The 144,179-nt window shown below is 41.1% G+C and overlaps 2 protein-coding genes and 4 long non-coding RNA genes across 6 annotated transcripts in view; 4 read left to right on the top strand and 2 right to left on the bottom strand.

Moving 5' to 3' along the window:
- Nucleotides 1–21,080, bottom strand: part of LOC124270551 (85/88 kDa calcium-independent phospholipase A2-like) — a 24,581-nt gene extending 3,501 nt beyond the window's left edge. Inside the window, 16 exon segments of the mRNA XM_046705572.1 lie at nucleotides 4,246–4,400; nucleotides 4,793–4,926; nucleotides 5,537–5,687; nucleotides 6,141–6,279; nucleotides 6,281–6,295; nucleotides 6,819–6,928; nucleotides 7,656–7,804; nucleotides 8,226–8,341; nucleotides 8,459–8,641; nucleotides 9,956–10,052; nucleotides 10,405–10,595; nucleotides 11,539–11,716; nucleotides 12,470–12,685; nucleotides 15,369–15,467; nucleotides 16,601–16,759; nucleotides 20,954–21,080. Of these exon segments, the coding sequence (XP_046561528.1) occupies nucleotides 4,246–4,400; nucleotides 4,793–4,926; nucleotides 5,537–5,687; nucleotides 6,141–6,279; nucleotides 6,281–6,295; nucleotides 6,819–6,928; nucleotides 7,656–7,804; nucleotides 8,226–8,341; nucleotides 8,459–8,641; nucleotides 9,956–10,052; nucleotides 10,405–10,595; nucleotides 11,539–11,716; nucleotides 12,470–12,685; nucleotides 15,369–15,467; nucleotides 16,601–16,704 (2,037 nt within the window). The 5' untranslated portion in view covers nucleotides 16,705–16,759; nucleotides 20,954–21,080.
- Nucleotides 21,081–39,600: 18,520 nt separating this feature from the next.
- LOC124270555 lies at nucleotides 39,601–88,429 on the top strand. Its single transcript, XR_006896821.1, has 3 exons — nucleotides 39,601–39,752; nucleotides 86,730–86,831; nucleotides 88,308–88,429. It is a non-coding gene; the product is annotated as an uncharacterized LOC124270555 (long non-coding RNA).
- A 443-nt stretch (nucleotides 88,430–88,872) lies between these two features.
- Nucleotides 88,873–106,327, top strand: LOC124270554. Its single transcript, XR_006896820.1, has 4 exons — nucleotides 88,873–88,923; nucleotides 105,775–105,814; nucleotides 106,200–106,201; nucleotides 106,246–106,327. It is a non-coding gene; the product is annotated as an uncharacterized LOC124270554 (long non-coding RNA).
- Nucleotides 89,235–91,927, top strand: LOC124270553. Its single transcript, XR_006896819.1, has 5 exons — nucleotides 89,235–89,247; nucleotides 89,665–89,702; nucleotides 90,654–90,735; nucleotides 91,575–91,679; nucleotides 91,903–91,927. It is a non-coding gene; the product is annotated as an uncharacterized LOC124270553 (long non-coding RNA).
- On the bottom strand, nucleotides 95,941–96,331 carry LOC124270556. The gene is made up of 2 exons (XR_006896822.1): nucleotides 96,235–96,331; nucleotides 95,941–96,077 (listed from the first exon to the last, which is right to left on the bottom strand). It is a non-coding gene; the product is annotated as an uncharacterized LOC124270556 (long non-coding RNA).
- Nucleotides 106,328–113,492: 7,165 nt separating the features above from the next.
- LOC124270552 (protein lifeguard 3-like) lies at nucleotides 113,493–123,827 on the top strand. The gene is made up of 11 exons (XM_046705573.1): nucleotides 113,493–113,546; nucleotides 114,627–114,880; nucleotides 115,137–115,201; nucleotides 115,473–115,529; nucleotides 115,981–116,031; nucleotides 117,682–117,721; nucleotides 118,135–118,172; nucleotides 120,175–120,256; nucleotides 120,952–121,056; nucleotides 122,573–122,620; nucleotides 123,114–123,827. Exons 2-11 carry the CDS (start codon nucleotides 114,797–114,799, stop codon nucleotides 123,261–123,263), a joined length of 720 nt encoding a protein of 239 aa, XP_046561529.1. The 5' UTR covers nucleotides 113,493–113,546; nucleotides 114,627–114,796; the 3' UTR covers nucleotides 123,264–123,827.
- The last annotated feature ends 20,352 nt before the right edge of the window (nucleotides 123,828–144,179 follow it).

Below are 144,179 nucleotides of genomic sequence, written 5' to 3'. Positions count from 1 at the left end.
CCAAACAGAAGTTTAGTAGGTTTACTAACCATCTAGTTGTGTTAGTTAAACTTCGATGAAATTCAGCTGTAGTCTGAAAACGCTGTGGATTTAGATCCACTTGTATCTTTCGTCTAGGTAATTAAGCTACGAAGTCCTTGACGATGTAGGTGCACAACCAGGTGTGTCTGTCCTCGTTGAACTTTATGTAAAATCGCCTGACTGCCCGATCCCTCGTCTTAACTTGACAGGGAGGTCTCTAACTGAAGAAAGGCAGTCTAATCATGAATGTTCAGGTTAACTGGACTGTAATGAGGCTTGCTCGTTCACTGATATATAGTTGTCACTTGTGGCGTAAGTCTTGAACTGTGAATAGAGATCGACCTCTGTGTAGGTCGTTGTCCCTCAGCGTCCAATCAGAACAAAGGCATTTTGATTCTGTATAATACCCGGCTGTGATGTCACCCGGTGTAGCGGGAAAAACCCACCTTGAATAAATTCTTGTCGTCGTTGATATTAGCATAAACGCCGGTCTTCACCGTGCTTCGAAGTTATCCGGTGACCACGGTTTCGAGGGTTAATGGTAACATGCTGAGAAACCTCCGGTGAAATATCTCGCTCTGTAATTTTATGCTGGGTAGGTTATTTTTCCTGGTTGTCGTGAAAGTAATTTCAGTTTTGAATATAATTCCGACTTCCTTATATATAAGGGTATAAACAACTTGCAAGAGTTGTGAGCTTGTAGACTGTATACATGAATGTATCGTCATAATTGTAGAATTAACGTTGAACTTGTTGTACATATTTCTTCTCAGAAACTTTGGACGATTAAGAGTTATACTGGCTGGAACAAGGCTGCTGTTCAATTTTCGATATTGAATTGTCTGCAGATATGCGTAATGGACACGCATGTAGATAATCGTATCGTCGTCGAGTTGTATATTAGCAATTTATCACGAATAGTTGATTTCTGTGAAGATCTATGAAATGTCGTTGACTAATAATACAGCGGCGTTCTGTGTTGTAAATAGCCTGAGCAATTATCTTACGGCGTGGAAGCTTATAGGCGGCATCTGGCATACAGTTGATAATCAACTTATGCGGCGTCTTGAACGGACTGACGAGTAGCTATATATGACGAAGTGGCTAGTATATGGAAACCTTGGAGGACACTTCCTCGGTGAGCGCCGGAGACTTGCGAAGTTCTCGAAGTATCCCTTCTAGATCTTCTGGGTGAAGTAGACTTGGAGCCACTTAGCCTTGGCGACCATCGCGAAGGTGTCGAATCAAAGCCCGATTAGTATATATATATATATATAAATATATATATGAAGCTTGCTTCGTGAACAGCCTCTGTGTTTAACAGGATGTGGGATCGTGGCGCTTGCCTAAAATAGGGCGCATGGATCATCTTATCATATTCAGAAGTCGTATTACGAAGTCTGGTGATAAGTGTCTAATTGATCGTTCTAGATCTATTTAGGCCAGCGAACATCACGTCGTCATGGATTCAACAGAACCAATATCGATTGTAGTTCTTATACTTGATATCGATGATCAACTTGTCTATGGGTTGATCTTCTGGAGACTTAATGAGGAGAGCGTTGATAGTTTGTGAAGCTCTTGTATAGTCCCTCGATGTCCTTCTAGATGATGATGATCTGGATTCAGGTGTCCTTGGCGCATGCCTTCGCCGAAGCTTCCTCTGCGTCGGTCGAGAGAACGGCGATATGACCTTCAGCGAAGGCTTCCGTGATGTCTGATGGTCGAGTCCACATCTAGGGATGAAACCGCATAAGGTGATGATCTATCCTGCCTTGGCGAAGTCCTTCGGCGAAGGCTGTACATCTAGGTTCTTTCCGCCTTGGCGAAGGCTGTACATCTAGGTCCTTTCGCGCGAAGCTGCTGGCTGTACATCTAGGTCGCCGTCAAGGTGGTCCGTGACTTCCTTCGCGAAGGTGACATCGTCCTGGCTGCTACGCGTTGACGGGGGTGCCTCTGGGGTGCTGTCACGTTGGAGCCTTAGCGAAAACTCGGACCCTGCTACCGCAGATATTGGTCCTCCATGATGTTCATAATTTGTCGCATCATGTCTTCTGGGATGGTCTGCGGCGAGGTAAATCGGTGCTTTATCTGCGGTGTTAATGGAGGGTCCACGGAAAAATGCGTCCGACATCAGTGTAGAGGCATCAGGCTGCATGGTGATCTCTGCTGATGTGCGTTGTAGCTATCACCGGTGCGTTTCTTGTGAAATGCGTCGGGGATGATGATCAGCTGATCATCGTAGAGGTCCAGGTCATCGGCTGGAACAATCTCGGTTGAGAAAGTCCTAGTAGACCGTTGATTTTCCCTCAGAATTCGGCGCTGCCCTGGGTGTCGCGGCGTCTGCGTTGAGTGTTAGTAATGATGGGACCCTCAGGGCCGATCATCGCATATCTCGCGTTGGTACATCAGGCTGCATGCTGATCTGTGCGACATCGGTCAATCTTTGATGTACATCGGTATGATGACCGGCTGATCATCATACAGGCCCAAAACGATGGGAGCGGTCACCGGTTGTTGAGATGTAGTAGAAAAACCCTCTAGTCTTCTGCTGCGGCGATGGGATGTCTGGGGAAGCAGGATGCTTCTTGGAGATGGCGGACTCGTCCACACCTCTCCACCACTCTAGCGGAACACCACACGGGGAGAATTGCCAACAGCAGTAGACTGGCGAGGGGTTCCGTGTATCAGTCATACTAGACTCTGCATCTGCGACCTATCTGCTGTAATGCGTGCCAAGCATAAAGTAAATATTAATAAAGGTAGAATTGGATAAATTAGTACGCAACTGCAATGTGAATATAATAAACATGGCGCCCGTTACATCATATTAAAGAAGCGGATCAGCAGCAGCATAAAAAGCGTAATCTGCAATGAGTACAGAATTTTCATCAACGTAATCCACTGAAACAAACCACGGCGTCCGTGAATAAACTGTAGAAAAACGACTAAATATCAATATATAATCGTTGAAGGATACTAGCTAAACCTCTATAGATGTCTATACGAGGTAACTAACTAAATATAATTCAAAGGATATAGTGTGTCGGGAGACACAGGCGCTCTCACGTCCAGCTCACTGGGCGAAGAAGGAGAGAGTGAGGCACATGGGTAGAGGTGGCGCCCTCGTTCACGCGCTTGTGGAAAGGAGGTAACTCGTGGTGAATACTAATTAGTGATTTTAAATTGAAGGGAGCTTCAATTAGGGAGATACAAGTGTTCCACTATGTTCGCAAGAAGAAGAAGACAAGCAAAAAGAGCATGAGTCAGGATAAGGAAAAATATAATGTTTAGGAAACTCATGCCCATTTCTCATGTATATCAGCACATCAGAGTTACCTTCCTTTGGCAAGGGAGGGAAATAACATTGTTGGCAATACTTGATTCATTTCTATTACACTGATCAATATGATTATCAAGCCTTCAAGTTGGTTTCATATTACTGCAATGGCTTGACAAATATCGCAATACCATTGCAGTGTGGGATACCATTGCAATGCTATCACAATACTTAAAACAGACCCAAGAGTGGAGATACATCAATTATGTAAGAGATAAGCATTATGTGTTCAAGGTCCTCGGGTGTTATTGAGAATTTCTTGACCAACTGAGCTGCATGCTTTGATGTCCAATTTTCATGCGACAACAACAATATTCTTTAAAGTTACTGAATCACTGTAAGTATATGTTTTTGTTTGCACCCGGTCAATGAATTACCAGAAGAGACACCCATAACAGCTTTGCAGCATGTCCTTCTCGGAAAACATTCTGTACCACATTCTGTGGGACATTGACACCACGCATCCCAGTGGCAATAACCTTCATTCTGAAGAAAACAAAAGCGGAAAAACTATTTCATTGTTATGAATAACAGAAATTCAACATTAGAAGCTTTATGGCATGAAATTCAAAATGGCAACTTCCATTCTAGACTGGTCTTGGACAAACACAAACTTGTGAGCTGAAAAATGGAATTGTGGAATGTCTAATAGGAGGCTCCGATTGTATGGCAGGATTTCCCTTTGGCTAATAAAGTTTCATTTCACATGTTTGAAATCTTGATCTTATATGCAAAACTTCGATTTGTTGGAAGAATGGTCAGTCTGATTTTAAGGATCTTCCAGACACAAGAGTGTTTACTAGCCTAAGTTAAAGTCTAGCTAGATTTCCCACTTGCCATTTCAGGCCCTATCAAGTACATGTATATAATAGTGCAAGTCTCACATTTTGTTTAAGTCCCAGGTTGTATTCATGGATCTCTGTCAGTATGTCTAGGGTGGGGTTGTTGGAAATGAGCCCGCCGTCCAGGAACTTGCCGTACGCCCTGAAGTAGGTGGGTGCTGCTCCACTACACCGTGCTGCCAGCCATATTGGCTGTTCTGAAGGAGACAATCCATGGTTCTCTTATTGTCATGTCATTACAAAGCTACAACAGTAAGCTGCATTGTTCAATTATATCTGGATGACATACTTTTCCACTGTTTCATCTCCAGCATTGCTAACACAAAGGATGAGGTATGATAAATGTTTAAGAATTAAGCAGAACTCAAAATAGTCATGAAAGTTATCCAAAGTGTTACTTTCACCAACAAAGATCATATTTTCTCATAAAACCTTTCAAGTGTATAACACAAAACCCAGACTACAAATCATGTTAAGTAATGTTTTTCTGATATTTAAACTTTAAAATGTCAAAAGTATTCTGTAACTATGATTTTATTCCTTCCTTGAGGGTCTTTGTCCTACCTCAACCTTTGTGACACTGACTTACTCTCAGGTTCTTGAACCTCCACCAGTTTCACGTCCTTGTCGTCTCTGTGGGGGGTCTTCAGGAACTTCCTGTAGGTGCGGAACATGTGCAGCTCTGCAGGGTTGCGGTCTGCCAGGACAGCCGTCACCAGCACTCTGAAACACCAGTGAGTTAAGATTTTAAGTCACATCAGCCATATTTCAGCCATATTGTGACCTGAAACACCACATGCGTGTTTCAGTCACACAAGCTACCATGGGAAATATTTGGTAGAGAATCAATTATTTTAATACCTAGATTAAAAATGCAAGAGCTGAACTGAACTTAATGCATTTATTTACTGTCCCAAGTTTCAGGAAATTGTTTGAAAAAGACATAGCGATGTGTGTGTCTGTGTGCCTGCCTGCTTGTATGAGGACTCATGCCGTTTTTTCACTGCCAGCCAACTTAGATTCTGTGTAACATGGATAACCCTCTCTGACTTGGTATACGGACTCAGAGCTGAAAGTCCCTGTTTCATCCCAGAGCAACAACAAGTACCAATGTTTAACAGCTGTTGGTATCAAGTAGCAGGGACTGAACCCCAGACCTTCCTACCTCAAGGCAGACACTCTATCTACTACCCCACCAAGGTTTCTTCTCAGGTTGTAACCAACCATGTTAAAGCCATTATGATAATTTTTCCCTCTCGTTGCCTTTTTGTAGTAATGTAAGTGATGGTATTTAGACATATCTGACTAAGTTTCAAACCTAAGTAATACTTACTTTGGATGTACTATGTCAGTCATCACAGGTGTCTCGCCAAACTCTCTCTTCAACATGGCCTCAAACGGCTCTGATGAGTAAGGTCGTCTGCCCTTAAAAACTTCATCTTTCAAGCGGAAATACACACCTTTCAGATACTGGAGGGAAAACCCTGAAAAACACAATTTATCATTGAGGAGTTCCTAGGCCTAGGCCAGATTCTCCCGGGGAAAGTTAAGACCGGGGAAGAAATGGCCTGCTACACAGGATCTCCACAGGTGCTACTGCTTATAAATGTATACAGACATTTAAAACTGGTCATACCATTCTGGATTTAGACAGATGCAATCAAATAAAAGTAGATCTTGTATTACATATACACTAACCTTCATGAATTTTTCAAAAGTATTTTTGCAGATTTAATATCTTTCTCAAGACAAGTAGCAAAGATATTACTTTTGGAAAAAAAATTCTGAAAAGTTGATTAGCAGCTTCAAGACAAAGATAATCAACTTCTGCCAACAACAACTTTAGTTTTATCCTAGAAACACCTTCATTCTTCACTCGCTAGTAAAGGGATATAACTCTTTTTTTCTGTCCACCATGTACAAGATAATGTACTCACCCCTGGCAATGCCGAGAGCAAGAATACCACCAGTGCTGGTCCCGCCTATCCAGTCAAAGCAGTCTTTGATTGGTCGTCCTGAGGCAGCCTCGATCTCCATCAGCATCTGTATGAGCACCAAGCCACGGATACCTCCCCCCATCCAGACACAACACCTGAATGGATAACACGCACTTCACAAACTCCATTGGTGCTAGATGTATCTCTTTATTATCTCTAGGCTTGTAGATTACCTTTTGAAAATTCAAGTGACATTTGAGACACTTATTTATATAAAATCTGTTTCTGTTTTGTGACGAATCCTTTTGGAGGAACAGTAAAAGAAGTGCCAGTGGACTCCTTATACGATTGTAAAGAACTGTTATTTTCTAGTTTTACAAATCATTGTTTACGTCATGTACTGATAAAAAAAAATCAGGACAAGTCAAGAACTTTAAGATAGGACAGACTGTTTTTGATATATTGACTGAATATCTTTAAAAAAACAAATAGCTATATTATATTATTTATATTTGTAATACCCTTGGTAGTGCAATTTAGCAGAAAAATTTAAGCACTAATACTGTGATAAAAACGTAACTTAATCTTTATTCATCTTATTTTCTGACTGTGTCTTTTAATGCGGATGCGCAGATTGTAACACATATGACAGAAGCTGCATGTCTCCAAGGAACTCACCCGATCTCCGATATGGGAAGGAGCATCCACCATGTCTAACACCGACCCCGCCTTGTGGACGATAGTAGCGTCAGTCGGGACGTGTGCAGACAACATCTCATCAAACAGAGCTGAACAGAGAAGACATGAATTGTATTATCAACACTGTCAGTTATAGTTGTGGAAATGTAATAGAGGTTCTCATAATATGGATTGAGATAAGTATTTGGCTGTTTATTGTACATCGCATGCACAAGACATGTTTTTCGTACCCAGATTTGAAGGGACCTGAAGGGGTTACCTTCTGCACGAGGTATACTATCTGACATATTTTCTATATTTGGTTGCTTTAAAGACAGCAATATTTGGCAAATGAAAAGGATGGATTTCATGATGCACATTCCAAATGATTCAGAACTAGGTGTGTGTGTTGTGGTGAACACAGGGGCCAAGCCTGACAGATCTGGCTGAAGGCACAGTCAACATTTAAAGTATGTGACTAAAAACAGGTGCCCTTCCTCTGTACCTGCCAGTGATAATACTGATCACCATTTTCTCTGTTATACTTTGGCCTGGCACGGAGCTATCTCAGACACAACATTAGTTGCAGAGTTAATGTGTTTGGTCGTGTGGATAAGGTGTCTGTCCTATCAGCAGACTAGAAATGTTATGGATGCAACATTGGAGCAAGTCTCAGTGAATGAGTGTTGGGGAGTATGTGGCATAGCAGGCCATGGAGTCTACCCACAGATCCTTACCTCTAAGAGACTAAAAAAACTGAAACTGGCTGTTCAGCATGACTTTTATACCACATTAGTTATGTGATTTTAAGAATATCTGAGAATTAATGGTCCTTACCTACGCTATCCACTCTCAGAAGACCCCTCATGACCGGGTCGGGGATGCCATTGTGGGTGCCCTCGGGTACACAGCCAGCAAGACAGCCCTTGACGTCCACGCCACAACGCTTGCCCCCCGACACATGCAGGAAGTACAGGATGAGATCCCTGGAGGAACAAACTCAATGTTAACTTGATGTCAAGAGTTCTTTGATGCTGAGTGCATGATGTAAAGAGTCACTTGAAGCCTAGTGTCTAGTGTAAAGAATCACTTGATGATTAGTGCTTGGTACAAACAGGCATTCGATGCTTGCTGCTTTGAGCTTAGAATAAAGTCACGTGATGCTTAGTGCTTGATGTGAAGAGTGCTTTGAGTCTCTTAGCTTAGACCTTGAACACTGGAGTTTAATAAGGAGGGGAAAGTCAGTTGGGAGATAAACATCCTGTATTTAGAAATCTCGGTTACTTGTAGTCTAGATGTTGAGCACATTCTTCTGAATTTTATTTGGAATCTTGTCCTTTAGTATGAGTTTTCAAATGTACCCATAAAGATTACATAATTAAGTATTTCTAAATATTGTCCACTCACTTATTCTTTCCTTTAGACACGGCTGCCAGATGTCGAGCTGTGTGCCGGTTCTTGTTCCTCAAGTTAACACTGGCTCCAAACACAACGAACGTCCGAACAAACTCAATATCATCTTGCTGGTAGAAAGAATGAATGCACTCATAAAAAATATAAACTAAAAGCACTTCAGACATACAAAACAATTTCTGGAGACAATAGTGCATGTTTAACAATTAGTAGTCACAGTGACCTACCTGCACTGCCCAGTGTAGAGGCGTCTCTGCATTCTTGTCGGCCATGTTGCAGTCTGCGCCGTAGCACAACATTGTCATGAGACAGTCCAGACGCTGGGTGAAGATCATCACGTGTAGCGCACTATCCTGTGTGTTGCTCATGGAGTTCATGTCACATCCAGCATGCGCCAGGAACTCTATCACCTACACATACACATACATATTACACTTTCTGCATAAACAAATCACTAACATAACAGAAAATATGATTGAAAACATATGAGAGCAATCCCATGAGACAGTGCCAAGCGTCCATGTTGTTCCCCTCCCCTAGTGCAAAGTGTCCTTTTTAGACAGTGTCAGATTGAGACCCTTCCCCTTTGACAGTGTCAGATGGAGACCCCTCCCCTTTGACAGCGTCAGATTGAGACCCCTCCCCTTAGACAGTGTCCCAGTGAGACCCCTCCCCTTAGACAGTGTCATAGTGAGACCCTTCCCCTCAGACAATGTCATAGTGAGACCCCTCCCCTTAGTGTCAGATTGAGACCCCTCCCCTTAGACAGTGTCAGAGTGAGACCCCTCCCCTCAGACAGTGTCACATTGAGACCCCTCCTTAGACAGTGTCATAGTGAGACCCCTCCCTTAGACAGTGTCAGATTGAGACCCCTCCCCTTAGACAGCGTCAGATTGACAGATTGAGACCCCTTCCCTCAGACAGTGTCAGAGTGAGACCCCTCCCCTCAGACAATGTCATAGTGAGACCCCTCCCCTTAGACAGTGTCAGATTGAGACCCTTCCCCTTTGACAGCGTCAGAGTGACAGATTGAGACCCCTCCCCTCAGACAGTGTCAGATTGAGACCCCTCCCCTTTGACAGCGTCAGATTGACAGATTGAGACCCCTCCCTCAGACAGTGTCAGATTGAGACCCTCCCCTCAGACAGTGTCAGATCCCCTCCCTTCGACAACATCAGATTGAGACCCCTCCCTTCGACAGTGTCAGAGTGAGACCCCTCCCTTTCGACAACATCAGATTGAGACCCCTCCTCCCTCGACAGTGTCAGAGTGAGACTCCTCCTCTTAGACAGTGTCCCAGTGAGACCCCTCCTTAGACAGTGTCATAGTGAGACCCCTCCCCTAGACAGTGTCAGATTGAGACCCTCCCCTTAGTGTCATAGTGAGAACCCTCCCCTTAGACAGTGTCAGATTGAGACCCCTCCCCTTAGACAGCGTCAGACTGAGACTTCTCCCATTCGACAGCGTGAGATTGAGACCCTTCCCCTTAGACAGTGTCAGATTGAGACCCCTCCCCTTATATAGTGTCAGAGTGAGACCCCTCCTCTTAGACAGTGTCCCAGTGAGACCCCTCCCCTTAGTGTCATAGTGAGACCCTTCCCCTTAGACAGTGTCAGATTCAGACCCCTCCCCTTCCACAGCATCAGATTGAGACCCCTCCCCTCAGACAGTGTCAGAGTAAGACCCTTCCCCTTCGACACTGCCCAGTGAGACGCATCACCTACCTCCTTTGACTTTGCCCAGTGTAGTGGGGTACCCCCATACTTGTGATCCCGGGCGCCCAGTTGGTCAGGATGGGACCGACAGATCAGCTCCAGTGACCTGTTTAGTACAGATATTTGGAGTGAGTGAGTGAACACAACATAATACTAAAAACACACAGGGAAAAAGCTTACACAGAGCACCACTGGGCCTATTATTACTTGGTTTACAGAGTTCCTATAAAATGTCAGACCAGTCATACTGATGTAATCCATTGATGACGTTTTGTTGCCACTGTCAAACTGATCTCTGTTGTGTTCTTAATGTTAATAACAACTGCTCATCATGAACTGTGGTTTGTTGTTATTTGGTTGGTTAGAAATTAGAAATATGATCACCATGTTTGGGACAAATTCTCTTCTGAGATGATCAGTTCCAACTAGTGATACAATGTTTGGGNCAGATGACCCACCTGACATCACCAGCATCAACAGCTGCGTGCACAGGCAAACAGGAAGTGGCCGATATCTTGGGGTCAGCACCGACGTGCAGCAACATCTCTGTCGCCTCTGGTAGTTTCTTCTTACATGCCATCAACAATGGCGTCTCTCCTCGCCCGTCTAGCCAGTTCACGACTCCCTCCTTGTCATGACTGGCCACCATCTGTACAAAGAAGAACACTGTTAAAGGGAGACTACTCTACTACCATTTCCAGTGTACACCTCAGCCTTTTAGTTAGTGTGTGACTGATGACGGTGAAACAAAGCATAGCAATTCAGGAAATCATCAACTGCTTGACTGATACAGCGTACAGGAAGCATTGTACCCATGTGGGGAATCAAACCTGGGTCTTCTGTGTGAAGAACCAATGCTTTAACCACTAGGCTACCCCACCATCCGATTCAAAGGAAGAGAACAATTGCCCCTGGAATTTATATTAGTGGAAAGGTGACAAGGTCATTGCCTGTCTATGTGTCACCATGGAAACTAAGTGTTGGTGTGGGGATGGGTTCAAGATATATTTCTCACCAGAGATATGATACACTAGGCAATAATGATGGAATACCAGGTTATCAATGTAAGATCCAACCTCCACTGCTGTGAATGAAATACTCACAAGTTCAGCTAGCCTGTGTCATACAGCAATGTTTGTGCCTGTGATTATCACACCGAAGGTGAACTAATATCTACATATTTGTTTTTGTGTTAAAGATAATGAAACCATACATTCAGTCTAATTCCTGTATTATATATTGAGATTCTCTATTCTGACCACTCTCTCATTACATTTTTCTCCCATTTTTGAATTGATAACTTGATAACATCATTATTGTCCATCCGTATTGTGTTTCATATGACTTGTATCATGAGTGAGTGAGTGAGTTTAGTTTTTAGCCGATTATGGGAATATTCCAGCAATATCAGAATAATCTTCTTAAAGATGTCTAAATTAAGTTCTTTCTCTCATGAACAATTTTCACTTAGATTTTGTTGGGCTAGTGCTTAAGACAGACCAATGCATGTGACACTAGAAACACAAAACCATTTGTGTCACATCAGTAAAATCATCCTCCTGGGAAATTCTTACCCAACTCAGGTTACTTACTGAGAGGCATGATGGGAAGCTGAGGACAGCGTGGTGGTACACGGTGAGGCCATACTTGTCGTTGACATCGATCCTGGCTCCCAACATCAGCAGCTCCTGTAAACACTGCATCTGCTTGCCCTGCACGCTGGTCATCAGGGGAGACAATCCTGTTGCACTACACACCGTGTTGATCGCACTGCAGCCACAACAAATATGTGGACATTACCATGTGTATAAACATCACTGGAAGAGTGAGTGAGTGAGTATGGTTTTATACTGATTTTAGGAATATTCCAGCAATATCATGGCAGAGAACCCCAGAAATGGGCTTCACACATTGTACCCATTTGGGGAATCGAACCTGGGTCTTTAGCAGGACAAGTTGATGCTTTAACCACTAGGCTACCCCACCACCCTATCACTGGAAGATGCTAAATGACACTTGAAAACTTGAAAACTGACAAGTGTTAAATTTTGAACATTTCTGGCTCTGACAGAACATTCCAAACTATCTTGATCTGTCAGAGATCAGATGCAGATCTATCACAGATCTGTCACAAATTGTCTAGCAGACATCAAGACGAATCAGATAGTACCATTGATTGGTCAGCAGCTAGTTAACGATTCAATAGGAACAACCAGCCAAAATCTTGTCACCAACAGAAATCTCAGCATATTCCATTCACTCTACGATACCGAAAATATCATATTCATTTTAAACAAATCTAATTATTTCTGTTTAGATGCCACGCATTTTATTTAATAAAAAACCCTTTTGTGAGATATACATCCTTAATGAAACTGCTGACTAAACTTCTAACTCCCTCTTGTTAGACACAGTGCCTCATTTAACAAACTTAATCCCTTTCCTTGAGAAACAATCTCTAACTAAATCAAGTTCCTTTTCTTGAATATTTCTGAAGCGAATGTGATCACTTGGTGCTCCTACCTTCTGATAATTTCATGTCTGAAGCACTCGTAGAGGCCAGTGTAGGCGGCGATGTGGCATGCGGTCCAGGTGGGGTGTTCGCGGATACAGTCGCTCACCCGCTGCAACACGTCCTCCTGGTTCAGGCTGCTGCTGCTGCTTACAAGGCACACCATCTTCGGGGCCAGGATGTTGAACTGGGACAACGCCTCACCCTCCATCATGATACGGAATATACTGAAAATGATAGCAGGATTTGATTTTGCCACTGAGGTGAATTCACAAGGGGAATAATCCAAAGGAACATACATTAATTGATAGCAGGACCACAGGTAGTCTGTCGTACAGACCCAGTGTAGAATATGTGGCAAGTCTAGATTTCCACAGTCTAAGGGCTCCTTTTCATTGTATGCTAAGCAGCAAAAGAAATGTCAGTTTGGAATTTTCCCCTCGTAGAAATGGATAACTGTATACTCATTTAATGTTTTGATTGTACATTTTTGACAACATCTCCAACTTTACCTGAGCAAAGACATTCCTTCCCAAACTCAGAATGGAACCCAGGAAATGGTCTCAAAAGTGCAACCTGATCTCGGAGATGGTACGGTGTTCTCCATGTTTTTCATGCAACTCATGCTGCACGTGCTGTTCACAACGACCAGTGCTATAAAATGCACCCCCAAACCTGGTTGAAACATTCACATTACAACGTCAGCAGGATGCCACGACTCACGACAGCTGAGGAACCAGACGCCAAGAAGACTTGAAGCTGGCCACACTGCACAAGCCTTTGCCAATCACTTCCAGGTGAAAGTTCGGACCATCTACAGGCTGCAGCAACGTTTACAGGCCACTAACACCACGAATGATCGCCCCCGTACTGGCAGACCAAGGGTGACCACAAGACGACAAGACCGCCATGTTGTGCGACAGCATGTACAGAATCCCTTCACGCAGGCATCCGAAACAGCACGCCAGACAGTGGGAATACACGGAAGACCAATCAGTACTGATACAGTACGCCGACGTCTTAACAGCGGGAACGTCCATTGCTGTAGACCTTACCGTGGACCTATCCTCACCCCTCGTCTTCGGCGTGAACGTCTACAGTTTGCCCTACAACACCAAAACTGGCGATACAGGCAATGGAGAACTGTTCTGTTCACAGATGAGAGTCGGTACTGCGTATCAAGTGCAGATGGCAGAACAAGAATATGGCGACGACGTGGCCAGCGTTACTCAGACCAATGTGTTATGGAAAGAGACTCAATGGGAGGTGCAAGCATTATGGTATGGGGTTGAATAGGCCTGAACAAGAGAGTGGGTCCTGTGGTGTTCCAGAACCTTGGTCCAGGGAGAGGAGGCGGCATCACAGCGGTGCGCTACATCGACCAAGCTCTCAGACGTCATAACACTTTTCGCACGTCACTTGAACAACATTTTCCAGCATGATAACACCCAGGCCATACTGCCAGAGCTACATGGGACTTCCTACAGCAGAACGATGTCAACATTATGCAGTGGCCATCCCTTAGTCCTGATTTAAACCCAATTGAACAACTTTGGGATGAAATTCAGAGGAGACTGAATTATGTCATACCAAGGCCAAACACAGCCGATTTATTACGCCAGGCCTTTCTCAGAGTGTGGTTCAAGGTGCCAATGGCCTTCATCAATCGATTGGTGCACTCCATGCATAGACGATGTGCTGCAGTTATTGCCGCTCGTGGTGGTCACACTCGATACTGAAGTCAAGAGTCATAATGGACTGCAAACATTCACGTAATGTCTTGGAATTGTGCTGAGTTATTCATTGATGTGTTCAGATATTGTACACAAGAAATGGTTTTGATCCGCTTATTATGTCCATTTCTGTAATGATTTGATTACAGTGCCTATCTAATTTTGAATTCGTACTGACGTTTTTTTTTGCTGCTGAGTATATTTATGATCATTATTTATGAATTATTTTGTTCTGCACAATATGTTAGTCTAGACCATAGGCTACAATCCTTATGTAGGTGACATGTGTGGCAGTTGGACTCCAGAGAGTGTCTGTGTCTTGGTCCCCCCCACAATGATACACACATAACATGTGGTGTCACCTTGGGTAACTGACTGTGTTTATATAATGTTGACATTCACCTTGCTACCTGGTAGTATGAGACTCATGAGACTGATAACCTTCTAGTGAATTACAGGCATCTTAGGTGTAAACTTCTCACTGAGCTGAGAATGAGTGAGTGAGTTTAGTTTTACACCGCACTCAGCAATATTCCAGCTATATGGCGGCGGTCTGTAATGAGTATGGACCAGACAATCCAGTGATCAACAGCATGAGCATCGATCTGCACAATTGGGAACCGATGACATGTGTCAATCAAGTCAGCGAGCCTGACCACCCGATCCCGTTAGTCGCCTCTTACGACAAGCATGGGTTGTTGAAGGCATAATACCCCGGACCTTCACGGGTTAGCTGAGAATGAATGAGTGCAAATGTAGCCATATATGGGTTTAACAATGTCAGTACTTTGAGCTATTGCCTTGTGTATGGAAGCTACTGCAATATCAATACACACACCATTATTATTCTATCTAGTCCACATGTTCATGTTAACACATCAAACATGACTGCAGGACACATTCATGTGGTACAACGTGAAAGGTTTTGGCACGGACTGGGGTTACCCATCCTATTTGTGAAGGAGTGAGGCGATGACTTTGAATGTTTCAAATAGTAGTGTGTTGATAGACCCCAGTGCCAACTTTTGGATCATTATGTTACCAATATTATTATTATGTGAAACCCATGAACATAGGAATGGTGCTGGCACCAAGTTTAATAATCAGGGAGAATTGGGCATCAGTCCTCTGTGTCCCTCCTTCTACATGACGTAGCTCACCTGTAGAAGTAGCTCACCTGTAGCACTTGCTCGTGACTGTCATCATCAGGACACACTCGTAGCATCCTGGCCGCTTGTACAGGAACAGCCATTCCTCACGATTTATCACTTGGAAGCTGAAATATTCAACAATTTCATCAGATATAATTACTGAACGTGTAAGGTTATTTTCAAGTTTTAAATGATAATCAAGTTCAACTTAACACAGCAATTAACTACTTCAAAATACATTGTATACCTGACATTTTGTAGAGATATCAGGCTGAAGATCAATTCATCAAAGAATCCCACTGTGAACAACACAACGATATTGAACCCCATAGAGATCTGACAGCCTATCAGTCAGGTAGTGAAGGAACAAGACATCAACATGAGACTAAGGAAATCTGGAGCATACAAAGATGGAATTACACTTTTCAAATTAATTCAGTTGTCTTAAGTGCTGAGCTACAGATAACTTTTTGGGTCATTGAGTAATGTACTCTCTTGTGTTCATCTCAATTGGGTATCCTAATTTTCCTTTGAGTAACCAAACAAATTGTACCCACCTTACTCAAACTCAATTGGGTATTTTGCCATTAATTGCAAAAATGTAATAAAATTTAAATGTTGGTTTACGTATTTGTTATCTATATTAATCTGTAACATGAGAAACGATAAGAAAGACTGCAAGTTGCCAAGTTCATATGCTGAAATAGAAGCAAGAGTTTGATCAAACAAGATTTGACATTTTTGTGTGTTCGCATGTAAGATCATGTAAGTATTTTCAAAAGTTCATGCATACTTGTAGGCAATAGACTTAATAGGAATTGAGTTTTCACATAAATATTTGCGTAATTTACTCAGATACGCAGCTTATCTGTACCTCTGTAAGTGTTAACAAACAAAAGGGTAAACTATTAATGGTATGGCTGAACAATGTTCCTGGTGCTTTATGTGTACACTAAGACAAATGTTTAAATTAAAGAACCTTGTGATGATGTGTGCCCAATATGTGTTCCCATCAGAGGCGGTGGGGCAGCCTAGTGGTTAAAACGTCCACTCGTCATGCCGAAGACCTAGGTTCGATTCCATACTTGGGTACAATGTGTAAAGTCCATTTCTGGTGTTTCCAGCTGTGATATTTCTGGATTATTGCTAAAAGCGGGGTAAAACCATATTCACTCTCACCCCATCTATATCCAACCCCTCCACCTTTTCCTAAGCCTGTAGATATACCAAATATACCAATGATGGTACAGTGACGTACCCCCTGTATGTATCAGCATTGCTGGCTTGAACCTTGTATGGGTTGATGTTGGCCGAGGCAGCATTGATAATGCCACCGACAAAGTTCTTCAGCAAACCAGCCATTGTATCAGGTCTCTTATCATAGACTTACTTGGCTGGAGTAGACGGTACACATACCCTGAAAACAGCAACACACAGCTTACTTCCAGTGTGTTAAGACAATTGTTAAGACAAATGTTCACAAAATTGAAAAAAAATGAAAAGCTTGGTCAAAGCTGTGCTGTGATGTCTCGTCACATTGAGGGAACTATTGGAGAAGGTTGAAGAAAGCATAGAATAATTTTACCCATCCTCGTATACAGCTCTGAAATTTGGGGATATCAAAATATGTCATGTATTGAAAGTATTCAACTTTATTTTTGCAAACAATTACTAGATCTTTCAAGTAATACTAGTAATGCTGCAGTACTTGGTGAGTCAGGAAGGTATCCGTTATATGTAACGTACGTAACAAAATGTATTAAATACTGGTTGAAAGTATTGTCCATGCCAGATTGTAGATATCCACTTATTTGTTATAAAATAACGTAATCTCTTGATAATGTTGGCAGACAAACATGGGTTGGATTTGTTAGAGACATTTTGTTTGAGTATGGTTTTGGTTTTGCTTGGCTTAATCAAGGTGTTGGAAATGCGCGTATGTTTTTAAATTCTTTTGTACAAAGACTCAAAGATGTCTCTTTGTAAATAATTATGTAATATAAATGAAAATGTTAAATTAAGTTTCTATGAGAAATTTAAGTTCTCACTTCAACCTGAACAATATTTGATTAACATAAAAACACAACTTTTTAAATGGTTTTTGACTAAATTTTGCTGTGGGAACCATAATTTACGATTGAGTCAGGACGTTGGGAAAGTGTCTCAGTTGAAAATAGAGTGTTTACACTGTGAAAAGATTTATTCAATAAGATTGCTTGAGGATGAAAAACATTTTCTTTTAATTTGTCCATTGTATGAAAACTTAAGAAATGAATACATACATATTGCAAAATATTATTAAAATGTAACTAATATCATGTCAATTTGTAACAAGCAGCACGTGTGGAAGTTGGGAGCTTTTTTATTTTACAGCTTTAAATTAAGACAAAACTGGATTGAAAACAATAGTAAATGATTTAAATGTATCATGTAAGCATATTTAAACGTTGTTGGCAAATCAATCCAATATATGTCATATATCATAACTTACATAATGAGGTACTCTGTCAAGTATATTAAAGGACTATGTATGTGAATTATGGGCCAGATGGCCTACATTTCTGAAATAAAATCAATCAAATCATGAAAGCAGAAGTTAGGTTTATATACAGAGGCCTTAATATAACACATCTACACAAAGATACCATAATATGACATATATGCAGACACCTTATAAGACACCTGTATGTACAGACACCTTAACATAATGCACATTCATAAATATATAAACACTTAAACAAGACACATACACAGACATCTCAGTAAAACTCCTCTATGACACCTGTACATATCACAGAAAAACACATATACACACAGATACCTTAACATGGCCTGTGTGTACAGACAACATAGCATAACACCTGTATACATACACATCCAGACACGTTAACATGACACCTGTATACCATGAAACAAAACACATACAGAGACACCTCAACATGACATCTGTACACAATGAAACAAAACACACACATACACACTCATCAACATGACACCTGTATACAATGAAACAAAACATACACAGACACAACATGGCACCTGTATACAACACATCAACAGACACCTGGCACCTGTATACAATGAAACAAAACACATATATACACAGACACCTTAACATGACACCTGTATACAATGAAACAAAACACACACATTTACAGACACCTCAACATTACACATGTATACAATGAAACAAAACACACACATTTACACAGACACCTTAACTTGACACATGTATACAATGAAACAAATCACATATAGACAGACACATCAACATGGCACCTGTATACAATGAACCAAAACACACATTTACACAGACACATCAACATGACACCTGTATACAATGAAACAAAACATACACAGACACCCCAACATGGCACCTGTATACAATGAAACAAAACACATATATACACAGACACCTTAACATGACACATGTATACAATGAAACAAAACACACACATATACAGACACCTTAACATGACACCTGTATACAATGAAACAAAACACACACATTTACAGACACCTCAACATTACACATGTATACAATGAAACAAAACACACACATTTACACAGACACCTTAACATGACACATGTATACAATGAAACAAAACACACACACACAGACACCTCAACATGACACCTGTATACAATGAAACAAAACACACATATACACAGACACATCAACATGACACCTGTATACAATGAAACAAAACATACAGACACCCCAACATGGCACATGTATACAATGAAACAAAACACACATTTACAATGACACATCAACATGACACATGTATACAATGAAACAAAACACACACATTAACAGACACCCTAACATGACACATGTTTTTACACAGACACCTTAGTAAGACATCTGTATACAATGAAACAAAACACACACATATACACAGACGCATTAACATGACACATGTATACAATGAAACAAAACACACATTTACACAGACACCTTAACATAACACATGTATACAATGAAACAAAACACACACATTTACAGACACCTAATTAAGACACCTGTATACAATGAAACAAAAAACACATTTACACAGACACCTTAACATGACACCTGTATACAATGAAACAAAACACATATATACACAGACACCTTAACATGACACATGTATACAATAAAACAAAACACACACATTTACAGACACCTCAACATTACACATGTATACAATGAAACAAAACACACACATTTATACAGACACCTTAATAAGACACCTGTATACAATGAAACAAAACACACACATTTACACAGACACCTTAACATGACACCTGTATACAATGAAACAAAACACATATACACAGACACCTTAACATGACACATGTATACAATAAAACCAAACACACACATTTGCACAGACGCCTTAACATGACACATGTATACAATGAAACAAAACACACACACCTCAACATTACACCTGTACACAATGAAACAAAACACACACATTTACACAGACACGTTAGTAAGACACCTGTATACAATGAAACAAAAAAACACATTTACACAGACACCTTAACATGACACCTGTATACAATGAAACAAAACACATATATACACAGACACCTTAACATGACACATGTATACAATAAAACAAAACACACACACATTTACAGACACCTTAACATGACACATGTATAATGAAACAAAACAAACATATTTACACAGACACCTTAACATGACACCTGTATACAATGAAACAAAACACACACACACCTCAACATTACACCTGTATACAATGAAACAAAACACACACATTTACACAGACACCTTAGTAAGACACCTGTATACAATGAAACAAAAAACACATTTACACAGACACCTTAACATGACACCTGTATACAATGAAACAAAACACACACACATATACACAGACACCTAAACATGACACCTGTATACAATGAAACAAAACACACATTTACACAGACACCTTAACATGACACAAGTATACAATAAAACAAAACACACACATTTGCACAGACGCCTAAACATGACACCTGTATACAATGAAACAAAACACATATATACACAGACACCTTAACATGACAGTTGTATAAGCTCACAACTGACTACACAGACACCTAACTGGATACATGTGTATAAAATGAAACATACATGAGACATATGTACAGATACCTTCATGTAATGTATACACAAATAGCTAAACATGACATCTGTATACAGACTGCACCTCAACACATCATGTCACATGCATTCAGACAAAATCTCCAGTTGGGACTGGACATGGACATTTATGTACAAGTCTCACAAGATGTGTGCCATTTCAGCGTGATCCCACTTCATGTCCAAACTAACACCATAACAATATGTACCATGAGAAGTGAGGCACTGTCTAATTATTAATTTGCGGTTACTATTATGACTTGAGTGTAGAAATGTATAAAAGATGTACTCATGGTTGTTCTAAGGACCTACTTCAATCTTGTGCACAGTGAAATTGCAGAAAACTACAGTACAACTGTGTCTATGCCATTTAAACAGGCGAGGTATTTATAGGCAATACAATGATTATGCGGGATATTTATTGCCTTATTATCCAACATAGCTATGTGAATATTCGTGCGTGACGTTCACCTCAATACAGTAGCTCAGCTGTACTCAATCCCTTAAGCTGTCATTTCCTTGTTACCGGTGTTTGTATGAACATAATTCCCTCAATATGACGCCACAATGCGGAAGTCGCATGACACCGTGCCTCAGATTCTTTCTGTCACCTCAAACGACAGGAGAGTGGAGACGTGAGAGTTACCTCCCTTAGACCATCTTTTTCTCAAGGATCGACACGCGACCGGCTGCATCTTTCATCTGAAGATATATTAACAAAGACCGGGAAAAAGTACATTCATGTGACGCATTGCCGAGATAAATGGATAACAGTCTCATGTACATGATGGTCAGATCATAGTTAAGGATAAATACAAGGAGATAATTATATGGATATACAAATTTATGACACTGAGACCCGTGAAGAACCGGGCTAAAATTTGTCTTCAGTAACCCATGCTTGTCGTAAGAAGCGACTAGCGGGATAGGGTGGTCAGGCTCGCTGACTTGGTTGACACATGCCATCATATCCCAATTGCGTATATCTATGCTCATGCTGTTGATCACTGGCTTGTCTGGTCCAGATTCGATTATTTAAAATTACAGACCGCCGGCATATAGCTGGAATATTGCCGCGGCGTAAAACTTAACTCACTCACTCGCTCACTCTTTATGACGATGAGACGTTTCGGTGTAGATACTACACGAACAGATATGACAAGTAACCTCTGTGGGAAGAGAATAAATACACTCTTGCAAAGTCAAATCATGTGTACACCTAAAAAAAAGCACTGGAACAGAACAATAACATTTTATAAGCATTAGTATTGATGAAACAACTTTTGAGCAAGAGCCGGGAGCTCTTCATAGGAGATGCAAGCTCGATTGTACTTAGAAAGTGTGAAATGTAGACACCAGGAGCTGGAGCTGTTGGAATATCGCTCAACAAAGATAACTGACGTTTAGAAGGTTTGAACTCATCCAACTTGTCATACAGTCTTGAAGAAGGAGTTCCGTCACTCTGTAAGTTTATGGTGGCGGTGGGGTCTGATGTCCCCGGCCGTGATATTGCTAAAATATTGCTAAAAGCGGCGCAAAACTTAACTCAATCACTCACTCATTCACTGAATGTCAGTATGCATAGATCCAATTGGTTTATATCAAATACGTTGGTTTCATTTGTGTTTAGTTCATGTGGAAGAACACAAGCTGTTTAAGCAGCGACACGTCATTAACTGCGTCTTTAACTGCATGGTGTTCAGCTACCTTGATTACAAAATGTCCACATGAGTATAAGGAAATATGGAAACATTTACTTTCTAGAATACATCTAATAAAATGCTAAACTTCTCGAAAAAACGTTCTAACGTTGTTACCAACGGTATCTAACCCGTGAAGATCCGGGTTAGAATTGGTCTTCAGCAATCTATGATTGTCGTAAGAGGCGATTAACGGGACTTGGCTGACACGTGCGTAGATCGATGCTTATGCTGTTGACCACTGGATTCCCTGGTCCAGACTCAATTATTTACAGACGGCCGCCATATAGCTGTAACATTGCTGAGTGTGGAGTTAAATAAATACAAACAAACAATGAAGTATACATGAGACTTCCAGGAATTGTACCCATGTTGCACTGTTGCCATGCCAAGCTCATCCGCCTATGGCGGGTCAATACAGACTACATGAAGCGTGTCCAACCTGGATTCCAAACAAGTCATCCAGTACATGTATATAACGACCCCCATTAAACGTAAACTATACTGATTCACCCTGGAATCAATCGATTACTGCGAGGAGGGACATATCCAGTAACTGTCTACAGCCGGTTTCTTATACCTGTAACGCTTTCTGGGCTGTCGACTAGCCTACATACAGTGGAGGTGAAGTGAGGTGAAATGGAGTTTAACGTCGTACTTAAGAACATTTCGCTCATATGACGACGTGCATGCGTGTGCATGTGTAGCTGCTTGTACTAACCCAGACTTGAGTTGGTTTTATAGTACTTGCTCACTGAGATACCATGCCGTACAGTCCGTTTGAGACAAAATGATACCGATGAACTGCAATCTAACACAAAAACAACTAGACATAGAAGTATCAAACCAACGCGGAGTGCAATAAAAACAACCACCAACTCTAGGAAAAAATTGCATAATTTTTGTCACGAAAATAAAAAAGTTGTTTAAGAAACTGTCATCGTTTATTTGTGCGTTTTTCAAGTTTGTTACAAGGGCGCAGTGGCAACGAAAGGAACAGCGCGAAATATTAACTAAAGTTTGACAACACATGTTGTTGAAATTGTAAAAGTTGTCAAACTCGCGTCAAACACATGTTGTCAACGTTCTTGTCATTTGAGCGCCATGTCACTATCGGTGCGGTCACGTGACCATTTCGTTGACTACGATTGGTTGTTTCTGAACAACACAAGTTTGACAACACTTCACACGACAAACTCGAGTTTGACAACACCAAAAATTTGATGGAAAACTTGGTGAGAATAGAGACCGATCCTATTTCTCGACAACAGTTTGACAACTCTGAAATTGGTGTTGGTGGCGAGTTGTTGGAATGTTCACACACTCAAACTCGAGTCTGACAACATGTGTTGTCAAGCTTTAGTTTGCCGTGTGAAGGCCGCTTAAGATGACCACCGCTACCACGAGTCGAATGTAGTTAAGTTTTGAAAGCAATCAGGAACTGTTTACGAAAAAGGAACGCATGTGCAAACATACAAAACTACATTGTGAGGAATAAAAACTTGTCGTCAGCACGCGTGCAAGTTACGTTATGTCAGATTGTATTACCCATAACTAAAAACTAAAAACTGTTACAAAATCAGAAAGTGTGTTATTTAGGACATGAAACGATATAGTTTAGATAGCAAGCATGTTATGTCTACGAAAGATACAGGTTAGTTGAACACAGACCAGTAATGTTCGTTTTAAAGACAGAATGTTTGAGAAGGTAATCATACGTGACGGTGATGACATTGTAACGTTGCTGGGAAACGTTATGGGACCACTGGTTACTTTTAACAACATTTCCTTCTGTAGTTTAATACAGCATCGACGCAGAAAAACACCCGGATGATCACTTTAGCTAAACAAAATGTAATTTATGTTTTGTATTTTGCGTTTAAGTGACAGTTAGAATTGTCCATGACGTTACATGGCAAACCCCAAAGACAGAATAAAATCACGCGTTGGTACCCGTTTGAATTTCTGCAATGCCCGTTCTGTGGATTCCATTGTGTCGATCATGCGACTTTTTCACCGTAACGTTAACTATTAAAGGTGTTGCGTAAATTCATACGAATATTTCTTTCGGAATTATTACTTAAGATGATAAAAATATTTAACATGCTGATGAAATTGAGGTGTACGTTTTGTCAACTATACAGATTGTTCTTTAACTTACACTAAATAAGGATAGATCCAAAAGTAAACACATGTTTATTCCAATGTGTCATTGTGTGATTGTTGCTTGTAGATATCTCAATGTTGCACGACTATCTTGGTCATGTTTCCAGAACAATTTTCACTTCTCTTTCGATTACATATCTGGTGTAAAGATCTTTGCTGTTTTTGTCGTAAGTTACAACGTAATATATGCCACGCTGTAGAACTGAAAGATGGTGATTCCATGGCAAGTTTCTGATTTTAATCTTTGATACAATGTAAATATGGTATGCGTGGTTCCGTCAATTCTGGATTTTGAACAGGTATCATGTGACGTCAACAATGTGACTACGCTTTACTGAGTACACATTCCTTTTGTTTTTCAGATGAATTAATTGTTTCCTTTTTCGATGTTTGAATCAACAAAGAACAAAGAGTTCATTTTCTCGCAGTTTATGCTGATACTACTAATTACCCATGAACGTAAATTACTCGGGTGTTTACGGGTACCTTACTTCAAACAAGAGTGCTGCAAGTTTAATACTGTTCACTCAGTGCTTAGAAAGTATAAACTGTTCATTCACAAGTTGTAGTTTTGGAAAATGGACATTTTTCTTAAACTGACATGATTTTGTTTTTCGGCACTATTCTCTCTGATCGAACCCGGGACTTCGGGGTGAACGCCTTAACCACTAAGCTATTCCACCGCAACTGTGACACCTGTATGAGATACAACACCATATAATAACCATGTCTTGTTGTGTTAACATTTTAGCATCCAGGAAATATGTGTGTTGCGTTATAAATAATGAACTGATGATGCTATACGTTGTTGTTTGCTTGATCCTATTCTACTGAGACACCTCACTGTGCCTGCACCTATTGTTCTAGGTAAACAGCGGGGGCATTAGTTGTAGTCTCTTGCAGTAAGGTACACTTGAAAATTAAGAAAAAACTCCTAAAATACTTTGTTCACATAATTTATTCATGGCATTGTACACATTGTACACATCCATCCATATATTAGTAACATACATAACATAACATAATATTTCCACATATGTTTCACTTGACAATTTGTTAACACTTACAGATAGTGAGTGAGTTTAGTTTTACGCCGCACTCAGCAAGATTCCAGCTATATGGCGGCGGTCTGTAAATAATCGTGTCTGGACCAGACAATCCAGTGATCAACTGGGAACCGATGACATGTGTCAACCACGTCAGCGACCCTGACCACCCGACCCCGTTAGTCGGGATAGGTTACTGAAGATCAATATTCTAACCCGGATCTTCACGGGTCTTTAACATTTACAAACCAACCAAATGCAGCACAGCATCAGCACATATACTGGGAGTTTACCTCCTGGCAAACAAGTCATTTGCATGACTGCTCTTTCTTGATCATGTGTACAAACTTGAAGATGTTTGGATGGTTGGGACCTGATTCGTTTAGTATTGAGTGCCAACCTTCCAAGGGGTTGGTGGTCCTGGAACCGTTTGTAAAAAGTGGTTCCAAACACTACACCCATCCACCTTTACCCACTGTTCAGTTAGGTGGTCAGTGAAGCTCTCAATCCTAGCAACCTTACGGTCCACATTCTCAAGGGCATTCATCCATGTCGTCTATGTCACGTGGCTGGATGAGGGGCAGGGCAGAGGCATGGCGGATGAGTGTATTTACACTGGGATCATTGTTGAAGAGTGTCTGGAGACCACATTTCTTAGCATGTCTCCAAATGGCTTGACGGTAGTGGAACATACATCCCTTCAATGGCTTGACGGTAGTGGAACATACATCCCTTCAATGGCTTGACGGTAGTGGAACATACATCCCTTCAATGGCTTGACGGTAGTGGAACATACATCCCTTCAATGGCTTGACGGTAGTGGAACATACATCCCTTCAATGGCTTGACGGTAGTGGAACATACATCCCTTCAATGGCTTGACGGTAGTGGAACATCACATCCTTCAATGGCTTGACGGTAGTGGAACATACATCCCTTCAATGGCTTGACGGTAGTGGAACATACATCCCTTCAATGGCTTGACGGTAGTGGAACATACATCCCTTCAATGGCATCCCTTCAATGGCGACGGTAGTGGAACATACATCCCTTCAATGAAAGCTTGACGGTAGTGGAACATACATCCGGTAGTGGAACTTCAATGGCTTGACGGTAGTGGAACATACATCCCCCTTCAATGCTTGACGGTAGTGGAACATACATCCTTCAATGGCTTGATATACATCCCTTCAATGGCTTGACGGTAGTGGAACATACATCCCTTCAATGGCTTGATCCCCTTCAATGGCTTGACGGTAGTGGAACATACATCCCTTCAATGGGCAATTGAACACATTTTTGCTGCATTTGGGACAGCATATTCAAAATTTGTGAACATGGTCCCTGATGCCAAAAGAATGTTGTTCTCGGCAGCTTTCTGCTTATCAATCTGGAACAAAATTCTCATGAGATGTCTGGCGCTTATCTGGAAGAAGTTCATAAACGAGAGGTAGCATCTATTTCAGACTGGTTCATATGATCCAACTCTAAATCTGTGATGTAGTTATTCCAGTAATATTTTTGACTGCGCTGTACCAAATCGGTAAACAAACATTTAGAGTTGTAATGTACAAAGCGGCTTTAACCTTAACTCCCCAAAATTAAGAAATTAAGGGAACACATTTAAGAGGCACATTTAACCTATATACATATAACATTTATACCTACACCAACTATGGTTTAGGTTTATCCTGTACACAGATAGCGGCGTTGTATTGAAGTCAGTCTCACCTCACATAAAATGCATATATAAATATACTTATAAAATTTAACATATAAGTAAGCCACCCTTTAAGGGTTATGAGAGACTAATGTATTAATGCATTATAAACACTAAAAATAAATAATGATATAGTTATATACAGTATAAAATCTATCCGTATAAAATATGCTTTCCTCTTTGCAAGATATAAAAGCAGGTTTTGGCACTGAAATATGGTGTTTAAAAAGTAAAACTAATTTATCATCATCACAGAGATCTAAGAAGTTGGGATAGCTAAAACAGACATGTTCATATAAACTTTCACGCAAATCATCATACACAGGGCAATACAACAGAACGTGTCTTTCATCCTCAACACTCTCACTGCACTGACAACATACCCTCTCATTCACATTCACATTTGTATATCTGCCGGTTTCCAAATGCAGAGGAGCAGTACCTGATCTGAATTTGGAGAAGGCAGAGCGGTAAGAACGGGGCATACTCATACTCACATAACTATCATAGCCATACACATCCTTAAACATTCGATACGTTCGTAATTTGTTACCTCCCGTTCTACCGCTTGGCTTGTGTAATAACCCATACCAATCATTCACATACTTCTGCATACAAATATGTCGCACCTCCTCACATACCCGTTTAACACTAACAGCAGCTTCCACGCTAAGGCCCCATTCATTTAACCTTGCTCCTACTCGGAAGTTCCAATTTCTCACACTTCCACTTGCACAACTCTCCGACCACATAAATACAAACTTATTTATTCTAAAAGACATTTTTCTAAAACGACAGTATTGTCTAACAATACACACCCATTGTCTAACAATTGAATGGATCCATCCCATGTCTCCATTCACAGCAACGTTAGGAGCATATATACCCACCCCCAAGAAAAATCTCTAAGCACGATGTTGGACAGCATTTACAGTGGAAACCTCCCGATGTCCCCAGATAGATGCCCCATAACTTAAAACTGACCACACCATCGTATCATATAACTTTGTATAAGTTGTAGTGGAAACCTCCCGATGTCCCCAGATAGATGCCCCATAACTTAAAACTGACCACACCATCGTATCATATAACTTTGTATAAGTTGTGGATTCCATTCCTCCAAGTGCCTTATATTTACAAATAAGAAGGCCTAAAGCTCTGTTAGCAGACTTTGCTGCTGCCTTAGCCATAGCATTATAGTCAAGATGTTCTGTGAGCAGTAGGCCTACATAGCTATAACTATTAACAATTTCTAAAACCGAGTTACCAACAGTAAAAACCGCACTTGTTCTGTGTGCACTGATATGTCTTAAATGTACAATCTTAGATTTATCATTATTAATGCATTTACCATTATCCACACACCAGTTGTTTAAAATGTACAACAAATTATTTAAGTCCTCTGATGATTCTTCAAGCAGGATAAGATCATCAGCATAAGCTAAGGCGGCAATAGTAATACCATTAACAGAAATACCTATACCACTCTCTTCCAGATCATTAATGAAAAAATTAAACAATATTGGAGAAAGTAGACAGCCTTGCTTTAAGCCTTGATTAACATTAAACCACGATGTTAACATACCATTAATACGTACACTACATTTTACCTTATCCTATATATATAGATTGAAGAGCTAAAAACATTTTCCCTTTCACACCAATATCACTTACTTTCTCCCACAACACTCTTCTATCAATACAGTCATACGCTTTCTTAAAATCAGTAAAAGCAGCAAAAGTATCTTTTCTAATACATTTTCTATTTTCAATAAACGAACAAACAGAGTGAATATGATCAGTAGTGGATCTCTTCTTCCGAAATCCGTTTTGCAAATCACTCAAAACACCAGAAGAGTCAGCCCAGGACTGTAAACGACTATTCAGAACATTACAATACAGTTTGTACATAGAGTTGGTAAGGGCTCCCATTAAAATCTTCCACCTGTCATGGTACAGTGCCCCTGTATACAAACAACGTACTTGAGATTTGACTTTGTGGGAAGAAACTTATATGCATTCAATAACACAACGTTTAAAATGACAGATGTTCAAAATCTAGTTCACGAATCCATGGCACGAAGACACATGGCTAAAATAAGTTGAGAAAGTTGAAAATTGTCGTGGGTACGCGCAATGTACCATGACACCGTGAGCGTAAGACCAGCACAGGTAGCTAAGGTGCTATTCCAACTGTGAACGCCCATATTTGGAACTGATACCAAACACTAATATATATTTTGATCCATACAAACAACAACTTTATTCCATAATAGACAAAAATATTACAGAGGTGTCAGTGTTAATTTGCAGATTCAAATCGACACATACAAAGAATAGCGATAACGGCACAAAGTCAGACACACCCAAAATATTGGAATAATACGAGCGAACTCGTGAGAGGATTTTTCAGTTACTCAATGTTTTGAAAATACATTTTGTATGTTGATGTTTTCAGGATACACGTTGTGTCCGTGTGTTCTAACATCTGAACAGATAATATCTGCAGTGACGATACAGACGTCCATTGTAGACGAAGTATCTGCAGCGAATTCTGTAGCAGGTGGCTCGCTTGCGTCTGTCTGAAACAGAAAGAACACAGAGTGTTTGACTGCTTGTCTAGAATAGCGTGCCTCAGTACACAGGGTGTAGTAGTAGTAGTAGTAGTAGTAGCAGTAGTTGTAGTTGTTGTTGTAGTTGTTGTTGTTGTTTGTTTGTTTTAGTCTCATCTTGTAGTTACAAATATATACATAGATTTATAGAGCATGCACAAGCCGCCAGAAGACCATAAGAGACTTAAAGAGCATTAAAATACGTGCGATAGATAAAATGATTAAAATAAATTACATAGAATTATACACTTGAAATAAAACATAACACACACACGCACACACACACGCGCGCGCGCACACACACACACACACACATAGTATCAGTGGTAAACACAGAAGCGCTCACACAGAGATACACGTTTTCACATTCACCACTCATACTTACACATACAAATACATACACCCACAACCACAGTCATACCAACACATACAAAAAACACATATTAAGCATCACAGTCACGAAGCTTTACTCAATGCACCACTGTGATGGATCTTCACAGGCCTTCAAGCGAACACATGACTTACCCACTAGTCTTTATCAAACAATAATACTTCCTTTACAAAAAACCTAAACACAGACACAGATGCAGACACAGACAGACAAACACAGACGCATGCATAGATCAATCCATACATACATACATTATACATACATTATACATACATACATACATACATACATACATACATACATACATACATACATCATCCATCCATCCATCCATCCATCCATCCATCCATCCATTATACATACATACATACATGCATGCATGCATACATGCATACATATATATATATATATATATATATATATATATATATACATACATGCATGCATGCATACATACATACATACATACATACCATGAGGAAATCCATTTCTCGTGTCTCCCGCCTTGATATATCTAGAATATTGCTTTCAGTTAAAAGCACAACTCACTCACTCATTCATGTGAGTGCTGTGTGGTCCTGTGCGGTCCTGTGCATAGAGCTCAGGTCACAAATCAGGTGAAGTTAAGGAACGTTGGGAGCGGAGAGACCTTGGATGGGTGACCGTGTTTGGCAGCTTGAATACTGAGAGTTTCTAGGCCATCAGTCCTGCCCCACAACGAAGCACATGTGAATCATGTGGTCTCACCTTAGGCAAGTGATTTTATTCAAAATTGCCTCTGTTCACTAATGGGATAAGTCATGTGACTATTAACCTACCAGCGCCTCACCGGCAGCTTGGATCCGGGATTATGATAATCAGCTTCCAGCGACCAGACAGCAGGATGGATACTAGGCGCTATAAAGAATAATGAATTGTTCTTATATACCTCCAGTGACAGCAGTGTCGTCAGCCACGAGGACATAGACGTCGCCTGTGCACCATTCTCTCACACTGTCCAACACAGCTTGGTCAGTCACCAGTACCGGAGTCTTTGTTTGGTCCATTGTGGCCTCTGTCACCTGAGCAGTAAAACAACAGCATTAAGGTACGGTTGTCAAATCAGTGAGTGAGTTTAGTTTAACGCAGCACTCAGCAATGTTCCAGCTATATGGCGGGTTGTCAAGTCAGCCTCAATGTAGTTACATGACTATTATATATAGAACGTCACTGCAAAAGAATACCCAGTCTTGACTATCCTCAGAAACATATTCCCTTTAGTGTAAAGTGAAAAATAGCTGTGAAAATTATATGCATGGATCACTAAAAATCAGTGATGACACCAGGTGTTCACAAAAAGGGAAAGCATGTCCCGAAAGCTAAGGTCCATCTAGCGCCAACAAGATCTGAAAGGTTCAGGTCCACTTGAAATATACACCTGGAACTTAATTAAGCACCCCCTGATATATTTCATGATAGTAGAGCAACTGTTAACCATCGTTAAACATGAATGATATCTCTGTATTACAACACATCTCTAGTAGTCTAAAAAGGTGTTTCAGTTCCATTGCACTCGTCACAACGCATCCCTTGTGCACGTGAAGCATACAACCCACACTTTTCCCAAAATTCAGTTTCTCTGACATGCAATTTATGGGCATAAAAGCAGACAAATTTGCAACTGTCTCCATTAATGAATACTGAAATGGCGAGGAGAAGACTTTCTGAAGCACTAAGGTGGCAGATGTGACAGATGTGAGAGATCGTCCAAGGCCTGGACAACCCAGGAAGACAACGGCCTGTGATGATCGCAGCCTGGCACGTCTGGTAAGGCGAGAACCCTTTGCCACAAGTTCGGTTTTGAAGCGCCTGTGGTTACCCTACAGACAATTATCCACCAGAACCGTCAGAAATCGCCTTAGGGCACTTGGTATGAGGTCCAGAAGAGTCATCAAACGTCCTGCTCTGTCTGATCTCCATAAGAGACGACGTCTGGAGTGGTGTATGGCCCGTCGGCAGTGGAACCTGAGGACATGGAGGAGGGTCCACTGGTCAGATGAGAGCAGGTTCCTCCTCCACGTTACAGATGGTCGAATGAGAGTGTGGAGGCATAAAAACACTGCTTACGTGCCCAGGAATATCCACCCTACTGTTCCTTATGGTGGAGGATCGGTTATGATCTGGGGTTGTCTTTCACACGACTGTAAACTTCAAATGGTGACTGTCCGAGGAAAACTTAATGGTCAGCAGTACATCCGGGATATTCTCCATCCAGTTGTCGTGCCTCACTTTGACAACCACCCGTTGGCTACTCACCATATATTCATGGACGACAACGCCAGGCTGCATCGTTCACGTGCTGTGACCGCACATCTCCAGAATGAGACTATCATGACATTACCTTGGCCAGCAATGAGCCCCGATTTGAATCCATTGGAGCACATCTGGGACTTTCTCGGACGCCGTGTGAGGTTGAGAGAACCCCTCTCCAGCATCTTGCACAGCTGGAAGCTGCATTGCATGAAGAATGGCGGCAATTGCCACTTGATCGTATCAGAAGGTTTACCAGTAGCATGAGGAGGAGGATTCAAGCTGTCATCCAAGCACGTGGGGGATACAACCGATACTGATGCCAGACCCATCAGATGTTAACATGTGACATTCCTTGTGCATCATTTCTTGTCATAGTCAGCCATTGACAATGCTACGACCATACTTGTTCAGTGACTATTTTCATCAAAAAATCAATAGTGACCAAATCACATTGGTTACGCTATTAAAACAACACGTATTGGAATCATTGTCTTGTTTTTCATTTGCCAATAGATCGTATGTTTCACAGTAGCTAAGGTTCCACTATCTTTGGAATAGTGAGGGAGTTACAGCAAGTTTTGTTTCTCATCATCCAGAAAATAGGGGGGCCTTAATTAAGTTCCAGGTGTATACATTAAGCCGAAAATTGAATTTTGGACCACTGAAACTGCTGATACGTTACCGCCTCCAAATTGAAACCGGTCGACATATTAATCAACCCAGATCAAATAGATTATGTTTTGTATGTAAAGATAACTTTATTGAAAATGAATTTCATTTTATTTTGGTATGTAAATGTTATCAAAATCTGAGATGTTTGTATTTACCACATAATTTTTATTCGAATCCCACTATTCATAAGTTTAATATGCTCATGTCAACTGGCAATCCATATATTGTAAATAACCTAGCTATTTATATACACAATGCAATGAAACTTAGAGATTCACTTCTTTGCCAATAATATCATATTTCCTTTGTATATTTTGTAAATTAACTTATTGTCTTCTGAACTATATATGCACATATGTACCGCTCTGAAATCCTGAAGTGTAGCCTGGGCCTATGGACTCCACTACAAAGACTATAAAGATTGATTGATTGATTGATTGACACTAAAATGTGTTTTCGATCTCTGAGGACAAAATAAACTCATGCCAAATATACATTAAACTGTACTCACATCGGCTGGCAGCGGGCTGGATCTGAGTCAATGAAGCAGGTATCGTTACCCGCAATCTTAAACACACGGCGGCCCTGTGGAAATAGTTGGACAAAAACATGAAACTAGTGTAAGGACGTGTTCAATCCATGTTCTATTACTTTATTACCCTTACAGCAAATTTACATTTATATCGAAAATAACAAATATTTAAATTTGTATCCGTTCCATTGATACAAATATGGCTAACACTCGCCAAAACCTTCCCAGGAGACTGGTGATAAGGCCAACAAAGATTTTCATACCACCAAATTCAGCCTTCATTTTGGGCTTTTGGGCTTTAATTTTGTGCATATTTGGGCACTTGTTCAAATAGAATCATTGAATATAAGAAAACTGAGAAACTGTTGTATCGAACGAAAAAAAAATTTTAAACATTTATTTTTACAATAACAACAAATGCTAAATATGTTAATCGATTATCTAAAAATAATATCGATATATAATGAACTATATTTCCATTCTACCACCAACCGTAAAACAATATTGTGAAAGATCCGTAAACCTCAATTATGAGGAGCTTAACCGTGTAAGACATCCTTATCGAATAAATGCTGATATACAAACATGTTACCTTTTCGTCAACACCGACGAAGACGTTGTCGGCCTCCCCAGGTACTGACGACACACCTGTCCCATCCTCACAGTCCTCCTCCACCAGGGCACCATTGTCCATCTTCTCACACTGACCACATAGTTCACAAGAAAACAATGATGAGAATGACGCTAGACAGGCCAGTTACCAACGTCAACTGTTTTAACATGGTATGATAATGCCACGGTTTAAGAGAAACTATACCAGTTATTGCCGTCAAACAACAACAAAGCTTCTTCTCAAAAGAAGCTAACCAATTTAATTGTAAAGCCCTCTTAAATGCGCAAATCATTTTAGTGTATATGCAAGTGCTTTTGGCCTCGGGGCATGTAAACAAACTACACCAATCTTGTCTCGAATGAATGATTTCATTACACCAAAGGGTCATTACGAAAGAAATCATCTTTTTGTCAGTAGTTAAACATACTTTTCTTCCAATTAATATCAGATGTTTAGTATATACCTACATATTAATATCAAATATTTATTCATGATATTTAGAAACTTTTGTAAAATAGACAGCATAGGTAAACTCATGCCAATTGTTCGTGTTAAACTATATTTGAAAGAACTTACTCACCAAGAAAACTTAAATATATTGAAGCATGTGATCACACCCCTGATGTCCCATATGAGAATACTATTTCCTGGTCAACGTGAAAATTGGAAACAAAGTTGAACACATGTCATTTTGTCAGTTCTTAAAAATAGTTTTGTTCAAATTAATGCCAACTTATTAGTATATATTTATATTTTGGACAAATATTTATCCATGTTGTTGAGAAACAGCAAAGGCAAATCATGGTGTCCCACTGACTATGTATTCGCAATGTTTACACCTGGACCTGATAGTCACTTTTAGCTTGAAACATGACTTAGTTTTGAATTTAGTTGTTTAATGCTGAACGTATATTCGTTTATGTTTACACAGCATTTGGCATTGAAAACAAAATAAAGATTTAACATGTGATCCAAATCGTGACAATGCATTCGAAATGTTTACGTCTGGACATGTTTCTTACTGCTAAAATAGTCATGAAATATCACTTATGTTTTCATTTCGTTGTTTAACGCCGAACAATATTATGCCGAAACTATTAAGGATGTAGCTACCATGCAGTCTCACTGTCACTATGAAAAGAAACAGACAGGAGGGGTCGTCTCAAAAGCAAAACATGGGGCCGGGCTTGGGGATAGAGATATCAGCTAAGATAAGATAATCCTTTAGGGCAATTATACTGGGGAGGTACACGGCACGTCATAACAATTTACAAATAATATCCATTCCTGTCGATCTTCGGGTGGTCATGCCACCTATATACTACGATGCGTTTCTATGGTTTTCGGGTATCATACTCTTTTATATATCTCAACATAAACTATATGAAACTATATGAAAGAAAGACACGTTAGATGTTAATCAATAGATGAGACATAGTCAACACACATGCAAAAGCACAAAATATCTTTGAGATGACCCCTTGTGCCTGTAGGCAGCACGTGCATTTCATGCCAGGTGGGTCAACGGTCCGTCGTCATACCTGGCTGAGCGACCTAATTGCCATCTATAGTCTGATCTATTGTTTTCAGCAGCTATTCAGTTTTTTTCTAAGTTTTGCCCGATATTACGAGTAAACATGCTTTTCTGGATATCGTATTACGCATCCCACTGAACGCCCAGTTAGGCCGATGTGGGTTATTTCGACATATGCTATTTGCAATTGTGTAAATTTTAGGGATACAGAGTAACAGCCTAAAATCAGTTATTTTCTATTTCCGACAGTACTATAGTATCTGTACAAAAAACTAAACACTAAAAACACGACACAAAACAACAACACACTATAACGAAAAGGATCCAAAACAAAAGCCAACGATTACTTACTTTCTTCACTACGGGAGTTGAATAGCCAAATGCGCAGAAGCACAGGACCAGTGCAAGAACAAATGTTACCTAGAAAATATAAAACAGCCAATTAAAGTAAAAACAATATAATATAAAATACATACTAACATTTGTATAGCGCCGATATCCAGCTCAGCTCAGCTGCTCAAAGGCGAAATGGGACACAAGTGATTCCACTACCAGCTAGACATGCGAGGGTCGTTCAAAAGTAGTCGGCCTAACTGTATTCTCGATGTCTAATGTTTGAAAAGCTTCCAGTAGATTTTGAAGGAATCATTAGCAAAGCCATATCCAAAATTTCACATATGCGGGTAATGTGGTTAAGGAGATATTAGTCATCACAACCCATTTGGGTATAATATTTCAAAAGAAAATACAGAAATGAAAACGAGCTGTCATTTTGGTACCTGTTGGATAATGGTATGCCCTCAGATAATATTTTTATAAAATATATTCAGTATAGTATTGGATGACTTCACGTCATATTCAACATTCAAAGATTAGGATTGCCTGATTTATATTTAGACAGGGGCTGTTTTTAAGGCCGTCCCTTTAATCTTTCAAAAACATTGTGTCCAGATATTCAAGCTGGCACTGTTTACAATACATTGAGAGAGCCGACACTTGTTGACCATTCAGTATTTAGTTTGAATCCTTGACATCGTGTATGAATAAGTGAAAACATTAGAATAAGTTATGTCCTTATGATTACCTACTCTGAACGGGGTGGGTAGTGTCTCCAAAACAAGCTCTTTCAGTAAACATGAAAGGGGAGTCACTTTAACAAGCGATTGCAGTTTCAGGATTGCTTGTTTATGCACTTTAATATCTAAATTTGATTCTAGCGGTTTTCTACCTATCTCAAACACACAAAAATGTGTTTTGCATATTTTGTTTCCTGAAGTTTGTGATGCATTTATTACAGATTTTTGCGTTTTGGGGGTACCAAGATAAAAAGTAAAACAAAATTGGGATCTTGCGGCTGGAACATAGCAAAACCAATTTGCTTGAGATTGACAGATAATATGTAGAAAAATTAAAACATAAAACAGCTGAATTTGTATCATTTTCTAGGTAAGGCCGACTACCTTTTGAACCACCCTCGTATACCACATTTAATTACATTCTGAACAAAAATTAGTATGCAATCTGTCGTAAATTGTATTGGGATGTTTCTGTTCCAGGAAATGCATATTGAAAGAATTTGAGACTATGGCTCGAAATGCAAAAGTCAAATTTAGGTACTTACGAAAAATACAATATTACGATAAACTGAACATGTGTGCTGAGCCTCATGGCAGATTAGACAGTATGGAATTCTATAACAGACTGAAATAAAATGCCTAATCAAGGAAAGAGTAGTTTCTGTTTTCAGTGTAGACGGAGATCCTTGATGAAATCAAGCTAAAGATAAAATTATCGTATAAAACGGAAATGTTGTAGATCCCTTGGAACAAGTAATTCTTTACATTTGGATTAAATAGTCATTATGCATCAGTTATACTTATAACTAGGTGTTTCCTAGGTGAGATAAAGAATAATTAACGACGACGATGGCAAGGTGAGCTAAATATTACTGGGCGTTGACAACTACTGAAGATGACTTGTGACCTGCGACGACATAAGTCACCCGAGTAAAAAGAAAGTTTAATCCCCAACACAAAAATGCAATTCAAAATGTTACTTACTTTGACGCCCATGGTCTTCAGATTTCAGATGCTGAGTTGACAACTTCGGTTTCTTTATGTCAGTTCAGGATCACGCTTCCGTTGATTCTGTCCTCAGTCAAGATTTCAGCCACATTTTATACATTCGGTGAGTCGGAGCTAAACTAATCAAAAACTCTGGTTGCACAAGTAAAAAGTCCCCGAACTTTTTTCTTGCGCAATTTTTCTTGAGCTTGAAATAGCATTGAACGTTGCAACAGCTTTGTTGACGAATGTGTGTCACATAACGCAGTGTTGATAACTTGTTGAATATTCATATACATTCTGGGAGCCTTAGTTAAGCCAATCAAAAACTATTTGCACAAGTAGTAAATCCCCTAAAAATATTTTGCACTAACACTTCTTTGTTGAAATGGAAAATCACCATATTTGTTCTACACGGAGTTCTCCAAGCAAGGTAGTGAAATGCCATTATAATCTCAAGCTGATCATTTTAAATGATATTGCAGATTTTTTTAACAATGTCCTTGAAACTCAATCCTCAGCATTTAGTTATAATATTTGGCATGTTTATTACATTGATGAAACGTGGAAATGATGTCCAATACCAACTGTGAAGTTAATGAAAGCATACTTTTCATTAAAGGGGTACTTTTTAAAATACACTGTCGCAGAAGTTTTTAACCGAATTCTGTTTTTTATTATTTAACCCTTAACATTCAAAAGTTTATGAAATCAGAAAATTGGAACTTTTGTCTGCTAGAGGAAGTATAGACACGACACAGCGTTGAGCTCCAATGGTGTGTTAGAATCTGATGTTGATGGGTTTGAATCCCATAGCCGACATGAATATGATCCTTCCTTTATTACAAGTTTCGATTTAGCCTTAAATACTTCGAGTAAAATGCTTTTGAGATCAGAGTTAAATGTACTGTCTGGCACAGTACTCCCTCAGTATGGCGTCCGTCATTACATATCTCACCCTCACCACTCTCTCACACACACACGGATACACGCCCCTTACGCTCCATCACAATTTATACACTGGAAATAATAAGGAGAATATGAAGCAAAGTAAGGAGACATTGTAAGTAAAAGGTTTCGACTAACTTAAATATTTCGTGTAAAATGCTTTTGAGAACGGAGTTAAATTACACAGTGCTCCTGCAATATGAGTGAGTGAGTATAGTTTTGCGCCGCTTTTAGCAATATTCCAGCAATATCACGGCGAGGGACACCAGAAATGGGCTTAACACATTGTACCCATGTGGGGAATCGAACCCAGGCCTTCGGCGTGACGAGTGGACGCTTTAACCACTAAGCTACTCCACCGCCCCTGCAATATGACGTTAGTCATTCTCTCTCTCTCTCTCTCTCTCTCTCTCTCTCTCTCTCTCTCTCTCTCTCTCTCTCACACACACACACACACACATTGAAAATGCTGTGGAGCATCATTACTGACTTCAAAGCGGTTTACAACAGGCGACTTCAACATGTGGAGCTCTGTGGAGTTGATAAAGCATACTCATACCAGTAAAAAGCATATTTAGGTGAAAAGTTTATACCAGCTAGCCCATAACAACTATAACTATAATTTCAATCTATTTAGGAGGTTAATATTATCAAACTATTGTTGCTGGTCAGTTGCTACAGGTCTTTCTTTATATCTACACAAAGCATATCTATTTATTATGATTAGCGGTACTTGCAAATCGCTGCCAACTCACATCGGTGTCCTTGAGCCTTTGTTGTCTATCATCAACGGGTGACCACCTAATTGGACTTATTGAGTGGGTAGAGGTCGATAAGGCAGCCGATATTCTACCAGCGGTTTGGTATCTAGGCAACCAGTGTTGTTTACACTGTACAGCCACGCTTCACCGATCTTGTTTCACAATACTGGCACACTAACACATTAGAGGCGCGGGCTTGAAGGGAATACACAAAATCAAGGTGAGTAAAATATTGTCAGTGTTTAATCTGAATGATTTTGTGATCAGTAAATCAAGTTGAAATTTCACAAAAGGGATTAAATATTATTTGATTGAGATGTGTTCCTCTTTCCGCCTGTCGGTTGAGAGAACCGCTTGGCGCTATTTAGATTACCGTGTCGTGAAACAAGGACCACCGAAGTGTGTGTGTGTGTGTGTGTGTGTGTGTGTGTGTGTGTGTGTGTGTGTGTGTGTGTGTGTGTGTGTGTGTGTGTGTGTGTGTGTGTGTGTGTGTGTGTGTGTGTGTGTGTGTGTGTGCATAAGCATCCACTAAATTCTTTTGGTTTATATAGTGGTATATATAGTTTTCAGGGTTTCAGGATAATCGTTGTGCTGTTAAAGGGCGAACTCGGCAATATTCCAAGTCACCCAGGCATTTAGTCCCGTTTTTGATCGAGCATACACTACTGGGAAACAATTAGCAGTCTTCAACTGTCGATCAGCTGGTTAGATAATACCGGGCAGAGTAATTCTATTCCCCAAAACTTGAAAATGTCTACTATCTTTAATTGATAATGTCATATACAAGGTTCACAATAATTTGTACCTTAAGTGTACATGAAAAAGTAAATCAAAAATTCAAATGTAAGAATTGTACTGGGGAAATTCCATCTTTTACATTGGTCACTTTACCAAAAGCAGCCATATGTGTCGGTATGGGTGCTATATATTGACATACACCTGCTCGGCTTGGTCATTGTAGATCTCTCCATTACCTATCAGTAATGGAGACTTCTCTACGAAAAGTCACCATTGCAAAACATTAAATATTACTCATTACCAAAATAAAACAAACACAACTTTACAGTTTAACGTTTATTTTGACTCCCCACAGTAATTAGATTTAGTTGACATTCACCAGAAATGGACTCCGCACATTGTACCCATGGGGGAATCGAACCCGCATCTTCGTCGTGACGAGCGAACGCTTTGCAACCCATCAGAGGAGGGGTGGTGGGGAGACAGAGATTTATTTCATCGACTGCGGTGGGATTGGGGCTCGTCTATGATCAGTCAACTCTCCTATCGTCCAGACACAAACTCGCCCATCACAGCCACACAGTCGCCCATCACAGTCACCCATCAGAGACACACAGTCACCCATCAGAGACACACAGTCACCCATCAGAGACACACAGTCAGCCATCGCAGGCTACATAGCGACCTATCACAGGGCTGTGTGATACGAAGCTCATATCCCGACCCGTAAATTACAATTGCTTTTCAGCAACCCATAAAGGAGACTAACAGAATCGAGTTATTTACAGACTATATAGCTGGAATATTACAGAATGTAGCGTTAAACATTAAACAAACAAACACAAAACTAGTCTCCACCAATATGCCATGCTTAATTCAGATGATACTGAAACGCCTGACGATTAGATCATTTGATGAAGAGGTGAGTGAGTGAGTTTAGCTTTACGCCGCACTCAGCACTATTCCAGCTATATGGCAGCGGTCTGTGAATAATCAAGTCTGGACCAGACAATCCAGTGACAACAGCAAGAGCATCGACCTGCGCAATTGGGAACCGATGACATGTGTCAACCCAGCCAGCGAGCCTGACCACCCGATCCCGTTAGTCGCCTCTTACGACAAGCATGGGTTACTGAAGATCAGTATTCTAACCCGGACCTTCACGGGTCTGATGAAGAGGGGAGGATATCAGGGACCGATGATTTGATTGTCTTGTCCCTTAAATTTGAAAAACAAACCCCCGACCGTTGAACGCTTTTAGTGGGTTCTCGTACATTCAACTGTTGGACACACCCAAACACCCCAGCGGTCAGTCCACTAGCACGTGTTTTGTCCACGACAATATAAGTATGACGAGCTCTTTCCCTTTGTTGGAACGTTATATCCGACCATGTTGCTAACTCGGCTAACTGATCATTACATGCCCAGATTAATGTTGAAAGTATTGCTGTGATTCCGTGGCTCATCTAACATGATATTGACGTCAGTCGCGCAATATGTGGTAATATGCCCACGTGTGAAAGGGTCATTAGTATTCACAAAAAGCGACGAGTGCGTCCACTCCGTGTAGACCTATGTATTTCACCGAGTGACGAGTTTCAAACTCTACTACTGCACGCTTCGGTCAGCAGTGTTATTATTCCTCTGTGGCGGTTAAATGCAGTGTTAGTATCCGCTCCCGAAGACACACGAGGTTAGGTAGGGCTATACACGAGAGTTGAGTGGTAAGTTAGCAGTATCTGAAGACATTGAATCGAATTTTACAACGTATTCCTTTACTCATTGACAAACCAAATTCTAAATTTCCTCCCGAGTTAAATCCAAAGGACAAAGGCAAGTTAATTATTTACGATAAATTATTGGAATTACATTAGTAAATATGAATTATATAAAACGAAAGCATGTGATATATGCCCTGTCATACGATATATGCTCTATAATACAAAACTTACAGTGTACAATTTGTGAGCAGTGGCGAGGATACATGTATGTAGTAGATATATAGTATGACCAGAAATTATTGAGAGAATTTTAGAATATGCTTTAATTGGATTTCTAGTATAAACAACCTTGACCAGCTATCAAGCGCTTGGTTTCATCTAAGAGAGACAACTCCGTTAATCCTTTTTCATTAGTTTGTGAAGAGTTATCCCCTTGTTTATTTGCTAGCAGACGACATTTTCAGCGATCCTCAGTATGGATGATTTAGAGAAGAGGAAGTTGATTTTAGAGACAATAAACAAGGACATCAGATCAGCTAAAGTGATTTCAAGTAGAGCAGGCATCCTTTGTCCACTGTTTATCTTGTTTTAAAAAATACTGCAAATGGTTATGGCATTGAGCACCAGGAGCAGCGCAGGTAGGCTCCAGAAAATTGACTGTCGGTGACATTGGAGGCGGCTTGGTATTCTTTGTTTCTAAAACTAAATGAAGGAGTTTAGAAAACTTGGCTGGATATGATTGATAGAGGAACTTTGGCTGTCTGTAAGGAGACAATTAGAACTGAGCTGCATGCAATGGTTGGCAGAAAAGTCGAGGAATTCCATCACCGATCATGAAAACCGGAACAAAAGGCGGATAGAAGGTTGAACTGGTGCTTACAGCATAGAACTTTAACTGGGACAATGTGGATTCCGGTCAGATGAGCTCGCTCTGTGTGGCTGCTTCCTAATACACTGAAATTCCTGGACCAAACAAACTGAAAACCTTTTGTATCAGCGCCCAAAGTAATAGTCCGAAATTTAACGTAAGGTGGCATATCTGTGTTAGGGGCAACTCCCCTCTGTGTATTTGAAGGAATATGAACAGTGAGCGGTACACAGATATTCTCGAGGGACATTTACTTCCATCTGCTCACGCGTTCTATGGACATTTTGGATTTTCCAGCAGAACAACGACCCAAAACATCGTTCAAAGCATTCACAGGCCTGGGTTTCGACTCAAAATATGACATTATTAGATTGGCTGCCTATAGTTCTGACCTAAACCAATAGAAAATGTTTGGGGACTTATGAAGGAAAGTACAATAAGAAAATCTGACAAATATTGCTAAAATGAGTAAAAGAGGTGGCCTGATATGGGGACAGTATGGACCACGACTTTCTAACTTCTTTTGATCAGTAGCATGCCCCGCCACGCATTGAAGCCTGCATTGCCGCCCATAGTGACTTGGACATAAATACTAACTGTTCAATCTGTCTTGAATCTGAGTTATGTTCTGCTAATATTCTCACATTTAATACGTGAGTAATGAGTGAAAACATGCAAAATGACTATCTTAAATTCTCAATAATTTCTGGTTGTACTGTACATGAGAGGTTCCATGTTCTCGAGTCGATGGGTTGGGGTCTGTTGAACCGTGGAGTTTCTACATACGGTACAAATAATCCACAACGTATATTAATGTTTAATGTTCACTGCTAATTCATGTCAAAGAACCGGCAAAGAGAAATGAGTCGTTCCATAACAAGTATTTCTTCTTCTGTGTCTTTGTTAACCTGGGTAGTAGCCTTGAACCTTTTTGTTTGGGGTGAGATTTCGACGCACAGCAACCTAATTACAACATGCATACAGGTGTACGGGTAATTGCACCTGTATATGCTTAATTAACTAACTGTCTTAGTCTGATAGGTTTCCCGCACCTTGTCATACATACTCTATCATCACAGGGACTGTGGCTTGGTGTATCATCGATCAGATTCATAACTTCTGGAGTGACAAAAATCTGCGGTATTTCGAACACGGTATGAATTATTATTGTTATTTAATTATGACCTGTTAATATTGTTCAGAGTTAGAGAGACTTGGTGGCTTCGTGTCAAGTTGTGATGGAATCGGTTGGTAAAATATTTAATCTTTCAGTGTATTCACAACTCTTTAATCTTACATTAGTGTTACAATGACATCGCTGCAAAGTCTTTCCCGCAATCATGTACCTTTTGCTGATGTAGCTTTAGTCTGGATTTTTTATAATACTACATAGTCAAACCTTTGTCAGTTGCTTTAATCCAGACACACGCTTGTATGGATAAAAACGAAATGTCATCTCTGTCCGCGATTCGTTACGCGCAAGAACTATTTCATTCCAAAGATTTATCTTGAAACCTTACATTCTGATTGTCATTGAACGAGACTTCACGTAAGGTTGAATATAGATCGCCTCTGTTCGGTTCGGAAATACATTGAATGAATGATCTGACCTTTGATGACCCCGGTGCTGTATTTATATTCGTAATCAATGACAAGTCTGAAAATGGGTAGTACATGTATAGGATGTCTGTAGTTTCGTAACCCACACGAGTTCGTGTCTAGAAATTTCGTCACCCAAAAAAACAAGACATATCGTAACCCTATTTCACATATCTAACAATTCGTTTATCAGACATGGCTTTTCCATATGGAGGGGATTTGATCCAAGGTGTTTTGAATGTTCTGTCGATCTAAATCTAAATTAATACACTTTACTTGTAACGTTGTTATATTGGGATACCGATTTAGGGTTATTGAAATCATTTCCAGGATTACGAAATCGTTTGCTTATGGTTATGAATTACTGCAACCCAGTGAATACAGGTTTCTTTGCCAATAATTCCATTAACGTTCGTTCCAAGCCCATCACCGCCATTGAATCACATCCAACCAGCCCATACATTTTGTCTGTAGCTTCGTCATATTCACTCTGCTTGGCTACCCATGTGCGCATGTCAGATGCGATTTCACGGTTAAGTGTTTGGCGGTATATACCGTCCCGTCACACTTCACACAATCCAAAGGCGGGGTAGCCCAGTGGTTAATGCGTCTGCGCTGAAGACCCGGTTCTGATTCTGCATACGGGCAACAATGTGAAGCCCTTTCTGGTGTCCCCTTCCGTGATATTGGCTGGAATATTGTTAAAGTTGAGAGTAAAACTAAACCCCTCTCTCTGACAATTCCTTAGCCATGAGATGCTCAACACACCTGGTTCGGGAGTTTCTTAAAATCTATGACATATATATAGTTGAAATATGATATATTTTATCACATTTACTTAAAATGCTGGAGACTGAATTTCTCTTTGGTCATTTGACAAAGCTAATACCCCTTAAAATATTGTAAAATGGCGTCTCAGCGTCGTCTCTCGATCATCTTCTACATGAAACTGACTCACGCACGTGGCCTTGTATCCCAGGAATGTAATGCCTTGCATCTTCGCCACCGTATCAATTAGGGTACTTTCAAATACGCTCGAATCCGTCCGTCAGCTTCAGAATGGAGGCCATTTTTAAGGCTGGTGTGTCATAACATCAGTGGATTTACAACAAAATCCTCGCAGACCGGATTGATGGACCATTAAATAAGGGTATGTCAATCAGTTCTGGAGAATTAAATCGATCAGAAGATCAATACTCAACCGATATTGAGTTCCATGTAAAACGATGCACTTTACACCGCCATCATCTCACAAACCACCAAAGTTTCATTTCCTTGTATCAGCTATCAACATGGTCGGATATAAAGGCCCCTGCTGTACTCTGCAACCAAAACATCAACTAAAAGGATGGATTAAAGGTTGATGGTTTGGGGTATGGAATATCAATCAGGGTGCGCAGCTGCCCAACTCACATCTATTATTTCACAGGAACCAGGGAGACTTCTATAATAACCCTTGTTTATATAGATGACGGCTCTGGAGTGGCAACATACCCGCATTACCACATTAAGCTTAAATATTTTGAAAGCTGAATGATTATGTGATACAGTCGTTAATCATGTTTAAGACATTCTCTGTGTAACGTTGTGGGTGTCGGTGCAGACTTGGCCGACACCTACAATTTCTCAGCAGATATATGTTTCTATGATGGATAGATGTAGCGTTAGAAGAGATCAAAGTGTATCCAAGACAAAAATTTATACCAGCTTTCTCAAGATCCACATGTGATTGCATCATCAGATCCCGATCTACTTTGTGCCTCAATGCCTTTTCAAAGTGAGTGAAGGTCGGTTTATTATGTATTTAAATAGGACACTTGTGCACAAGCCGTTGCGCCGTTTCAATGCAGGCTAAAGCTTTGGCTAAGCCACTTCACGAGCACCGGCGCACGGAAACCAAGCAAACAGGGATCACAATCTGGGCCCGGGACCAACCAACAATTGTTGGGTCCCAACAAAGGCAAAGGCCAACACCGCCGTCTGAATTTGAAAACTACTAAGCCTTAAACAAATGATTTCGAAATTAAGCTCATCAAATAATCTCCGATTTAAATGTGTTTTATAAAACCGCAGCTACCATAGTCAGAAACATTATGTATTAATTGGTCTGCGAGTTGTTATATTTATTGATAACAGGTCGGTCGGGCGACTAACAGAACACTTAGTCAAGCAGCAGGTATCGATTACAGAAACGTATGGTTGCCCTCCTAATTGATCTGTTTTTGTATACACCAACGTACTTTGTTAAATAAACCCTATTTTAGTTAAGAAGGTCAGCCTCAGTTTCAGACACACGGGTTCCTTTCCACCACACGGTACCGAGATCTTTGCGTCTCATCTATCGCACCAGAGTTGGAGGAGTAAGGGTTTATTGCTAGAATCCTGCCATGCCATGGCGGGAGACACCAGAAATGGGCTTTACACATTGTACCCATGTGGGGAATCGAACCCTGGTTTCGTGGCAACAAGCAACGCTTCGAACTACAAGGCTACCCCATCACCAATAGAGTTGGGAAATGAACAACAACCGAGAAATCACATCCAGCTCCTGTTTCCTGCATGAAGTTCCAAGACAAAAGCCAACCTCCGTGACAAGAACGTAGATTTATGGATTTCCAGAATGTCCTTTCTATGTCGGGGAAACGACCAACAACTTTAGCTTATGGAGCTCATAATGTCCGAGCTTGGGTAGAGTGTTTTGACATTGACAATGATCAGCAGCATCATATTGAATTGAAGGAACACATTTTACTTTAATCTTAGCTTTTCTCCTTAAAAGTCTAGTCAGGTCGGTTCCAGATTATTGCATGGAGACATTCAAAGGAAGTCACTGAATGGGCATATTACTTGTCACTCATGATGCGAAAATACTTTCCCGTACTATGACATTTATATATCTGCTCTCCATCACTCTTTTCACTGGATTTGTATTCAGTGGATCGTGGTGGATGTTTGGGATTTATCAGCAGTGTGATTCCTGATCCGTGACAACGATACCGTGAAACCGATACCGCGATACCGATACCGTGACACGGTGATGTCGATACCGTGGGATACTGGATACTCGTGATACTGGCACTGCGATACCGATGATTGACCCGTGGTACTGATACTGCGATACCGATGTTCAAAGAGTACCGATACCGATCCGCACCGATACTTCCGGTGATACCGACACCGGTGACACCGATACGGTGATGCCGATACCGTGACACCGACACTGGGGTGATACCGATACCGCGGGATACCGATATTGTGATGCTGGATACCGCGACACCGATACTGCGATACGGATACTGATACCGATATCGTGATACTGATACTTGATACTGTGGATACTGGATATCAGATACCGCGGATACCGATAGAGGAACGTCTGGTCACAGACCTTGTTGCAGGGTAATATTAAAGGCCTGACCTCGGGGCAAACACCATCTTTTCGGTGAAATGGTATATGGGCGGCTGTTTACCGATAGAACATAGGACACCCGGTGTCGCTGCATTATTCTCAGTCCATCTCAAAAGTCGTGCCGCACAGGTGAACTTGCCTCAACGGCAAACTAAGAAGCTGTTCCTCTGGTTGATGTTAGATGTCATAGTGTAACGTCACAGCTCAAACCCGAAGCATTTCATAATTTGATCTTAGTTTTCAGATAAGATGTCTAGCGAGCCACCCCTCCACCCATCTCCATTGAGCAGGTCTTAGAGACCCAGGCGATGCTTAATATGCAGTCATTCACAGCACAAAACCCGCAAGATATCCCTTATACGTGCGTTCTGTTGATATTTCCGGTACTGAAACAAAGTATCATATGATACAAACACCAACACCGGCAAGAAATGACTGACATAGGTAGTACTTTCAATTTATGCGAAAACAATACGAAGCCACTTCTAAATGAAATTGGAATTCAACTGTTTACAAGTGAAACCATATATGAACTCAACTCTAATCTGACGAGTTAACTCAGCGCACCTACTAAGAAGATTAAAATGAGAAAAGCCAGGGTTGATGATGTCCTTCTTGCGGAGGGCTGGATCAGGGTTCTTGTCGGGTCGCTGGACGCCGGGGCCACGATCCACGACTTTAGGCGTCAACGCTGGCGTTGTTGCTGTAAGGAGTTAAGCGCCATGGAGAAGCGACATTATGGGCTGACAAGCCGTAGAATTGGTTTACACCTGGTAATAATGCTTATCTATGTGACGCTGAGCCGTCACATTTCCACGTACCAACGGTCAGTGGTATTCTCCGCACAACAAATTCCCACCCACACCATAACCACCCCCGCCATAACATCCGACCCGGAACGCCACAACCGTTCTTTTCTTCTATTCGGTAACACGGGTGTCTTCCTCGAGCGCTGAACTGACAAAACCAGTTTTCCATCGTGATGAAGACCCGAGGCCAGCCCAAATGCTGCCAACGATAAAGCAGTCCAGGCCCATCCCCAGTCTCTTGACGACGATTGTGCTCTGTTACTGGCCTTCGTCTCCTGTAAATTCTGTAAACCTAAGCCGAATGAGTTTCATGTCTCGCTCATTTCTGTCTGTCGATCTCTACCATGTATGCGCGATTCATCGCGAATGATGCCACCAAAAGTCAGGAATCGATTCCGCAATACGCAAAGCGCACAAAAGTACTGGGCATTATTAGGCGTAGGTACCCCTAGTCTTCCTCTTCCGTCCGACGCAGCGGTCAGCCGCATTTTGGGATCATGATAGTTACAGCAACACGGGATCAACCGTTACATCAACGCGACAGCATGTTTGCAAGGGTGGTCATAACTCATCTTTGACCGAACATCTCGGATATTGCAGACTAGGATAGTGCGCTTAGCCGCTTCAGTACATGCTAATGGCAAGAGGGAAATCTGGGCCTTGAGTAGGCCAGTGGTGTCATGTAAATTCTGCGACAGTTCGGTTCATTCATCCACATTCTTCAAATAGTACGCAGACGAACAGGATTTCTGTCCTTATTGAGTGAGTGAGTGATGGTTTATGCCACTGGCGATATTCCGTTATATGGCGGTGGTTCGTAGTAATCGAGTCTGACCAGATAACTTAGTGATCAACAGCATGAGTATCGATCTGCTCAATAGGGAACTGATGGTGGGGTTAACGCCGCCAGCGAGCTTCTGACCAATTGATCCTGTTATCGCTTTCTACAACAAGCATTTTGTTACTAAAGATCAATATTCTAACCCGGATCACGGTACTGTCATAATGGCATGTATACATCAAGACGAATATTTCATCCATGATGAACTGCAGTAACCTTTGGCCTAAACATTTTAACATTTATGACGATGTTAGTTCTTTAACGCTAGTGTTGATTAATACAGCACATGCCAATTTCTTGTGATAAACGGAATAACGTAATTCATCATCAGTAGTAGTAACCGCAAACCCATGTCTATTTTAATCTTACATCGTCATTGCAATGCAGTCAGTTTTCAATGTATCCTGTACATTGTTTATCAGGCGGGAAATTTAGATTATACTCCCCTACGAAGCCGGGATTTGTCAAAGGCCGTTTCCACCAAGACAAGCGGCAACATCATCATCTACTGAACAAGCGTATCCTACTCGAAAAGGCACACTGCCAGCTTCTACTGAAAAACACCGTAGCCCTACCGCCCGAACCAGTACTTCCTACGCAGCGGCAGCAGCGCCACCACCAATACCTCCAGAACCGTTATAGCACCAAACCAAAGCCAAAGCCACAGCCGAAACCAAAAGCGCCGCCAGCCGCCACCCCAAACACCGTCACGGTCCCAATAAAGACCGCACCAAAAAGCTACCGGAGCAGAAACATCGGCACCTGTACGACCCTTCTTTGAAAGGTCAAAGTGCCAGCGAAGACCGAAGAGCAATGATTCGAGTGGTAGGTCTGTTATGTCAGAATGCTGAGTAGATTACGTTGTTTCACTACAGCTACATTTATACCCTAGTTAAATTAAAATAGCGAGGAAACAACCCACCAACCACCGTTACCTTCCACAACCATTACTATTCTAGTGTAAAACGACATACCGGTTCTTGTATTACCTTCATAACACCGCCACATGATGCTAATAGAGCCTATGTACCAAATAATTTTTCCAGCTTGTAATTCTTCCTAGTGGCGATAGATATCATGGATCTATTAGCATCTTTGTCTTCATGTAAGTAAACAATGCTTTCTCATGATATAACTGCAAGGACGCACGCTATCTTCGGCTCACATGAATTCTGTGCATATATATAGACAAATATAATAATAATTTGATAATGAGCTGAGCTTGTGATTCAATCGAATTATTGATTCCGCGAGTGTCACATCAACGCATAGATGAACACCAAACCAGTAACATAACGCCAGCTGAATTCGCTGAGCTGAGCTGCGTCCCTGGCCTCCATGAATGACCGGCGAACACTGCTCAGCGCTATTCCGAAAGTTCTTTGGTATGATAATTCAGGCGGATGTCGCCCTAGGATAAATTTGGTAACTCCCTGTTACCATTTCATGACATAGCAAGGCAATAATGTCTCAGGTGTTTTCAGCAACCGATCACGCTGATGAAGAAGGATGGGCCGTCTTCGCTGTACGCTTCTGGCGTGTATGTGAAGTCATCCTACATACCATGACGGATACCTAGAAGACTGTCGAAATTATCTTTAGTCTGACAGAGCTACGTCTGTAATGTAATTCCTGTTTGTAATGGTGAACCAACGTATAGTGTCAATTAGATCACACGTCCATTAAACATCCCATAAAAAGATATTCCGTTTGTAATGGTGAACTAACGTACGGTTCAAAATAATTAAACTCACACGTCCATTAAACATCCCGTTTATCAGACATTCCCGCCTGTAATGGCAAGAACTAACGTACGGTCGTGCTGGCAGATCACACGTCCATTAAACATCCGCATGACGATATTCCTGCTCTGTAATGGTGAACCAAACGCATGCAGCGTCAATTAGGACTACACGTCCATTAAACATCCTATGACAGATATTCCTGTTTGTAATGAACCAACGTAATGGTCAGCCAATTCAGACTGTACGTCCATTAAAACATCCCACGACAGATATTCAGTTTCGTACGGTGAACCGAACGCATGGTCGTGTCAAGGTGATCACACGTCCATTAAACATCCTATGACAGATATTCCTGTTTGTAATGGTGAACCAACGTCAAATGCCTAATTAGATCATTAACGTCCATTAAACATCCTATGACAGATATTCTGTTTGTAATGGTGGTAAACCAACGGGTCGCCTCAATTGATCATTAATGTCCATTAAACATCCTATGATTATTATTCCCGTTTGTAATGAACCAACGTAATACGGTCGTATGTCAAGTAGATCACACCATTAAACATCCCATGACAGATATCTTTGGTTATAATGGTGAACTAACGTCGTGTCAATTAGATCACACGTGTCCATTAAACATCCCATGACAGATATTCCTGTTTGTAATGGTGAACCAACGTAAGGTCGTCAATTAGGATCACACGTCCATTAAAACATCCCACATTGAGTATTCTGTTTGTACGGTAACGTACATCGTGTCACCAGATCACACACCACGAAACATCCCACGACAGATATTCCTGTTTGTACTGAACCAACGTAAGGTCGTGTCAATTAGATCACACGTCCAGCCATTGAAACATCCCTATGACAGATATTCTGTTTGTAATGGTGAACCAACGGGGAAGGGTAGCGCAACAATTGATCACACGTCCATTAAACATCCCACAGACAGATATTCTGCTGTTTGTTTTACATGGCGCTCTCTGTACCCTTTGTCGTCTTGGCTATAATCCTCCCCAGCAAGTAAGTACATGGTTGGAGATTTGGGCGCCTCTTCCGTAACGTTCTAGTGAACCCGATAGACCACCTAGTTCAGTACCTGTTACTAGCTTCACCTGGATACCACTAACTTCATTTTAGTAACAAACCTGTGCTCTGTAAATCCACAACGCAACATGGGGATCTAAACTTGCGAGAAAATCCATTTTATTTCACTTCTACCAATTATATATTTGTCGTCTTTGAGGTCTCGGAGCTGCTATGGTGGGACGCGTCAAATTTTTTCATTGAGCGCCGCTACTGATGTTTAACAGGTGATGCCCACTTCATACGTGTTTCTTTACAGAAAAAGTTCACAGAAACGCATCCGCTTTATCACATTGTGGGTACCCGAGAAGAATACAAGTCAGGAACGTAGTCCGATGGTTGTCCCATCTATAAACCATTGACAGTAAGAAATGCTTGATCAGAATGGTAGTTAAGTAATGCCTAATTCGTGCATTGACAATACACCAGTGAAATACGCTTAGATCGTTTTCGCTTCCAGACTACTACGGATATGAATGCCGACTGTCAGCTGTCTAGACGGATCAAAACCCAGCTGCCGAGACGACGAACACTAGATTTGATGGTTAGCAGTTGCTGCTTCGATGTCGAGGATCCAGTAACAGTCAACTGTAACATTGAGCTGCGGATCGAACCCTTATAACTTCAACTAGGTGCTTCATTTCACAAGGTGTGTGTTTGGTTTGGCATGTAATTTTACATACAAAGACATTCTAGCTCCATGCATAACTGTAAATGCATTTGTGTTTCAGAGCTTCACCCATGGCGTCTTCTTTTTATTATATCTGGTGAGTTTTAAATTCACCATTTGTGATATATCTACATATCCTGGAAACAATATAAAAAATACAATATATCTGGACGCCATCATCTATAGAAATGCTATCGCTGGTGGCAACCGCGACGATCCGTTTTGATCAATCACCAGTCAACAATGCCATCTTAGCATACCCACACATCACAAGATCGTTATGACCTCACCCACGGAAAAGCGGTCCATGTCATTGGCAACCGACATTTGATCCAATTCATCATCACCAGTCAAAGGCACACCGAGGGAGACGGGACTTTAGATTTGCTCGTTGGCTAATTTCACTAGGCGACGCCGTGTCTTTAATGGCAACAAAACAGGACTGGTCGGATCATTATGAAATTAATACATCCCCAGAATTCAGACATGCTGAACGTCATAGGCATGAAAAGATATTCGTCAACAACCACATTTTAGCATAGCTAAACCCTGGGGGTGCAAAATACATAACCACCAACTGCACGGTTATAAATGAAACCCCGTCATTAAAACTACCTTTATTTCTGACCTTTAATTGACTTAAATCAATCTTTGGACAACAGTGCACACCCCACCTATGAACGAAATTTCAACCAATCAGAGCTAAGCGACTCTGTGACGTCATATGAGCGAATAGCTGAGGCCGATGAAGAATCTATCTATATTTCTTAGGGGTAAATTATCTTGCTTGCAGGCTTGCATAAACCTGAAATCGTGACAATTGCTGTGGAAAATGAAAGCTATATGTTCTCACAATCTACTGGCATTTAATTTTATCTCCTGCTTTGCCTTGTTTCCGTTACAACTTGTTTTCAGACGCTTCTGTCACAATTGATTGAGGCTGTTAGGGTCTCATTTGTATAATGACTGATCCAAATTGATCCCATTTCTGTGTTTTTTACCTATATTTAATCATGTCATGTAAAATCTGTTTGTATTCTCAAAACAGTGTCGGCCCATAAAGTTTTCACATGCAATACAGTACTATTACTTCCTTTGCTGCAACCCGTGCTAGGAGTAAACCTACACATGTTATTTAGTCAGTCATTCAATGGATGGTCAGTTTTAATAATCACCTCGACATAACAGGTATAATTAGTGGTAACACACTTAGACAATTTAATGTCTCATTGGCATTTCTTGTGTTCGAGTAAATATTCAACATTGGCAAACACGATCAAGGATTAACCGATAACACGCCGATTGATTAATCACTTTTATCCACACAGCGGACGGTCAAAGGCAGCAGTTGCAATGTCGATTTTACCGAATTCATACCGAATACCACCTGCCGTGTCGGTGTTCATGTAAAACAATGTCCTTCTTTCAAATGACAACCGGCAATACATTGACGATTACCATTATTACAATCCAATTACTGTTTAATGAAAGGCGGACATTGAAAGTGTAATTATTGCTGGGGCGTGCCATTCAAGACCAAATGAGACTGGCACTAATACCCGGTGATTTATCACTTTTTCAGTATATTAAACTTTTTAAAAGACACATCATTTGGGAACAGTTTTGTGATATTGATGGATACATTCCTCAAACAAGGTAATGGCCTGATATTGTCTTGTATAATCCCTAATCTGCTCGAATTTTAATATTTGCATTTTGTTTTTATCCATCTGTCGCAGCATTCAACAAGAATCATTGCTTTTCGCTGTGTAGTGTAACAAATATATCGCGACAACACACACCAGGGCAAAAGGAATTATGATTCACATTGGCAAACTATAAACGTCCAGATACACAGTTCAAGCTATAAATTCACCAGGCATCAGCAGATCGTCAGCTTTTTATTTTAGTTTCAAAATGCATGCCATGATAATAAAACTAATGATTATAAGACCAAATATAGTATTCAATATCGACCAGCATCCGCATATGTAAATGCAGCAAAGAAATTTATCGCGCAGTATTGTGACTCTCGACCCCACCTCGCTTCCAGAAGAAATCAGCTATGCAGCAGTCATGCCAAACCTTTGCCATGATTCCAACACATATTTAATCACGAGCAGAAAGTAGTTTTGATTTAACTTGATGAAACAAACTATTCATTAATTTAACAGACTTACGATTTTCAAAATGGCGGCACTTCGTCGGAACATCCGCCAGTCTCGTGGATAACGCCATTTGTAGTTTGTTTTCAACTGAGTTATTAAAATCAAAACTACTTTCTATTGGTAGTAAAATAGTATTCTTTACCGATGTCAATAGGATTTTGCATGATATATATAACATAACAATTTCTCTCCCAGCGAGGTGGTGTCAATATAATACCACTTACTACTATTATTGTTACTTTGACCTCACAACCTCACTTCCGATGAAGAAATCGTTGTTGCTGCTGTGTTATGGAAAATTCTTTATGCAAGCAATCAATCATAATATTTTACGATAATTAGGTAGAATTTTGATTCTTTTAACTTCCGCAGCTTCATCATCCGGAACACAAGTAAGATATCGTTTGTGGCCTACAACGCTCGCTTCACTCACAAACATAACCTATTTAGCACGAACTGCGGGTCCTGTGGAAATCTGTGCATGGTGACACCATCACTCCGACCCTAGGAGACAATTCGACGACAAAGCAACGATTCGGCATGTCGTCGTTGATGTCGAGAAATCATCAAAATGATGAGCGGGCAAGCCATTTTCTATACAACTAACTGAAAATCCACGTTCCTCATATGACGTCACTGCAGTGCTTGTGGCGACAGAGTTACATGTAACCTGTCTGTGGTTTCGTTATGGCGAGAGGTGAAGGCAGGCGACTTTTGGGCACTTTAATCGCTCGGTATAACTAACCACAAGCTTTTGTAAGAATAAATTTGGTGTTCCGCATAAGACTAACCACAAATCTTTTCATATGTAATGGTTAAAGAGTAACAAAACAAAGTTTAGTGGTTCTTTATGACGGATTAACAATCTATGGATGTGCAACTTCTTATTTATAGAGAGCGACGTTAACATCGACATCAAGCAAGGATAACTCTACCAAGTTGATTGACAGGCATAGACTCATCCAGTACGGCGCTTGCAACTGGCTTCCTAGCGTCAGTCAGCAAGTCCCAACCCCAATACACCGCACAAAACACATGCTCACACTTGTATATATGCCTCTCATCATTTTCTGTTCGTCACTTCTGATATCGATGTTAGAACACGTCGCTCTCACCGGTATACAGAAAAGACCATTTATCTGATAGATTGATGTACTTACAGCCCAACTTCTACACATGCCCCTTAGAAGTTAATACACACATTTTGATGAAATTACAGTTCATTACATGGTTTTAAAAACACTTTTGGCTGTTTGCTGAGTAGTACAAATCTGCAATTAAATTAAAATACTTAACTTAAAAACCTGTCTCATGTCACGTTCTCTTTATGTCATTCAAAAGAAACACGAAACCCAGACATCAGATATTTCAAATGTATTCCATCAATGTTGTATTTCAGGTGATTTTGGTAACCTATGATTTGCTGGCCGCTAGTGTGGATGATGGACTCACCTACCTGTCTGTCGCCATCTTTCCATAAAGGTAGGGACGATGACAGGGATTTGAGAAACTGTCTTTTCTAAACTTTTGTGGGCGATATCTATTAAACTTTTACATATGGCAGGAAATATTACGAAAGTGTTCGCTGGTCACGACGAAGACCCGTTTCGATTCCTTCACATGTAAGGCCAACATGCAGCCCTTACTTTCGTCCCCGTCGCGGATATTGTTGAATATTGCTAAAACTTAACTCACCTTATCTACTCACCTCTTGGCGTTACCAATAAAAACGTGAATGCACAAACCTTTGTCCATGTTTAGTCAGTTAAGTTATAGGTGGTGAGGTAGTGTTCGTTCTTCCAGCCGAAGTCCCGGGTTCGATTCCACACTAGGTATAATTATTTGAACCCATTTCTGATGTCCCCTGCCACTACTTCTAAGAAATATAGGCTTGGAACCTGACTTAATTTACTCAGCCTTAATGTTAATATCCGTTAGATTTGTCTTCAGTAACCCATGCTTGTCGTAAGAGGCAGACTAACGGGATCGTTGTTGATACATGCCATCTTATCCCAATTGCGAGATCGATGCTCATGCTGTTGGTCACTGGAATGCTCCAGTCCAGACCCGATGCATTTACAGACCAGTGTTGGCACCGGAATATTGCTGAGTGCGGCGTTAAACAACCACCACGAACTACTTCAGTAAGTCAACTTATGTGAGTAACAAACCTTATGTTTTAGGCTGACATCACGAAGAAGGGCCATTCTTTGTCACCGTCGTGGTGTTCGTCGCCCACTGGCGCCATCCGGTATCGGCACTTCCTGCTACCGCCTTGACTTTGCTAAGGTGAGTGACAGGAAGTGCCACATACCTTCATGGTATCACGAGCACAGAAAATACTTTTGAGTCTTTAAGTCTTTATATATTTAAACCTGAGACATTCAACATTTTAGTTAAACCAGCTAGCAGTTTAACATGACACCTGAAACATAAACAGCATTTTGTCATACAAGGCAGTCACCGTGCATATGCTTCATATTTCAAGCCCCGACACCGGCCACTGGTGATGCTATCATCATCCTCCGTAACAGTGAATGAGATGACAGACGCAGATGAACTCGAGCAAAACAAAATTAAAGAAGCAAGCGTCCAATGAAAACACGAATTCTATGGATCGCAGAAAAACCGATGGCGACTTTACGCATAAATGTGCAGAATATATGGGAAACCTTCTGAGATTACTGTTTTGTACTGCTAAAGATTACACCAACCGTAACCATAGCTCTACAAGACTACATGCCATATTCAGAACAATATACATTTAATTACTATTCTTAAATGCACTAGTATTAAGGGCATGATTATCAAACAGCCTTCGTTTTCAGTGCCTTTATCGTTACATATGTAGATAGGACGAGATGGTTTGCTAATGGGCATTCCACATCGCGATTAAACTACAGCGACAAAACCTGATGAAGATCATGAACCAGAAGGGTAAACATTAACGCTATTACAATTATGATGCTGGTATATTCTCTTCAGCCTTTACGGCGTCCATCCGATGCCAGCTACGACAACCATGGTTTCACCAAAGAAAACCCTGCCTGGTAGTTTTCTTTAACATATTTCTGCATACGAAGGATGCAATTATCTTTGCATCACAAGATTTTGTGTTGCGCACATAGCCTGTGCTGCGAATCCCGCACCAGATTCTCAACATCCCGTAGACCATGGCTGAGACACGACACGAGGTGATCTTGTATGTGTTATTTACTTGATAACTTTGTGTACATGTGCACACAATTGGACACACATTGTTGATGTAATTATTATTTCCAACAAAATCAGTAGTGTCAATATTGTACTGTTTCTGACAGTGCGGTTTTCCCGTCTGGAAGAACTGGAATGCCTTTAGTTTGTGGGTAAGTCTACTGATATTGATTTCGGTTTTGTTTTACTCTTTACTCGATCTACCACAACATTGCTGGTTAATTATCTCTGTTCAGATTTCCCGACAGCAGAATTCCAAAGTTACGAAGCACAAACATAACTGTCTTGATATTCCGCTGACAAACTGATAGTGTTGGCATCGTCTGTTCGGCAGCGTGCTGTCGCACCCTGACCTTTGGTAGGTTCCGCTGACACAACCATAGTAGCTGGGCAACATCCGTCTCGGCAGGTGATGTTACCAACTCGGCCTTGCAGGTTCCGGCACACCCATAGTGCCAACGTCCGTCCGGTAGTGATGTCGCACCTCGAACTTGTATTCACCCATAGTGTTGGCACGTCCGTCTGGTAGTCATGTTCGCATCCTGGTCTTGTAGTACCGCTGGTACACCCATAGTAAGCACGTCTTCTGGTAGCCCATGTCATATAGTGTTATCTGATTAATTCTAGTATTGAAGTTCTTATTCACTATGCATGTGATAGGCCGCCACGATATTACGCACCAGCATCTGCACCACATGCTTCAAATGATGATCTCCTTTACACCTTCCACTGCAATGAATCAATACAGTAACAGTATTTAATGATTGCGTGAATGACACTGTCCTAACTAATCATGTTTTGTTATTTTGTAATGTGAAATGGCATTTCTGTGATTTGCTCTCCACGGCAAACCGTTGTATAGTCTAATATATGTTGAAATATTACAAATACATGGGTCAATTCCCATGAAACCGCCATCCCGAATATATAAAATCGCCTTAAAACGCAGAATCACCTCTGTTTTGCATCAAGTCTGTATATTCTGCAGCACCTCACAAAGAGGCTCACGAATGCGGGTTGGTTGGATGAGCCAAGAGCGATCTATGATTCAAGAATACGATTACGAATGGATGTGAAGGTTGTAACCACCAGAATGGACAGAGCTACCAGCTATCACCAGCACCGGAGGCGGATTGCTAATCCCATACCTAGATACTTCTCCAGCAGTCCTAGCTATGTCCTGTACACCTGCACCCTGGTCAAGCGTTCGTAGCTCTACGATATTCGTGAACCTATGGATAAAACTAAATACTTTCGATACAGTCTTAACGTAACAAACGCCTGCAGATGAGGACCCAGATCTATGGTAACAAGCTGTATTGTTTGTAGTCTCTTCTACAACAATAGAGTATTTATGTTCAGGAGCTAGTACATGTTTAATGCCTCAATATTCTAGCCAAACAAACAGACAAAAAGCGGCATGTTTCATATAAAGTGGTACAAAGCAATATATTCCTGAAAATAACATTATATTTGATGAAATCAGCGAGCATCCGATAGCTAAACCCAAACGGGGAGCTTGAGCTTATTAAAGAACCATTTAAGTTAGCACCATGCTTGACGAACACACAAGCACCTAAATTGTGACGTGAATTTTCATTAATTTATTGAGAATCACCAGACGTATTCCCAGTACGTATTTAAAGATGCATTACTGAATTTAAAATGCTCGGACTGGAACTTAAAATGAAATCACAGCTACCCCTTTCCATACATTTTACCACAAACGTCTCTTGCAAAATACTCAAATCAATATGTTTTGCCAAAGACAACTGAACTAAATACCTTCGCCATGGGCAAACGTCGCCTTCGCTCTGTCCTAGTTTCAATATGGTTGTACTGTACAAAATCAATATGGAACCAAGTGACGCTATGTAGGTTGGCACATATTCATAGAGCCACACCGCACGTCAGCCATACAAACAGAGCAGCGAGCAGCAGCCGCCATCCGACTGTCGCCGAGATCGATTCACCCAATCTGCGCCCAAATCTACGCAAGAATTCGGTGACATTCAAAACTGTACCACGCACTCTGACCATACACTCACAAGTTAAACGTCATCAATTCTGTCGCTTAATGGCGGACGACATTTAGGAGCTACCAAGAAGGGGAATATCTGAGGAGGGTACTGAAGTAATTCCTGTGTACAATCAGCGTGTTCTCCAGGGTACGCCAATTACCAAGGTCGACCCGAGCCGTTCTGGCATTGTGTACACATCATACCGAAACCATTGCACCCTGACAGCTCAATCAGTCTCGAGAATGATACTGCTTACTCCTGTGTAAGAGAACATCACGATGAATGGTCCAGCATTCCCACATGCACCGTGAGGGATCTGAGTTACGCGTCAGTACAGGCATTCTGTTCACGTTAATTAGAATATCACACCAACAGACATGTTTGTATTTAGTTATACACGCGGTAATAAGGTATGTCCTTTCACCAGCAGAACACGTCCCGAAGCCGAAGTCATGTTCAACATGAACACTGAGAGTATATATATATAGAGAGAGAGAGAGAGAGATATATATATATATATAGAGAGAGAGAGAGGAGAGAGAGAGAGAGAGAGAGAGAGGGAGGAGGAGGGAGGGAGGGAGGGGAGGGAGGGAGGGAGGGAGGCAGAGAGAGAGAGAGAGAGAGAGAGAGAGAGAGAGAGAGAGAGAGAGAGAGAGGAGAGAGGGGGAGGAGGGAGGGAGGAGGAGAGGAGAGAGAGAGAGGAGAGAGAGAGGAGGAGGAGGAGGAGTGGGAGGAGGGAGGAGAGAGAGAGAGAGGAGGGGGTCTCATACATAAGATGAAACTTACTCTGCATGTACAATACAACAGAAACTAGTCTCACCTGACATGCCATGCTTAATGCAAATGATACTGAAACGCCAGGACGGTTAGAGATCATTTGATGATGGGAAGGATAACATGAATCGATGATCTTTACTGTCTGTCCCAAAGTTTGAAAACCCTGTCGTTTAGAACGCTTCTAGTACGTTCTCGCACATTCAGCCATTTCACGCCGAATAACCCAAACCGTTTCAGACACCCGCCTCAACCTCACAGTCCACTAGTAATGCTAATCCACGATAAATATAAGAATCTGAATCATCACTGATCATTATATCTAGATTAATGTTGGTGCATTGTTATTCTAGACTCCATCTAATATGATATCAGACGCCGCCGCACATGTACATCCGCCCGCGATGAAAGCGGGTCATTAGTATTCACACAGTGCTGCGATTTCCGCGTCCTGTATATCGCGTAATCTGACGATGACGAGTTTACTACCGCACGCCATAGTCGTTATTCTTCTGTCGTGCCAACACAGGGTTAGTCTCCTGTCTCCTGAAATAAAACACGAGGTTAGGTAATGCCAGGCGAGGCTGAGTGGTAAGTTAACAATTATTCCAAGACATTAAACACGATTTCTTCAACGCAATCGACGTACTCATTGATGCAACATTTGCGGAGTTTTCATCCATTTCGCTTGAATACCTCTCTGTGCACCCAAACAGGTCTCCTGCTGCTGGTCATTACGCGCAACGACCTCTGGTTTCAGCCTTTCTTATGTCTGGGGATAGATGGAAGACCAGGAGAAGAAAGGATAATACCGGGAGCAAATTGCATATTAACGATACATTTGTACTGTTAGCTGTCACGGATGAAAATTGGCTCACTGTCCTTGAGGAAAGGGAGACTTTTCTCAACTTGCGCGACCAAGGTCTTGGATTTATCTAGTAAATATCCCCAGTGTATCATGCCTTTATTGCCTGGCCATGATGACAACTCGGCTTCCTGGATCTTTGTGTTTAGCGATGAAATGTTTCCACTGTGATTGTTGTTTACTGGAGGTACCGAAACCCAGTATTAACTACCTGCCAGTCGCCGCAAAGAACCTTTCTGAGCTAGCTCAAACGACACACCACATATTGTACACTGTTTTATCCAAAACACACCGGAAAACATAAAGACAGCCCAATAGTTTAATAATTTCACAAGTAAAGTTAAGGCCATGTCACCATACAGTATGTACAAAATCCGGCCAAAAATTATAGACTTACAAGAATAGTGATACTAAACAGTGCATTGTTGCCTAAGGATTGAGACATGACCTACACGCCACATATTCAGCTGGTGTCTGGAAATATGATGCTTGGTGATACAAGAAAGGTTGATCAATAACATCTTACGTTCTATTAACAACTGAGCTTTTGTTTCATTTAAACGTTTTTGTCAAAAGCTTTAAACATGGGGAAAACCCTTCATGAAAGCTCACAATTATTTACACGAATCATTATTTACAAAATTAATGAATATGATAAATTATTTGGCATTCTCATTGTGAACATACAGACAAAGAACTTCATTTGAAGCTATCCCCTCAATGACTGGATGTGAGTTCTGATCCCAAACCCTATGGAGTATATCTGGGACACGATTGGTCGTCGCAGCAACAAAGCTTACATACGATCCTCCCACAGAACCCCAACGAATTGGGGAAGCAATTATCCACGAACGGTGCAGACCGTCCTCCGGGCATTTGAACAGAGTACGACAAGGGTAATATGATGATGCCCACAATTCCACTGGAGTTACACTCGGTATTTACCTAGAATCGTGTAAGACACAAAATGACAGCTGGCCCGTTTTCTCAAAGTAATACAATGAGAAGTTTTATGTTGAAACCTTCATTGCAAAAGTACAGTCGAAAAGCAATTGCTATCGGTGCATACATAACGTAAAAATAAGCTATCTGATATACTAGCCTCTGGTGACACATATTACAGTGTCCAATTTGTGTTACAGTATGAGGATATGTTTATAGATACACGAGATGTTCATGTTCTGATTGCCAGTTGAGCTCTGCTGAACGGCGCAGCTCTCACATACGGCACAACAATCCACAACGTAATTGTTGAATGTTCACCGCCAATTCATGCCGGCTTCCGATGAAGAGAAATGAGTCGTTCCATAACAAGATTTCTGTGCCTTGTTAACCCGCAGTAGCCTTGAACCCTGTTTGGGGTGGAGATTGACGCACAATAACTCATTACAACATATGTGTACGGTAATTGCACTCAGAAGCGAATTAACTGTCCTACCTGATAGGTTTCCCGCACCTTGTCATACATACTCATCATCATAGGGACTGTGGGCTGGTGTATCACTGATCGACCATTAACCCCAGAGCAAATAATTTAGTGGTATTCTCGAACACGGCACATACCTGAAATTGCCATTTAATTTCGTCCCTTTCTATATTTTCAAATTTAAGAAAGACTACAGAAACCGCCAAGAAACCACAGAACTCCGAAGATTTATCTTGAACCCCTGCGTTGTACGAGATTTCATGTAACATTATCACAGACGTCTCGGTTCCGGAAACACATTGAATGACTGGATCTGATCCTCACGATGACCCCGGTGCCGTTTCTTTACATTCGCAACAAATTACATGTATTAAAGTAGGTAATACAGGGTCTGTCGTTTCGCTCCGGCCACTGGCCACTGTAAAATATTGAAATATCAGCAAACTCATTCTCATCTGCTAATCGCATCACGTTTCTTTTCGATATGGAGGATTTATTCAAGGTGTTTTAAATGTTATGTCGATCTAAATCTCCACCAATGCCTTATCACGTTGGTTGTATTGTGACACGATTTCAGGTCACGAAATCATTTCCAGATTTTACGAAATCGGTTTGGTTAAGGAATTACTGCAGCCCAGTGAATAAGCAGGTTTTGCCGATAATTCATTAACGCTTGTTCTACATATCAACGCTTTCATTGAATCACATCCAACCAACCATACATTTTGTCTGTAGCTTGTCATATTCACTTTGCTACCTATGTGCATGTTGATGCGATTTGTTTGTCCCACATCTCATTTGCCAGGTTTTAAGATGGTATATACTGTATATCAGTGTTCTCACAACCCCGGGGTGTGGGGTGGCAGCGTGTTCAGTAGTTAACGCGTCACGCTGAAGACCTGGGTTCATTGACTCATACGTAAGGCCAACCGTAGCCCATTTCAGTCCCCTTCCCTGATATTGTTGGAATACGTTGTATGGCGTAAACTAAACCTACTCACCTCACAACTATGTAATAAGTGAGATTCACATGTCTGATTCAGGATTTTCAAAATTCTAACATAGTGTTTGGAAGATGGTTATATTTTATCACACTTTACTAAAAAATGCCAGCACCTTAATGCCATTACTACAAAGGACACTCCGGACAACAAATGGCGTCAAACGTCGTTCTGGATCATCTTCCATGTGAAACTGACTTCACGCACATGGTGGGGCAGAATATCAGCTCTTCCTGTACTTCCAAGAATCGCCTTGGTGTCTTCAAGTATCAATTAGGCACTTTCAAAACGTTGAACTATCTTTATAGAGAAGCTGGCGAAGCTTGTGAATGGAGGCTTATTTTATACAGGTAATTATAGGCCAGTGATTTACAACAAAATCACAGGAGATCTGAAGACCGGATGAGAGACCATCAAGAGTATGTCGGGCGGTCTGGTGTTTGAATCGATCAGAAAGATCAACACCGCAAACGACATTGGTTCCATGTAACGACGATTTGGATACTACATTATTCACAACTAATTGTCATTTCTTGCATCAGCTATCAACACACGATGAGGAAGGTTCAAAAAGGGACAGTACCGCCATACTTCTGTGAACAAACACGTGAAAAGGTTGATTGTTGAGGTGTGTGAAGACACTAGGGAATGTGCCAAACACACATTTAATCTACAGGAACTAACTGCATTTGTTTCAATGAATATTTGAAATATTGGTTGTATTTTCTGACATCTTCCAAATAATTACATTATCTATTCGAATCCAATAAACTGGTCAGCATTTATCCTTTTCTTTAATCATATTGATGTGTATTTCACTAGCGCCACATCTTACTAGTTCGAACCTCTATTCATGCCCGGTTGTTCTATCTATGAAGAAAACAGCCAGTCCTCCCACAACAACAAACTACTAAAATGGTCGGACTCTCGAACGTGAAAAGATTAAATCAGACTGATGTAGAGCTCTGAATAAGTTTAGGAAATCGAACTATAAAGAATCATACGATCAATACTGCCCCAAAAAGAAACAAATATAACTAAATTTTAAGGAAAACGCCTTTACTCATAAGAAGAAGAAGAGAATATAAGTTGTTTTCATCTGAATCCTCAACAATAATTTCTGGCATGAACCAAACACCTTGAATATTTAGACATGAAGCTCAAACAATATCGAAACGAATCGACTACTAGAACACTTTCGACACTGTTTAATCCTTTACACAATAAAAAATGACGATGCAACATGATAATCGGAGAACGAAACCATCAGATCCGACTTCAGAGCTACCAAGGTAATACTGATCTTCCAATTACCAGAGCATTTAAATCATAGATGTCTACTAACCAATTGAACGTAATAAATCCAGAATTGATAGAAACAACATCTCGAATCTTTATCGTCCCGCAATTCTCGGAATCGCCTCAATTCCGGATAGGTAAACTGGTACGTTCCCCAGATGCCGGCACCGAAAAGCAAAAGACTGGTAAACTGGGAGACCTAATGGATAAGATCAGCGAAGCAAGCTGGCTTCAGGATTAGGATTTACGACAGTAGATAATATGTTTATACCGCGTGCTACTATCCAGCCGCATTTTAAACCTAAAGGGGAAAATTCTACGCATTATTTGTAGATTTTTCAAACTTCCATCCAATATTAACGTGAAACCGTTGGTTTACTAACACCACGGTCCCAGTGGCAAACGAGTAAACCTTTATGCACATGGCGAAACGTTACATTGTATTAAAAGTAACTATGCAATATCCCAGAACATTTGACTTGCAATCCCAGTGAGCATACACACACTGCCTCCATTCTATCTTCCTTTACAAATGAGCAAAGCACCTGACAAAACTGAAAATCCACTAGGATGTGGATTCAACCCACCCTGATATAGTTCATATTCTCCCATTGCTATTTGTAGCATTTAATATTTACTAAGTTCTCAAACACGACCACGGCCCACAGAATCAAATTAATGAACTGGTGTTAATAGTGATAAATGGAAATTCAACCGTTAACAGAGAAAAAACTAATATTGTTGTGTATTATAAAATGGAGGCAAATTGTCTAAAAAGGAAAACTGCTATATAGGGTATGTAGTTTAAGTACTGGCTTCTTATTAATTTAACTCATGTTTCACCATGGCCCAAGCCCACTCCATGCATCGCTGCTGTTACAGGGACAAAAGCATTAATTGAATTCATGAAAACAGTTGAGTGCACTCTGGTAACATTAACTACCTTTCATTCCAAAAACATTTTCATAAAGTCGTAGTCCACTATCATATAAATGAAATTTGGGGAATAAATAAATTTGACGAAATTAGTGAACCATTTATATGTACGCAAACATTTCCTGATGAAATTAATACTATTAACGCAGTGATTTGTGAATGCGGTAGGTACCCAATGCACATTCTACAAGGTTAATAGCATATACTGGCTAAACTGTTGATTACGCCTTCCAAATCGCTTACTCCAAGAAGTGTTATAATATGATGTTGTTATATGATAAAGGTGGGATTAAAACTAGTAAAATCCAATGCAAAAAACGCCTTTATATTCTATTGGTTTGGTGATATGTTGAATCACCTCCATATTCTATACAATCCTTAACGACAAGACTTAAAAGATAAGGCATATTCAAACATGGTGCGAAAGGGATATCCTTATCAAATAAATGTGGTATTATTCATTGTTTAAAATGCCAGTCCTGAGTCAGTAATTTCATCCTAGTTAATGTTAAAAAGTTTTAATGCTAATTGGTAATGATTCAGATGTTTTCTCATTGTTTGTTGATTGAAAGAGGTGATATAAGAATGTAAAAGAAAAAAGAATATGTACACTTGTATTTTTAAACAAATTACATTTTTTCCTAATATGTCCATTTATGACCGGTTGCGAAATATATCATTAAAAGATATTACTTGTGTCCATAGCACTGACTGCATTTTCTGGTCCGGGTTCAAAGTTTATTCTACAACTGCAGAGAATGATGGAGCTGCCATTCTGTGTTGACAGATCTTTCCTCCGCTTTTGATAAATACTGACCACAGAGCTTCTTCATACATTGGAAAAGAGACTTGGTACACCGACATGTTATGATCTTTGATTGAGTCCATATCTCCGGACGGCACCAATCCGTTCACATTGATGGTAACAACATCAAAGAAAGAAGAACTGCTCTTCGAGTTCCACAGGGATCAGTCCTTGTCCGATCCCTTGTTCATAATGTATTAATTTCACCTCTTTGGGATGCTGACTGGTATCATAATTCAATTCCCCATCTGCATGCAGATGACACCCACCGTACATACCTTTGCGCCAACAAAAAGCAAACGATACCGCTGAATTCTCCTTGCTGTCAGTATCTAAAATGTGTTTCTAGATAATCCAGAATGACGGCCATGAACCTTTTGAAGCTTAATGATGACAAGATTAGAGCTCCTCATTTTCACAAAAGTCCACCAGAAGACTCTCCCACCGCCGTGTAAGATTGAAAATGAGTTGTTCGTTGAAAGGTACCCGCGGTACTTTTCAACATTGAATTATTACCACTTTTCAACGCCCGGGGTCTTTTTTCACCACGAATAATTACCTGGCCGTTATTGAAAATAACCTGGGTCACGTATTGAAAAGATAATTCGTTGAATAATGACCTCGCTAGGTTTCCCAACGCTTGTAAATGTACGTAGCCAATTGGTTCAATCATGATTAGATTTTACCCATGTACTTATTTATGCATATTTGCAAATATAACTTCAATTATAGATTCGTGTTGTGTTTTAATATGGTCTCCTCGCAATTCCGTGTGAATGGCTTAAAATAATATTATTATAGTTTTATCAAAATGTTTTGTCTTAAATGCTGCGCCACAATGCATGAGACGAAACAAATCATTTGTTGGACGACTGTGCCTGTTCCTTTGAGAGACGCCGCAGATCAAGACGGGAACATCCAACTCTTGGATATCGTGCCGATGCACGTCCGAATAAAATAAAATAGTACAGGATGATTTCAAAAAGAACACAACACTGATAAAGTCATTGTGACAACACTTTTAATCAACGTGGAAGAACAAGAAGTCAAGGATATCTAAGATTTGTAGCTGCAGGAACCACCCAAAAGGGCGCTCTAAAAATCCGGGAACTTCAAACTTTCGGCGAAAATGTGAAAAATTCAATCTGATAACGACGACCTGTTTTTCAACCAACCGGACCGCTACATATCCTCACGTAGATAAAGGTATCCTGATTGAAACAAACTCTAGTTTTAACGCAAATTTCTAAACTGAGTTTGACAATTTCAAACAGCTGAAAATTTAACTCAACCTACTCTTTAAATAAAAACCAAACAACTTAAGTAATCTATCCAACAAACTCAAATTCTCTTACCGCAGGTTTGTTTTATATCGATTTCAGTTCATCTCGGGAAAATACATTTCAAATCTGGAGAAACCTAACCAAGTCAAAAACCAGACTTAAAGTTTGTTTTGAGAAATCGGGTCAAGAGCGTCCATCAGGAATGTAAAGAATTTTGGTGTAAATAAAACGTAAGCATACACGTTTCTTTTAAATGCAAAATCTACTGATATTCTAATGTATTGCGGTTTTATTTATTTGACCTTTTCAGGCGTTGAAGCATATACATGAATCCACATACTCTGTCCATTTGCTATGTATATAGGAACACTCCAAACCTCTGATACAACGTTAGTTTTCGTACAACATAAATTTCCCTTGAACAGCTTTGTTGACTAGCTGATCTAGTGCTGTGAAGGCTGACTAGTTCCTTTGGAGATAGAATGGAGCAAGCGACATTGACATGTGTAAACCAACACAAGAAGCTAAATACAACGTTAGCCTTTACAGAGCTTGTAAATCCTTCTGTGACTGGTGTGTTATGTGCACATACAAAAGTGTTATTGAGTCTGGAAGGTGTTTGAAACATGCCGCAACGCGTCAATGCACTGCTATTGTGTTCCATAGAGCAATAATTGTCATAGTCTAGGCGTGATGTCTCAAATGCATGGGGCTAGCATTTTATTGATAGGTCTCATGTACCCGCTAATCTTGTCTGATGTTCCTAGGTGGGGAAATTCCAGACGCAGATGTTACCAATGCGGATTTTCCGTGCTTAATGTTGAGTCAAAAGATGACACCTAGATTTCCGAGCATGGCTTCTGCTGAACAAACGTTCCAATTTGAACTCCCATATGGGACCTTGAACTTTATTCTTATCTTGTTTGAGCTGATGATGAGAATATCTGCTTTGTCATCGTTCAAGTTTCAGAAAACTACTCCTCATCCATGATTTGATCCTCGCTTAATGCAATGTGTTATTGTTCTGCAGGGTATTCTGTACAGAAGATGCAGTTTGTGGTTTGAATCCATGATGAGAGTTGAGTGTCATCAGTATAGAGGATAACTGAGATAGGGTCACATATCACTGAACGGGTATGGTATATACAGGAATGGATTGGGCCCAGGGACTAAGCCTTGTGGTGGCACCTTCATACCCAATTCCCTCTGCCTCAGACCTTACCCCACGATGATAATCTGATTGCTTGGTGTCCTAGGAGGAACAAACACCCATCCCCACACCCAACAAATAATACATCCCACTGCACATTCCTAATTCCTGCACCATATTCCCTGGCCCAAACAAACCATACAAACCCACCCCCATTATCACACATCCCCACCCAGCAAACCCTACATCCCCACACCTAGTCAAAGAAAACATCCCACCTTTCTCCATTCTATCCTAAATAACCAACATCACTTACCCTGCAAAAACAACAAATCCACACCCCCATTAACCCATCCCCAGCCAACTATATCCACTTTCAGACATTCCATCATCCCCACAACCAAAGATTCCACTTAAGGACCACATCCCAAATCCCAACCACGTGTGGGTGGAGAGGTGCATGGTTGTGGGGGCATCTAGACATGCACAGCAGAGGATGTCTTGGTTCTGTGATATGTCAGGAGGTGATGTTATACTGTGGAGGGGTATATCTGAATGCTGTCACATTGATGTCTGAATCGGCCTAAAACAACACGACAAAATAGCATACCAATATTATTCAGAAATTGCTTATGATTGCACAACATGGAGAATCAAATTCTTGTACAATAAAAATAACAGACATACGCCCGATACAAATGAATTTGACATTATTTTACTAAACTGAATATATAAAAATACAATAGCAGCAGGATCAGTATGTTGTTTTCGATTACCTCAAAATGCATATCTTGCCAGCAACATATAGCCTGCAGATCGCCTCCCGTGGTGCAGTGAAACAGAGCCGTCCGCCCTGGGAGAGCGAAGGTCGCGGTTCGATCTGACCGCGCTCAAACCAAAAAGACGTTAAAATATGGTACCTGTTGGTCCCTGCCTGGCGCTCGGCATTAATGGCCAACAGGACTGGTCGTCTTGTTTCCATAACGTGTCTGAGGTATCTCTGCTCACTGCAAGCACGGTCTCAGTACAGCACCATAAAACCAGCTAAGTCTTGCCAGTACCAAGCAGCCTAACACACCATACACACGCATGCACGTCGTCATATGAGCGAAATATCACAATGACGTTAAACCCAATTTCACTCTCACCTCACATATATTTGTAGATGAACTTTTAGACAGATATTCCAATTATTTGTGACTTTTACCATGACTAACCCGGGTCCCATACTGCTTTTATGGCTTGAAGTCAGTATGAGAGTATACATTTGCTACATATTGATCATCTTTATACGATAACCCTGGTGGATATTAGAATAGATCTGATGTCAATAATCACATAATTTGATATCAACAATTATTCCAGTACAGATAGCAGGTAACACGTTTGATTAAAACGCAAGCAATGGACTTTTTGCTTTTACTTTTGTATTTTACAGCAGTGCACATACTCTATTACAACACACAATCAGTGATCTTTAGTTTTAGCCCCCGGAGAATATCTCCTAGAAATTGCTGACCAGTTCACCATTGTGATTTGTTTCAAAATTAAAACTGCATGGTGCGTCCTGAAATTGTGTCTTTAGATATTTAGATACCAAAGTTACTAATCAAACTTATTTGACTAAAGCACAAACCACCATGCACACAGGAGTAAAGAGACACTTGTACGCGTATTGGGTGAAAAGTTGAAATATACAACACAAGCTATATTTCTTTGGATGGCTGATGCTATGATTGTCTCTATAGTGTTATGGTGTATAGCTTTTAGGGCACCCATATTGTAAAAATCACTAAAGATACAGCATAAATGTGTAAACAACAAACAATGCTATGGTTTGGAGAGACTAAAGTCAGAGCCCTCCCCAGACTCTGAGCACACGAAGGCTGAAGATATGTATTAAAAGGCCACTCTATCTGATGAACACTGACTGTCTCACTAATGCTATCTAATGATTTATTAATTGGCTGTACTATATATTACTCATATAAAAACATATTCTGTTGTAGACTTGGATTTGAATATGTCTGTTAAACAAGATGTGAGAAATTTAAAGATGCCATCTTTTTCTAAACCATGATGTTATTCCAATAACCTACTGTAATCATGGTGTAGTTCTGCGAACAGTTGTATTTGATTCATTCTATTAATATTTCATAATGTGTCCGTTTTCCGATGATTATAAAACTGCAGCCACTGCTGTATCTGGGTTGAGGGTATATCTAGTTTTATATATAATCATAGTGATGTGATTTTCCATCCAGTAGATAACACGCCAGTGGTCCGATGTAATCAACTTCTCGGTAGGCATCACGCAGATGCTGCCACACCTAATTATTGTTATACCCCCAAGATCAATGCCTGTATTGTGTCACCATGATCAACCCCATGCAAATGAAGAAAAGAGAGATATATTGAAATGATGCATGAAAATAACAACATATTCTTCTTTATTTTATTTTTCCACACTACACTTTTGCATAAATACCCTTTCGAATTAATCAGCTATGTGTTTCCAAATGCTAGACTATTATGATTATTAATTTATATAATTCGGTAACAAACTATTTACATTAATAGGTGTCTAGTTTATCAAAGTATGCTAAATAGAGGAAATGGGACCAAATCATCGAATTATACCCAATCAAACTAGCATTAATACTCAACTACCTTTCCAATCAATTCTGGTCAAAGAGACCATGTTTTGTGTGTACTATTTCTTTGAGACAAACAGCGAGCCGACACGAAATATCAACGCCGTGGTGGTTGGAAATGGCATGTGTGTTATTGTTTACAAATGGCATATGTGTTATTGTCTCGAAACGGCTGAAATAACATTCAAGATTTCGATGTTTACTGACGAGCTGATGTTTGTTCAAAGCAGAGGTAGTGCTAATGCGAGGGCTGTATCATGAAATGCAGTTAGACGTAAATTGAATACGATGAGTAGAAAGGTAAAAGCATGACTCCATGTCAACAACACAATATTTGTAGAATCGGCCAGTCCGTAGCTCGATCAGGCTCTACATCGCGAGCGTCACGCATTTTATGCAAATCATTGCAACGGGTGTAGAGGTAGAATTTTCTAAAAATATTCATTTCTTTTCACTGATTTCATTCAAACCAAAACATATGCCAATCCGATAACATGAAAGCCACATATCGCTTCAGAAAGTCTAGGATTTTGCATTTTTAAAATAAGTGTCTGTTTTGAAGGTCCGTGAACAACCGATGTTCTCGGACAAGTATAGCAATTTTGATGGCACGAATACACGCTGTATGATATTAGCCGCACGGAGATCTCCGTGAAGGCTCATCTGGGTGTATATAGATACAGGGATGTTAAACTTCAGTTTTAGGCGCTAGTGACGGTTGTTCAATGGGTAACTCTCTCCAATGCGACAGATGCTGAACTAAAGCAACAGCATAGATTAAACAGAACAGAAATACACATAATGAGAGAATTATCCATTAACATTTTGATAGCGGCGTTAGGATGGACAGTTTCCTCTATTAAGTTTAACTCCATGATCTAATAGCCTATTTCACACTTCATTGCGTTAAAAGATTTCACGTTTAGCTGATTATAAGGGATTTCAATGCCTTGCCGATCAAGGCGATTTCTATGATGAAGCCGACTGAAATTCCATGAAGCTTTAGTTTAATTTTCCATCAGTGTAACAGTGTCCAAACAGTGATTTGAATCCAACATAATGGAAAAAATGGCACACTCCGCATTGACGACGTCCTTACAGAAACGATTAAAAACAAGACCTAAATACTGCCCTTTGAGTAGCAATGTTCAATAAAGATTTAATGGTTGTTTCCTCAATAAATGTGAGCAGAGCAATTATAGTTCCTTTACTCAGCTCACAGGGGAAAATATATACTTGTGTTTTAAAATGAAAGACTCAACAAAATGGGCAAATGTTATGATAAAGTTTGAAACTCAAGTCATTGGTTTTCGAAGGGCTATCTTGTAGTTGTTTACCATATCTTCACGTTTTATGCTATCATCGAGAAAAATCTGTAGTAGAAGAAGGTTTATACAAGCTTTTGGTTTTGTAAATACAGATAAACTCACAAATTTGCCGCTTTCCATCAAGCACGTCGTAAACAAAGTTGCGAAGCTCTTGCCAGTGCCTATATAAAACGGTGAGATGCGTAACAATGAGAGTTCAATCCGAGTTAACTTGGTACATTCTAGTTTACAGCTTTGGGGTTGTATGTTGAGTCCAATGTTATCCTCATTTGTTTGCTAAATGAACTTCCTGTAGAAATCCTGGAAATTATGGTAAACATGAGACCAATTGTTTTCCAGACGTACTTGAAATTCTAATGTTGACCCATTGCAGGATGATATAATTCTTGGGCAGAGACTATTGGTGGTCTTCCCGAGTGCCAGATAGACACTTTAAAAATCATCACAGATAACTGGTGATTAACTGTAAATTTGGAATCAAAACTTCAAAATGCTAGTTTTTAGGAGAGGTGGGAAATAGCAGGATTTAAAGGAAAACTCGCTTTATGATGAAACAAGCATTGCGACGTAAACTGCTTCTAAATATATAGGGTTTTTTTCCTTTGTAATTGTAGTCTGAGATAAAGTTGTCTCCAGAGCTTCCAGCTCTGGGTAGTAAGAAGGCTTGGAAATGGAATTAGCTAGTAAACTTAAAGGTCACATGCAACCACAAAATCAAACATAATTAAAACACAATTTATCACTTATTCATGACATATAATATACATTGCTGATTATTAAAAAACATATAAACAAAATTATAAGCGTACAATCGCAAATCAAAAATGCTAATATTTTGTACCCTGGGTTTACTTCCCAAGAAGAAGACAGCCGGGATACGAACCAGTCAGAGCGGGTGGGTGTGCACCTCGTCGTAACGGCTGGTTCAACATTTGCGAGATGCCCTCACCTGCTCATCATTGTGTGTGTATATATATAGAGATGTTGGGTTTTGTAAATACATGCTCATTTTTTGTGTATAACATTTTGCAATCAATAGACATCATAACATAGTCATGTGTACAAGCATCACACCTGCCTGTCTGTGTAATTACATAATGTGACAGAGACCGAACTTCGGGCCATAAATCAATGCAATTTGTTTATGGTGTATAGCCTGATAGGTGTTCAAATTGCATGTGGTCAGTGATCGAATTGTGTAATTGAATAAATACTGTCATTAGCAGACAGGCGAGTTAAGACACATAGATGTCAATGGAAACAGACATTGTGTTTTGTCTGTGACGACGACTACATATCTACCATCACGGTTAGAAATTCTGTCAGGGCTTAATAAATCACTGCTTTTAAGTATCGAACTGAGAAAGTGACTCGGTAAGAAGAACGTGGTGAATAGACAAATGAAATTATATAAACAGTTCGTCCGGTAATCTACTGTCATAACGCCAAAGCGCTCAAGTGCCGGGGAATATCAACAAAACATTAGAAAATAAATCACACAAAGCCTTCACCGGTATTCACCCGGACAACCTGCAGCTTCCAAGCCCATCTCAGCCACTCCATCTCCAACGCCAAAGTCAAAACTACTGAATCACAAACACCAGAACAAATGCCAAACCAGAAACAGAAACTGCGCGCAAAAAGGGAAAAAAAGAGGCTAGAGGACTAAAACAGCTTGAACAACTGATGGTGCACATTGAACAAAGGAAAACTCTCCCTTCAGAGGATTGCCCGTCGAGGTCCAATAACTCCTTTTACGGGCCCTCTGGATATGGAGGTATTCCATCCCCACCTGACACCACAATAGGAGTTCATCAAACGCTTTCTCACGTTTGCGTGGCTTGACATGTCACCAGTGGAAGCACCATGAATCCACACAAAAACATGATCAAATGGAATTGCAGAGACTTAAGAATAATTATAATGAATTACAGTTATTGATTCAAGACTTAGAAACCATCCGCGTTTTGTCTCCAAGAAACCTACCTAAAAGGACTGATAAATCTTGACATCCGCGTCGGTACAGTTCCACCACTCGCCTTTCCTCCTCCCGGGAACAAAAGCTACAGGAGGCACTTCTATCCTGGTGAGGCAGGAACATCCTCCACAGCCCTGTTCCACTTAACACCAACCTACAAACAGTTGCTGTCCACGCACGACTCTTAACGCCGAGGGTTTACACTTTAGCCAGCTTACTCTATCTTCCTCCTCCTCAACTGTCCACCGAATCAGATATTCAGAACTTGTATAATCAACTCCCAAAGCCCTGCCATAATCATGGGCGACCTGAACGGCCGCAACCCTCTTTGGGAGAATTGCTGATACCACCACCATAAGGGGAAAGGTCTACCTGAAGATTTTCTCTCAATAATGATCATATGCATCTTCAACGATGGATCAAACACACTATCTCCATCCTGCCACTGGAACATACTTTTGCGCCCGATCTATCACTTACAGTTTCTAATCTCTTAAACGAGTTTGGAATGGTTTGGTCCACGATGACCTTTGTGGAGTGACCACTTCCCAGCTATTCTTACTCCTATCACTCCCGCGGATGAACCACCTTCAACAAGATGGAATTTTACTAAGCCAATTGGCCATTATTCCAAACTCTCTGCTCTGAAAAAGCTTATACCCGGACAATCTCCAGGAATGTTCCTGATCCCATGGAACTATTTTCTGATATCTTAACATACTATTGGAGACGGAAGTCCATTCATAAGTCCTTCTGCAAAACGCACATACCGCAAACCGCTGGTTTTGATTACAAAACTGCAAACAAGGCCTAGGAAAATAGGAAGAAGGCGGAAAAATACTTCCGTCAACATCCTACTGTGCATAACCTGAATGCCGTTAAAATGACAAATGCCAGACCAAAACGTGTTACTTAAACAAACCCGGCACGCCGGTCATGGAGGAAACATGCTATTGTCCAAAATCAACTCCCGCACACCCATGTCCAAGGAATTGGGGAACGATTCAAAGATTAAGGGGCAAAGGATCAAAATCCTGAAAGGGTTCGCCATCTCAAAGATGGTGACTCTTTAAGCAATAAAGTTGAAATAGCAAACAAGCTTGGCGAAACATTGGCAAACCACTCCTCCTCGTCAAACTATAACCCCAAGTTCCAGAAATACCAAATCCAACAAGAAAAGAAATCTGTCAATTTTAACTCTGATAATGGTGAGGATTACAATGAAACGTTTTCTCTCCATGAACCACGTACTGCCCTGGGGCAGAGCTCACGACACTACAGCAGGAGCTGATGATATTCATTATCGGCTTCTGGGAAACACCTATCCCTGATTCAAGTTTGGAAACTCTACTCAATATGTTGATGATGACGATTTTGGACACCGGTTTGCAACTTTCTCCTCCTTCAAAAGTGGCACAACGCCATTATCATCCCTATACAAAACCTGGGCCGGGATCATACCGATCCCTCAAACTACAAATCCTATATATCACTAACTGGCTGTGTATTTAAAACCATGGAGCGCATAGTCAACAATCGATTAATCTGGTACCTGAGACCAATAACCTCCTTAGTGACCTCCAGTATTGGTTTCCGAAGAAACTGGAAGTACCATTGTCCATCTGGTGCATCTATCTTCTTCGATTTAGAAAAAGCATACGATACAACGTGGAAGCATGTTATCTTAAAAGATTTACATGAATTTGGATTGAGGGGCAGATTCACCTCCCAGTTCATATCTCAGGATTTTAAAACAGCAGACAATTTCAAGTACGGGTAGGTCTCCACATTGTCTGATTATTTCCACCAAGATCCAGTGCGTCCCTCTGCAGGGCAGCATCTCTTGTCTATCATCACTTTTACTAGCATCAAAATTAACAGCCTCACTAACGTTCTGAACAGTTGTTGTTGATGGGTCCCTTTTTACGTGGACGATTTCAATATTTCATAGTCGTGGTAAGAACATGCACGCAATAGAAGGCAGCTACAACTCTGCCTTAACAAAATCCAAAATGGGCCAATGAAAAATGTCTTTGTACCAGACCACACACAAGGATCGAGACCTATCTTTAGATGGTATTCCCATCAAGGTAGTAGAAGAGGCCAAATTCCCAGGGACTCATATTCGACCGCCACCTGACATTCATTCTTGCCACACATAAAATATTTGAAAACCAAGTGGCAGAAGGCTCTGGACTTACTTTCAAAGTCGTTTCAAATGCTGAGGTGGATCTGATTACCTCCTTCACTTGTGTACAGATCTTTGGTTCAGCTCTAAACTAGACTATGGCTCCATTGTTTATGGTGGAGCCTGCAAAGAAATTTAGAAAAATTAGATTCTATCCACCACCAAGGCCTGAGGGCTCTGCCTGGGAGTTTTAGGACCTCTCCAGTAGGAGCAGTCTACATGCAGAGGCTAACGAACCTTCCTTGAACAACGCCTCATTAAACTTTCACTGCAGTATATCACTAAACTACGTTCAAAATGGAGTCCAATCCAGCATACAATAGTGTTTTCAACCCTCTGTATGAAAACTTGTTTCCCTAAACTGCTGCAAGCCTGGTTCCACCACTTGGAATCAGAATTCAACCACACATATCTGCAAAACAAATTGATCTCAATAGCATAGCACCTTACCGACTCCCTGTCTTCACCACCACCTGGCGGATGAATTTGAAACCACAGGTCGATCTTACTCTCACTAAATTCAAAATCTGAAACAAAACCCTTGATGTTCCAGCAGGAATACATCCAGTTACGTTCCAAGTATGACACCCATAGATCCATTTTCACAGACGGATCCAAGGATGAGGGCCAAGTCGCCAGTGCTACAGTCATTGATCTAAGACTGTCTCCCTCTAGGATTCCCGACAACAGTTCCATTTTTTCACTGCCGAGGCCAAAAGCTATCTTTTCAGCTTTGACCTATATTAAACAGCAGAATCATTCCAAAAACTTCATCGTTTTCACAGATTCATTATCTTGCCTTCAAGCACTTCAAAATGTTACTTCAAGTCACCCAATCATTCGTGACATTTTGGAACTTTACAACGACCTCTCTACTGGCCAATGTGACATCGTCCTCTGCTGGTTGCCGGGTCACGTCGGCATAGCAGGTAACACAAAGCTGATGCTGCAGCAAAAGCAGCTCTTGACAAGCCCTTATCTCCACTGCTGATCCCGTACAGCGATTTCAAACCCACTATCAAAAGCTATAGTCGGGACCTCATGCAAAAACGATGGGACACTCAAGTAGGAAGAAATAAACTGTATGAATTGAAACCAACAATTGGTTATACCTACTTGGGTTGTCAGTCAAGACGTGATGAGGTAATTTTTACGACGATGTCGTATTGGCCACAGCCGATTTACTCATGACTATCTGCTGAAAACGGATGGGGATGGACCCCCCATGTGTGTTTCTTGCGATGAGGTTTTCACCATCAAGCATATTCTGCTTTGAATGCGTGGACTTATCGTCTGCAAGGGACTCACATTATGATGCAACAAACGTAAAGATCTGTTCTCCCGCGTGAGCGCTCATCTGATAGTGAACTACCTGAGGGAAGTTGATCTGTATCATAAACTGTGAAATGTAACTATCATAAATTGTAACTGTGAAATGTGACTAACAAATTGCCTGCCTTTAAATTTGATGCTATGACTTTTTCTGCTTTTAAATGAAAATGTAATGAATATATGTTTTTGAAATAAAACTCATTCCGAGTATGTACTTACAATGTTTATTAATGCAAACTTGTTCTCGTCACTATATGGCGGGAATAATGCCGATGTGACGCAAAACCCAACTCAGTTCAATTCAATTCCAACCTGTGCGAACCTATTTCACTGCGTATGTGACTATGACCGCAGCCCAGCGCAGCGCAGCCAAACTGTTGAAACCACTTTTCCCCCCAAGCGCTGGGGGGAAATTAGTGAATCGTTTGAACTCCGATTTCGCGAGTTTTTTTTCATCGCGTTATTTTTCAACTTGATAAGTTGAATTTGCATTTTTGATGATTTGGTTCAGTAAGTCCATACCGAATGGTATCAGAATCTGCAAAGTTGTGTTTTACGTTGCATGTGACCTTTAAGGAAATTATGACCAATACCTATGAAAGTATTTTTATTAATATTTGACAGCCAAATTCAGCCAATATGTTTGTACGTGTCAGAAGCTTGGGGGGTTAAAATATCCGATAGCATTGAAAACAATTCACTTACAAGGATGTAAAATGTTTTTAAATATCGGTCCACAGACACCAAATGCAATAGTATATGGAGAATGTTGACGGTTTCCAGTTTATATTAATTCCTACGTTCGAACGATGAAATATTGGCTTAAGTTAATGACAATGCATGATGAACGAATTCCGAAAAGGCATATATTATGTTGTATTACCTAGATACTGCTGGGTACCACACACATGGACGTCTGAGATCCGTCATATACTTTGCTTACACGGTTTTGGATTTGCCCAGTTTTCACAAGCTGTGATCCGTGCCCTTTTATTCACATTTTAAAGAACGTGTGATCAACATGTTTTAACAAAATTGACATCTACTCTTGAAAATAGTTCATGCTATAAGTTATAATTCTACTACAATCTACGCGATTTGACACGCACAGTATACAACATTCAAGGAACGCTGACAAAGTTACTTCTGTCATACGTTATAAAACGTGCAACATACTACTGGTCCATTTTCAACAGTACAAAAGTACTCTCGCCATGATACAATTAATCAAAAAGACACAGACCTACAATTACACAACTATATCAGAAACAGTTGTGCCACGGCACTGTAGTTTACGGAAACGTGCTTAGCGCAACGAGAGAGGTCAAAACAAAACACACAGCCGAATCCGTAACATGATATGCATGCGTTACGCATTGCTATTTAACAAATTCCAGCTGAATCGGTGCGAAAATGAGTCACTAATGAGACAAGATGGCAATTTGTATAATGAAGGTAAAATGCGATGCACAGCAAAACCCGCACTATATTTGTTGATTCTTACTATTCAGTACCTACATAGTAAGTTTCAGCTGAATTGCTGCAGAAATGAGTCACAAATCAGTCAAAAAATGGCATTTTCAATATGGCCATATACATATTGCAAGAAGATATATGAAAATGTTCAGCTTCATCACTCAAGTAGATAGTAGTTTCAGAGAACATGTTTTAAAGATATAACTGAAATTAAAGGCCGTGTCGAATAACAGGTCAAACAGAGGTAAAATGGCGAAATAAAGCAAATGTGTTGAGTTTGCTATCTGGCACAGATATATCAACTTTCAGCTGATTCACTGCAGAAATTGGGGACTAAAGAGCGAAAATGGCATTTTCAGTATATGGCGGCTGTAGTCGCCATATCTGAAATTGGATCGGAATGCCTCTAACAACCTTTGGTGTCCTCTGGTTTGGAACATGTATGTCAAATTTCAGCCTCATCGGCTAAGTAGTTTTGGAAATGATGTTTACAGATGTCGCACGACGACGGACATACAGCCAACGACATAAGCTCATCTGAAGTTTGTCCAGGTGAGCTAAAATGTGTCTATGTTCACCATCCAACCAGTGTGCGAAATAGTTTCCAAATTGTACTTACCAGTCGGGCAAACTATGCCTGAAAGTTTCTAGCCCACAAAATATATCACTAGCCCGAAATTTGACACGGGTTTCATCATTAAGCTGCCAATATGATGAACATTTTTATCAGGCCATAATCTTGCATGATTTAAAAGTATATTATAAGTTAACATGTCGGAGAGAATTATATGTTTTCAAAATCACCCCATGAAAGTTCACTTGCCAGTCGGCCCAGTGACTGTGGAGATTTACTGGCCCGACTGGAATTTTACTAGCCACGGACTAGCGGACCAGTGGCTATTTCGCACATTGCATCAAACCACAGATGTCCGGTACGTTGCATACGCGTATATATCTTAACATATGTATCTTACTTGACAGTGTAGAAACAGCGAGGGTCATTATTCAACGAGGGTATCTTTTCATTACGTGAACCGGGTTTATTTTCAATAGCAGCCGGGTAAATATTCAATGTTGAAAAAAGACCCCGGGCGTTGAAAAGTGAGTCCGGGTAATAATTCAATGTTGAAAATGTACCCGCCGGGCACCTTTTCAACGCAGGTATGTTTTCAATCTTACACCGGCTTTCAAAATTGGTGACAGTATCATAGAACCAAGTAAAAAGGCTCGCAATCTGGGAGTAATTCAGGACTCTGTTTTTTCACTTGAAGACCATATCAGCCAAATCTGCAAACAGGCATACTTCCATATCAGGAACATTGCTCTAATAAGGAAGTATATAAACACACGTGTGGCTGCATCACTCATCCAGGCATACGTGTTATCCCGTCTGGATTATTGTAATGCTCTCTTGGTTGGGTTACCAAAACAACGAATTGCAAAGTTACAGCGGGTACAAAATTTAGCTGCTAGAGTTATCTCTCGAACCGGCAAAAATGAGCACATAACTCCAGTTCTGATGCATCTGCATTGGCTCCCAATAGTCAAACGGATAGAATTTAAGATTCTTGTGCTTGTATACAAAGCTTTTCACGGTATTGGCCCATCATACATCAATGAACTGATCCAGTGCCATCAACCCTCCCGTTCCCTACGTTCTAGTAGTGCCCAGTTACTAGTTGTGCCACGTACGAGAACAAAGACATTTGGAGACAGATGTTTCTCAAAAGCAGGTCCTTTACTTTGGAACAACATCCCATTGGGCATTAAAAGTGCAGAGAAAATCTGTGCATTTAAGAGAATGTTGAAAACATTCTTTTTCAAATCATGTTACAGTTCCGAGTGACACTTTCTTTGTCAGACTCATACGAAAGCGCCTTTGAGCAGGACTCATCTGGATATTGGCGCTATATAAATCTCTATATATTATTATTATTTATTATTATGTCCATCCAAATGTGATAAAATTCTCCTCACTGTTAAGTTGTAAAAATCCAGTTCTTCTACAAAATATGTCAATGTTCATTTACTATGCTATGATTACCCGATCTAAATTCCTCTCAAATGTAACATAACTTTATGTACTATAAGCCTGAGGCCTCCTCAGTGCAAATAAAGATTATTATTATTATTATTATTATTATGACGCGAAATACTTTCCCATACTATGACATTTACAGACGGTTTTCATCACTCTTTTCTCACTGGCTTGTATTGCATGGATCTCGTAGGGATGCTTGGGGATGTTACCAGCAGTGTGATTCTGATCCGTGATACTGATACTGTGAAACTGATGCTGCAATACTGACACTTTGATACTGATACGTGATACTGATACCGTGATACTGATACTGTGATACTGATACTTTGATACTGATACGTGAAACTGATACGTGAAACTGATACGTGAAACTGATACTGTGATACTGATACTGTGATACTGATACGTGATACTGATACTGATACTGATACTTTGATACTGATACTTTGATACTGATACGTGATACAGACACTGTGATACTGATACTTTGATACTGATACATGATACTGATACGTGATACTGATACGTGATACTGATACTGTAATACTGATACTGTGAAACTGATACTGAGATACTGATACTTTGATACTGATACGTGATGCTGATACGTGATACTGTGATACTGATACTTTGATACTGATACTTTGATACTGATACCGTGATACTGATACTGTAATGCCGATAATGTGCTACCGATACAGTGCTTCTGATACTGTGCTACTGATACTGTGATACCGATAGTGTGATACTGATACTGTGGTACTGATACTGTGCTAATGATACTGTGATAATTGATACTGGGAAACTGATACTGGGATACCGATACCGTGATACTGATACTGTGACACTTATACCGTCATACTGATACTCTGATAGTGATACCGTGATACCGCTACTGTGTTACCGCTACTGTGCTACTGATACTGTGCTACTGATACTGTGCTACTGACACTGTGCTACTGATACTGTGCTACTGATACTGTGATACCGATACCGTGATAATGATACCGTGATGCTGATGGTGTGCTACTGACACTGTGATACCGATACCGTGATACTGATACTGTGCTACTGATAGTGTGCTACCGATACCGTGCTACTGATACTGTGCTACTGATACTGTGCTACTGATACTGTGATACTGATACCGTGATACTGATACTTTGATACTAATGCTGTTCTTCTGATACTGTGCTACTGATACTGTGCTACTGACACTGTGCTACTGCTACTGTGCTACTGATACTGTGATACCGATAGTGTGCTACTGATACTGTGCTAATGATACTGTGATAATTGATACTGGGAAACTGATACTGGGATACCGATACCGTGATACTGATACTGTGACACTTATACCGTCATACTGATACTCTGATAGTGATACCGTGATACCGCTACTGTGTTACCGCTACTGTGCTACTGATACTGTGCTACTGATACTGTGCTACTGACACTGTGCTACTGATACTGTGCTACTGATACTGTGATACCGATACCGTGATAATGATACCGTGATGCTGATGGTGTGCTACTGACACTGTGATACCGATACCGTGATACTGATACTGTGCTACTGATAGTGTGCTACCGATACCGTGCTACTGATACTGTGCTACTGATACTGTGCTACTGATACTGTGATACTGATACCGTGATACTGATACTTTGATACTAATGCTGTTCTTCTGATACTGTGCTACTGATACTGTGCTACTGACACTGTGCTACTGCTACTGTGCTACTGATACTGTGATACCGATAGTGTGCTACTGATACTGTGCTACTGATACTGTGATACCGACACCGTGATACTGATACTGCGATACTGATACTGTGCTACTGATGCTGTGATACCGATACCGCGATACTGATACTGTGCTACTGACACTGTGCTACTGATACTGTGCTACTGACACTGTGCTACTGATACTGTGCTACTGATACTGTGCTACTGATACCGTGACACTGATACTGTGCTACTGATACTGTGTTACTGACACTGTGATACTGATACTGTGCTACTGATACCGTGATACTGATACTGTGATACTGATACTGTGATACTGATACTGTGCTACTGATACTGTGCTACTGATACTGTGATACCGAGACTGTGATACTGACACTGTGCTAGTGATACCGTGATACTGATACTGTGCTACTGATACTGTGATACTGAGACTATGATACTGATACTGTGCTACATATACTGTGATACTGATATCCTGATACTGATACTGTGATACTGAGACTATGATACTGATACTGTGCTACTGATACTGTGATACCGATACCGTGATACTGATACCGTGATACCGATACCGTGATACCGATACCGTGATACCGATACTTTGATACCGATGCTGTTCCTTCCGATACCGTGCTACTGATACCGTGCTACTGACACCGTGCTACTGATACCGTGCTACTGATACCGACCGATACCGTGCCACTGATACCGTGCCACTGATACCGTGATACCGATACCGCGCTACTGATACCGTGCCACTGATACCGTGCCACTGATACCGTGATACCGATACCGTGATACCGATTACCGTGATACCGATACCGTGATACTGATACCGTGCCACTGATACCGTGATACCGAGATCCGTGATACCGACACTGTGCTAGCGATACCGTGATACCGATACCGTGATACCGATACCGTGCCACTGATACCGTGATACCGAGACCGTGATACCGACACTGTGCCAGTGATACCGTGATACCGATACCGTGCCGCTGATACCGTGATACCGAGACCATGATACCGATACCGTGCCACATACACCGTGATACCGATATCCTGATACCGATACCGTGATACCGATACCGTGATACCGAGACTATGATACTGATACTGTGCTACATATACTGTGCTACATATACTGTGATACTGATACTGTGATACTGATACTGTGATACTGAGACTGTGATACTGATACTGTGCTACAGATACTGTGATACTGATACTGTGCTACTGATAGTGTTACTGATATGTGATACTGATACCATGGTACTGATATTGTGATAGTGATACCGTGATAATGATACTGTGCTACTGATACTGTGATACGTGATACTGATACGGGATGCTGAAACTGTGGTACTGATACTGTGATACTGATAATGTGATACTGATACTGTGATACTGATACTGTGGTACTGATACTTTGCTACTGATACTGTGATACCGATACTGTGGTAGTGATACTGTGCTACCGATACTGTGCTACTGATACTGTTGTACTGATACTGTGCTACTGGTACAGTGATACTGCGATACTGATAACGTGATACTGATACTGTGATACTGCGATACTGATAACGTGATACTGATACTGTGATACCGATCCTGTGATACCGATACTGTGATACTGATACTGATGGTGAACGTATGGTCACAGACCGCCGTATTGGGGTATTGCTTTGCCGCAGGGGTGATGCTTTGGGCGGCTTTTGACATCAAAGAAACAATAACCTTTTTGGTGAAAATGGTATAAGCGGCGGCTGCTACCATTAGAACAGGACATGTTTCCGAACACCCGGTGTCATATTACACTTTCTCAGGGGTCCATTTAAAAGACTCTCATCGCCATGTTGCTGTTACACCATGTGGAATCTGTTTCGACGGTGAATCAAGGTTATTCCTTCCGGTTGACGTTAGATGATATATCTTTTTCCTAGACATATGTAACGCTCATTTGTAACGTTCAGCTCAAACCTAAAGCATTTTTTGTTAATTTGATCTTGTTTTGCAGACAAGATGTCTAGCGAACCACCCCCTCCACCCACCTACGAGCAGGTCTTGTTAGAGACCCAGGATGATGCCAATATGGAAATATTCACAGTACAAAACTCCGGTAAGACTTCCCCTATAAGTATTTTCGTGTTTGATATTTTTGGCGCGGAAACAAAGAAGTCATAAGATGAAACATCAATACACGGGGAAAACGTGACTGAACATTAGGCAGTATCTTCAATTTAATGAAAATATATGAAGCTTCATTTGTTGAAATGAAATAGAACTGAGCCATGAGTGAAAACTGGACGAGTTAACAAAAAGCACTCTACTACAAAGACTATCAAATGAGGAAAAGCCAGTGGTTGGTTGATGTCCTCTTTGTGGAGTACCTAGTTGGATGGCTGGACAACGTGGACAACGTGGACAACGATCCATGACATTCCAGGGGATTCTTGTGGACATGTCTGGGAGGCGCAGGGCACATCAATATTGACGCTGTTCTGTACAGTTCCGACTGTTTGGGGCCAGGCGTTGTCATGCTGATAAAGCGACATTACGCGGCCGATGTTGTAGAAGTGGTTTGGCAGTTGGGTGAATAATGCCATCAATGTAACGCTGAGCTGTCACATTGCTCTTTACCAACGACCAGTGGTGTTCTCGACGGCACACAAACTCCTTCCTCACACGATAACTACCCTCGGCCATAAGATCTCGGCCTCCTGAACGCCACCGCCGTTCTTTCTTCCATTCAGCGTTAAACACAGTGTCTTTCTTCGACGCTTATCTTACAGAACCGGATTTCCAAAGTGATGAAGACCCTGAGCCAGTCACGTCCCTGACGACGATGGTGCTCTGTTAATAACTGTCCCCAGTAAGCTCTGTAAGCCCTAATTCGATGAACCATGTCTCGCCTGGTCTCTGTCTGTCAATTTACCATATGACGCAAGGCATTCATCGCTGATGATGTTACTATGTCAGAAATCGATTCCGCAGATGCAAAGTACAAAAAGTAAGGCGTAGGTACCCCTAGTCTTAATGTTCTTGTCTTCGTCCGATGTCAGGGCGGCCTGTCTGTAACGTTGCATCATGGTAGTTACAGCGACACGGAGAAACCAAACGTTGTACCAATGTTTGCAAGGGTGGCCCCAATGTCATTTTGTTCAACATTCTCTGACACTGCAGTCTAGATAAGCAATAGTCATTTTCAGCACAGGTTAATGGTAAGGGTGAAAACTAGGTCTTGATATAGGCCAGTGGAACATGTATTCTTCATGATAATTCATTTCATACATCCATTCTTTCAAAAGGGGTAATGCACCCTCGATAATGATCGTGCACACGAACAGGGTTTCCATCTTAATGGCATGTATATATCAAGATGAATATTTTCTATCCATGATGAACTGCAATAATCCTTTGCTAAACATTTACGATCATGTTTTCGGCCCTGAAGTGCTGCGTTGATTACCACAGCACATGCCACCTCTTGACAAACGGAACAACGTAATCATCATCAGTAGTAGTAACCAAACTCATGTCTATTTTAATTTTACATTGTCATTATAATGAAGCCGTTTTTCACGTGTTTTATCAGGTGTGGGGAATCTAGATTATAGCGCCTACGAAGCCGACGGTCAAAGGCCGCCTCCACCAAGACAAGCTTTTGCAACATCATCTACTGAACAAGCTGCACCCTTACCCCGAGCAGGAACATCGGCACCTGCGGCCGACCCTTCTTTGAAAGGCTTCAAAAGCAAGGAAGACCGAAGAGGTGAACCGTCGTGAGGTCGTGTCAATTAGATCACACGTCCATTAAACATCCCATGACAGATATTCCTGTTTGTAATGGTGAACCAACGTAAGGTCGTGTCAATTAGATCACACCACCTTTAAACATCCCATGACAGATACCCCTGTTTGTAACGGTGAAACAACGTAAGGTAGTGTCAGTTAGGTCACACGTCCATTACACTTCCCATGACAGATATTCCTGTTTGTAATAATGAACCAACGTAAGATAGTGTCAATTAGATCACACCACCTTTAAACATTCCATGACAGATATTCCTGTTAGTAATGGTGAACCAACGTAAGGTCGTTTCAGTTAGAAAACACGGCCATGAAACATCCCATGACAGATATTCCTGTTTGTTTTACAGTGGGGTGTTTCTGTGGGCCTTTTTCGTCTTGGCTATAATCCTCCCCAAAAAGTAAGTACATGGTTGGAGATTTGGGCTCCTCTTCGGTAACGTTCTAGTGAACCTCCCGAGGCAAGACCACCTGTCTGTATTAAAGGCTAGTTTCTACCCTGGGCATTACCTACCTACTTTGCTAACAAACCTGTGATTATATGGGATTCAAACTCTGAAAAAATCATTATCATTATTTTTTACCAATTACATTTGTTGTCTTTAAAGGGTTAGAGCTATATGATGCGGGTTAAATCTTCTTTTTGATGTTCAAAAGGTGATGCACATTTGCGTCTTTCTTTACAGGAAAATAGTTCAAGGAAACGGCATAACTTTATCATATTTGTAAGTACCCGGAGAAGAATACAATTCAGGAACGTAGTCATACTAAACCTGTCTTATAAACCACTGACAATAACGAATGGCAGTTGGCATACCTAATTCGTGCATTGACAATATATCAGTGGAACATGTTTAGATCAGCTGTTTGTGACTTACGGCGATATGTAATGCCGTGACCGTCGGTCGTCTAGACGGATCACAAACCCAAGCAAGCTGAGACGGACGAACACTAGATTTGATGGTTACAGTCGCTGCTTCGATGTCGAGATCAAGTACAGTCAACTGTAACACTGAGTTGTGGATCGAACCTTTACACCTCAACTAGGTGCTTATTTACAAGGTGTGTGTTTGGTTGGCATGTAATTTACATACAAAGACGTTCTAGCTCCATGCATAACTGTAAATGCATTTGTGTTTCAGAGCTTCACCTATGCATGCCTTCTTGGAGCAGTATCTGGGTGAGTTTATATCTACATTTTGTGACATATTTATATATTCCTGGAGAAAAACTAAAATTACAATATATCTGGGCGCTATCTTCTATCAAATATGTTATCGTTGGTGGCAACTACCCACGAGAAGTGGTCCATATGTCATTATTGGCAACTGACATTTGATCCAGTTGATCATCACCAGTCACCTGAGTGGTGTTCCTGGACTCTAGCGTTCGCTGGCCACTACCAGGCGATGCCGTGTGTCGTTAGTGGCAACAAACAGACTGTCGGATAAATATGAAATTAATACATTTATCCAACTTGAATTCAGATATGTTGAACGTCATAGTATGAAATAGATACTCCGTCAACAACTCACATTTTAAGGACAGATAACAATCTATGGATGCGCAACTGCTTATTTAAAGTGAGAGCGATGTTAACATCGACATCAAGCAAGTGATGATCCTCAATAAGGATTGAAAGGCATATCTATCTAGGCGATGCGTTGTTAACTGGCTTCCCTATTTCATTGCAGTCCTAACTCCCATTGCACTGTACAAACACATCTTCACACTTGTATGTATGCCTCTCTATCGTGTTCTGTTCGTCACTTCTTTGATATCGATGTTAGAACACGTCGCTCTCACTGTAATAAATAGGTTGTTCATCTATAGATTGGTATACTTCCTTACAGCTCCAACTTCTACATGCCCCTCAAATAAGCTAATACACATTTGGATGAAATTACAGTAATTTTCTGTTCATATCGTTTTTAAAAACATTGTTTGAAGGGGGTTTGGGTGGAGTAGTACAAATCGGCTCTAAGTTACAATACGTAACTAAAAAAAACCCGTCTCGTGTCATGTTCTTTGCACCAGTCAATTTTTTTAACAACAGGCGTTAAACACGTGCAAACATGTATCAAACATGTATATTTTGCTCAAATGTATTTCCATCAATGTTATATTTCAGGCATTTTGCAACCTACAGCTTGCTGTCCGCTAGTGTAATGATGGGACTCACCTACCTGTCTGTCGCCATCTTTTCCGTAAAGGTAGGGACGATCATAGTATAAAATAGATATCTTTTTATCTTTTTTCCGCTCACTTCAACAAGCGCCGTTGAGCAGTCATGTCCAATCTGGAAACCAGGCTCTACACAAATCAATTATCATTCATTCATTCATTCATTCATTCATCAGAGGACTAGAAACTGTCTTTCTAAACTTTGTAAGATATTCCATTAAACTCTCTTTTCATATGTGTTATGAAATATTGGCTGAAAGCGTTCGCTCGTCACGCCGACGTCGACGGTTTCGATTCTTCACATGGGTACAATATGTGAAGCCCATTTTCCGTGTCCCTCGCCGTGATATTGCTGGAATATTGCTAAAACTAAACTCACTCATTCACTCACTTATGTTACTATTAAAACGTGAAATACACAAACCATGGCCTTGTTTAGTCAGTTAAGTCATGGGGCAATGAGGTAGTGTTCGTTCTTCAAGCCGAAGTTCCGGGTTCGATTCCACACTTAGGTACAATATTTGGAGTCCATTTCTGATGTCCCCTGCCGCGACATTGAAGGAATAGAGACGTGGAACCCGACTTACCTACTCAGCCTTTTAATCCGTTGAGATCCGGGTTAGAATTTGTCTTCAGCAACCCATGCTTGTCGTAAGAGGCGACTAACGGGATCGGGTTGGTGACACATGTCATCGTATCTTAATTGCGTCGATCGATGCTCATGCTGTTGGTCACTGGAATGTCTGGCCCAGACACGATTATTTACAGACTGCAGACATATAATTGGAATATTGCTGAGTGCGGCGTTAAACAACGACCATCGAACTACTCACTGTTTAACTTATGTAACACAACCTTTATGTTTTAGGCTGACATCAACATGAAGAAGGGGCTAATTTTTGTCACCGTCGTGGTGTTCGTCGTCACTGGCGCCATCTGCATCGGCACTTACTTCGCCTTTGGACTTTACAAGGTGAGTGACAGTGAAGGACCATGCCACATACTTACGTCAAGCACCACCAGCACAGAAAATACTATTATGAGTCTTTCAAGTCTTAAATATTTTAAAATCTGAGACATTCAACACATTTTTGTAGTTTAACCAGCTGTGTTGTAGTTTAACATGACACAAGCTTGCAACGTAAACAGTATTTTGTTATAATAAGGTGAAATACCTTATATGTTTATATTTACAGCTTCGGGACACTGCCATTGGTGGAGCCATTGCATTTGTCCTCTGTGAGGTAAGTGAATAGGATGGACAGACGCAGATGAATTTCCGAGTACAAGGAAATATTTAAAGAAGTGTTATTTTTTATGAAAACACAAATTCTTTATGGATCGTGAAAAAACTGACGGCGGATTTTTTATGCATAAATGTGCAGAATACAGGAACCTCTGACATTGTTTTGTACTAAGTAACATTATACCAACTGTAACTATAGTTTCTATAAGGATTATATGTTATGAGAGTTTTGTGTGAACAATAAGGTACATGAAATTACTATTCTTTATGCATCGTTAATACAAAGGCATGATCATGCTGTTGATCCCTGGATTGTCTGGTCCAGACTCGATTATTTACAGGCCGCCGCAATATAGCTGGAATATAGCTGAGTGCGGCGTAAAACTAAACTCACTCACTCATTATCATCACTGATTATCAAAGCAGCTACGTTTTAGTGTTTTAATGTGCTAAGTATACATGTAGATAGTAGACGAGATGCATTGTTTGTCGAATTACGTCCACATCTTGTGATTAAAAATACAGAGATTTAAACCTGATGAAGATCAGTGAACGCCCAAGGGTAAACATTAATGTTATTACAATTAGTGATGCTGGTATATTCCCTTTCAGCTCTTTACCACGTCCATTCAGCTGATGCTAGCTAAGGACAACCATGGTTTCACCAAAGAGAACCACTGCCTGGCTTTCTTTAATATATTTTCGCATACGAAGGATGCAATTATCCTTTGCATAGCTAAGCTTTTGTGTTGCGCAATATAGCCTGTGCTGCGAATGTTGCTCAAATTTCAAGACCCCGTAGGTTCTCCGCCATGGCTGAGACACGACACGAGGCATATTGTATGTTTTATTACCTTGATAACGTGGTACATGTACACACAATTACTAGCAATATCAGTAGTGTCAATATGTATCTGTTTTAGACAGTGTTATTTTCCCGTCTAAGAACTGAAGTGCCTTTAGTTTGGTGGGTAGGTCTACTGATATTGATTTTGTTTGTTTTACTTTACTCGATCATGAATAGAATTGTTGGTTTTTTTATCTCTGTTCAGATTTCCCCTGACAGTAGAATTTCATCATCAGCATAAGTACTGGTTTTGTCCCTAAAGTTACAAAGTACAAAACTTAATTCTTCACATAGTTACATGTTCATTTTGGACCAAGATTGGAATGAAAAAAATCGTTGGTCTTAAGTTGTACTGAAACAGATGTTCGACATAATGGATTGCCGGCAAAAATATGTGCGACGAAGAAGAACAACTTACGATCGTGGGTTCAAATACCACCTCTTAAGCTGGCAAGCTGGAATGGAAGTGTTAGCACCCATAGTGTTAACTGTCTTGGTAGGTTCACCCATAGTGTTGGCATATCTGTCTGGCAGTGCTGTTGTCGCATCCTGTTCTTGGTAGGTTCCGCTGACACAACCATAGTGCTGGCACATCTGTCTGGTATAGATGTTACACCCTGGTCTTGATAGGTTCAACTGACGCTCCCATAGTGTTAACTGTCTGGTAGTGATGTTACAGATTCCGCAGACACAACCATAGTGTTGGCACATCTGTCTGGTAGTCATGTTGCACCCTGGTCTTGGTAGATTCCGCTGACACTACCATAGTGTTGGCACATCTGTCTGGTAGTGTGGTCTTGGTAGGCTCCGCCGACACAACCATAGTGTTGGCACGTCTGTCTGGTAGTCATGTTGCACCCTGGTCTTGGTAGATTCCGCTGACACTACCATAGTGTTGGCACATCTGTCTGGTAGTGTGGTCTTGGTAGGCTCCGCCGACACAACCATAGTGTTGGCACATCTGTCTGGTAGTCATGTTGCACCCTGGTCTTGGTAGATTCCGCTGACACTACCATAGTGTTGGCACATCTGTCTGGTAGTGTGGTCTTGGTAGGCTCCGCCGACACAACCATAGTGTTGGCACATCTGTCTGGTAGTCATGTTGCACCCTGGTCTTGGTAGGTTCACCCATAGTGTTGGCACGTCTGTCTGGTAGTGATGTCGGACCCTGGTCTTGGTAGGTTCCGCTGACACAATCATAGTGTTGGCACGTCTGTCTGGTAGTGATGTCGCACCCTGAACTTGGTAGGTTCCGGTGACACAACCATAGTGTTGGCACCGGAAGTGATGTATCTACTATGTTATTGACTTACTGTTAAGAATTTGTATATAACATGTAAATGTGTACATTTCCTTCACTCACTGACACTCAAATGAATAGTAATAAAACTTTACGAATTGCTGATATTTTATGAAGAAAACTACAGTTCAAGTCAAATACTATTTCACATGCTAGTAACGCTAGTTGATAAATAAAATACAATGTACCAGTATGAAATGAATATGTGTTCTTGTTTTTAATGAACATGATCAGTATTTATATCTCATGTTATTACTCACACTTAAGATGAAATGTTTAACCCCCTGAAGCAGGAGTATTGTTGTCACACATATCATGGGACCATATATACAGTTACAGACACTTGTGAGATTTTCCTAGTGGCCCAAGTGGTGATGTATCTGTAAAAAAAACCACACTTTTGGTGGTCACTAACTGCTATTTTCTTCTCCAAAATATCAGTGGCCCAAAGACAAAAGTGGTGGCCATCTGCCACTAGTAGTTTCTATCACTGTATATATGGTGCCATGCATATGGCAGTCTAAGGGTTAAGGTGATTTACAAGTTTGAATTCATTGAATATCTATAGGTTGGTATTTAAACATAAAACAGCAATGATAACAAAAGTCAAGGTGAGGTAAACATTCAGTTTAATGATTTAAACATCAATTCAATGAGAATATGTATTTATAATTTATCATTCTTGTTGGTGATATATCACATTGCAAAATCACATACATCTCATAAGCTTAAGCAGCCTACTAGATGTCTGAAACATACATGACTACTCAGTCTTTGTCCTTGATGAGTTCTGGTCTGAGGTTACACAGGACTGCACACACTTTGACTATCTTATCCAACTTTTGAACAGAATTAAGAGGTAGAACCTGATTCAAAATTCTGTAAGACTTCAACCTGGTAATTGCTCTTTCTACATGTATTCTTACAGATGCAATTCTTCGTGTTTCTATACACTCTGTAGCACTCAGTTGTTTACGACCCTTCATAAAAGCAGGAATGTTCACTTTCACTCTTCTAGCATTAAGTTCATTGCTTATTGTAAAGCCTCTATCTGTCATTACCTCATCACCAGGTAACAAGTAGTTTAGAAAAACCGAGTTCTTGGTGATATACACATCACTTGCACGACCCCGATAGCATCTTGAAACATACATAATATACCCATTGGGAGCAAACGCAACAAGAGTTTTGGCAGTATTGTGACTTTTATATGCACTGTAGGTTTGAGCTCTAACCTCCAATGAAAATGGACGTTGCAAGAACATTTCTGTAAGTCAATAATGCAGGTAGTGTGTGGATAGGTAGTCTTAAAGGACATTGGCATTGAGGATCTAATAACATCTCTTGGGAGCCAAACAATGCAATCCTTCAGCTTTCTGGCTAAAATTGAGATACAAATTCCTAAAATTTTACTTGCTAATTGCGTGGAAATTGAAAATCTTCTCCCGAGATCAAGAAACTGAATTCCCAGCCTAAGTCTCATAAGTGTGAGTAGTGTTTGATCTGAGAGTGGCATCTTAATGTTTGACCGCAGTACAGCTGTAAGATAACTTATTAATGACAGAAACACTTGTAGAGTAAGTCCAGTGTAAAACACAGAATCAGTGTCAGTCTTAATACTGTCTGCAGAAAAGGTAGGAAAATTAACCTGAACAGAGACATTCTTTGTTTTGGTCGTGTAGTGCTGGGTTGCATAACGGTGATCTACTGACTTGTTAAAATGAACGTGTACTCCTACAGTTCTGTTTGGAACTTTTATCATAGGTCTGTGAAGACAAAAACAAGACTTCTGTTTACAACAGTCACAATTTCTTGGTCTGGAGCCATCATTCTCCTTTTCCTTCTCTTCAGCTTGAGATACAGGTTGATCTGTCAGTTCAGCTTCAGCATGGCACTCCTCAGTCAGTTGATTGCTCCTTGGGGTCCGAGAAACATCAGAGAGAGGGTGTCGGAAAATGGTCCTTCTCCCTTGTGTCACCTGGAGAGTGGAAAGTTAAAGTATAACAGGCTATTATACATTTACATCAAGGAACAGTAATAAATAGTTAATAACATAATTGTCAAAATAACTTTACGTTTAATACATCACAAGTAGGACTATATTGTACATTACATTAAACTAAAAGTACACTAACCTTTATTTGATATCCCAAATTTAAGACTGGAACAGGATTTTGTTTGCTTGGATGGCCATCCAAAAAATGAATTGAGCATATCTGAAAAAAAGTTATAGAAATAAAATAATTACATTTCTATTTAGCCAATGTCACTCCAGTAACTGCAATGGGTTATCACATTTTCAACAATTTTGTTCACTCGAGCCTTTATGTTTATGTAAATAAGAAATTCTTTACATCCGTGTACTATGTGTACGCTAACGATACACGGAGGGTAAAGTAATTAAGTAATAATAAATTACATAATAAATTAATCGAGTAATGTTATTATTAACTAATTTTAAGTAAAGATATATTGAGTAAATAATGATAAATAGACTGTTTCCTCTCAATATTTTTGAGATATATTGCAAGATATCAGTAAGTTTCTACAATTGAAATGTCTCTAGAATAATGATTTGTAGCACATAAGCTTTTAAAATGTTGGAATATGTTACTAGTAAAAATTGTCGTTCAACCCTTTGTTGCATAGCTTTACCCTACAGTGCATTCGTACCTCCTATACTGTAACATAGGAGGTACGAATGCTACGAGATCTTAAGCTTACGAGAGCTTTGTGAAACGGGGTCCAGCACTGTAGGCCCTACATGAATAACAAAATATCTAATGTTTCATTATCTCTAGTTATCAGATGGGATAAACTATTGTGCCACTAATTATCTTGACATACCACAGTGCTATGAGATGAGTGAAAATCCTTCCGATTAACACGTGACACCCAAACACGACGACGATCTTCATTCACAGGAAACCTATGGAGATGATAGGGAAACAAACAAGGGCAGTCCTTCCGTGGCAGTTTATGGACTGTACAGGGCAATTCCTTCCATATACGTAGATTTCTCTGGCTATTTGAACAGTCTTTCATATCACAAATTCTCCCTGATCCACGTTCATAAGGCCTACATCTGTCCCGAGACATATTTTCGAAAAAACCCAGCAAGTTCCCAGACGTAAACGTCAATGTCAATTTGCAGCCGCTTAATGGCGGACGACTCTAGCGCCACCACAAAGGGGAATAATTGAGAGTGGCACCAAGCACTCCTGTGTGTACAATCAGCGTGTTCTCCAGGGACGCCAGTACCAAGGTCGGACTTGAGTTATTCTGGTATTGTGTACACATCATACTGAAACCATTGCTCTCCTGACAGTTCAATCGTTTTCGAGAGAATGAGCATGTTTACCTCCTGTGGGTGGAGAGAACATCACGGATGAATGGTTCAGCATGCTACATTGCCTTTGTGAGTGTCGTCGACCCATGTTGTCACGATGTAGTCGTTGAAGACGCCAGCTCTTGGGACGTCAGGAGTGTCATCCATGGCTTCAATCCAAGTGTCTTGGACCGCGGCTTGAGGAAGTAGAGGTAGTCCAGCTGCTCTCCTGATCCACTTGGTGACTTCGGGGTTTTCCTTGTAGGCAACAGCTAGTCCAAGATCCTGAACCTTCCTCCAGATGGCTTGACAGAAATGGAAGAAACAGCCCTTCACGTCAGCAGTGGGAAATTCTGTTTCTATGGCGTGGATTGCTGCTAGCTCAAAATCGGTCTGGATGCAGGCAGGATCAAGCGGTCTGTTGAGTCTCTGCTGAACTTCATCCTTGAGCAATCGGAAGAGTCTGGAGTAGGTTGTTGTCTGGCGGTCCGGAAGAAGGGCGAAGATGAGGGGATATGTTGTTCCGAAGGCCAAGATCTTGTCGTCATGGCCGTCCGCAAACAGGAGGAATGGTCTACCATCTGCTGTCTGCGTCCAGGGATCTTGGAGGTCGACTTCTGATCTCGTCTGTGGTAAGACAGGAATCGTCTTCTGGCGGTGGCGGTACAGGGCACTGCTAACAGATGGAAAGGAGGGCATGGTACGTGTCTCGTCATCAGTCAGGTTGGTAAGCTCGTTGTTGTAGATGGTGCGCATCGGTATTGACTCCTCCCTGGCTCTCTTCCTCAGGTTGCTGACAAACCGGACCTTCTGGCTATCCTCTGGTGGGTGATTGTGTTCAGTCGTATTTCTTACCACATCGCCAACAGTTGTGACTCTTCCTTTGCATGTTGACTGCACACACTTCCAGTGTACACAGGTCTGTCGCTCAACATTCTTAGTGTGAAGATATCCATCCAACAGAACTTGACGGCTACCTCTCCGTGACATAACAAACTCAGCATTGCGAAGACCAGCCATGTTGATGCCATGTTTGTTTCATGTCAGCACTTATATACTGTATGGAACAATCTCAATTTCCTGTATCATCTCCACGTTTTATTTCTCTCAACTTCTCAACATTGTAATATATGTAACATTAAAGTGCACTATAACAACTTTTCTTAACAACATTTAGCAATCACAACACTTTTCCAATTGTATGTTTCTTCTACTCAGGGTTGAGGTTTGTTTTCATCATGAGACCACTAATTTCCTTGCCACAAAAGACTAATCACATTTATGCATCCCTGATCTCATCTATGCTCCATGCACTAATCCCTCTTTAGGATTAGTCTATTATATCAGACAGGTAAATGCTAGGTGTTGTTTTAACTAGCTGTAGGGGTACTGGAGTGTAGGGGTAGTGGCATGTAGGGGTTATGGGTGTGAACCATCTTGAGTTACGCGGCGTCAGTACAGGCATTCTTCGTTCACGTTAACAGAATACTCGGCTACACCAAATACACGTCAGTAAGTAATCATGTTTGTATTTAGTTATACATATTCATTGAGAGAGAGAGGGAGAGAAAGTTGTTGGAACGTTATATCCGACCATGTTGCTAACTCAGCTAACTGATCATTACATGCCCAGATTAATGTTGAAAGTATTGCTGTGATTCCGTGGCTCATCTAACATGATATCAGTCGCGCAATATGTGGTAATCTACCCGCGAGTGAAAGGGTCATTAGTATTCACAAAAGGCGACGAGTGCGTCCATACCGTCTGTGTATACCTATGGATTTCACCGAGTGACGCGATTACTACTGCACGCTTCGCTATAGACGTTATTCTTCTGTCGCAGTTAAATACAGGGTTAGTCTCCGTTCCTGAAGAAACACGAGGTTAGGTATGCCTGTATATGAGGGTTGAGTGGTAAGTTAGCAATATCTGAAGACATTAACACGATTGTACAACGTAATCGATGTACTCATTGATAAATCTTTGCAGAGCGGGGAGTTATCCCAGTTGCGGTGAAGGCCTTCTCTTGTCTCCTAAGTTGCTATTACGTGAAATGTCCTGAGGTTTCAGCTTTCTTTATGCCTGGGAGCAGATGGAAGACTCAGGAGAAGAAAGGAGGACACGGGAGCAAATTGATATATTAACGACACACTTGTACTGTTAGCCATGTCACTTATTTGTGCACTGGCCTACTGTCCTGAGGAAAGGGAGTATCTTTTCTCAACTTCGCGCGACTGTCTTGATTTCATCTAGTAAATTTCTCCAAACTGCAATATCACGCTCTCTCTCTCTCGATGACAACCTCGGCTTCCTGGATCTTTGGTGTCTGAAGTATGAAATATTTCCACAGCTTTGGTTGTTGTTTACTGGACGTATTGAACCCAGGTTGAATTCATTTGCTAGTCGTTGCAAGAACCTTTCTGAGTCAGCTTCAAACGACACATTTGCCTGGCGCGTTTACTGAGGCAAACGACCTTAACCGATTTTTGTTCTCTTATATTCATAAATGGCTTTAGGTGTTAAGCCCTTCTCTGTAATTTAAACCCGTTCCTGAAGTTCGTGCATTAAGCAAAAGTCACAGAAACCTGCGTATTTTTCCGTCTTTTCACAACGAAAAATCACAAGATTTTGTGGACACAAGATCACAAGATTCTGTGACATCAAGTAATGACCACTACAGAAGATCTCTGTAACTTAATTTGTTCTACGTGAGTATCAGAGCGTATCAATATACCCCCGTATCTGCCTGTACACTGTACATCTTGTACTCTGTACATATTGTCCACTGGTTTATCCAAAACACACTGAAAAATATAAGGCAGTCTAAAACTTTACTAAAGACAGAAACAGTTTAATAATTTCCCACAAGTAAGTTATACAGTGTTTACGATACATTCTGTACCGACAAAACATCCGGCTAATAAATATACATACAAGAGTGATGAGTGACTTTAGTTTTACGCCGCACTCAGCAATATTCCAGCTATATGGCGGCAGTCTGTAAATAATCGAGTCTGGACCAGACAGTCCAGTGATCAACAACATGAGCATCGATCTGCACAATTGGGAACCGACGACATATGTCATCCAAGTCAGCGAGCCTGACCACCCGATCCCGTTAGTCGCCTCTTACGACAAGCATGGGTTACTGAAGGCACATTCTAACCCGGGCCTTCACGGGTATACATACAAGACTAGTGATACTAAACAGTGAATTGTTGTCTAAGATCAGATATGACTGTTTACACGTCACATATTCAGCTGGTGTCTGAAATATGATGCTTGGTGATACAAGACAGGTTGATCAATAACACTTACGTTCTACTAACAAACTGTTTTTGTCATTTAAAACGTTTATGTCAAAGGCTTTTAAACATGGGAAGATCTTCATGAAAGTCACTATTATTTACACAATCGGTTTTTACAAAATTAATGAATACGATAAATCATTTGCATTTCATTAGTATATATACACAAGGAACTTAGTTAATTACTCCTTGACATATCTCACGATTGAATGATTGTGAAATGATTGTTCATCGTGTGCAACAAAGGGATCCTCCTGTACAGAACCTGGTCTAATTGGAAGCTGGTTTACACTAGGAATGGCGTAGACTGCCTCTTCAGAGGAACAGGAGGCTGTCAGGGGGTATGAGGAGGAAAGAGCTGGCTGTCATACAGTCACATGGAGGTTACACTCGGTATTTACCTAGAATCGTGTAAGAAACGCAAAATGACATTTTGAATGTGTTTCGTGGTCACCATGAGAAGTTTTAGGTACGTGCTGAAAACCTATCATTGCAAAAGTACAGTCGGTGCTTAATTAAAGGTCACATGCAACGTAAAACACAACTTTGCAGATTCTGATACCTTTCGGTATGGACATACCGAAACAAATCGTCAAAAATGCAAATTCAACTAATAAAGTTGAAAAATAACGCGATGAAAAAAAACGCGCGAAATCGGAGTTCAAACGTTTCACTAATTTTCCCCAGACTTTTCTGGGGAAAACGGGTTTCAACAGCTGGGCTGCGCTCATAGCACGTACGCAAGTAAATAGGTTCGCGCAGCTTGGAAGCGGGTTGTCGGGTGAATACTCGGTGAAGGCATTGGTGTGAGCTATTTTTCTAATGTTTTGTTGATATCTCACAGGCGCGAGCTTTTTATATGTTATGACAGTAAATTAACTGTTTATATAATTTCATTTGTCTATTTCACCACACGTTCTTCTTACCGAGACACTTTCTCAGTTCGATACTTAAAAGCAATGTTATTATTTAGCGTTGACAGAATTTCAAACTGTGATATAGATATGTCGTTGTCACAGACAAAACTCAATGTCTGTTTTATTGACACCTGTGTGTCTGCCTGCCTGTCTGCTAATGACAATATTCAATACACAACTGCGATCACTGACCACATGCAATTTGAACTTAACACCAATCAGGCTATACACCATAAACAAAATGCATTGATTTATGGCACGAGTTCGGTCTCTGTCACATTATGTAATTAGACAGACAGGCAGGTGTGATACTTGTATACATGACATGTTATGATGTCTGTTGATTGCAAAATGTTATGCACCAAAAATGGGCATGTATTTACAAAACCCAACATCTCTATATATACACACACAATCAGCCGTAAGGGCATCTGCAAATGAACCAGCCGTTACACTTGAGTGCACACCCACCTGCTCTGACTGGGTTCGGTATCCCGGCTGCTTCGTTTCGAGGGAAGTAAACCCAAGTACACAATATTGCACTTTTGATTTGCGATTGTACGCTTATAATTTTGTTTATATGTTTTTTCATAACCAGCAATGTATATTATATGTCATGAATAAGTGATAATTGTGTTTTAATTATGTTTGATTTTTTGGTTGCATGTGACCTTTAACAAAAAGCACTCTACTACAAAGACTATCAAATGAGGAAAAGCCAGTGGTTGGTTGATGTCCTCTTTGTGGAGTACCTAGTTGGATGGCTGGACGACGTGGACAACGTGGACAACGATCCATGACATTCCAGGGGGATTCTTGTGGACATGTCTGGGAGGCGTGCAGGGCACATCAATATTGACGCTGTTGGCTGCAAGGAAGTTCTATACAATTCCGGCTGTTTGGGGCCAGGCGTTGTCATGCTGATAAAGGACATTACGCGGCCGCTGTTGTAGAAGTGGTTTGGCAGTTGGGTGAATAATGCCATCAATGTAACGCTGAGCTGTCACATTTCCATTACATCCGGCACACAAATTCCAACCCACACCATAACTACCCTCGGCCATAAGACCCGACCTCCTGAACGCCACCGTTGTTCTTTCTTCTATTGAACTGTGTAATGTCAATAACGAATGTATCTGCTTTTCAATCTAGTGCTATGACATTCTCTGTTCTAAAAATGACAACGTAATGAATGTATGTCTTTGAAACGAAACCACTTTGTACTTACAATGTATATTAATGCAGACTTGTTCTCGTCACTATATGGCTGGAATAATGCCGATGTGACGTAAAGCCCAACTCAACTCAACTCAACTCTTTCTTCTATTCGGCACGGTGTCTTCCTTCAGCGCTGAACTGACAAAACCAGTTTTCCATCGTGATGAAGACCCTCAGCCAGTCACGTCGCTGCCAACGATGTGCAGTCCAGGCCAATCTCAGTTTCTGACGACGATTGTGTTCTGTTAATAATTGTCTCCTGTAAGCTCTGTAAACCCTAAGTCAATGAGCCATGTCTCGCCTGGCCTCTGTCTGTCGACTTACCATGTGACGCAAGGCATTCATCGCTGATGATGTTACTGTGTCAGGAATCGATTCCGCAGATGCAAAGTACAAAAGGACCGGGCATTATTAGGCGTAGGTACCCCTAGTCTTAATGTTCTTGTCTGTAACGTTGCATCAAGGCAGTTACAGCGACACCGGAGCAACCGAACGTTATATCAATGTTTGCAAGGGTGGTCTCAATCTCATTTTGTTCATAATTCTCTGATATTGCACTAGTCATTTTCAAAAAGATAAGGAATAGTCATTTTCAGCACAGGTTAATGGCAAGGGTGAAAACTGGGCCTTGATATAGGCCAGTGGAATATGTATTCTTCATGATAATTCATTTCATACATCCATTCTTTCAAAAAGATGGTTAATGCACCTCGAGAATGATCGTGCAGACGAACAGTATTTCTTTCATAATGGCATGTATATATCAAGATGAATATCTGCTATCCGTGATGAAAGTCAACAACCCTTGGCTTAAACAATGCTAAAAAGGATGTTTTCGGCTCTGAAGCGCTGCGTTGATTACCATAGCACATGCCACCTGTTTAACAAACGGGATAAGGCGGGATTTGTTTTGTCTAGCGGGGGTGGTTAAAATATATTTAATTTAATATTGTCATTGCAATGAAGCTGCATCCTGTACATTGTATGTTTTCAGGTGTGAGAAATTTGGGTTATGTCCCCTACGTACCCGATGGTCAAAAGCCGCCTCCACCAAGGCAAGCCTTTGTAACATCATCTACGGAACAAGTTCTCACGACAGCAGTAGCAGCAGCATAAGCAGCAACAGCACCACCACCACCTCCAGAACCAGCACAAGCACCAAAGCCAAAGCCAAAACCAAAGCCAGCTACCGGAGCAGGAACATCGGCACCTGTGGCCGACCCTTCTTTGAAAGGCTTCAAAAGCAAGGAAAACCGAAGAGCAATGACATGGAGGGTAGGTCTCTTATGTTAGAATGCTGAAAAGGATCATAAAACATATTGTGTTATTTCACTAGAGACATATTTATATATTTAAGTAAAGCTAACATAGCGAGGAAACAACCAACCAACCAACCAATCAATCAATCAATCAATCAATCAATCAATCAATCAATCAATCAATCAATCTCTAGAGTACACTAAATAACGTTACGGCATTATTCTCAATGTTAAAGAGATATACTGGATCCTTGGATTACCTTCATTACACCGCCCCATGATACTACTAGAGCCTATGTGCCAATACTTTTACAGCTGTACCTTCTCCTCATGGCGATACAGATATCAGCGGTTGGGTCTGTCAGTATCTTTGTCTTTTTGTAAGTAAACAATGCTTTCTTTAAGGATATAACTGCAAGGACGCAAGACTGTCTTCTTTCAGATGACTTCTTTGCACATATCACCAATATAATAATAATTTGATAAATAGTTAAAATCTTTGGTGATTTAAATCGGATCATTCGTCCTGTGAGTGCAGACAGATCAATGTATAGATGAAGATCAACACTTGTAACATACCTGTGGTCGCCATGCCATTTCCCATCACTCATCAAGGCAACGCCCTGCAAATGGGTGATACTGTGTGTTTTTCAGCAAACCGATCACAGGTTGGATGGGTTGCCTCTGCTGTACGCTTCCATGTAAGTGTAGAGTCATCCCACGTACTATCAGCTCTGAGATGGTGAAAGATGTGCAAGGTATTCAGTCTGAGAGACCCGTCTTTAATCACTTATTCAAAGTGCTTCAGTTTTTCAGACCTCGTGTTGTGCGAAGTTGGGATGTTAAACATGTGAACTCTGTTGACCGACAATAGTCTGAGGATACCTTATATTCATTCATCATTCATCAGCTGTAATAATGAACCAACGTAAGGTCACACCACCATTAAACATCCCATGACAGATATTCCTGTTTGTAATGGTGAACCAACGTAAGGTCGTGTCAGTTAGGTCACACCACCATTAAACATCCCATGACAGATATTCCTGTTTGTAATGGTGAACCAACGTACGGTCGTGTCAGTTAGATCACACGTCCATTAAACACCCCATGACAGATATTCCTGTTTGTAATGGTGAACCAACGTACGGTCGTGTCAGTTAGGTCACACCACCATTAAACATCCCATGACCGATACTCCTGTTTGTAATGGTGAACCAACGTAAGGTCGTTTCAGTTAGATCACACGACCTTTAAACATTCCATGACAGATATTCCTGTTTTTTTTGCAGGGGGGTGTTTCTTTGGGCCTTTGTCGTCTTGGCTATAATCGTCCCCAAAAAGTAAGTACATGGTAGGAGATCTGGGCACCTCCTTTGTAACGTTCTAGTGAACCTCCCTAGGCAAAACCACTTGTCTGTATTAAAAGCTTGTTTCTACTTGGGGCACTACCAACCTATGTTCGTATCAAACCTGTGATTATAACCAATGCAAATATGGGATTCAAACTCCTGAAAAAAAATCCATTTTATTATTTTTTACGAATCATATTTGTTGTCTTTAAAGTGTTAGAGCTGTAGGATGCGGGTTAAATCTTTTTTGTAATGTTCAACAGGTGATGCACATTTGCGTCTTTCTTTACAGGAAAATAGTTGAAGGAAACGGCATCCGCTTTATCATATTTGTAAGTACCCGGAGAAGTATACAAGTCAGGAACGTAGTGCTATTAAACCTTTCTTATAAACCATTGACAGTAAGAAATGCTTGATCAGAATGGTAGTTGGCATGCCTAATTCGTGCATTGACAATATATCAGTGGAACATGTTTAGATCAGCTGTTTGTGACTTACGGCGATATGTAATGCCGTGACCGTCAGTCGTCTAGACGGATCACAAACCCAAGCAAGCTGAGACGGACGAACACTAGATTTGATGGTTACAGTTGCTGCTTCGATGTCGAGATCCAGTACAGTCACCTGTAACATTGACTTGAGGATCGAACCTTTACACCTCAACTAGGTGCATATTTACATGTGTGTGTTTGGTTTGCATGTAATTTACATGCAAAGACGTTCTAGCTCCATGCACAGCTGTGAATTCATTTGTGTTTCACAGCTTCACCTATGCATGCCTTCTTGGAGCAGTATCTGGGTGAGTTTAAATCTACCATTTGTGATATATTCATATATTCCTGGAAACAATATAAAAATACAATATATCTGGACGCTATCATCTATAGAAAATGTTATCGTTGGTGGCAACTGCCATTTGATCCAGTTGATCATCGCCAGTCAACAATGTTATCTTTAGTATACCTACATATCATAAGATCGTAATGGCCTCTACCCACGAGAAGTGGTCCAGATTGTCGATCCTACAAACTGAAATCCTTTGGACACCGATCGTTCTCTACTCTGCACCTGTGCTTTGGAACTCTCTCCCATGTGCCTTTAAAAGCTCTGACACAATTGACATGTTTAAGTCCAGACTTAAAACCCACCATTTCTCAGTATATGACGTATAATTTCAGCTGTAAATACTACAGTGTAAATATTCTGTAGCGCTTTGAGCATGCCTTAGGGTGTGGAAAGGGCGCATTATAAATATGCATTTATTATTAGGTTTTACAGATTAAGATGAAAATGCAGCAGAGAGGGTTCGGGTGATCCTGGCACAGTCAGGCTGGTAAGGCTCATCATCAGCTCAGGGCCCTTGCCCCTACACGCAGCCCAGACAGCGAATGGGACTTCTCCCAGGAAACGCTGCCTGGTGGAACCCACCAAGAACTTTCCGGAGAATATGAAGACTCCCCAACACTGCAGCCTTCTACATTACCCAGAGTGTCAAAAGGGCTGTACTCCCGGTGGAGAACCCGGGCACTCTCCTGATCTGCGCAAAGAGATCAGGAGGTACCAAACCAAGGGCACTGAGAACAGTGGGGAGCCTGACGACAGTGTACTTGGGATGCAAGCGAGACATTTCAAAGGCGAGGTCCGCATATTTAGCATGCTTTTCCTGAATCTTGCCAATCACGTTGCTGTCAAAAGGGACAGAAAATTCAATGATATAAATAAATTCATTAGCTTTATCAAAAAGGACAAGATCAGGTTTATTGGCTGGAATTCTTCTGAGGCTGTATATGGGCCTATTCAACAAAAGCTTGAAAGCATCATTTTCCATGACGCCCTGGACATGTTCACGGTCGTAGCATGGATGGACCTCGGAATCAAAGCCACAGGCATGGCGAAGACGATAGTAGAAACAACAAGGTATGCTGTTTGTGCCAAGGAAGGGCATCAACTGACAAGATGTTGGACAGTCTCTGTAAATTCATTACACAGTCGGCATTTCATGTTAATATTTAGTTTAAAAATCACATTTTGGCGATTACGAGTGTGAAGTGACTGGTCCTGAGCAGCAAAAAGAAAGCCCTCATTTTCACATTTGAGACCAGTCGACTTCATCCATATTGTTGTTATCGGCAGCTGCTATTTGATCCAGTTCATCATCATCACTCAACAATGTCATCTTTAGTATATCTACATAGCATAAGATCTTAATGGCATCTACCCACGAGAAGTGGTCCATGTGTCGTTATTGGCAACTGACATTTGAGCTCGATGATCATCACCAGTCAACAATGTTATCTTTAGTATACCTACATAACATAAGATCTTAATAGCATCTACCCACGAGAAGTGGTCCATGTGTCGTTATTGGCAACTGAAATTCGATCCGGGTCAACACTTCCAGTCCAAGGCGTTACCTGTGAAGTGTTAATGGACTCCAGCGTTTGCTTTCTTTGGCCACTACCAGGCGATGTCGTGTGTCGTTAGTGGCAAGAAACAGACTGTCGGATCAATATGAAATTAATACATTCCACTAGAATTCAGATAAATTGAACGTCAAAGTGTGAAATAGATATTCCGTCACCAACTCACATTTTAAGGACGGATAACAATCTATGGATGTGCAACTTCTTATGCAAAGTGAGAGCGATGTTAACATCGCCATCAAGCAAGTGATGGTCCTCAATAAGGATTCAGAGGCATATCTATCTAGGCAATGCGTTGGTAACTGGCTTCCCTATGTCATTGCAGTCCCAACTCCCATTGCACTGGAAAAACACATCCTCACACTTGTATATATGCCTCTCTATCGCGTTCTGTTCGTCACTTCTTTGATATCGATGTTAGAACACGTCGCTCTCACTGTAATAAATAGTTTGTTCATCTATAGATTGGTATACTTCCTTACAGCTCCAACTTCTACATGCCCCTCAATGAAGTTAATACACATTTGGATGAAATTACAGTTCATATGGTTTCTAAAACATTTTTGGGAGGGGTTTTGGTTGAATAGTATACATCTGCACTAAAATAGAATACTTAACTTACAAAAACCCCGTCTCATGTCACGTTCTTTGCGTCATTCAAAGAAAACACTTGAAAACCCATATATCAGATATTTTGTTCAAATGTATTCACTCACTCTCACAATTCCTGGGGTTATGAGATGCTCACATGTCTGATTCAGGATTTTCTTAAAATCTCTAACATAGTGTTTGAAATATGGCTATATTTTATTACATTTACTTAAAATGCTAAGACTGAATTTTCGGTCACTTCACAAAGGACACCCTTAAAGACAAAATGGCGTCAAACGCCGTCTCTGGATCATCTTCCACGTGAAACTGACTCACGCACGTGGTAAAAGCAAGTAACACGCCCTTCCTGTACTCAGTAGTCGTAATGCCTTGTATCTTCAAGTACTGTATCAATTAGGGCACTTTCAAATTGTTGGAATCCATCTTATAGAGAGGCTGTCAGCTTCAGCTTGGAGGCCATTTTGTATGGATAGAGTGTCATGTGTCATGTGTCATGTGATTAGCAACAAAATCACAGGAGATCTCGCATACCGGATGATAGACCATTGAATAAGAGTATGTCGGGCGGTTCGGTAATTGAATCGATCAGAAGATCAATACTGCAACGATATTGGTTCCATGTAAATGACGTACTTGACATTACATTATTCACAACCAAGTAAGTCATTTCTTGTATCAGCTATCAACATGGTCGGACATAGCGTTCCAAAAAAGGGATAGTCCTCGCCATACTTGTGAACAAAACACGTGCAAAGGTTGATCGTTGAGGTGTGTGAAGACACTAGGAGTGTGCCAAACACACATTTAATTCACAGGAACTAACTGCATTGTTTTCGTAATGAACATTTGGAAATATTGGGTTGTATTTTCTGACATCTTCCAAATACATTCACAATATCTATTCGAATCCAATAAATTGGTCAGCATTATCCCTTTCAAACATTCTTTCACTAGCGCCACAACTTTACCAGTTCGAAGCCCCGCTTCATGCCCGGTTGTTTCTATTTACACACTGTACCCATATGGGGAATCGAACCCGTGTCTTCAGTGTGACGAGCAAACGCTTTAACCTCCAGGGTACCCCACCCCTCCACCAGAGTTGGAAAGGAATAACAACCGAGAAACCATATTCAGTTTCTTGTTTCCTGCGTGGAAATTCAAAACAAAGCCAACCTGTGTCCCAAGCTCTGTGACAAGAACGGGGATTTCGATTTACCCATCGTGAATGTCCCTTTCATGTCGGGAACCACACCAACAATTGCAGCTTATGGCGCCTCAATGTCTGAGTTGCGAAGGTGTTTTTGACAATGATTGTACATATCATACACAATTGAAGGAATGACATTTTACTTTCATCTTAGCTTTTCAATCAACCTTACTGAGTGCGACATATTGCTTGGCATCATGACGCGAAATTCTTTCCCATACTATGACATTTACAGACGGTTTTCATCACTCTTTTCTCACTGGTTTGTATTGCATGGATCTCGTAGTGATGGTTGGGGATGTTACCAGCAGTGTGATTCTCATCCGTGATACTGATACTGTGAAACTGATACTGTAATACTGATACCGTGATACTGATACTGACACGTTGATATTGATACGTGATACTGATACTGTGATACTGATACCGTGATACTGATACTTTGATGCTGATACGTGATACTGATACTGTGAAACTGATACTGTGATACTGAAACGTTGATACTAATACGTGATACTGTGATACTGATACTGATACTGTGTTACTGATACTGTGCTACTGATACTGTGCTACTGACACTGTGGTGTAAAACTATGTATAAACCTATGACAGTGTTCTGTTCAGCAGGGAGTACTTATGGATGACGTTTGTTACGAATCCGTACGAGAGTGAGGACTGTGTTTACATGACAAGGCCTGTTTACGTAACCATGTTAAAAAATGTGACTGTTGATCTCATGGACTATTTAGAATATACCATGCTGTATGTCGATCACATGGAGTATATGGAATATGCTATACTGTGGATACATGATAATTAGCAGGTGGGAAACAGTTTAAAATTGTAAGCCAACATGTATATTTAGAGAATAACCAACGAGGTACGAGTGATTACGGGAAATATGCCCTCGTTAAAATAATGTTCAGTGCCTCGCCAAGGCTCGGCACTGTGAACATTATTTCAACTCGGGCATATTTCCCGTAATCACTCGTACCTCGTTGGTTATTCTATTTATTACCCATAATGTAATTTAAAAGGAAGAACCACGAAATAAAAACCACCCGGAGACAGGACTTTAAAATAATGTTCAGTGCCTCGCCAAGGTTCGGCACTGTGAACATTATTTCAACTCGGGCATATTTCCCGTAATCACTCGTACCTCGTTGGTTATTCTATTTATTACCCATAATGTAATTTAAAAGGAAGAACCACGAAATAAAAACCACCCGGAGACAGGACTTGTGACCTTAAACATCTGATTCGTATTCATGCGCGTATTAAACCTAACTGCTCCAGCGGTAATAACATAACTACGCTATGGAAACAGTACATCATAAAATCGCTTTAAAATACAACAAAATTATTATGCCTGGAAAAATTAATTAACATTTGTTAATTTGATAAAAATGATCTTTTAAATATATCATTGAACTTAATAAGAGCTAAACATTTATTCGACCAAGTCAGTGCGACGGAACATCGTTCATTCACGACTGACGTGTTTTCTAGTGAAGGGTGACGGTGTAGTGTTGAAACACACTCTGGCAAAAACCTGTCAATTTTTGGGAAAGTCAACGGTTAGAAGTTGGGGACCGGGTAGACTGCACTTCACGGGTCCCCGGAAGTTTTCGCTACAGACATGCGCAGAAGCCATATTTACATCGAAGCGAGCACTAACGCCGACGCCATTTTTTGTTTGCTCCAGCGAATAACAACATCGCTGTTTTGGCCTTGTTTTGGGCCATTAAATTACCCTTGGATACTAATCGATAATCTTCTCTAGCCCTTCGTTCCTCAACAATGTTTAAGGGTTTGTATTATTTTCTGGATTTGTCAATTGCAATGTTTATTCATATTTTAAGAAGACGCTGACATAAAAATACCCCAGTAATGTATTGTTTCGTTGAAATGAAATATTTTAGCCCTTAGATGCTTCAATATAACCTTCTTTTTCCATTTTCATTTACAATAAACAAAACAGGTAAGTTTACATGATATGTAGCACAGCAAGAAAACAAATATCGAAACGCTTCACTTACCTTATATTACAAGAACAAATCTGCGCCTGAATTGAATTGACTTACCTTACAAGAACAAATCTGCACTTGAATTAAATTCATCTGTGCTTTCATTTTGCATGTCATTTTCTTTATTTTCATTTTCAACCATTTTAAAATATTCATGGTTTTTTGGGGGGTCAAATACACGGCGGATAAAAGTAAGAATTGTAACGAAAGGATCATCAGAACAACGTAAATATTTCTTCCTCACATTGTACTCCACAAAATAACTATCATACAAACCTTTCGTAGTTCCATACCTGGGCAGGGACGCTTTCACTGCATTCCACGTACTCTCAAATTTATTAGTGCACGCACCATTCTCTGCATTCACAAATTCCTTACTATGATTCACTGTCACATGCTCGTATCCCATCTCATTCAGCCTAGCATACGCCTTCCAACAATCAGAATGAATTATCGATCCCGGTCGCACCCACTTTCTCAGCACACTCAAAAGGGTATCAGCATCACGCTTCTCCACAACTTCCAAAAACATCCTGTTACTTTCTTTCTCGATACCCCCAAACACCCACACACCATCCACTCGCCTTCCTCGGTGAAACTTACGCTTCCCAAACTTACTCTCATCAATCTCAACTTCAATCCCTGGCCACCCTATCATCTCATTCTCCTCTTCCATCACAAACAAACACACATCTCTGCAATAATTAAACCAGTCAACCAAAGTGTGATCAGACCCCAGACGCAACTGCACTCTCACAAAATTCTCTCTCACTCGATAAACCCAATAAAATGTCAATTTCATAATTTCACTGACGGACAAATGAGACTTAAAAAAACAAGAATCACGCCTTGCTACAATTTTATGATTGCATTTTTTATTTGAGCAACGCCACACATAACCCTCACTCCGACTCGAATCCTTTCGAGCTTTCCCTGATACTCCCTTACTGTCACACTTCACATGCGACATTTCCCCGATCTGAAATTTCACTAATCAAACCAAACGCTTCCAACCAATCCATCAACTTTCTCTCATCTCTACACAACTCATACAAATCATCATACACCATTCTCCTTACAGCCATAGCTAAGCAAGTCAAATAAACAAGATTGAAATCAAGCGACAAGCAAAATACAACTCACCAACCGTGCGCTTTAAAGTTGTGGCAGTCGTAGTAACCCACTACCTTATTTGGAACATTCGACACGTGCGTCCACAATTGACCAATCAGATAAAAGGAACGTTATCAGGATTTCCCCTTGATTACTAACGATTGGATTGATGTTTTGGAGCATTACTAAAATTCGTGTTTAAAACTATCGTCTTTCAGCATTATTCTTTCAGACGAAGTTTTAAATTAAACTTTTGCCAGTAAACACGAAAATGACCTCTAATTTCGTCTAAAATGTCTCCTAACGGAGATCAGCCCGCTCTCGCGTGCTTCTCTATATATAAGACGCGCTGTGCGCGTCACTTACTGCCGAAGGCAGCAAATGCGCCTTTGTCGCGTGCTCGCGCAAAGCGCGAGCTATAAAGAATACATTTCTACTTCCGGGTCTGGGGACCCGTAAACTGCAGGTGTCCCGAAGATTAAACAACATTTTGTTCTGTGGAAGGCGTGTTACACTCTCGTTTTAGTAGAGTACAGCAGTTGCAAGAAGGACTCTAGTCGGAATCCGAGTCTATGAAATGTGTCAGTCTCTGCATCGGCTACTGGGACCAACCTCTCAGAATGATTAGGAATGCATGGATATAAAAAGTCATCTTGAAGAAGAACATTTAGCAGTGATTCCGGTAAGAAAGGAGCTATTTTCTGGTTCGATGGCATAGACGCCGTGTCCGACCTACTTGTTACACTTTCAGATAACACCTTAGTCGGTATCTTGCTGTTTCTGTTTCCCCGAATTCAGTTTCAACAACAAACAGGTTTTGGGAATTCAAGGGCTGTAAAATTCTTATCACTCTTCCTATTTGGTCACCGTCAACTTTAACTAGGTAAGTGACCTTGATCGGGGTTAGCCTAACGGCGGCCATGTTTGTTTACAAACAATGCAAACGATTGTTTGGTGTTTTTTAAAGATTATATAATTTAAAAAGACTACTATTTATAACGCAGTTTTATTCCAAAATAATAACGTCTAATAAAAAGAATATTCATACTCTTTAACCTCAATGTTATTTTTTTAGATCTCGGAATGTGTGATTACATTACATAATGTCAATTTATCAATGAATCGATGAAACTTTATGAATGAACGTAGTGTGTGAAAGTAGTTCTGGCATCTAATGAAAATGTACAAATATATGATCAACCAATCAACGTCGAGAATCACTAAATTGCACACTGTGCAAATATCAAAAAGATATTACACGGGATCTCCTCACCCGTATGGGTAATAAAAAGGCTTATGTTATGATGTGATGTATCGTGAAAGTAGCATCTGTTGCTACTTAGATTTACAGGCTTATTAAATATTATGTATAGAAGTTGTATATTGTCGTTGTTTATTTTGCCCAATAAGTTTACATTCATATGCGTTGGTCCCATTATACAAACGGACGACTTTTTCATCATGGCGTCGGCCCACGCTATAAAGGACGCGAGCTATGACCTAGTTTCACGAATGATCGTGCAGACGAACAGTATTTCTATCATAATGGCATGTATATATCAATAGAAATGAATATCTGCTATCCGTGATGATTTGCAATAATCCTTTGCTAAACATTTATGACGATGTTTTCGGCTCTGAAGCGCTGCGTTGATTACCATAGCACATGTCACCTCTTTAACAAACGGGATAAGGCGGGGTTTGTTTCGTCTAGCGAGGGTGGTTAAAATATATATAATTTTATGTTGTCATTTTAATGAAGCTCAAAGGCCGCCTCCACCAAGACAAGTCTTTGTAACATCGTCTACGGAACGAGTACTCCCGACAGCAGTAGTAGCAGCAGCAACAGCATCACAGCCATCTCCAGAACCAGCACAAGCCCCAAAGCCAAAGCCAGCAGCAACCCCAGCAACACCGTCACGTGGTTAAAATATGACAGGAACATCGGCACCTGCGGCCGACCCTTCTTTGAAAGGCTTCATAAGCAAGGAAGTCCGAAGAGCAATGATTCGGAGGGTAGGTTTGTAATGTTAGAATGCTGAAAAGGATCATAAAACATATTGTGTTGTTTCACTAGAGCTATATCTATATACGTAAGTTAAGTTAAAATAGCGAAGAAACAACCAACCAACCAATCAATAAATCTCTAGTAAACACAACAAAACACTACGGCATTATTCTCAAAGTTTAAAGAGATATACTGTCTCCTTGTATTACCTTCATAACACCGCCTCATGATACTACTTGAGCCTATGTACCAATACTTTTACAGCTGTACCTTCTCCTCATGGCGATACAGATATCAGCGGTTGGGTCTATCAGTATCTTTGTCTTTATGTAAGTAAACAATGCTTTCTTTAAGGATATAACTTTAGGACGCAATACTGTCTTCTTTCAGATGACTTCTTAGCCCATATGACAAATACAATAATAATTTGATAAAGAGTTAAAATCTTTGGTGATTTAAATCGAATTATTCGTCCTGCGAAACAAGCAGACAGATCACTATATAGATGAAGATCAACACATGTAACATGTAAGCCATGCCATTTCCCATCACTCATCAAGGCAACGTCCTGCAAAATGGGTGATACTGTGTGTTTTTCAGCAAACCGATCACAGGCTGGATGGAGAAGGATGGGTTGCCTCTGCTGTACGCTTTCATGTAAGTGTAAAGTCAGCCCACATACTATCAGCTCTGAGATGGTGAAAGATGTGTAATGTATTCAGTCTGACAGACCCGTCTTTAATCACTTATTCAAAGTGCTTAAGTTTTTCAGACCTCGTGTTGTGCGAAGTTGGGATGTTAAACATGTGACTTCTGTTGACCGACAATAGTCTGAGGATACCTTATATTCATTCATCATTCATCAGCTGTAATAATGAACCAACGTAAGGTCGTGTCAGTTAGATCACACGTCCATTAAACATCCCATGACAGATATTCCTGTTTGTAATGGTGAACCAACGTACGGTCGTGTCAGTTAGATCACACGTCCATTAAACACCCCATGACAGATATTCCTGTTTGTAATGGTGAACCAACGTACGGTCGTGTCAGTTAGATCACACGTCCATTAAACATTCAATGACAGATATTCCTGTTTGTTTTGCAGTGGGGTGTTTCTTTGGGCCTTTGCCGTCTTGGCTATAATCCTCCCAAAAAAGTAAGTACATGTTAGGAGATGAGATATCATCAAGGGATAGACAATATTCCGTTGGAAGTCCTCCGAGTAAGAAACATAGAATCAATTCTTCATCATTGTTCCAAAGGCTAGAAAACGTATTTACATCTACTATGTCAATAATTGATTCGATAAGAAGATCTCTCTGACGGCTTGTCAGCTCGCAGTACATAAAAACATGTTTGACAATATCGTAGGCAAATGTGCCACATATACACTCTTTTGATTGGATACGCAGAGTACTAATATGCACCAAGTTTGCAATACAGTGAAATAAATCAGGTCGTAGGATCGACATTTGCCATAATCTATGTATATTCTGGTCTCGCACTGAATAGTATCTATGTTGATTTTCCCTTGACGTTAACTCTTTACATATATGGATATTTTCAGCATCATGAATTGTTTTCGTAACATGGACATTCCATTGTGCTTTATTAGGAAAGCTGGCAGACACAATGTATGTATTTACATAATCTGTCAGGTCGTATTTATATGTTAATAGTAGCATATGGTAGATAGGGATTTGTACTTTTAGCTTCTCTTTCATAACATGAGTCAAGTAAGAATTGACTAAGTTTAAAGTTTAAGACATTCTTGAATACAAAATTTAAATTACCTCTACATAATTTGCCAAGGAACATAAGACAACGTTTTCTCTATGTATGCTTGGACTGATAGTAAATTTAAACAGTCTCGTGCGACAACTGTCGGAGAACATTTAGAGAGCCCTGGATGTGTTTACAGAAGAAAGATTGAGCTCTTTCAAGTATTTCATACTCTTTTAGATGTTAGTTTACACCATAATTCACATGCAAACAGGGCACATGGTAACATAACTCTGTTCCAGACTCCACAAGCAGACATGGGGTTTAGACCACCAAAGAACAAACCATTGCAGCGATTTGTGTTGACTAACATTCTAAGTTTATCACATGATTTTTGAGTACGCACTAAAGTTGAAGATGCAGTGGTTATGTACAAGCCAGCATACACAACAAGATCTTTTTTGAGTTACAATCTTCTCCCCAATGTAAAATGATGGACATGTATGTTTTTGGGTATTACCAAACAATAAGAATACACTTTTGTCGGCATTATATTTAAGATGCCATTTACAAGAGTACTCAAAACACACATTTAGTGCACACTGTAGGCCATCTATGGCTCCACTTACAATAGTTGTGTCATCTGCTAATAAGATACCTGGCACATTACCCCATGGAAGACTTAAACCGTGTTGTAATGATTCTAGTGCGTATAATAGGTCATTAATATACAATGAAAATAACCAAGCTGACAAAACACAGCCTTGACCAACACCTTGTTTTACAGGAAGTGAGCACCTCTTCTGTAACGTTCTTGTGAACCTCCCTAGGCAAGACCACTTGTCTGTATTAAAAGCTAGTTTCTACCCTGGACACTACCAACCTATGTTGGTAACAAACCTGTGATTATAACCAATGCAAATATGGGATTCAAACTTCTGAAAAAAATCCATTTTGTTATATTTTACTAATCATATTTGTTGTCTTTAAAGTGTTAGAGCTATATGATGCGGGTTAAATCTTTTTTTTTGAGTTCTGCTATTGATGTTCAACAGATGATGCACATTTGCATCTTTCTTTACAGGAAAATGCTTCAAGGAAACGGCATTCGCTTTATCATATTTGTAAGTACCCGGAAAAGTATACAAGTAATGAATTAGTCCTATTAAACCTTTCTTGCAAACCATTGACAGTAAAGAATGCTTGGTCAGAATGGCAGTTGGCATGCCTTATTTGTGCATTGGCAATATATCAGTGGAATATGGTTAGATCAGCTGTTTGTGTCTTACGGTCAGCGTTGGCCGTCTAGACGGATCACAAACCCAAGCCGGCTGAGGCGGACGAACACTAGATTTGATGGTTACAGTCGCTGCTTCGATGTCGAGATCCAGTACAGTCACCTGTAACATTGACTTGTGGATCGAACCTTTACACCTCAACTAGGTGCTATATACAAGGTGTGTGTTTGGTTGGCATGTAATTTACATACAAAGACGTTCTAGCTCCATGCATAACTGTAAATGCATTTGTGTTTCAGAGCTTCACCTATGCATGCCTTCTTGGAGCAGTATCTGGGTGAGTTTAAATCTACCATTTGTGATATATTCATATATTCCTGGAAACAAAATAAAAATACAATATATCTGGACGCTATCCTCTATAGAAAATGTTATCGTTGGTGGCAACTGCCATTTGATCCAGTTGATCATCGCCAGTCAACAATGTTATCTTTAGTATACCTACATAACATAAGATCTTAATGGCATCTACCCACGAGAAGTGGTCCAGATTGTCGATCCTACAAACTGAAATCCTTTGGACACCGATCATCCTCTTACTCTGCACCTGTGCTTTGGAACTCTCTCCCATGTGCCTTTTAAAGCTCTGATACAATTGAAATGTTTAAGTCCAGACTTAAAACCCACCTTTTCTTAGTATATTATGTATAACTTCATCTGTAAATACTCCAGTGTAAATATTCTGTAGCGCTTTCAGCATGCCTTAGGGTGTGGGAGGGCCGCATTATAAATATGCATTTATTATTATGTTTTAAAGATTAAGATGAAAATGCAGCAGAGAGGGTTCGGGTGATCCTGGCACAGTCAGGCTGGTAAGGCTCATCATCAGCTCAGGGCCCTTTTCCCCTCTACACGCAGCCCAGACAGCGAATGGGACTTCTCCCAGGAAACGCTGCCTAGTCGAACCCACCAAGAACTTTCCGGAGAATATGAAGACTCCCCAGCACTACAGCCTTCTACATTACCCAGAGTGTCAAAAGGGCTGTACTCCGGTGGAGAACCCGGGCACTCTCCTGATCTGCGCAAAGAGATCAGGAGGTACCAACCCAAGGGCACTGAGAACAGTGGGGAGCCTGACGACAGTGTACTTGGGAGGCAAGCGAACTATTCCAAAGGCGAGGTCCGCATATTTAGCATTCTTTTCCTGAATCTTGCCAATCACGTTGCTGTCAAAAGGGACAGAAAATTCAATGATATATAAAATAAATTCATTAGCTTTATCCCAAAAGACAAGATCAGGTTTATTGGCTGGAATTCTTCTGAGGCTGTATATGGGCCTATTCAACAAAAGCTTGAAAGCATCATATTCCATCACGCCCTGGACATGTTCACGGTCGTACCATGCATGGACCACAGGCATGGCGAAGACGATAGTAGAAACAACGAGCCATGCCATCATGTCGTTATTGGCAGCTAACATTTGATCCAGTTCATCACCATCACTCAACAATGTTATCTTTAGTATACCTACATAGGATAAGATCTTAATGGCATCTACCCACGAGAAGTGGTCCATGTGTCGTTATTGGCAACTGACATTTGATCCGGGTCAACACTCCCAGTCCAAGGCGTTACCTGTGTAGTGTTCATGGACTCTAGCGTTTGCTTTCTTTGGCCACTACCAGGTGACGCCGTGCGTCGTTAGTGGCAAGAAACAGACTGTCGGATCAATATGAAATTAATACATTCCACTAGAATTCAGATAAATTGAACGTCATAGTGTGAAATAGATATTCCGTCACCAACTCACATTTTAAGGACGGATAACAATCTATGGATGCGCCACTTCTTATTTAAAGCAAGAGCGATGTTAGCATCGTCATCAAGCAAGTGATGATCCTCAATAAGGATTCAGAGGCATTTCTATCTAGGCAATTTCTATATATTTCTATCATTTCTCTCTATCATTTTCTGTTCGTCACTTCTTTGATATCGATGTTAGAACACGTCGCTCTCACTGTAATACAGAAGTTGTTCATCTATAGATTGATGTACTTCCTTACAGCTCCAACTTCTACATGCCCCTCAATGAAGTTAATACACATTTTGATGAAATTACAGTAAGTTTCTGTTCATATGTTTTTAAAAACATTTGTTGGAGGGGCTTTGGGTGGAGTAGTACAAATCTGCACTAACTTACAATACTTTAAAAAAAACCCGTCTCGTGTCATGTTCTTTGCACCAGTCAATTTTTTTAATAACAGGCGTTGAACACGTGCAAACATGTATCAAACATGTATATTTTGCTCAAATGTATTTCCATCAATGTTGTATTCCAGGCATTTTGCAACCTACAGCTTGCTGTCCGCTAGTGTAATGATGGGACTCACCTACCTGTCTGTCGCCATCTTTTCCGTAAAGGTAGGGACGATGACAGGACTAGAAACTGTCTTTCTAAACTTTGTAAGATATTCCATTAAACTCTCTTTACATGTTTGTTATGAAATTTTGGCTGAAAGCGTTCGCTCGTCACGCCGAAAGACCCGGGTTTCGATTCTTCACATGGGTACAATACGTGAAGCCCATTTTCTGTGTCCCCCGCCGTGATATTGCTGGAATATTGCTAAAACTAAACTCACTCATTCACTCACTTATGTTACTAATAAAACGTGAAATACACAAACCTTGTCCATGTTTAGTCAGGTAAGTTATGGGGCAGTGAGGTAGTGTTCGTTCTTCCAGCCGAAGTTCCGGGTTCGATTCCACACTTAGGTACAATATTTGGAACCCATTTCTGATGTCCCATTGAAGAAATAGAGGCGTGGAACCCGACTTACCTACTCAGCCTTTTAACCCGTTAAGATCCGGGTTAGATTTGTCTTCAGTAACCCATGCTTGTCGTAAGAGGCGACTAACAGGATCGGGTTGTTGATACATGTCATCTTATCCCAATTGCGAGATCGATGCTCATGCTGTTGGTCACTGGAATGTCTAGTCCAGACCCGTTTATTTACAGACTGCAGCCATATAATTGGAATATTGCTGAGTGCGGCGTTAAACAACGACCATCGAACTTCTCAGTGTTTAACTTATGTAACACAACCTTTATGTTTTAGGCTGACATCAACATGAAGAAGGGGCTGATTTTTGTCACCGTCGTGGTGTTCGTCGTCATTGGCGCCATTTGCATCGGCACTTACTTCGCCTTTGGACTTTACAAGGTGAATGACAGTGAAGGACCATGCCACATACCTCTGTCAAGCACCACGAGCACAGAAAATACTATTTTCATTATAGTCATTGAACAAATTCTTTCTGTAAGACATGAAACCTAAACATAAAACTTAAAAATTTCCACCCAGCCCTACTGTACTTGTAAAGCAGTAGATGGTGTAGTCTTTTCGTCAAGTTCTGAATCTTGGCTTATACTTTACATATTAAATGGCGTCTTTTTTACCAGTGAACAACGTATTTAACTTACCAAACACCTTAATGGTAATTTTGAACTGTTTGAAGCACGGGTATCGGATCATTGTGGGGAGTACCAGACGACAAGACAAGAAAAACAACTTTTGAGTTATCTCCCTTCCATCGATTTGCATTTGCAAAACATCGGTAATTTCCGCTGAAGGAGCCGTTGTCGGCACAGGTACTACAGATATGTACCCCATGTACGTTTCTGTATACATATATGTACCCTAAACAAAGTCAAAATACAGAAACGTAGCCGGTACCCTAAAAGGCGGACGAGTCCATATTCTGCAATCCCAAACCGAAACCGCATGTAGTTGTTCCCGTTTTTTCAACTGATTCCGAGTGGTATTCATTATCGCGAAATATCCGTTACTGTGTATTCTCATTACTTACATAACGCATTCAAATGTATCTAGTACAACAGTGCGACAGTTCCGATCAAGAATACGACAAAATGGGAATGGAATCGTCCTAGGGTACGTTTCTGTATTCTCATTATGGCCAGGGTACCTGGGGTACATATCTGTAGTACCCGTGCCGACAACGACCCCTTCAGCGTAATTTCCGTCCATCATACGTCATTCAATGTTATCCGAGACAAAGAATTACTACTACGAAGTAGCAAATGAGTTCGGCATTCCCATCGGGGTACATAGAAAATGTTACTCGCTTGTAGACGGGGTACATTGAAAATAATAGAAGATCGCTCAGCCAATCAGAAAACGACATTTATGTGTGAGGCAGGATAAGGAAAGTTGTTAAAGCGTCATTGACCAATGAAATTAAAGTATTTTACATGAAGGTATAGATAATAAACGTTAATCCTACCGCGTGTCTTTATCTGGAACATCCTAGACAACCATGGGACTGGCTGCCGTGGTCCTAATACTAAAATTCAACCGTTTTATTGTGCTCAGTGATGGCAGTGGACATTTTGCCATCAATACATTGGTAGTTAAGCAGTAAAACATGTTTTGTTGTAGTTTAACCAGTTGTGTTGTAGTTTAACCTGTTGTGTTGTAGTTTTACCTGTTGTGTTGTAGTTTAACTTGTGTTGTAGTTTTACCTGTTGTGTTGTAGTTTAACTTGTGTTGTAGTTTTACCTGTTGTGTTGTAGTTTAACCAGTTGTGTTGTAGTTTAACATGACACAAGCTTGCAACATAAACGGTTCTCCTGTTCCATGGTGTTATAACACACTTATGTGTATGAGGGTGAGTATTTTTGCATAAAAAGGTGAATACCTTATATGTTTATATTGACAGCTCCGGGACACTGCCATTGGTGGAGCCATTGCAATTGTCATGTGTGAGGTAAGTGAATAGGATGGACAGATGCAGATGAATTTCCGAGTAAAAGGAAAAATTAAAGAAGTCTTATGTCTAAATGAAAACACGAATTCTGTATGGATCGTGAAAAAACTGACGGCGGATTTTTTATGCATAAATGTGCAGAATACAGGAACCTCATGACATTGTTTTGTACTAAGTAACATTATACCAACTGTAACTATAGTTTCTATAAGGATTATATGTTATGAGAGTTTGTGTGAACAATAACTTACATTAAATTACTATTCTTAATGCATCGTTAGTACAAGGGCATGGTTATCAAAGCAGCTTCGTTTTTAGTGTTTTAATGTGCTAAGTAAGCATGTAGATAGTAGACGAGATGCATTGTTTGTCGAAGTACGTCCACATCATGTGATTAAAAATACAGAGATTAAAACCTGATGAAGATCAGAGAACGCCGAAGTGTACTCGTTAATATTATTACAATTCGTGATGCTAGTTTATTCTCTTTCAGCTCTTTACGGCGTCCATTCAGCTGATGCTAGCTAAGGACAACCATGGTTGCACCAATGAGAACCCCTGTCTGGCTTTCTTTAATATATTTTCGCATATGAAGGATGCAATTATCTTTTGGATTGTTAATATTTTGTGTTGCGCCATATAGCCTGTGCTGCGAATGCTGTTCAGATTCCAAGACCCGGTAGATTCTCCGCCATGGCTAGCTGAGACACGACACACGGCATATTGTATGTTTTATTTACTTGATAACTAACAATATCAGTAATGTCAATATTAATTTGTTTTAGGTATATGGTGTGATATTTTCCCGTCTAAGAACTGAAGTGCCTTTTGTTTGGTGGGTAGGTCTACTGATATTGATTTTGTTTGTTTTACTTAACTCGATCATGAATAGCATTGCTGGTTAATTATCTCTGTTCAGATTTCCCCTGACAGTAGAATTTCATCATCAGCATTACGACTGGTTTTGTCCCCAAAGTTACAAAGAACAAAACATAATTCTTCACATATTTACATGTTCATTTTGGACCAAGATTGGAATGAAAAACTTTGGTCTTAAGTTGTACTGAAACAATATGTGCGACAAAGATGTGGCACATCTGTCTGGTATTGATGTGGCACCCTGGTCCTGGTAGGTTCAACTGACACACACATAGTGTTAACTGTCTGGTAGTGATGTTGACACACCCTGGTCTTGATAGGTTCAACTGACACACACATAGTGTTAACTGTCTGGTAGTGATGTTGACACACCCTGGTCTTGATAGGTTCAACTGACACACACATAGTGTTAACTGTCTGGTAGTGATGTTGACACACCCTGGTCCTGGTAGGTTCAACTGACACACACATAGCGTTAACTGTCTGGTAGTGATGTTGACACACCCTGGTCCTGGTAGGTTCAACTGACACACACATAGCGTTAACTGTCTGGTAGTGATGTTGACACACCCTGGTCCTGGTAGGTTCAACTGACACACATATAGTGTTAACTTTCTGGTAGTGATGTTGACACACCCTGGTCCTGGTAGGTTCAACTGACACACACATAGTGTTAACTGTCTGGTGGTGATGTTGACACACCCTGGTCCTGGTAGGTTCAACTGACACACACATAGTGTTAACTGTCTGGTAGTGATGTTGACACACCCTGGTCCTGGTAGGTTCAACTGACACACACATAGTGTTAACTGTCTGGTAGTGATGTTGACACACCCTGATCCTGGTTGGTTCAACTGACACACACATAGCGTTAACTGTCTGGTAGTGATGTCGCACCCTGGTGTTGATAGGTTCAACTGTCACGCACATGGTGTTAACTGTCTGGTCGTGATGTTGACACACCCTTGTCCTGGTAGGTTCAACTGACACACACATAGCGTTAACTGTCTGGTAGTGATGTCGCATCCTGGTGTTGATAGGTTCAACTGACACGCAAATGGTGTTAACTGTCTGGTAGTGATGTTGACACACCCTGGTGTTGGTACGTTCAACTGACACACACATAATGTTAACTGTCTGGTCGTGATGTTGACACACTCTGGTCCTGGTAGGTTCAACTGACACACACATAGTGTTAACTGTCTGGTCGTGATGTTGACACACCTTGGTCTTGATAGGTTCAACTGACACACACATAGTGTTAACTGTCTGGTAGTGATGTTGACTCACCCTGGTCTTGATAGGTTCAACTGACACACACATAGTGTTAACTGTCTGGTAGTGATGTTGACACACCCTGGTCCTGGTAGGTTCAACTGACACACACATAGTGTTAACTGTCTGGTAGTGATGTTGACACACCCTGGTCCTGGTAGGTTCAACTGACCCACACATAGCGTTAACTGTCTGGTAGTGATGTTGACACACCCTGGTCCTGGTAGGTTCAACTGACACACACATAGTGTTAACTGTCTGGTAGTGATGTTGACACACCCTGGTCCTGGTAGGTTCAACTGACACACACATAGTGTTAACTGTCTGGTAGTGATGTTGACACACCCTGGTCCTGGTAGGTTCAACTGACACACACATAGTGTTAACTGTCTGGTAGTGATGTTGACACACCCTGATCCTGGTAGGTTCAACTGACACACACATAGTGTTAACTGTCTGGTAGTGATGTTGCACCCTGGTGTTGATAGGTTCAACTGACACGCACATGGTGTTAACTGTCTGGTAGTGATGTTGACACACCCTGGTCCTGGTAGGTTCAACTGACACACACATAGCGTTAACTGTCTGGTAGTGATGTCGCACCCTGGTGTTGATAGGTTCAGCTGACACGCAAATGGTGCTTAACTGTCTGGTAGTGATGTTGACCCACCCTGGTCTTGGTACGTTCAACTGACACACACATAGTGTTAACTGTCTGGTAGTGATGTTGGCACACTCTGGTCCTGGTAGGTTCAACTGACACACACATAGTGTTTACTGTCTGGTCGTGATGTTGACACACCCTGGTCCTGGTAGGTTCAACTGACACACACATAGTGTTAACTGTCTGGTAGTGATGTTGACACACCCTGGTCCTGGTAGGTTCAACTGACAGACACATAGCGTTAACTGTCTGGTCGTGATGTTGACACACCCTGGTCCTGGTAGGTTCAACTGACACACACATAGCGTTAACTGTCTGGTAGTGATGTCGCACCCTGGTGTTGATAGGTTCAACTGACACACGCAAATGGTGTTAACTGTCTGGTAGTGATGTTGACCCACCCTGGTGTTGGTACGTTCAACTGACACACACATAGTGTTAACTGTCTGGTAGTGATGTTGGCACACTCTGGTCCTGGTAGGTTCAACTGACACACACATAGTGTTAACTGTCTGGTCGTGATGTTGACACACCCTGGTCCTGGTAGGTTCAACTGACACACACATAGTGTTAACTGTCTGGTAGTGATGTTGACACACCCTGGTCCTGGTAGGTTCAACTGACAGACACATAGTGTTAACTGTCTGGTCGTGATGTTGACACACCCTGGTCCTGGTAGGTTCAACTGACACACACATAGTGTTAACTGTCCGGTCGTGATGTTGACACACCCTGGTCCTGGTAGGTTCAACTGACACACACACAGTGTTAACTGTCTGGTCGTGATGTTGACACACCCTGGTCCTGGTAGGTTCAACTGACACACACATAGTGTTAACTGTCTGGTAGTGATATTGACACACCCTGGTCCTGGTAGGTTCAACTGACACACATAGTGTTAACTGTCTGGTGTGATGTTGACACACCCCTGGTCCTGGTAGGTTCAACTAGTGTTAACTGTCTGGTAGTGATGTTGACACACCCTGGTCCTGGTAGGTTCAACTGACACACACATAGTGTTAACTGTCTGGTCGTGATGTTGACACACCCTGGTCCTGGTAGGTTCAACTGACACACACATAGTGTTAACTGTCTGGTCGTGATGTTGACACACCCTGGTCCTGGTAGGTTCAACTGACACACACATAGTGTTAACTGTCTGGTCGTGATGTTGACACACCCTGGTCCTGGTAGGTTCAACTGACACACACATAGTGTTAACTGTCTGGTCGTGATGTTGACACACCCTGGTCCTGGTAGGTTCAACTGACACACACATAGTGTTAACTGTCTGGTAGTGATGTTGACACACCCTGGTCCTGGTAGGTTCAACTGACACACACATAGTGTTAACTGTCTGGTAGTGATGTTGACACACCCTGGTCCTGGTAGGTTCAACTGACACACATAGTGTTAACTGTCTGGTCGTGATGTTGACACACCCTGGTCCTGGTAGGTTCAACTGACACACACATAGTGTTAACTGTCTGGTCGTGATGTTGACACACCCTGGTCCTGGTAGGTTCAACTGACACACATATAGTGTTAACTGTCTGGTAGTGATGTTGACACACCCTGGTCTTGATAGGTTCAACTGACACACACAACTTCTGGTAGTGTTAACTGTAACTGTCTGGTAGTGATGTCGCACCCTGGTGTTGATAGGTTCATCTGACACGCACATGGTGTTAACTGTCTGGTAGTGATGTTGACACACCCTGGTCCTGGTAGGTTCAACTGACACACACATAGTGTTAACTGTCTGGTAGCGATGTTGACACCCTTGTGTTGATAGGTTCAACTGACACGCAAAATGGTGTTAACTGTCTGGTAGTGATGTTGACACACCCTGGTCCTGGTACGTTCAACTGACACACACATAGTGTTAACTTTGTCTGGTAGTGATGTTGACACACCCTGGTCCTGGTAGGTTCAACTGACACATACATAGTGTTAACTGTCTGGTTGTGATGTTGACACGCCCTGTGCCTGGTAGGTTCAACTGACAGACACATAGTGTTAACTGTCTGGTAGTGATGTTGACACACCCTGGTCCTGGTAGGTTCAACTGACAGACACATAGTGTTAACTGTCTGGTCGTGATGTTGACACACCCTGGTCCTGGTAGGTTCAACTGACACACACATAGCGTTAACTGTCTGGTAGTGATGTCGCACCCTGGTGTTGATAGGTTCAACTGTCACGCACATGGTGTTAACTGTCTGGTCGTGATGTTGACACACCCTTGTCCTGGTAGGTTCAACTGACACACACATAGCGTTAACTGTCTGGTAGTGATGTCGCACCCTGGTGTTGATAGGTTCAACTGACACGCAAATGGTGTTAACTGTCTGGTAGTGATGTTGACACACCCTGGTGTTGGTACGTTCAACTGACACACACATAGTGTTAACTGTCTGGTAGTGATGTTGACACACCCTGGTCCTGGTAGGTTCAACTGACACACACATAGTGTTAACTGTCTGGTCGTGATGTTGACACACCCTTGGTCTTGATAGGTTCAACTGACACACACATAGTGTTAACTGTCTGGTAGTGATGTTGACTCACCCTGGTCTTGATAGGTTCAACTGACACACACATAGTGTTAACTGTCTGGTAGTGATGTTGACACACCCTGGTCCTGGTAGGTTCAACTGACACACATATAGCGTTAACTGTCTGGTAGTGATGTTGACACACCCTGGTCCTGGTAGGTTCAACTGACCCACACATAGCGTTAACTGTCTGGTAGTGATGTTGACACACCCTGATCCTGGTAGGTTCAACTGACACACACATAGTGTTAACTGTCTGGTAGTGATGTTGACACACCCTGGTCCTGGTAGGTTCAACTGACACACACATAGTGTTAACTGTCTGGTAGTGATGTTGACACACCCTGGTCCTGGTAGGTTCAACTGACACACACATAGCGTTAACTGTCTGGTAGTGATGTCGCACCCTGGTGTTGATAGGTTCAACTGACACGCACATGGTGTTAACTGTCTGGTCGTGATGTTGACACACCCTTGGTCCTGGTAGGTTCAACTGACACACACATAGCGTTAACTGTCTGGTAGTGATGTCGCACCCTGGTGTTGATAGGTTCAACTGACACGCAAATGGTGTTAACTGTCTGGTAGTGATGTTGACCCACCCTGGTGTTGGTACGTTCAACTGACACACACATAGTGTTAACTGTCTGGTAGTGATGTTGACACACCCTGGTCCTGGTAGGTTCAACTGACACACACATAGTGTTAACTGTCTGGTCGTGATGTTGACACACCCTGGTCCTGGTAGGTTCAACTGACACACACATAGTGTTAACTGTCTGGTAGTGATGTTGACACACCCTGGTCCTGGTAGGTTCAACTGACAGACACATAGTGTTAACTGTCTGGTCGTGATGTTGACACACCCTGGTCCTGGTAGGTTCAACTGACACACACATAGCGTTAACTGTCTGGTAGTGATGTTGACACACCCTGGTGTTGATAGGTTCAGCTGACACGCAAATGGTGTTAACTGTCTGGTAGTGATGTTGACACACCCTGGTGTTGGTAGGTTCAACTGACACACACATAGTGTTAACTGTCTGGTAGTGATGTTGACACACCCTGGTCCTGGTAGGTTCAACTGACACACACATAGTGTTAACTGTCTGGTCGTGATGTTGACACACCCTGGTCCTGGTAGGTTCAACTGACACACACATAGTGTTAACTGTCTGGTAGTGATGTTGACACACCCTGGTCCTGGTAGGTTCAACTGACAGACACATAGCGTTAACTGTCTGGTCGTGATGTTGACACACCCTGGTCCTGGTAGGTTCAACTGACACACACATAGTGTTAACTGTCTGGTCGTGATGTTGACACACCCTGGTCCTGGTAGGTTCAACTGACACACACATAGTGTTAACTGTCTGGTCGTGATGTTGACACACCCTGGTCCTGGTAGGTTCAACTGACACACATAGTGTTAACTGTCTGGTAGTGATGTTGACACACCCTGGTCCTGGTAGGTTCAACTGACACACACATAGTGTTAACTGTCTGGTAGTGATGTTGACACACCCTGGTCCTGGTAGGTTCAACTGACACACACATAGTGTTAACTGTCTGGTAGTGATGTTGACACCCCTGGTCCTGGTAGGTTCAACTGACACATACATAGCGTTAACTGTCTGGTCGTGATGTTGACACACCCTGGTCCTGGTAGGTTCAACTGACAGCCACATAGTGTTAACTGTCTGGTTGTGATGTTGACACACCCTGGTCCTGGTAGGTTCAACTGACACACATATAGCGTTAACTTTCTGGTAGCGATGTCGCACCCTGGGGTTGATAGGTTCAACTGACACACACATAGCGTTAACTGTCTGGTAGTGATGTCGCACCCTGGTGTTGATAGGTTCATCTGACACGCACATGGTGTTAACTGTCTGGTAGTGATGTTGACACACCCTGGTCCTGGTAGGTTCAACTGACACACACATAGCGTTAACTGTCTGGTCGTGATGTTGACACACCCTGGTCCTGGTAGGTTCAACTGACACACACATAGCGTTAACTGTCTGGTAGTGATGTCGCACCCTGGTGTTGATAGGTTCAACTGACACGCACATGGTGTTAACTGTCTGGTAGTGATGTTGACCCACCCTGGTGTTGGTACGTTCAACTGACACACACATAGTGTTAACTGTCTGGTAGTGATGTTGGCACACTCTGGTCCTGGTAGGTTCAACTGACACACACATAGTGTTTACTGTCTGGTCGTGATGTTGACACACCCTGGTCCTGGTAGGTTCAACTGACACACACATAGTGTTAACTGTCTGGTAGTGATGTTGACACACCCTGGTCCTGGTAGGTTCAACTGACAGACACATAGCGTTAACTGTCTGGTCGTGATGTTGACACACCCTGGTCCTGGTAGGTTCAACTGACACACACATAGTGTTAACTGTCCGGTCGTGATGTTGACACACCCTGGTCCTGGTAGGTTCAACTGACACACACACAGTGTTAACTGTCTGGTCGTGATGTTGACACACCCTGGTCCTGGTAGGTTCAACTGACACACACATAGTGTTAACTGTCTGGTAGTGATATTGACACACCCTGGTCCTGGTAGGTTCAACTGACACACACATAGTGTTAACTGTCTGGTAGTGATGTTGACACACCCTGGTCCTGGTAGGTTCAACTGACACACACATAGTGTTAACTGTCTGGTAGTGATGTTGACACCCTGGTCCTGGTAGGTTCAACTGACACATACATAGCGTTAACTGTCTGGTCGTGATGTTGACACACCCTGGTCCTGGTAGGTTCAACTGACAGACAAATAGTGTTAACTGTCTGGTTGTGATGTTGACACACCCTGGTCCTGGTAGGTTCAACTGACACACATATAGCGTTAACTTTCTGGTAGCGATGTCGCACCCTGGGGTTGATAGGTTCAACTGACACACACATAGCGGTAACTGTCTAGTAGTGATGTCGCACCCTGGTGTTGATAGGTTCATCTGACACGCACATGGTGTTAACTGTCTGGTAGTGATGTTGACACACCCTTGTCCTGGTAGGTTCAAGTGACACACACATAGCGTTAACTGTCTGGTAGTGATGTCGTACCCTTGTGTTGATAGGTTCAACTGACACGCAAATGGTGTTAACTGTCTGGTAGTGATGTTGACACACCCTGGTGTTGGTACGTTCACCTGACACACACATAGTGTTAACTGTCTGGTAGTGATGTTGACACACCCTGGTCCTGGTAGGTTCAACTGACACATACATAGTGTTAACTGTCTGGTTGTGATGTTGACACGCCCTGTGCCTGGTAGGTTCAACTGACAGACACATAGTGTTAACTGTCTGGTAGTGATGTTGACACACCCTGGTCCTGGTAGGTTCAACTGACAGACACATAGCGTTAACTGTCTGGTCGTGATGTTGACACACCCTGGTCCTGGTAGGTTCAACTGACACACACATAGCGTTAACTGTCTGGTAGTGATGTCGCACCCTGGTGTTGATAGGTTCAACTGACACGCACATGGTGTTAACTGTCTGGTCGTGATGTTGACACACCCTGGTCCTGGTAGGTTCAACTGACACACACATAATGTTAACTGTCTGGTAGTGATGTCGACACCCCTGTGTTGATAGGTTCAACTGACACGCACATGGTGTTAACTGTCTGGTCGTGATGTTGACACACCCTGGTCCTGGTAGTGTTCAACTGACACACACATAATGTTAACTGTCTGGTAGTGATGTTGACACACCCTGGTCCTGGTAGGTTCAACTGACACACACATAGTGTTAACTGTCTGGTCGTGATGTTGACACACCCTGGTCTTGATAGGTTCAACTGACACACACATAGTGTTAACTGTCTGGTAGTGATGTTGACTCACCCTGGTCTTGATAGGTTCAACTGACACACACACATAGTGTTAACTGTCTGGTAGTGATGTTGACACACCCTGGTCCTGGTAGGTTCAACTGACACACATATAGCGTTAACTGTCTGGTAGTGATGTTGACACACCCTGGTCCTGGTAGGTTCAACTGACACACACATAGTGTTAACTGTCTGGTAGTGATGTTGACACACCCTGATCCTGGTAGGTTCAACTGACACACACATAGTGTTAACTGTCTGGTAGTGATGTTGACACACCCTGGTCCTGGTAGGTTCAACTGACACACACATAGTGTTAACTGTCTGGTAGTGATGTTGACACACCCTGATCCTGGTAGGTTCAACTGGCACACACATAGCGTTAACTGTCTGGTAGTGATGTCGCACCCTGGTGTTGATAGGTTCAACTGACACGCACATGGTGTTAACTGTCTGGTCGTGATGTTGACACACCCTTGTCCTGGTAGGTTCAACTGACACACACATAGCGTTAACTGTCTGGTAGTGATGTTGACACACCCTGGTGTTGATAGGTTCAGCTGACACGCACATGGTGTTAACTGTCTGGTAGTGATGTTGACCCACCCTGGTGTTGGTACGTTCAACTGACACACACATAGTGTTAACTGTCTGGTAGTGATGTTGGCACACTCTGGTCCTGGTAGGTTCAACTGACACACACATAGTGTTTACTGTCTGGTCGTGATGTTGACACACCCTGGTCCTGGTAGGTTCAACTGACACCTAGTGTTAACTGTCTGGTAGTGATGTTGACACACCCTGGTCCTGGTAGGTTCAACTGACAGACACATAGTGTTAACTGTCTGGTCGTGATGTTGACACACCCTGGTCCTGGTAGGTTCAACTGACACACACATAGTGTTAACTGTCTGGTAGTGATGTCGCACCCTGGTGTTGATAGGTTCAACTGACACACGCAAATGGTGTTAACTGTCTGGTAGTGATGTTGACCCACCCTGGTGTTGGTACGTTCAACTGACACACACATAGTGTTAACTGTCTGGTAGTGATGTTGGCACACCCTGGTCCTGGTAGGTTCAACTGACACACACATAGTGTTAACTGTCTGGTCGTGATGTTGACACACCCTGGTCCTGGTAGGTTCAACTGACACACACATAGTGTTAACTGTCTGGTAGTGATGTTGACACACCCTGGTCCTGGTAGGTTCAACTGACAGACACATAGCGTTAACTGTCTGGTCGTGATGTTGACACACCCTGGTCCTGGTAGGTTCAACTGACACACACATAGTGTTAACTGTCTGGTCGTGATGTTGACACACCCTGGTCCTGGTAGGTTCAACTGACACACACATGTGTTAACTGTCTGGTCGTGATGTTGACACACCCTGGTCCTGGTAGGTTCAACTGACACACACATAGTGTTAACTGTCTGGTAGTGATGTTGACACACCCTGGTCCTGGTAGGTTCAACTGACACACACATAGTGTTAACTGTCTGGTAGTGATGTTGACACACCCTGGTCCTGGTAGGTTCAACTGACACACACATAGTGTTAACTGTCTGGTAGTGATGTTGACACACCCTGGTCCTGGTAGGTTCAACTGACACACACATAGTGTTAACTGTCTGGTCGTGATGTTGACACACCCTGGTCCTGGTAGGTTCAACTGACAGACACATAGTGTTAACTGTCTGGTCGTGATGTTGACACACCCTGGTCCTGGTAGGTTCAACTGACACACACATAGTGTTAACTGTCTGGTCGTGATGTTGACACACCCTGGTCCTGGTAGGTTCAACTGACACACACATAGTGTTAACTGTCTGGTCGTGATGTTGACACACCCTGGTCCTGGTAGGTTCAACTGACACACACATAGTGTTAACTGTCTGGTAGTGATGTTGACACACCCTGGTCCTGGTAGGTTCAACTGACACACACATAGTGTTAACTGTCTGGTAGTGATGTTGACACACCCTGGTCCTGGTAGGTTCAACTGACACACATAGTGTTAACTGTCTGGTAGTGATGTTGACACACCCTGGTCCTGGTAGGTTCAACTGACACACACATAGTGTTAACTGTCTGGTCGTGATGTTGACACACCCTGGTCCTGGTAGGTTCAACTGACAGACACATAGTGTTAACTGTCTGGTTGTGATGTTGACACACCCTGGTCCTGGTAGGTTCAACTGACACACACATAGTGTTAACTGTCTGGTAGTGATGTTGACACACCCTGGTCTTGATAGGTTCAACTGACACACACATAGTGTTAACTGTCTGGTAGTGATGTTGACACACCCTGGTCTTGATAGGTTCAACTGACACACACATGGTGTTAACTGTCTGGTAGTGATGTTGACACACCCTGGTCCTGGTAGGTTCAACTGACACACACATAGTGTTAACAGTCTGGTAGTGATGTTGACACACCCTGGTCTTGATAGGTTCAACTGACACACACATAGTGTTAACTGTCTGGTAGTGATGTTGACACACCCTGGTCTTGGTAGGTTCAACTGACACACACATAGTGTTAACTGTCTGGTCGTGATGTTGATACACCCTGGTCCTGGTAGGTTCAACTGACACACACATAGTGTTAACTGTCTGGTTGTGATGTTGACACACCCTGGTCCTGGTAGGTTCAACTGACAGACACATAGTGTTAACTGTCTGGTAGTGATGTTGACACACCCTGGTCCTGGTAGGTTCAACTGACAGACACATAGTGTTAACTGTCTGGTAGTGATGTTGACACACCCTGGTCCTGGTAGGTTCAACTGACACACACATAGTGTTAACTGTCTGGTCGTGATGTTGACACACCCTGGTCCTGGTAGGTTCAACTGACACACACATAGTGTTAACTGTCTGGTAGTGATGTTGACACACCCTGGTCCTGGTAGGTTCAACTGACACACACATAGTGTTAACTGTCTGGTCGTGATGTTGACACACCCTGGTCCTGATAGGTTCAACTGACACACACATAGTGTTAACTGTCTGGTAGTGATGTTGACACACCCTGGTCCTGGTAGGTTCAACTGACACACACATAGTGTTAACTGTCTGGTAGTGATGTTGACACACCCTGGTCCTGGTAGGTTCAACTGACACACACATAGTGTTAACTGTCTGGTAGTGATGTTGACACACCCTGGTCCTGGTAGGTTCAACTGGCACACACATGTAGTTAACTGTCTGGTTGTGATGTTGACACACCCTGGTGCTGGTAGGGTCAACTGACACACACATAGTGTTAACTGTCTGGTCGTGATGTTGACACACCCTGGTCCTGGTAGGTTCAACTGACACACACATAGTGTTAACTGTCTGGTCGTGATGTTGACACACCCTGGTCTTGGTAGGTTCAACTGACACACACATAGTGTTAACTGTCTGGTAGTGATGTTGACACACCCTGGTCCTGGTAGGTTCAACTGACACACACATAGTGTTAACTGTCTGGTCGTGATGTTGACACACCCTGGTCTTGATAGGTTCAACTGACACACACATAGTGTTAACTGTCTGGTCGTGATGTTGACACACCCTGGTCTTGGTAGGTTCAACTGACACACACATAGTGTTAACTGTCTGGTCGTGATGTTGACACACCCTGGTCCTGGTAGGTTCAACTGACACACACATAGTGTTAACTGTCTGGTAGTGATGTTGACACACCCTGGTCCTGGTAGGTTCAACTGACACACACATAGTGTTAACTGTCTGGTAGTGATGTTGACACACCCTGGTCCTGGTAGGTTCAACTGACACACACATAGTGTTAACTGTCTGGTAGTGATGTTGACACACCCTGGTCCTGGTAGGTTCAACTGACACACACATAGTGTTAACTGTCTGGTAGTGATGTTGACACACCCTGGTCCTGGTAGGTTCAACTGACACACACATAGTGTTAACTGTCTGGTAGTGATGTTGACACACCCTGGTCCTGGTAGGTTCAACTGACACACACATAGTGTTAACTGTCTGGTAGTGATGTTGACACACCCTGGTCCTGGTAGGTTCAACTGACACACACATAGTGTTAACTGTCTGGTAGTGATGTTGACACACCCTGGTCCTGGTAGGTTCAACTGACACACACATAGTGTTAACTGTCTGGTCGTGATGTTGACACACCCTGGTCCTGGTAGGTTCAACTGACAGACACATAGTGTTAACTGTCTGGTAGTGATGTTGACACACCCTGGTCCTGGTAGGTTCAACTGACACACACATAGTGTTAACTGTCTGGTAGTGATGTTGACACACCCTGGTCCTGGTAGGTTCAACTGACACACACATAGTGTTAACTGTCTGGTCGTGATGTTGACACACCCTGGTCCTGGTAGGTTCAACTGACACACACATAGTGTTAACTGTCTGGTAGTGATGTTGACACACCCTGGTCCTGGTAGGTTCAACTGACAGACACATAGTGTTAACTGTCTGGTAGTGATGTTGACACACCCTGGTCCTGGTAGGTTCAACTGACACACACATAGTGTTAACTGTCTGGTCGTGATGTTGACACACCCTGGTCTTGATAGGTTCAACTGACAGACACATAGTGTTAACTGTCTGGTAGTGATGTTGACACACCCTGGTCTTGATAGGTTCAACTGACACACACATAGTGTTAACTGTCTGGTAGTGATGTTGACACAGCCCTGGTCTTGATAGGTTCAACTGACACACACATAGTGTTAACTGTCTGGTCGTGATGTTGACACACCCTGGTCTTGATAGGTTCAACTGACACACACATGGTGTTAACTGTCTGGTAGTGATGTTGACACACCCTGGTCCTGGTAGGTTCAACTGACAGACACATAGTGTTAACTGTCTGGTAGTGATGTTGACACACCCTGGTCCTGGTAGGTTCAACTGACAGACACATAGTGTTAACTGTCTGGTAGTGATGTTGACACACCCTGGTCCTGGTAGGTTCAACTGACACACACATAGTGTTAACTGTCTGGTCGTGATGTTGACACACCCTGGTCTTGATAGCTTCAACTGACACACACATAGTGTTAACTGTCTGGTAGTGATGTTGACACACCCTGGTCTTGGTAGGTTCAACTGACACACACATGTAGTTAACTGTCTGGTAGTGATGTTGACACACCCTGGTGTTGATAGGTTCAACTGACACACACATAGTGTTAACTGTCTGGTCGTGATGTTGACACACCCTGGTGGTCTTGATAGGTTCAACTGACACACACATAGTGTTAACTGTCTGGTAGTGATGTTGACACACCCTGGTCTTGATAGGTTCAACTGACACACACATAGTGTTAACTGTCTGGTAGTGATGTTGACACACCCTGGTCTTGATAGGTTCAACTGACACACACATAGTGTTAACTGTCTGGTCGTGATGTTGACACACCCTGGTCTTGATAGGTTCAACTGACACACACATAGTGTTAACTGTCTGGTCGTGATGTTGACACACCCTGGTCCTGGTAGGTTCAACTGACACACACATAGTGTTAACTGTCTGGTCGTGATGTTGACACACCCTGGTCCTGGTAGGTTCAACTGACACACACATAGTGTTAACTGTCTGGTAGTGATGTTGACACACCCTGGTCCTGGTAGGTTCAACTGACACACACATAGTGTTAACTGTCTGGTAGTGATGTTGACACACCCTGGTCCTGATAGGTTCAACTGACACACACATAGTGTTAACTGTCTGGTAGTGATGTTGACACCCTGGTCTTGATAGGTTCAACTGACACACACATAGTGTTAACTGTCTGGTAGTGATGTTGACACACCCTGGTCTTGATAGGTTCAACTGACACACACATAGTGTTAACTGTCTGGTAGTGATGTTGACACACCCTGGTCTTGATAGGTTCAACTGACACACACATAGTGTTAACTGTCTGGTAGTGATGTTGACACACCCTGGTCTTGATAGGTTCAACTGACAGACACATAGTGTTAACTGTCTGGTCGTGATGTTGACACACCCTGGTCTTGATAGGTTCAACTGACACACACATAGTGTTAACTGTCTGGTAGTGATGTTGACACACCCTGGTCCTGATAGGTTCAACTGACACACACATAGTGTTAACTGTCTGGTCGTGATGTTGACACACCCTGGTCCTGATAGGTTCAACTGACACACACATAGTGTTAACTGTCTGGTAGTGATGTTGACACACCCTGGTCTTGATAGGTTCAACTGACACACACATAGTGTTAACTGTCTGGTCGTGATGTTAGTTTTTTTGTGAAATGAGGACCAGGTGTTTAAATGGCGATCTCCCTGTACACCTTCCACTGCAATGTCAATCAATACAGGTAAGAGTATTTAATGATTACGTGAATGACACTGTCCTAACTAATCATGTTTGTTATTTGTAATGTGAAATGGTTACTTGTGGATTTCTTTGTTGATGGCAAACTTGTTGTATGTCTAATATACGTTAAAATTACAATGTTACTGGTCAATTCCCATGAAACTACATCCTGAATATAAAATCGTTTTAAAACAAGACATCACCTCTGTTTTGCATCAAAAGTCTGTATGGCCTGCAGCACCTCACAATGAGGTCCACGAATGCGGGCTTGGTTGGATGAGCTGTAACTCTACAGAGCGGCCTATGGACAAAGAGTAGTCGTGAATACGACACTGTGATGTGAAGCTGCTGTAACTACCCAGAATGAGTTGTACGAAGCGACACCAGCACTGAGGTGATCGTTAATCCCATACCTTAGATACTTCTCCAGCAGTCCTAGCTAAGGTTCTTTTGTACACCTGCACCCTGATCAAGCGCTCGGAGCTCTACGATACTCGTGAACCTGTGATAAACTAAATACTTTCGATAGGTCTTAAAGTTATAAACGCTCACTAGATAGGGACCGAGATCTATGGTAACAAGCTGTAATGTTTCGTAGTCTCTCTACAACATTATATTTATGATCATGAGCCAGTACATGATGTTTAATGCCGCGATATTCCAGCTATACATACAAATAGAGTGACTGTGTTTCATATAGAGTGGCACAAAGGTCATGTTCCTGATGAAAAGGTTTACATTTGATGAAATCATGAGCATCTGATGGCTAAACCAAACTTGGGAGCCCTATACATTAAAGAAGCCAGTGTGAGCATCATGCTTCAAACAAACACACAATCATCCAGACTGTGTGATGTGGATTTTCATTATACTTATTGTGACTCACGAGATGTATTCATGAGTACGTATTTAAAGATGCATTATTTTATTTCAATATGTTTGACTGAACTTTAAATGACTCACAGTTATATTTTTCCATAAGCATTTACCACTACGTCTTGTAAATATTCAAATCAATAATTTGCCAAAGACAAACTGAAACTAAACACTCATTCATCATACGGCAATACTGCTCTTTCGTTGTCTTCAGAAGTCAATATATGGTACTATACAACCAGCCGTGTTCTCCAGGGACGCCACTACCAAGGTCGGACCTGAGTTGTTCTGGTATTGTGTACACATCATACTGAGACGATTGCTCTCCTGACAGCTCTATCGTCGTCTTCGAGAGAATGAGCATGTTTATAGTCCGTTTGACTTCATTTCAGACCGATGAATTGCTCACTAACACAAAATTTAATAACTGCAACAAAACCAAATTTTGCACAGTCACATGAAATCGACAGACCAACTCTGATGATTTGTCTCTTAAGTTTGGACACCCGAATAAAACAATTGTTTAACAAACGATCATTATTTTGTTGTCACTTTTCGCTATTTCTTACAAAGGAGTAGGGCTGTGCAATATTACCGGTAAACCGGTATATACTGGTAAAGTGTCTCGCGAGACGATTATCGCGATATGGTTAAGATTCTGCAATATATTGGGTCATCCAGAGTTGGCTCCCTTTGAATTATCTGCCCTTGATTTCCATAGCAACAAAATGAGCTCTAAAAGTGCCAAATATACCTTTGTTTCTTTTCTGTTTCATGTAACATTTTACAAGTGGAAGTGTCTTTATAAGTGACTGCAAAAGTGCCAAATATTTGAATTGTTTCATATGTGACGTTTTGGAGGAATTAAGTGGCCTCAAATGGACCAATCTTTTACGAAAAGCAAGATTTATGGATGTCAAGTGGAAGTGTCTTTATAAGTGACTGCAAAAGTGCCAAATATTTGAATTGTTTCATATGTGACGTTTTGGAGGAATTAAGTGGCCTCAAATGGACCAATCTTTTACGAAAAGCAAGATTTATGGATGTCAAGTGGAAGTGTCTTTATAAGTGACTGCAAAAGTGCCAAATATTTGAATTGTTTCATATGTGACGTTTTGGAGGAATTAAGTGGCCTCAAATGGACCAATCTTTTACGAAAAGCAAAATTTATGTTATTGTTGTTATAACTTATTGTTGTGAATAGCACAACGTTTCGGAGTGAATGCTTGCTCCTTCATCAGGTCATGAATATTCACAATAAAAATGTTGACATCCATAAATCTTGCTTTTCTTATGCATTCCACTTCTAAATGCCCTTAAAAAATTGACAAATCTGTTAATCTGTCCAAATTTCTGTTGGACTTATTAGTAGAACCTCTGGCTCTGAGTGACCATTTCACAATTCACATTATTTTGTTGTTTTTGTTTTGTTTCATAATGGGACATATGGTATCAATTTATGATAAAGGCGAAAGTCAGGCAGTGACCTACTATACCTGGTATATACTAGGGAGTAAGAGAAGTGACCTTACCTGAGGCTGTGACGTGATTTAAGCCTAATATGAACCACTGGGTTGCTATTCCAAGTCTCGAACAGGGTCCGTGCAATATACTGCAATACTACAGTGGCTGGGGCGTTTAACGACTGAAATTGTATGTTATAGTCTTTAGTCGTGTATGTGGTGTGTTAAAGGGACATTGTATGTTATAGTCTTTAGTCGTGTATGTGGTGTGTTAAAGGGACATTGTATGTTATAGTCTTTAGTCGTGTATGTGGTGTGTTAAAGGGACATTGTATGTTATAGTCTTTAGTCGTGTATGTGGTGTGTTAAAGGGACATTGTATGTTATAGTCTTTTAGTCGTGTATGTGGTGTGTTAAAAAGGGACATTGTATGTTATAGTCTTTAGTCATTGTATGTGGTGTGTTAAAGGGACATTGTATGTATTATAGTCTTTAGTCGTGTATGTGGTGTGTTAAAGGGACATTGTATGTTATAGTCTTTAGTCGTGTATGTGGTGTATTTCAAAGGGACATTGTATGTTATAGTCTTTAGTCGTTATATGTGGTGTGTTAAAGGGACATTGTATGTTATAGTCTTTAGTCGTGTATGTGGTGTGTTAAAAGGGACATTGTATGTTATAGTCTTTAGTCGTGTATGTGAGTGTGTTAAAGGGACATTGTATGTGTTATAGTCTTTAGTCGTGTATGTGGTGTGTTAAAAGGGACATTGTATGTTATAGTCTTTAGTCGTGTATGTGGTGTGTTAAAGGGATATTGTATGTTATAGTCTTTAGTCGTGTATGTGGTGTGTTAAAGGGACATTGTATGTTATAGTCTTTAGTCGTGTATGTGGTGTGTTAAAGGGACATTGTATGTTATAGTCTTTAGTCGTGTTATGTGGTGTGTTAAAAGGGACATTGTATGTTATAGTCTTTAGTCGTGTATGTGGTGTGTTAAAGGGACATTGTATGTTATAGTCTTTAGTCGTGTATGTGGTGTGTTAAAGGGACATTGTATGTTATAGTCTTTTAGTCGTATGTGGTGTGTTAAAGGGACATTGTATATTTATAGTCTTTAGTCGTGTATGTGGTGTGTTAAAGGGACATTGTATGTTATAGTCTTTAGTCGTGTATGTGGTGTGTTAAAGGGACATTGTATGTTATAGTCTTTAGTCGTGTATGTGGTGTGTTAAAGGGACATTGTATGTTATAGTCTTTAGTCGTGTATGTGGTGTGTTAAAGGGACATTGTATGTTATAGTCTTTAGTTGTGTATGTGGTGTGTTAAAGGGACATTGTATGTTATAGTCTTTAGTTGTGTATGTGGTGTGTTAAAGGGACATTGTATGTTATAGTCTTTAGTCGTGTATGTGGTGTGTTAAAGGGACATTGTATGTTATAGTCTTTAGTTGTGTATGTGGTGTGTTAAAGGGACATTGTATGTTATAGTCTTTAGTTGTGTATGTGGTGTGTTAAAAGGGACATTGTATGTTATAGTCTTTAGTCGTATGTGGTGTGTTAAAGGGACATTGTATGTTATAGTCTTTAGTCGTGTATGTGGTGTGTTAAAGGGACATTGTATGTTATAGTCTTTAGTCATTAGTATGTGGTGTGTTAAAGGGACATTGTATGTTATAGTCTTTATCGTGTATGTGGTGTGTTAAAGGACATTGTATGTTATAGTCTTTAGTCGTGTATGTGGTGTGTTAAAAGGGACATTGTATGTTATAGTCTTTAGTCGTGTATGTGGTGTGTTAAAGGGACATTGTATGTTATAGTCTTTAGTCGTGTATGTGGTGTGTTAAAGGGACATTGTATGTTATAGTCTTTAGTCGTGTATGTGGTGTGTTAAAGGGACATTGTATGTTATAGTCTTTAGTCGTGTATGTGGTGTGTTAAAGGGACATTGTATGCGAGGTAAATCTAAAATTACATGGTAAGGAACTCAATATAGGTTCACTTAAAACGAATTAAAGTCAACGCCTTTACTTTATTCACTACCTCGTTAATTCAAGATCAGATAAGGTAATTAAAATTTGAGAATACTGAAACGTTCTTGTCTTCATTATAAATGTTTTGATTGATGATGCTAAGACTGTATATTGGTCAAGCTTCTATGAACACAAACTATTTCTGAAGACTGCTGGATATAGCAGGGTGGAAAGGCCTGCTGGAGATAATTCACGTGTCAAATCTTTATATCATCCCATACTGCTGTGCATCTCTCACTGGGAAGTATACAACGGGATATTCCGTGATGACTTGCGTGAAAACATAAACGTTGGTCGGAAGAATCTGTAGTCGAAATTTAACATTCGATAACATCTTTAACAAGAATATCGGGTCCGATCTTCAAAGATTTAACGGACAAACTGTAGTCTCATCCTTCTGAAAAGTGTAGTTTTGTAATTGGGGACAATATCCCATACCAACACCAAAAGCACAGTCCGGGTTGCCTCGGGAAACGGCTGAAGATGATCAAAGGGACATTACTCTGTGAAAAGGATACGTTAAACGTTGCACGGTCCTGTCCTTATAGACAGACACGTTTCGCCTTATACCTCTAAGTTAATACTAACACTAAAGAAAAAGAAGAGGGCGTGTACAGGGGAGTAGAGGGGATACTCTTACAGGTAATAAATCGTTTTTTCTTAATTCTGTTTATGTCCAAAATGATTGCATCGTGTGAATTGAGAACAAAACTTGAGACCATAATCTATACCTTCGTTAAATATCAGTGTATACTTGTAAACTTTCGAACGAACTGGCAGTCCCAGTGATCGCTTCACTAAGTTACTCTGCGTGGTGAATATGGTCCCAGACTGCCCCTCCTTGTACAGTACATGTGGAAGTGGTTGCTGCTCAACACTCAACGTCACCCACCCACCCCCGATGTATTTCAGATTTTATGTGTAGGTTCAGTCCATACAAAACCAATAACCGAGAGATTTAACACCAGCTAATTTAAAAAGTGACGACAGAGGCGTTACATAAAAGTTATATATTTATAAAGTCAATAGAAAAGCTGCCGTAAAATCACAATTACATGGTCAGTTTCGACTGTTAACTACGCACTGCAGCTTGTCTGCGATAGCCGATATCCGTGTTGTCCCCTACAAATGATTATAATATTGACTGGTCACTACACACTGCTGCGGCTGACTGTCCCATCTTATTCCCCAAAATGATCCGTGATCAAAATCTTCATCGACACTCTATACACTTCACTAAAACAAACAAACATAAAAACGCACGCGCACACACACATGACTTGATGACCGGCAGTGCATAGTACTTTGCATGAAAATTTGAAGTTTACTATATGGAAGGCAGGTGTTTAAGAAATCCAAACATCTTAAAGTTTCCATGGGATTTCGGTTCCGGGCATAGTTGTCAGTGTAGTAAGTTCCGAATCGGGGAATCTATGAAGAAAACACTACGGGTAGAGACAAGTCGATACCATAATCCTTTCCAAGGAGCAACACACGTGTATAGTTACCAGGCAACTCAAAGAACGCACTGCAACGCCATCGACAGCCATTCCGCACAACGAACTGCAGCGTCTCGGGTGACAGGGCCGCCTCCACACCACCAACA

The sequence above is a fragment of the Haliotis rubra genome, unplaced genomic scaffold (assembly GCF_003918875.1).
Source record: "Haliotis rubra isolate DU_JTF1 unplaced genomic scaffold, ASM391887v1 Scf1526, whole genome shotgun sequence".
Lineage (NCBI taxonomy): Eukaryota > Metazoa > Mollusca > Gastropoda > Lepetellida > Haliotidae > Haliotis > Haliotis rubra.
Note: the sequence above shows the minus strand (reverse complement) of the source record. Positions and strands in the feature narration are given on the sequence as shown.

Bases quoted from the DNA above. Each gene is read 5' to 3' on its own strand.
- LOC124270552 (XM_046705573.1), top strand. From the start codon at position 114,797: ATGACAGGAACATCGGCACCTGCGGCCGACCCTTCTTTGAAAGGCTTC. The intron at 115,530-115,980 runs GTAAGTGTAAAG...TTTGTTTTGCAG, and splicing joins CCTCTGCTGTACGCTTTCAT to TGGGGTGTTTCTTTGGGCCT. The intron at 118,173-120,174 runs GTGAGTTTAAAT...GTTGTATTCCAG, and splicing joins CTTCTTGGAGCAGTATCTGG to GCATTTTGCAACCTACAGCT.